We start from the raw sequence: 130,538 nt of genomic DNA on the forward strand, positions 1-130,538 counted from the left end.
GTATTGCCTAGCCGGCTGTACGGTCGCAGAGGCGTATTTAAAAGTAATTAAACAAACACGAAAACGGCCGGACTAGTTAGTGAAGCGCCGCCCACAGATAATCAATTCTCATAATTAATCGATACGCTTGCTCCCCCCAACTCGATGTGGACATGAAAACAAAATATCGATAACGTTCATCGCTTGTCAGACCATCGATTAGGGTCATTATCTTTTGTACACTTTTATAACTTTTTTGAAGACTTTAATCGATTTATATATGAAAATGTAAATAGCAAAGTGAAGAATAAAATAGAGAGACTATTTCTACGATTATTCGCTAACTAGTACGTATTCAAACATATAATCGAAATTACTCGTTACTAAAGTCACAATGTCTCGTATCGAATCGATAACTAATCGGCGATAGAAATCGTTAAAATTATTGGCAATAATAGCGTTGATTTACATGCTTAATTATTGCCTTAGCACTCTACACATTCTAATAAACATTCTTCACTTAATGTCTCTGTTCATAACAAGGCAGCTATAATTGAGAGAAAGTTATTGTCAGTCTAAATCAGTCGAGTTCAAATACATAGTTAGTGCTCTCTAGTTTGCCGAGAAAGGCTGTAAATGTAAAGAAAAAAGTGAGTCTTACGTAAAAAATGTAAGGTAAATTTTTTATAAACCTACAACACCAATGTTTATTTAGACATATAGGATGTGTCTAGTCCCTACTATGATACCTCATGCTCCCAGAAGTAGATATAATGTAAAGGCAACACCACATCAATGTAAGTTATCATTCAGATCGTATCAAAGGTGGATCCATGCATAATTGCCGCATTACGCGTTCAACTGCAGCTTAACCCTTAAACAGCCGATAATCTCCCGGCCTTACGAGAAGAGTTGCCATCAATCAAATCCCTTCCAATAAATATCAAGAAGCGCCATAATGATTTACGGTGCTCCCCGCACAACTTATTAGAGGTACTCTTCAACATCACGACTACAGACTTACCTTTCTTAATTTCAAACAGTTTTATATTTTCTTTTTTACAATCAATCATTGGTAAACAGGATGTTATTTAATAACAAGGTAATTGTTAAACATGTAATTGATAATTTTAAATTAATTTCGAACTGAATTACGTTATCGTTTCCTTTCCTATTATGTACATTTTTATCTATATTTATTACTGTTCATTATTGAAATAGGTATAAGTTTAGTTGTTGGAGTACCTACTATAAATTCTGGGTTCAATTCCGAAGACAATTGATTTTCGACGTTTCGAATTGTTATTACATTAATATCTGTTTCAGAGTTGATAATTAATATCTATATGATAATTTAATAAGTTCATTTACATATTGCTATCGTAGTAAGGGAACATATACATACTACGTAACCTATTTTTTTTTAGTTTTTTCGACCCCTACTTAACCTCGGTGACCACTCATAGTACATGCCAAGACACACCCCTACCCCTTTAGTTTTTACGTAGTAATTCATAATTTTGATTTTTAATAATTTCACAGGAAAATATTGAAAAAAAAAATTGGCCTATACTGTTCTTTATAGCATAAGACTGCATGCATACTTGAATTACTAGTGAATTATGTATTATGAAAAACAACAAGTAACGACTACGTGACTAAAATCTGTCCCCCCCCTCGCTCCTGTGACTGACCGTAGTATTTTAAAGACTCCGCTCCCCTAGCCCCCCCCCCCCTAAGCGTGTCACGTAGTATGGGTACGTTCCCTAATAATAAATTTGTGTTGACCATGTTATTACTTTGTAAATGATATACCTAAGACACAATTATTTGTGTCACTCGGTATTTTAATCTGCAATAACGTGGGAAGCTAAGCTTTACACCTTAGTGGGATATACATTAGCCCAGTAATATTAATATGACTTTCTGATTATTCTATAATAATATTTAATTTCTTTGCATGCCATTAACAACTTCATTATTTAAAAGTGAATTTTATAATTACAATTTAAAGATGTGTCGTTACACAAGTTTTATGTTCCCACGGATATTCCCATATTAGGAGAACATAATATTCCCCGTATTTCTAGGTTATACATGTCACTTTACAAATACAAAAAGTATTGTTTTTCTAATACTACGATTTAGAGACCTTTACCCGCCTTATCGTGCACTTAATCATTATGAGCATGGAAGTTGCGCACATTACGCCGATTACATGCTCATACTGTCTAAAAATGGCTAAAAGTATTTAGTGTGCGGGGGCTCTTACTCTGTTGCACTCCGAGAGAGACAAATATTTAATATCCCTGTTCTTTAAATATAATTAAAGAAATTAAATAATATTTTAGCAAAAAACGTATGGAATGACTCTGTGAAAGAGGACATGCGTAGGAAGGGGGTAGACTCGGATATGACGGCTGATAGAGATGTATGGAGGAGTAGTACATACTGTGCCGACCCTCGATAGGGATAAGGGCAGGTTGATGTGAAATAATATTTTAGCACACCTGTTTCAATGAAGGATAGATAAAAAATTGTTTTCTTTGTATTATTTTCAATAGCAATTGACATTTTATTAACAATTTAATAATCTTATCATCGCTATCTGAGTTTTTCATTTGATTGTTATCTGTGATTTGGTAAATTATTTTGAACCTGGTCAATATAAAATATATTTGAATTAATCGCCGACAACCCTAAGGGTATATATCTAAATTTCATCATAAATAAAAGTGTACTAAGCACCTTAAATTGGTATAATAAATTATATATCATTTCTCATATTAGATGAGCAGCGTGGAAGCAAGGAGGTTAGAAAAAAAAACGAAAACCATAGACAAACAGAAACAAATGAGGCGCACCGAAATTGAATGCTTCGTTTGTTCATTCTTATTTTAGATATGCAATATTTTTATTGTAATATCCAATTATGTTGCGCCCGGGACTGTTTCGAACTTTTTCTTTTATTTAAGTTAACTGTCTTGAACTAATTAATGATTTCCTCACAGTTGGGGATCGGGGTTATTCGTGAATGTTTTTTTGAACGGCCTTTAATTTTTTAATTGATGACCTTTTCGATTAACTAGTCAAGCTGTATAATTGAATGACTGTGTTCTCATAATACTGAAATGGAAATTTAAAACACAATAATACAAGCTTTTTACCTACGCTATAACATAATTGTCCTACTAGAAGCAAGTGTATCACCATCTCGAAGGCAACGCATCAGCGGTTCTCTAGTATTGCGGAAGTTCATGGTCGCCGATTAACACCTCGATGTCCCAACTGCTTACTTGCCCCCTTCTGTCATAAAAAAAATTCTGTTTAAGAAATAAAGATAGTCATATTTTTTATAAGTGCATAAACTCGTGTTAATTCTAAATGAACACAAACCCCACAAATATTAACTAAATCGAAATATTTATATCATTAAACAAGAATTTATCGTCAATCATTACGTCGATTACTTGAAAGTTACAATCGACAACTCTGTAGATTTACGAGCAAACAGCCGCTGGAGGAATTTGCATATGCCTTAATCACAACCATTAAACGTAATTCCAGTCATAAAATTATGAGATTTAACTTAGTTAATTGCTAATTTGTGTTTCAATTTAATAGAAGCACCGCCTAGGAACAATCTTCATTATATACAGTAACCATTGGGTGACTAATCTATCGTCATTTACAACATGGAACAAATCGTGAATACAGACATATTCTGTTATAAACAAACTAATAACGCGTTCTTTTAAGATTTCAAAAAATTATAATAAATTCTTTAATATATAACAACCCACTTACTAAGAATACGTCGCAGAGAAAAAAAGCAACGAAGATTTAAAGGTTTAATAAATGTATTATTCAAGTTCTAATTAATTTAATTCTTTGCTTGACAATAAACACGCTTAAACAAAAAAAATCTTCATCAGAATAAATTCGCGTAACTTTTACCAGCCAGTATTAAATGTGGACAGACTATACAACACATCTGACAATCTCTAACATTAGAGCGTAATAAACAAAAACGTGAGATTCCGCTGAACACGGCTGGTCAGTAATAAATTACGATATTATTATACATTAGTAGTAGGAAAGAAAGTTATTACGTGAGAGTGTTAGCAAAAAGGCTGTTAGCGACACGTGTTATTATTCCGATATTATTGCGGCCGGCTGATGGAGTCGTCACCGACTGACGATTGGCAATTATTCTGACAGTTCGTGCGGACTGTGCGCATGCGCAGTGCACACAGTAAACAAGAACTAATGTCATCCTAGCAATGCAAATGTTAAAAAAATATTTACGTATAGGATAAAAGAGATCGACACAAACTTATTTATCTTTTTGTGTAATTAATTCAGAATGAGCAAAACATACGTTATATAAAGGAAACTCTTGTAAATATAATATCTTTTGATCCTACTAGATATATAACTATAAACTGTGTAGAACTAAAGTAGCATAAATAAATCTGTCAAATAAAGCACTTTAAAATGAAAGCGTGCATTAGTTTGTAGCCAAAAGCATTCGTACCTTTGTTCCTTGTATATTCCTAATATTCTTCAAGAATTTTAGTAAACGAAACGTAACTACATTAATTTGATTTCGTTATTTATATCCATAGAATATCACTTGTAAATATAAGTAAATGATCCTTTATCGAATATCATCAATAAGATGTTTAACTCTTAGAAATTGTAAGAAAATGCCGCGGGAAATGCTAACGACGTCAAGCAATCAATATTTCATTATAATATACGACATAAATACAATCAACAACACGACGGACAGAGTTCCCACGTTTACATAAAAACATATCTTTCGTCACTTTGGTTATTGTAGGTCTATAACATTACACTAATACTCATCAAACGGTCACAAAAATTCAATTACCAATAACTTACTGATAGAACATACGTATAAAGGAACGCAATAATCAATGATTATGTTAGAAAAAAAATAAACAAGCCGCTCACGCAAGCAAACGGGCTTGATTAGGGCCGATGTCACGCCGATAAAAGCCATAAACTCGAAAATTGAAAAGGTAAGCTCATTAAAAATGCAATATTTTATGATTTTTAAGCAGGCAGGTGAACTCTATGATTAGTGTAGGGTGACCATGGTATGAGTAGACATCATTTTACACTTCAAATTTCATCTTTTATTCTATTAATAGTAATAAATACAAAAAAAAGGTTAATTTTGTTTTTATAATAACACAAAAATTTAACAAGACTAACATAGTGTAAAATAGAAAAAATATACAAATAATGACCACTTTTACCTTTGATGTTTTTCGAAGTCATTTTTTTTTGTAATTTCTTTTGCATTTTGTGTCCAAAATCTCAACTCCAGGTTCCTATTCCCTACTAAGGCAAGGCGTCACATTTTGTAGTAAACCTGCTTTATAATTCCTCTGTGAACGTAGTAGGACTTATCCTATCGTATTTAGAGTGATCGTATCCACACATGGCCGCGTAGGGCGCACCCCGCGGCGCCTATCTAATGAAATAAACTGAAAATCAACACGGCTCAGACCGCGGCCGCGCTTTGTGTCTCCGCCGCTGGACCATCACGATATAATTAACACCGGAATTTATAATAATACTGTCCCGCAATATCTCATAATGCGTGGACACGGCATTATTTGATCACAATTTTGATAGTTTTTGTACTAACCTATAGGGATTGAAAAGTTAAAATTGATCTAAGCTATAATAAGAATAGATTTCCATGACAATGTACAATGATATTATATTTATTAAAACTCTAAAGCAAAATATATATATATATATATATATATATATAGATTTTAGGTTAGAATTCACAACATCAAATTTTGGTTCCGTCTAATACCAACTAGTTTTTTTTTATCGATAGCATAATGATAAAATATCGTACTACAGTGTTTTGTTATTGACTTATTCAAATGAGATAACAGATTTAATTTTCAATTTGAAGTTGTTTGATATTAATAAGTACAATATTTCATCGTGCCCACAGTAGGCCAGCGCTCTCTGTCTACTATCTAACGAATTGAATTAAACTCATGTATCATTTGACTGAGCTCCGACCTTTGCTTGTAATCGCGTCCTTATTCTGAGGCGCTTTGTACAAGGCGACCTAAATGGAGCGACTGGATTGGTCGATTAAAGAACAAAATGTCGGCTACACGAACCTGTGCATGAAGATCTATGACAGTGTTTTACATGAGTCGCCGGATTCCAAAGATTTACGTTGCTTTGTATACAGAAAAAAAAGGGCTTTTGTCTGTATTTTTCTTAGTTTATAAATAAAAAATAGTTTATAGCTATTTCCATATAGTAAATAAAGTATATTATTTAAGTAATAAATAAAATAATTATGCACCACTTAATAAATACTTTAATTTATAAAAATAAATTATGAAAGCGAAAGAATAATCATTTTATGTAACTACTTATATGTTTTAAAGACGTTTTCGTAACGATATCGTTGGACGCAACCAGAATAAGGCTCCGTAGCGCTAATACAGCATAACGGTTGGGGTGCGCGCAGCATGGCGCCTGCTCCAAATATTAGGCAGCAAGGAAATACTATGGCGATAATCGATTACGAATCGCAGGTGCAAATAATTATATTTCTCCGCCAATAAAAAACTCCGCAGGTGCCTTTCTGATGTTGTTAAAATAAACAATTAATTATAATATGATAATGTAAATATATAATTAAAAACTTCTTAATATTACAAAGTAATTGAGCCTTAACAGGACTAGATATAAAATGAAATCTACATAAATAACACAAAGGATAATTTCAATATCTTAATTAAATATTAACCATGGGTTTCTGAAACGGAAATCTCCATTTAAAACATATTGTAATCTCTGTTTTTTCAACAATACTGATATGACTGTATGTTTTATATAATATAAATTTTGGTCTCGGAAACCCACGGTCAATCAAATTGCATATCGTCAGAAAACCTTATGTCATGGCCGTCGTGTTAGCTTCTTTCTGACAGATACATGAAAGTTATTTTAACTTTTATAACTATTTAGGAACTTTAATAAATACTTATCATAAAAAAACAATAAATATTGTTATTAATGTTTTTTCTTGCGTCTTCAGTTGAAGATGCTTTACGAAAATTAATATAAAATGATTTATTATTACAAATTGTCTGTAAGTTTCTTCTCTATTAGATTAACCCATTAGTGCATAAAGTTTATTATCGCCTTTTTCATTATGATCATTCATTTCGAGTGTATTTGTCCATTAAATTGTATAAAATATTTAATCAATATGAAAGTTTAGATTTTATAGCCCGTCCGATAAATCGCTTCCCGGAATGTCATACCAACAGTATTACCACTTCAAATATATATTACACTACTGTTTATAAAAAATAAACGGTTAGTAAAATATATATAACTCCTAAAATAACAATTTGATTGGCGTCCGATTTATCGAACGTTATGCACTAATGGGTTAATATATAAATAAGGAAAGAAAATATGTAATTAAATTTGTGTAGGATTAATCGTAAGATAGAATCTACATAGATTAATAAACACTAGTTTTAAATTATCGATGAGACATTTACCTTAAAATCATTCCCTGTCCAAAACATATAAGATATTTAACACAAAATTATTCTCTCTATTTAAAAATTGAATCATATGAAGACATCAAAAAATAGCTTGATTCGTGGATAGCCTCAAAAGACGAACACTTCTGGCGTCAAGGTATTCGAGCTCTACCAGAAAGATGGGAAAAAGTTGTGTCTAGCGATGGGCAATACTTTGAATGATTCATTTGTAACCATTTTTTAATAATAAAGTTATATTTTTATCGAAAAAAAGCGAGAACTTAGTTGCACACCTAATAGTAATGGAAAATAATAATCAAATAGTGAAATAACTAAGTAACCAACTTCAAACAGACGTCATAGGTACAGCAATCCGTCACAGATTTCTTCAGTGTGCCCTGAGCGTTACACATAATGAGTTTACCGGAAAATTATAGCAGACAATTAGCGCTGTCCGCTTTAAATGGACATTAATACTAAGGTGAGCGATGGCACGCCTCAGGCACCTGTCACTGCTACCACCAGCTTACCTGCAACTTTAAAATCACAGCTAATCCAAGACCTTGACGTGTCTTCTTAAACTGGTTACGGTTACTCTAAGCCCTATTCATTTGCGTTGTTAAAATGATTGACATATTCAATTAGCGAGGTGACCGACAGACCTCCCAACTCGGTTCATAGATGTACAATGACCAATTTAAATTGAACTTTCAATTTTCATACATGTTCTCTTTATGCGGAACAGTGAGGGGGAAGGGTGGGTCAATTATAACTGGTAGGTTGTAAGGCACAGGTCGTCCCGCGGTTTGAATGTTGTTTTCTGCAATTACTGGAGGTATGGCGTGTCTTTAGTTTAATAGGCCTTTCAGCGTTGCTTTCATTTTGATTAAGTGAAGAGTTCGTTTTCATATTGAGACTCGTAGAGTTTGTAAATGTAAATAAATAGCAAACATTTTAAAAACATATTTAGGCAAAGTCATAGCATAATAAATTTCTCCATAATACAAACTAAAATATAAAAAATCTAGTAAAATTAATTGGATAAACAAAATCTTATAGATAAAATTGTCGTGTCACAATGTACCATACTTCTCCAAAATGGATTGACCGATTTTTATTAAATTTTATATGCATATTCAGTAGGTCTGAGAATAGGGTACTACCTATTTTTGAATCCCGCGCAAAGTCACGGGCGACAGTTAGTTTTATTATAAACATGACTTTGAAATTTATTTTTTTAAATGAAAAAAGCTGTTCCGAGATCACAACATATTAAATTCGATTAAATTTTTCTACATTCGTTTAAATAATAATTACATATCGAATTATTTTTTTCTTTTCTTCTTTACAGTTACACATTACTGGCCACGAAAAGGTAATCGAATGAGCAATCCAGCTGCGTTTTAATCCCAATACTTAATCTGAGACATCTATATTAGACTAGCTGTATTTGCGACTTCGTCCGCGTGACTGTCTTTGAGCTGCGAGCGGTACTGGACAGTACTTGGACGTTGCAACAATACTTTATTTTTCCAAAATAAAAGTAGCCTAAGTTGCTCCTTTTTCATTAGTTACCTTCCAATAAAAGTCCCGTCAAATTGGTCTCGCTATTTAAGAAATTATCCGAAACAGACAGACAGACAAAAACTAAAAAAAATATAATTTGTTGTATGTAGTAAAAAAGGGTTATTTCAATATTACAAACAAACAGTCAAATTTTATTTATATATATAGATCCCATTGAATTATTTCATTTCAAACGTGTAGCTTTTTTTTATTAGATTTTAGTTAATAGAATCATCGTGACTACCACTTGTGCAGTAATGAAGTTGTATCAATTCGTTCTATGGATGTTTTTTTTTTTAATTAAAGTTGACAATAGACCATAGACAAGAGACATAATGTGTTCATTGATAATCAAAGTTTCAAGTAAGACGTTCCTAATACTGTATAGTAAATTTTTAATTACCGAATTCTTATATTAAAACTCTTCGAATTTGTGCTAGATATACCTATGTATCTCGGGTAAGCGCTATGTAGAAAGAGGTTTATTTTTTTTAATTTATTTGCACAATTTGCCTTTTGTAGGCGATGTAGCTTAGTATTTCTCTATAACAAAATACTTATACATACATATATTCTAAATATCCAGAAAAACCGTACATTTAATCACCCTAAGATGCTGTACCTTTTATCGCTGTCTGCCCTGATAGTAAAGTTCTAGTGAACATGTACTTCAATTATAAAAGCCGTCAGTAGTTTTAATGGAACGTATTTATAATTTGTGCATATTAATAACACTTAATAGTTGAGTTATAGATTGCTTTTAATAGTACACTGATCTAATTTCACACAAGGACAGTGTAGGTAGTACAGTAGGGTAGCGCAGTACTACTACTTCAACGCATGGTCCACACCGAGGTTCATCTTTTTATCAAAGTAATACATTGTCCTACTGCAATAACTTACTGTTCCGGGCTCGTATGAAATTTGCAGGAATGAGACGTAGCTCGTCACAGCGGGGGGAGATTGGGCGCGCGTGACGCAGCGGCTCAAATATAAAACCTGCTATGCTGAACATAGTGTAAAGCACTAATAGCGAAGAGGATAATAAAGAAATTATAATTAATTATTAATTATTTGATCGGGCTTAGATTTCTACTATGAATCAAGAAGAAAGAATCAAGTCTGTATTAGGTAAGGTGAGGATTTTCTATATTTGAATCAAGAAAGTAAAAGATGTGAAAAACATGATGACAATAGGGTCATAAATAATTACTATCATTAAGAATTAAGTAAAATGGGACAAAGCTATACTTATATTAAATATTCTGTCTGAAATTTAAACTGAAATATTAACTTAATCAAAAATTTCGTAAAACAAGAAAATAAATACTAATTTCTACCAAATAAAATAAGAATCATTTAAAACTAGCTTATGCCTGAGTCTTCATATGCGCGGAAATCAAAAAAATCATAATATGTGGCGTACGTGTTCTTTCAGACAGTGGTCTACGTCTACCAAATAAAATCCACATCCATGAAGCCGTTCTTGTAAACATTCGCATTTATAACATTAGTAAAATAAGCAAGATTTCATCTCTTTATTAGCATAGTATGTAAAGAAACGCACAACGCAAGTACTCGGATGATTGAATGCGAGAGAAAATTATAGCCTTCAACTGTATGGACACATTATTACGTATCTCGAACTGTTAAAGCAATTTAACTGACGTTTAAATAGTCCAGCCACATAGTATACGATCACCAATAAAGAATGTATGTACAAAGTATTCAATGATCGTTACTTTAAATGTAACTGGCTGTCGCCTGCGACGCCATCCGCGCGGATTTAAAAAAAAAACTTAATTTACTTTTGAGTTCTTCCAGACTATGTTCTGTTCTATATGTATGCCAAATTTCATCGAGATCCGTTAAACCGTTCTGGAGATACCTTCAAACAAACATCCATCCATACTTGATGATAATTAAGATGAAAATAAATATAGAGATGATGGAAATGTATGGAGGAGTAGTACATACTGTGCCGACCCTCCGTAATGACAAAGGCAAGTTGATAATGATGATGGACACAAAGCTTAATGCCTATATTCAATACACATTCTTGTATTGGACAATCTTCTTTACTTTCTAAAATCTTGTAGTAGTAGTAGTTGCAATATTTTTGTCAAGAAGTCAACAATGATAACAGCGCTTTTTCTGTTAAATTATATTATCCCATATTACGCATACTGTAGTTATTTCTTACCAAATTTTAAATTACAAAAACACCAGTCTTAAAACACAATTAAAATGTCACAATTGTAAACAAAATTCAACCAGCAATTACAACCGTCTCCCGGACATTAGCGTCGGAATGAACTTGGCCTTAATAACAGTGTCGGGGAACATGTTATGAAACGTAATTACTTACGGGGTAGCGCAACAAAATCCGGTAGTTAATTATCCTAAATTGTATAATAGTGGTGCGGCAGTTCGCGACGCGTTATTACGCGCCTCGAGCGACGCCGCCGCTACAGCATCGTATTAAATTAATTTAAATTAATCTATGCTCAAATTACAACCGCGAACGAATTTAAAAATAAAAAAGAATGTCAACCTGTTTACAATTTAAAAATATCTATGCTTTGTTACTTTTAGTGTTTATGGGATACACTGATATTTCTAAATAAATGTCATGGCAACTCATGAAATAAGCAGAAAAATATAAAAACAAAAAATTAAATTTTGTGCCAAGGATTCCAAACAATGTATAGGTTATGAAGAAAGATCTGATTGAACTTATCATTCTTTAAATGTTATATTACTAACATAGAGGTAATTTAATATTCAACTCTGTGTATTTCGCTTCATAAAAACAATCAAAGCAAAAGCTAAATGTGAAAATAAACTTTAATCTGTAATCCGGAAAATACTTGAAGAACAATTGCAGTACAACAACGTGTAATTGTAGATCAACTCGAAGGAATAAGGTGAAGGCAAACCTCTCATTACAACTCTGAGACGGTGTAAAACGCGCACAACGAATCGCTAAGAGAACATCGAACGTGCAAATTGATACCCGTAATGTGGTGTTCACGCACTAATGATACGGACACAGCTGTTAGCCGAATGGAATCTACGCTGATAGTGCATTGACTTCGTAATGTCAGACTAACGTTGATTTAAGGTTAATTAAAAGTTAAGGTTTATTTAAATAAATAAAAAAGAAACTGTACTATAATAAACTTAAATACTTAATTTAGTGTTTTAACTAGCACATTATAAACAGATTTATAATAAATTGTGTGAAAATAGATGAAGTTATCGTAAAAGTCAGCCATAAGAAAACATAACTTCACTTACTTTACTTATAGGTGTCAAGAGGCAAAAGCGTTTTCAATTTCAGCCACCATAACTTATTGCAAATGTTATTAAAATGGCCGAATCAAGAAAATATACTGATCTTTAATCTTTCATTTAATATGAATATCGAATTTAAAAAATACGTTGATTACATAAAAAAATTAACTATTTATGAAAAACAGTCGTCTTGTATATTTTATAGTCGTCGTGTAGGCGAAGTTTTAAAATAATAAAGTAAATTAACAAAAAAAGAAAAATTTCATAACGATCATAATCAAATAAAATCGCTTTAAAATATCTCTTAACCAACATAGTAAGCAAATTGCCCATCGCCCATAAAGACCTTTGATCGGTCCTCCATTATCCTTCATAACTTGCATATCCTTATAAAGAGTGGCGTGAGTTATCAGCTACCGCGTACTTTTATGACCACTTAACTTAAAGTCAGGTACATATGTGTAAGCACATAATTGGAAGCGTCAGAGCCTTCTGCCGCGTCTATGGTTAACTTAATTTTCTCATCGTGTCGGTTAAATAAAGCGCCTATCGATAAATCAAATTCAATTTTTTCACTTGTACCTTTATTCAAAAAGTGTCAATGTTTCGCCTTTAAAAGCTGTTCTACTGAGTGTATAAAACACGATTCGAGTTTCGCAACAATTTCTAGCTAATAATAAAAGATTCGATGCTTTGAATAACAATAAAATAAATCTCAATCAGTATCCAGTTCTTTTTGTGTAATTACACGTAATTTTTGCGGCTTACTAATTAGTATAAAACTATAAAATACCTTAGTTTATGCAACAAACTTACATGTATCGTAAGCGTTATTGTTGCATTTTGCATACAAATTACATGTAACATACAAAGCGAAATATCCGAGATGCCTTCAAGTATAATTTTAAAGCCATCTTAATTGCGTTTACTTCTGCATGTATTTCAATGCAAAATAAAAAGGACCATATATAATTAAAGTTGATTAAAATTAGCGCCTGTTGACCTCAAAGGGGACAAGATCATTTACGATAAGCACCTGACAAGTAAAGAGAGAAATTAAATGTAATTGATTTAATCGGTTGTTACTACGGCTCAAGATACAAACGCACTTACGACACATGTTCTTGCTAAACGTTTTTACATGAAACGAGAAAGTATGGCCGCCGAATACTGAGAAATAACCTGATTGCGATTACATTATTGCTAAAAAAGTACATTCTTACGCAATATTACCAAACATATGAAATTTAAAAAGGCTGAATAATCCAAATTCCGAATTAGCCAGTAATAATTTAAAAACTTTATCAGAGACTTGCTTTTGATTTTTTTATATTAAAAAGATAGTTTGACATTAATATACAAAAAGTACACTTACTAAGCAGCGTAAATTATTAACGCTACGTTAAAAGCATCGATTTAATATCAAAATCATTGTAAGAAACGATTGCTAAATATATTTCAATATTATTACAACAACGTACAAAATATAAATTAAAAAAATGACAGATGGATTGTTTTTTCTAACCTCAAATCAAACACCTCGCGGTACAACAGGGTACCAAGTACCACAGACAACAAATTATGAACGCAGATAGGTGACATTAATGATTACTTCGCTTGACGCACACCCACGGGCCCAGGGGACTCTCGGGTTATCATGCACGGACTAAGCTGAGGGATTTACGACTGACTGGCCTGCGCTCGGCCCGTTAGCATTGTTTTTACAAAGATATCTTATGACAGATGTTGGCAACTCCTTGATAATAATTTTTGACGCTGCATTGTGACAACTTATTTTTATATATTTTTAAATTTATTTAAAAACATAAATATTTAATTTGAATTTATTCCTTCTAATTAAGGTTGACGACAGGCAGGCGGCCGTAAAAATTAACCTAAAACTATGCGATTTATTAAACCTTGTGCGCCGATCCCACGTGAATGGGATAAGGCCAGGTTGATCATAATAATGCATTGTGATAACCTGAAACTCGAATTGAAATTAGCTAAATAAATTTCTACTTCAAAATTCCATACTTGAAAAAAAATATTGCTTGGGTTCTCTTATATGCTAATTGATAAAAAAATATTGTGATTACAAATCGCTAAACTAGTCACAGGACTCATGTCACTGTTAATAAGAATTAAAAAAAAAATACATGCTCGATTAAGTTAATTCGATCAAAAAGGCCCGTGAAGGTCACTTAAGGTTCGCGATAAACGCTCGCCCATCAGCCTCGCAGCATCCGACTCGTAATTTAATTAAAAAATTCACAGAAAACGAGCCTCGGACGCGGCGCAATCTTCCAAATTGCGCACCTCAACAACGGCAGCCCCTAATTCTCTTAAATATTATTTTTGCATCCTTTATCGTATACTTTGAAATTAACCGACCCTGGTAATGACTGTTATATAAACGCTTTTGATTAAATTCCATAAAAACCAATACTTAAAAGTTATCAACTCCGCGTTACTGAGAGGCAAAACCTTAGCACATGTTAAGCCTGGACTGAGGCATCGGGACCACCTCTTCTGTGTCAAAAGAAGCCACGTATAATTTTTTCTATTGTTATGCAAATTGTTTTTATCCTAATTCGCGATAAATATGGACATTTTAATGTGAAATAAATTCACAAAAAAATTATAACGAAATCTGTGACTAGCAATAAGATTTTATAAAATATATGTTATAAAATTTTACTGTACTCTCTACATCTCATCATCTTCGTATTAGTGCATGTAAAAGGTTAACTAATTACAAATACCCCTGTCTTAATATAATTTCTATATCTAGTACCTACTATGAAATCAACATAATAATCCCGTTCGCTTACACTAGATGCCCTATCCTTTGGTCTCACTTAAAATGTCATGAAACCAGCTGATAGCGTATAATTTTGATATTTGTAAACCAATCATCTCGTTAACGGTGTGTAATTGCAGCCCTGATCGCCGCGGGCACTTAGTATACGTTTACCCATTTCTATTCACACCTACGCCACTCATATATTTAGGTATATACTTTGAACTCAGGTTTCATACACAGTAAAACATAAAGCGATTTAAACACTTATTATTAGTAAATCGAAAAGTTAAAAGATCTTTCAGGCTCTTTATTTCGGAATTGACAAGTTATCTTAACTTTTTTTTTGTTTATTATCTCTTTTTACAAATAACTCATAATGACAAAATGAGATCGTACATCTGCACGTGACAGCAGACATGTTGCGGTTGATCCTTCAATTTAGTTCAAATTTAGCAATCACATAATTGAGAACCACGTGAAATATAAATTTTGAGAAAGGTTGACATCTTCTCTTTCATATAAGGACTTCATTAAGTGAAATTGGTCGTCAATATCACAAATTATTAAAAAAAACACTTGCACGCGATGCCTTGTATATGTCTGTATGCACAGATAAAAAAATGTACGCGCCTGTAACTTTTCTCATAGTTGCATTTGCTGTTAGGCAACGGTGTCACTGGTTTACTCGTTTCTTAACCGATTTCAAAATGAAGAAGGTTCTCAGTTTATCTCTCTGTTTTTTTTTTCATTAAAAAATTAAGAAAGACGATACATTTGGTACCCGTATCGAAAACTTGTCTGCATATATAGAGAAAAAAGAAAACGTGAAAAAGGTTCGCCAGAATTAACAAATCGGAAGCGGGAAATAATTTAAGTGGTAAATAATCTCACTCATCCACTCGATACAAGTCAAATAACTTTATATAACGGGACAGTTGGAGGAAATCAACATAGACATTAATTTATTCGCGATCACCGGACATTGGACAATATATAATATTGTATAAGGTAATTTAGTGCGGGGTAAGATTACCCCCAATTATCCGGGGGCGGCGTTGATGTAGCAGGATGAAGCAATTTGTAGCAATCAAGGGACAATCGCTCAAGTTATCGCTATTAGCCTTTGTCGGCGGTCGCTTCGAACATGCTTTACCAGTTCGGAACGAGTCGAAGGTCTATTACGGCCTCATCAAGGAGAATTAACCAAATTAAGCCATTAAACAATACTAGACAGATGGCGCAAAACAAATAATTCAGTTTATTTAATTGCAAAAAATATAAACGCAATTGGAAATAAAACAGATAAGATATATAACCTTTATTTTTAATAAGTGCAGCCTTACGTTAGCCATGAAAGAAGTAATTGGCTTTAATTTTACAATTGCGAGTATTCACGCCAATTAGATTTTTTTACCATTTGGGAGATCTTGGCATCCTTTAATTAACTTTTTTTAATAAAAAATCTGAATGAATATCGTCACGTCGAAAAAAGCATTACGGCTTGTAAATCATGAATATTTTCTGTGTGGTAACCCAAAGGTGTAAGGGCTCAAAACTGCATAGTGAAGTTTAGAAGTAGATAGAATATTTTAGCTAGTATAATTGTTTGTAATCATTTGTTACCCTTCAAACATGTTTTTATTCAGTTATTCTTATTGAGCGTCGGTGGCTCTGGGGTCAAGCACTTGACTTTCAATCTGTAGGTCCTGAGTTTGAATCCCTCTATGTACCAATGTGTTTTTCCATTTCTGATTTACATATGTACATTTATCCGACATACTTACTATGAAGAAAAACATCGTGATGCAACCTGCACACGTCTGAGAAGAAATTCAAAGATATGTGTGTAGTCAATCAACCCGCACTTGGCCAGCGTGGTTGAATACGGCCTAATCACCCTTAAGGTAAGCTACGAGCCCCTCGGTGGTGACATATAGTGAGCTGATGATGAGATGAGATTGCTATTTTGGGAGCGGTAACTAACTTTAGTAGCTTTCATTCTAAACAAGTAGCCAGACTTCGAACGAAATACAAATCGTATTTACCTAACGCATTTTGTTTAACTTACTACCGCTATTTTGAAATAATTCCGAGACAATCCATACCAGATTGTATTTTAATAAAAGTACATATATTTCAATTGTTAATCACGTTTTAATTTAAAAGCCATTAAATTTTTTTTAGAAACAAAATACATGCAATTAAAATAAAAATAAAACAAGACACTATATGCTCAATTATTTTAATTGCCAAATACAAAACTAATTGTTCTGTTTAGCTTCTTTCGCATTTTGTAGTGCTTGTGTCAGATACAGCTTGGCTAAGCTTTGGGAGCAGAACTGGCTTATATGTTGACTGTAAGTGTTGATCTGTCCTGCGACAATCATTGGGTTCAGCCTAGGCGGTACTGGGTGCGGCTTGAAGAGTTTATTAACATCTTCTTCAGGTAGAGGTGGCTCATCTTTAGCAGCACGAGCAGAGTTCTCTTGAGCCCTCTTGAGCAGCCACCTGTGCTTGTCTTGCTGTTGACGGACAACCAATTGCTGGTAACGATTGAATTTAATCGCCTCTTGATTTAATTCATCTACGCGTTCCATTAAGCTGCGAAGTTGACCTGGAATTTTAAGTGTGATTTACATTTTATTCATTCATCATCAGCTGACTATACATCCCCACCAAGGGGCTCAGTGCCTACCCTAAGTTAGGGGTGACTAGGTCATAGCCAACCACGCTAGCCCTGTGTGGGTTCGTTGACTTCACACATTCTTTATATTTCTTCTCAGATATGTGCAGATTGCATCACAATGTTTTCCTTCACCGTAATTGCATAAGTTCACTCCATTTTAAATTCCCGTTTTTATGCACTATTTTGGTAAAAACAATATACCCCTATACCACTGACTAAGGTAGATGTAATAACTCTATGCAAACCACATACCTTCCAGCACTGATGCAGTGCCTAGATCCAAGAACTTTGAGCCCTCCTCCTCTGGAATCATCTCTGACAGTTCTGACATCATAATATTTGTCAACGGTGAGTTACGAATGACAATAGGCACTTCAATGAACAGGCTTTCATAGCCTATCTTCAAGTTACGAAGAGCATCTGGGGTGTAGTCACCATCCTTGTACATAGCTATAGCCTGGAATTGAAAAACATATATTTATCAAATGCAACGAACAGAAGAAATTACTATTTACTATGGTCAAGACTTAACTAGACCTTAGACTTAGACTATGTACAGTCAGCGTCATATAGATCGTCACGTCATAAGTAACGAAGCAGTCAAGGTGCTCAAAAATATCGGTACATTTGACAAAATTGAACTCTATCTCTATATACTTGTGATACAATTTGGAATAAACTACTTCTGTTACATTCATTTGACACTTTGTATTAACATTATAGGTTGTCCGGAAAGTTCGTTCTGATTTTCGATATGAAGCTTACAATAGACTGTAGCTGAAGTGGATTCATTTTCGGATTTCCACCATTATCAAACGTCACAAAAATTTCTATATTGTGAATAATTTCATTTCATTGGTTGAGATAAAAACTAATTTTTAAAATTTTATCCAATAATAAAAAACGTTTTAGGTATAGAGTCGTACCAATATAATTTAAAAACATTTCCAAAAATTTAAGGGAACAGGGTTTCAATTTTCCTTATAAAGCGGCACGAACTTACTGGGCAACCCAATATTTTTCTTCTCCTGTCATAACGCTTAAATATAAAAGTTTGTCACGCCGAATATGACAGATACGTATTAACTAATATCAAATTTTGCCTTGTCACAATATATATAATACTAGTTTGGCGCAGTATTCTAGTATGTTTGCCGTAATATGTAAGTTTACCGGTTCGAATCTCAGGCTACTTTTTTTCATTTTATCAATCACGGGGTTATTTTTTCATAACCAGTAAAAAATTGGTAATATAAAATTTTGCTCGACAATTTTTTTTTTATAACTTTCGCTGTCGGGTAAAAAAAAATTTAAATAAAGTTAACAACAATTAGGTCAGACCATCGCGGATGAAGTGAGTAGACGGAGCGTGGATTGTCTTTGCGGGTTTTAAGAATGGTACGCGCGGAAACTATACGTACAAGTGTTACCTACATATGTGTGCGCGCCCACGCACACTGGAATGTTTATTGCAAACAATTCGACCAAAAATTTGATGTAGTTTGGATATTGACATTCAGTTTTTTTTCTTTATTTCTTAAATATAATCAGTTTCAGTAAAAGGTAAAAGTAAAAGTGTTATTTTTACCGGTACAAGTTTAACAAACATGAGTAATAAACAAATTACATGCCAATAGCATCGCTTTATCTCCTTCATTTTTGTTTGAAATAGAAAAGTACTTTAACGGTCAAACTCATTAGTCCAAGGCAATATCAAAAAGTACCTAATAACTACGGCGATAGAGTTTAATTACATGTGCTTCGATATTAAAATTAAAAAGTTTAAATATAAAAAAAAATAGTGGCTTGGGATTTGAACCGCCGACCTTACGTACCAACGGCGGCGAACGGTAAGGCCACGAGACCAAACTAGAATATATGATGACAAACTTAAATTTGATGTTGGTTTTATCTACCTAATATCTGTCATCCGCGTCGAACACTTTTAGTAAATTTTGAAAAATGGTTTGATGCAAAGTGTCAAATGAATGTAACAGAAGTAGTTTATTCCAAATTTTATCACAAGTATATAGGGATAGAGTTCAATTTTGTCAAATGTACCGATATTTTTGCGCACCTTGACTGCTTCGTTACTTATGACGCTGTGGCTGCTACGATATTTATGAGCATCTTGCATGTACTCATATATTTGACGCTGTGTATGTACCGATGTATTTGAGCAGGGTGAATGTATCTATTATTTTGATGACTTTTGTTGTACCGATATAATTGAATACTTTTGGTGTACCTATATATTTGCATATCTTGTCTGTGACGATCTATATGACGCTGACTGTACATGAATGTAAGCATGCTAATTGACAGTGTAGTTTAATATTATAATTTACTGATAAAGGTTTGTTTCTGTCATATTTGAATTTTGAACAATATTTGATAGTCCAACAACTACTTTTAATTGCATCCTTACAAAACTGCTATACTGCAGACTTGTAAATGACGAAAATCTGCAATTAAGCTGAAAGTTTTCTATTTTGATGATAATGCAACGTACCTGAGGAGTTAATCTATATGCCTTCAGTGTTAAGAATCCCCTGGCCGATTTCTTTGTGTCATAAATAACTACAACACTCTCTTCAATTGAAGTCTGATAATGATATTGTGACTCTAATAGAGACTGGCTCAGAAAATTACCAACATCGGCACTTTGGTACCTAGGAAATAAAAAAAAAACAATATACAACTTAACTACTAAATGTATTACGATATTAAAGAAAGAAATATAGATATGTTATTTTTTTAATCTTACTAATATTAAAATTGCATGCAAGGATTATTGTTGGACAGTATTTGCAGGAATGCTAAATGGATTTCAATAAAATTTGGCTATTATAAGCAAACCTCGAACTATATTATTTCTAATTACCATCCAACGTGAAAATGATCAACATTGACTCTGCGGAGTCTGCGCATCATGTCCAGCTGGTATTCCTCCTCATCCATTGTATCATCATGCTTCGGGAACGGGAAGCAGTTGGTGATCTCCAGTCTGTTCTCTACAACCAGCCCCAACAGAGCCCCTTGGGCCACCTCCATGTTGCTACATGACTCCTCATGGCAATGTTTCACTATTTTCATCACCGCCTGGAAAGTTTACACAACTATTTTTAGTAGCTAAAAAGTTTCTCATATTTAGTATGTTAATTAACTCTGGGTTTTTATAAATAAAACTAATCCATAAAAACATTCAAAAATAATAATAAGGTTTTGTAGTAGAGTGTAGGCAGCGGAGAATGTGTATAAAGAATTAATTTTTGGTGAGACTACTAAAAATACTGCTTATTGGTTCCATAGTATTTTTAAAAGTTACAAATTCTTTCTCATGGATAGTATATGTTGTCATAAAACAATAATTACTATGTTTGTATAAAACAAAACAATGTAACAAAGGCTTCAGTTACCTATAAACTGCATGTTATGTATTTTAACAAAAAACTGGTTTGATGTTAAAAGAGAAAACTTAACTGATGATCTCATGCAAAATATAAAGAGAGAGGTATTCCAAAACGGTACATGAGTCATCCAGTCAATTCATTACGAGACAGGTAAATAAAAGAGGTCGTCAACATAACCTAAACATATAATACAGCAGTACCGTTACCACAATTTCATTTTAATTTTACTATTGAAAATAAAAGATATGCACATACTCCTTTTATTAGTAAAAATGCATAGTCCATTCATATTTTTAAAGCAATATTGCTGTAGTAAAAGTTGAAAACAAGAAACTACCATAACGTGTCCGACTGTGAATTTAGATTAAAAAGTTGTATATTATAATATAAAGTATGTTACAGATATTTACCAATCCATCGCACTGCACATATGTAATAGCAGCGTCATTTTCGGGAACGCGTCTAGATGTACCGCCACGATTCGCCATTTTTTAATAGAGAAAGGGCAATGGCAACCGAGAAGTCGAGCGATCACACAGTTTGACAAATTGACAATGACGTTTCTTGGTTTGGATTTGGGTAGATTATAGATTTTTGTTAAAACTTAGTTGCTTCTTTAAAAAATATATTTTTGTTACAATTCAAAGAAAAGTGTTTTTTTTTTCTTTGAAATCCTAATCCCATATATAAAGTTACACAAGATCTGGACCTTTTTTCAAAATATATAATCTATAATCAAATTAATCACAATTCAAGACAGCTGACATTTTGTCATTATCAATTGTCAGTTCATTATCATTATCACAATGATATTTATTTTGAATTTGAAAGAAATAATAGGAAGCCATTTAGAATGAAGCTTTTGTGAAAGCTTTGTTGTGATTTAAAAAGTGTAAAATAATTGTTTCTGATGTGAAAATTAAAACTGCTCACCTTACAGATGTATTAAAGGCGGGGACATCTGACAATCTTATAATCAAATCAAAAAATAATCTTTGCACAATGAATAATTTGATTTCAAGAGAAAGTGGGTGTTCTTAAAATGAGTGAGCACAAATTTTGGTGTGGGTTGACACCATTGAAGATTTCATCGTCACAAAATGTACCTGATAAAGTTGTGAAACTGTGTTCTATAGGCACAGACTGCATCGTCTTAGGAAGCGATCATGGAGTGTATTATTGTACCATTGTAGAAGATTCATTAAATTTTAAAAAGGTTACAGGCATTTCAGCAATCGACATATCTTATCACAACGAAACACTTTATGTTATTGATGTCCATGGAAGACTTTATAAAACAAATATCAATTTTACAAACAAAGAAGAAATTGTTGTTAAAGAGGATTCCAGATGTTGTCCTCATGGTTTCAAAAGTAACAGTTATAAAGTGAAGTTTAGAAATGTAGTGACAAGTGATTTTGGGCAGCTTTTTATTAGCAGTGAAGGCCAATTATGGGGTTCAGGTGTTATGCCACAAATAGCTTTAGATAGTTCTAGTATTAAAAAAGTTCCGTTTTTCGAAGGAAGAACAGTGTACAGTGCGTCTGTGGGACAAAATTTTGGTGCTGTAATTGTTAGGAAGAATGTAAAGCACTCTAGTAATTGTGACACTGATAGTGACAATGACGATGAGGAAGTGTTTGCATCAAATTGTTCACAATGTCAGACAATAATTGGGCTTGCATCTCCTGCATCAGTCCCATCTTTATCAGAGACTTGTCCTCTCGGAGTACACATCAGTAAATCTAGTGAAGATTCCAGCAGTACTACAGCACCACAAACAGATGTCCATGTTGATGCTCAAAGTTTTACTGAAGACTCTAGTCCCTCCTCTGAAGAATCAAAGATTACAAAAGATAAGTTTCAAAGTAATAATTTAGAAAGTAATGAAAAACAAGATAATGAATTAGGTAATAATGATAAGGAAGAGGAAGAAAATGAAACAGCTCAAGGAAGTACTGACAAAATAAACAATATCTTTATTAATACTGATGCCGCAAGACAATTTTTAAGTAGACAGCTATCTTGGGTATCAGTGGGTGAAGATTATTTGGTTGAATACACTGAGAAACCGACTAGAATAATTAAAGAAAATGTATCAAATCTTACAAACCTAGTATATGAAGGGGTGAAGACTGTTGGTGATAAAGTTGCCACATTGTCCAGACATGTAAGTGGTAGCAGTGATAACAATGATATTGAACCTCAAAGTAATGTTCAAACTGAAGAAGTCAACTCTCTTATGTACAGTTGTGCATCAAATGGAAATTATGAAGATTTACAATTTTCAACAAGTACAATCAGTAGTGAGAAAGACTTTGAAGCAGCGAGGAAGACTGAAAGTCTTAAGAATATGTCTAAACTTGGTAAAAATATTTTGGCTACTGAATTATGGACTTGGGGTGATATAACATATGGACAACTAGGAATTGGAGATACAGTTAAAAGAATCAAGCCAATGGTAGTTATGAGTTTATCAGGTTTTGGATTGCAAAAGGTATCATGTGGTAAATGGCACTGTGCTGCTCTAACATTGGATGGAAGATTATTTATATGGGGTTATAATCATTTTCATCAAGTTAGTTTTGATTCCAGGGAAGATAAAAGTGGCCCAAAACAATTCACTGAAAATTCTGATAGTGACAGAATAAGAGATATGATTGCAACAGATCATCATACACTTGCTTACACGCAAAATGAGAATGTTTTTTACATGGGAAAGCATAATGAAGGTTTTACAGAAACCATAGTGAATTTAAATGATAAAAAAGATGAAGAAAGTGAAAATATTAAAAATCTTACTGTTAAAATAAATCAACCCCAAACACATAGAAAGCCCCAAAACATGTGCTATCACTGGAGAGTTTTATCATCCGGCAACCTAAGTTATTGTTCCCTAGAAGAATCTATTGTTAGTCCAGACTTTCAAAATTTATCTATATCTCAAAGATATTTAGAAGAAATGATATTAATTCACCAAACACTTGTTAAACCTTTTCTAAAGAAAAGTAAAGCAATAACATTACATTCCAATGTGTATGAAAACTTATGTGATATGTTTGGTGACATTTTAAATATAACAGCTCTAAATGTGCTATCCATTTGGCAATATGCTGAAAAGCACATAAATGAATGTGATATACCTTTAATAAAAAACATAGAAGAGTATATTTATTTGTATAGAAAGTATTACTTAGCTATAAGCAATTTGATTGTTATCGGTGGATTTGCTCATATAAATAATGTTGTTGATGTGCCATCAAGTGTTTATAATCTATTTAGTGATCAGCTTCCAACAAACAAACAGAAAAATAATAAGAAAACCTTAGAAGCAGTTGTCGCATTAGCTTTTGTTCAACCTTTAACAAGATTAAGTTCATACAAATGTATTGCCCAAACATTACTGAGACATAAAACTAAAAGAAAGAAAGGTGAAGTTAAATTAAATATTGAGGATAAATTGAATAAAGTCATATCATCTTTGGACAATTTAATTGATGATCAAGAGAAGAAAAGAAAGGAGGCAGATCTGACAAAATTATTTTGGGAAAGTATTGGTAAACCTTTGGAGCAATATAGAACGCCCGAAAGACGATTGGTGAGAGAGTCAAAATCTCGACAGCTAAACTTAGTAAACCCTGGACGTTTTAGTACTCATTGGTTTATTTTGTTTAATGACTTATTTGTCCACATGTGTGGTAGTGTCATTAATGTTCATCCCATTGAAACATTATGGGTTGAACCAGTGCCCAATACTGATTCTCTACAAAATGCTATACAACTTATAACTCCGGAGGAAACCATCTCAGTTTCAACAATTACTGAGCAAGAGAAAACAGAATGGATTCATTCATTCAATACTTCAATAAGAACAGCTTTAAATAAAGAAACTCTGTTTAAACCTCCGGCAGTCAGAACAGCTAGCTATACATTTTCAAGTAAAAGTACATTTTACAAAGAAGCTAAATATCAAGGAAGATGGTTGGATGGGAAGATGCATGGTCATGGTAAAGTGGAATGGCCTGATGGGAAACTTTATGTGGGTCAGCTACAGTTTAACGCACTTTGTGGGCATGGTAAAATGGAAATTCCTAACATAGGTAAGAAACTAACGTATTTTTAGAAAAGAAAATGCTGGAATATATTAAGGTGATATCAACTTGAAGCTATCAATCGTGTACCTAATTATCTTTCCTAATTAGATAAATACACAAAAAGACAAATCATCAGTCTAATTTATTTGAGTTAACCCAAATTAACACAAATAGACACTATTATCATAATAATTAAATAATTTTGAACCCCTTATTCTAGGCACATACGAAGGCCATTGGAAAGATAATCTCCAAAGCGGATATGGGGTAATGAAATATATTTCCGGTGATATATACGAAGGCCATTTCAAAGAGGGGAATCCCCACGGTCATGGTGTAAAGAAGCAGGGTGATTTCAAGTCTTCGAACGCAACAATTTACACCGGTGAATGGGTGAACGGAGTACGCCAGGGTTACGGTGTAATGGATGACATAAGTAAAGGTGAAAAATATTTAGGCAATTGGAGTGATAATAAAAAACACGGTTGTGGCCTCATCGTGACCTTGGACGGGATTTACTACGAAGGATTGTTCACGCAAGACGTTCTAACGGTTTGTTGAAGTTTACGTATTACGTCATATTTTTTATCTATATTAAATTAACACCTCACGTCTTATGCAGATTTTTATAGCTACATACTTGCGTCATTTGAGATAACAGTTTTTCTGTTATTATTTCAATTGATTTGTTTTTAATTATAATAAGATTAAAGTAACAAGTTAAAACCAATTTAATATTCACAATCGATGATACATATAGATTGGGATAAAATTAATTATTTTAAATTGAGATTAAAATTAAAAGAAAAAAATTTGAAAAAATCCACAAAAACAAAAAGTAATCATTTCAGGTTCCACCGAGATTTGAACTCGGATCGCTGGATTCAAAGTCCAGAGTGCTAACCATTACACCATGGAACCTTATGACTATGCTACGAAATATTAAAGTGTGTTTTACAAATAACATCACGAAATAAAGTAGTAGTAAAATTATGAATTTATCTTAATATATTTATCAATTTGATTCACATTTCCGTTCATTATTACTCATTGATTGATACAAGAATATATACACAAATAACTTTAACAAATTTAAAGCAAATAAATTTTATAACCGCGTTCTTATGTGTAATACACCTGAATAAACATGTTATTTTTATCTCTGTTTTTTCCAAAGACAATGAGAGAGACGACAATATGTTTAAGTACATGTATTTACAGTGGGAACCCACTATATTAAATAGTTCGTACAATAATCTCAACTCATAAATCATCCTTAGGAGTCATTATAATACATTGTATATATTTTACTATCAATATTGACTATCAATATTAATTATTATATGTTTACTATTGCTGCATAGTAAACGTTGCGATAAATTCTTAATTACGTCTCATTCTTGATTCTGTTTTAAATTTAACGACAGATTAGTAATCAAACAAAACAACTATAAAAAAAAAAAACAGAATTATATTTTTTTAATATTTTCTATGTTTTATAAATTGTAGAGTTTGAATTTTATTGTCTTTGAATATGGGTTTCACCAGCTTAGGTGGACTATAAGAAAACCAGAGAATGAAATTAACAATATAATAGCACGTATTTGACCACTATTTGCGGGCATCATTTATCAAGATATGATTTCATACATTCTTATTTTGAATCGAACACATATTCTAAAAAAATTGTAGCCTGTTAGTTAAATCTGGCTGGAACTCGTAATGTGTTTTCCAGGGTCATGGTGTGATGGTGTTTGAAGACGGAACTCATTACGAGGGCGAGTTCCGTGCAGCTGGTGTGTTTTCTGGCAAAGGCGTGTTGACCTTCTCCAGTGGTGACCGCATTGAGGGCTGCCTCAGCGGGGCCTGGACTGATGGCGTCAAACTCACCAATGCTGTCATGCAGCTCAATGTGTCAAACCCAGCGCCGCCTGCTAATTCTAAACCTAAGTATGATTAACACTTTCAGTGCGAACGTGCCGTCTGGCAAGTTCATTTTTATATTGAAAATCGTAGTGGCATTTAATGTTTTAACATAACATAAAACTTTATTAAATTGTCTATTTTGACATTCTTTGTGTGTTTAAATCGTGATAATTTATACATGTTACTACGGAATCGCTTTTTTTGTTCTTCAAGAACTAATTCCTAACTTTTTTAAATAACATTGTCTGAAAACAATTTGTGTAGCTTTAACACGTTCCATGCCACTACGATTTCTTGACACTGAACGTGTTAATTTTTATTTTTTATAGTTCATTCGGCAAATTGAGCGTCGCACCGAATCAGAAATGGAACGCTCTCTTCCGACAATGTTTCCAATGTCTCGGTGTGTCGGATTCATTGCTGACTCCGACGGGCAATCACTTCGCGACCGGTCCTACCGCGCCCGCAGTGGACAACGTTAAGATATGGCAGAATGTCGCAGTGGCTATCTCCTGCTCTCACAAGGCAAAGCATCGACCAGGGAAGGGATCGGATGTAGAGAAGTCAGTCGACTGTTTGGAAGTCATACCGCAGTTCGGACAGAAGACATTGAATTATGCTGATTATATGGAATTGAAGCAATATTTTTATAATGTTAGTAATATTTAAAATATTATTATACTACTAGCTGTTGCCTGCGAATCCTTCCGCGCGGCAATATAAAAAAAACTTAATTAGTAGCCTATGTGTTCTTCCAGACTATGATCTACCCTTATGCCAAATTTCATCGAGATTCGTTCTGCCGTTCCGGCGATACCATAAAACAAACATCCATCCATCCATCCATCCATACATATTAGTAAGACGCATTTATAATGTTAGTAGGATTATTATAAATGCGTAAGTTTAGATGGATGAATGTTCCTTAACAGGTATCGTTCCAGAACGGCTCAACTGATCTTGATGAATTTGACACATATGTAGAACATAATCTGGAACACATAGGATACTTGTTAAGTATTTTTTTAAGTCCACGCAGTCGGAGTCAGAGTAGTTCACAAAAAATAAGAATTTTGATACATCTTAACATCTAGTTCATACAAACATTACTTAATTTTTTGTTTGCTTATATGTATTTATGATAGTGTATTCACCTGACGAGTCTGTGCTTTATGACTTACTAATAAACATTATTTGTGGCTAAAATAAGACCGATGTGACATGGTGTGTCCATTTCCTCAGGCCTGTGAGTCCAGCCACCACCCCGTGGGTGAGCTGGTGGTGGGTGTGAGCGGGGCGTTCAACACGACGTACGGGGGAGTGCGCGTGCACCCGCTGCTGCTGAGCCACGCGGTGGCGGAGCTGCGCAGCCTCACCGCGCGCCTCTACCGCCTCGTGCGTCTGCTCTTCCCCGCGCTGCCGCCCGACGGAGCTGACCTGCTGCTGCCATATCCTGACTCTCAACACAACGATCCTATTGAAGGGTATGTTCTTATAATATTACTACTTTTTCTACAAACATTTAATAATAATTGGAGTGTCTTTCTGTTATTAACAAAAAACTGATTTATAAAACTTTTGTCTGTGTGTCTGGCTGGACTTACTTTGACGGGACTTGGACGAAACGGTAGCTAATGGATGCGAACATAAGCTACTTTTTGTTTTTTTTTAATACTGTGCTGAGGAAGTCGCGGGCGACTGCTAGTATAAATTGTTGCGTGACATGTGACGCGATAATGTGACTTTTAAAATGACGATTGATATAGCATTGACATAGAAAACATGTTAAGCCGATCACACTTACAACGAGCAGATTTTTGCAACTTGACATTTTGAAGGTCGCGGTTTGAAAACTCTGCACTCTGTCGGAATGTTTGCGATACAATAATCGCAAGTGTACTATGAGGTGATGAGGTGATAACTGTGACGTCAGCGAGGTGGTGAGCGGAGCGCGGCTGGTGCAGGGCGCGTTGTTACCGCGTGTGCACCCCGCGCTGTTCGTGTTGTACGCGCTGCACAACAAGCGCGAGGACGACCTGTACTGGCGCCGTCTGCTCAAGTGGAACCGTCAGCCTGACCTCGCCCTCATGGCCTTCCTCGGCATCGACCAGTGAGACACGACGATATCACATCTACCACACAAATCTCATTTCACGTTAATTCTTACAAAAATAGTCATCATCATCATACCAGCCTTTATCACTTCCAAGATATAAGCGCCACTTTTGACAAGACAACAAATGGCATGAAAAAAAGACATTTAGTTTCACTTTTTATCGTTTGAATTTCACAACTTTTTTTTCACTTGAACTGTAGAAAATTCTGGGTCGGCTACCCCAACGGTCCGGGACAAACGTCGCCGGCGCAGGCGCAGCTGGAGCTGTTCCAGGAGGCGGTGGAGACGCTGCAGCAGCTGAAGACCACCTTCTCTCCCATCGAGAAGCTGCTCGTCATCCGCACCACCTTCCAGAAGATGACCACAGCCGTGCAGCAGCAGCTAGGTGAATACTAATCAATTTCATAGAGTTCTTGACGAAAAGCGTTAACTATAATATTTTTACTTTATTGGAATATGTTATTCCAGTGTTAATCCAGAGCTGAGAGAAGATGTGTGTTGTGTGCAGGATGCAGCTACCTGTGGGGCATGGACGAGCTGTTCCCGGTGTTCCAGTGGGTGGTGGTGCGCGCGCGCGTGCTGCAGCTCGGCTCCGAGCTCCACTTCCTGGAGGACTTCCTGGAGCCCGGAGACCAGTGCGGGGAGCTCGGCCTCATGTTCACCACCCTTAAGGTACTGTTGCCCCACTACCCACTGCGCCTTCAGCAGCACTGTCCCACTGCAAATACCCACTGCCTTAATGCCTTGTTTAATTCACATTTTTTTCGCAGTGTAGAGGAAGTTTCAGAAGAAATATATATTTTTTTTTAATTAATAATATATTCAATTCTCCAAATTACGCAATTTCTAAAAAAATCGCCCTCATAAAATATTTTGATTTTCTAAATGTGTCGTAATTCAAGTAATGTAATGAACATATGTTTATTTCCAGGCTTGTTATTTTCAAATACTTCAAGAGAAGATGTCCATCAATTGATATCAAGTTATTTAAATAAATGATCTCACGATACGTAACTACTGAATATCATTTTATACCAACAAATTTACTTTCCGTATGTCAAAGAACATATATATATTTGAATTATTTTTATATGGCAACACATATAACTATCATTATTTTTTTAAAGATATTTTAATTTAATATATGATAAGGTACGTTTATTAAGTAATTTATTGATTAATAATAAATATTAAAAAGTATTTAAAAACATTCCCTTATAGATTTTAAGAGTAGAATGTATCTCGTTAGATAAAGATTAAATTATTGTGAGGATGTTATCATTTCTATTTTGTGTTCTGAATGTTGGTACTTATATAACTACTAGCTGTCGCCCGCGACTCCGTCCGCGCGGCGATAAAAAATAGATGTTGTCCGATTCTCAGACCTACTCAATATGCTCACAAAATTTCATGAGAATCGGTCAAGCCGTTTCGGAGGAGTATGAGAACGAAAATTGTGACACGAGAATTTTATATATAAGATGTATAAACATGTAGTTTTATGAGTACCAATAGAATTTAGTATAAAACATATTTAATAATGTTTTATGTTGAATGTGCCAAAATTTAAATTTGTTTTTGTTATTTTTTTTTACTAATTTTGTGTGCGTTTATTTGCTTTGTGACCCACCGTTATTGTCCAAATGTTAATACTCTATGTTAAATTGGAACGTTACGTTTTAAGTGCATTTTTTTTAATTGTTTTCAATCGAAATTGAAAAGAATTACTGCACTAGATATTCTGCATTTATGTGAATCATCAGTACATTTTTTTTATTCATCCATAATATGTTAGTCTAAGTAATTTTTTTTCAAGTTATATTAACTTTAACTTTGTTATAATATTATTATCGTTTATTCATAAAGCGATTTTATCAATTCAGCTATCATTGCAAGCTATTGTTATCTTGCCATTTTTTTTTAAATTAATGTTGACAAAAATTTTAAAGCTCTAAATATGTGACACTATTGCCAGCAGTGGTCTGTCATCTGTCAAATATTTAAACGTCATTATAGCGATTTAAAAAAAAAAAAAACAAAGTTTATTTCATTTTTTAATTTTTTGTTACAAGGTTCAATTCAATTACGCTTAATTAATTTCGTGTGATATATTAAGCGTTTTATATTAAGTCGTGTTTGTTCAAAATAAAAGCAATATGTAGGCCTATTGTATTATTAAGAAAATTTTACTCTTCAAGTGTTTATCGCGAATATAGTAATAATTACAAAACTCTACACACTCCAAATGATCTTGCGAAAACATGTTTTTGTCTATCTCATTGTATTTGCAAAAAGTTATAATAGATAACTGTATGTTTGTGTAGAGATGTTTCGGCAGTGTAAACCTACAGTAAAGAGTAGAAAAGCAAGTTTTTCTACCTCCCAGCAACTGTAATGTAAATCTAAAATTCCATAGTACAAAAGGATCAAGTAACTTTCAAATTTAATTCAATGTTAAATCATCTTAGGATTCCACTGCAGTAGTACTTGTGTAAATACAATTGTCATGTAATAGATTGGGATGGCAATTAAAAAATTATTACAAGTGTCAAACAGTGGAGATTTACTGCTCGATGTATAGATAAGTATAAAATACATGTCCATTTATGGCAACACCAAAGAACAAATGTTGTACATAGACAAATATATCCAACATAGATTAAGGTGTTAACGATAAAAACCATATCATTGTAGGTAGAATGTTGCTTAATTTGTAATGTCTGTTTTCTCGTCAGATGTATGTGTGTGTGAATTTATAATATAAAAAATTAATAAAGTTCTCAAAATAATAAAAAAAATCTTTTATTTACGAATAAAAAGCGTAACAAAAAAATAATACACGTTGAAATTTATTAAGGCTATTTATTTCATTCCTATAAAATAACATACCAAATGTCTCTTTTGTACAACATGATATCAAAAATGTACACCGTTATATAAATGTGTTCAGGTAATTTTTACCTTAGTTAATGCACGAGCCGACTCCATCGCTGTCATATGCTTTATAATATTATAGTCCTCTCACGTCTCTAATCTCTGAATGTACACACAATGTCAGATAGATGTCACATTGCTTCTGTCAAATAAAATTATCACTCAAAAAAAATACAGACATATATAAAGCTATTTTAAACTTTTAAAAACAAAAAAAGGAATATAGTCGATCCGGGATAAATTATTGTTTGATGTCTATGGACGACCAATATAAGGGTGAAAGTCGGGTTAGAAAGAAACCTCTATAAGTGAAAAATATCGCAGTCCCTTAAACTTTTGATCCGAATCGATCTATACTTAGTTCTTATCTATCTGACTTTATCTGTACAAAATGTTCATACTACTGTCTCATAGGTTTCCACTGGTGAAACAGTGATACAAAAACATATTGTCTCTTTTATTTTCTGTGTATATGTAAATATGTTTGATACATGTTTCGTCAGTGAAAACCCACAGTATTCCTGTACAAATATCTACAATATGCGAACATCAATTCATTGTTAAATAGAACACAATAATTACCAAACATTGCACTTTTACAAGATTTATTGAGAATTACACCAAAAATACGATTACCAACATAAACGGACATTTTATGTTATAATTTTTAATTTAGTTACGCAAATTGTAAACCATAAATAAGTTAAACCAGCAACGAAAACGACAGAATTTAATGTTGCCAGTATTCATAAAGTATAAAAAATGAGGAGTATTTTTTTTTAATTTGTCTAAAGGCAAGAACAAATGTTGCAAACAATTAAGATAGACGAACTTGCGCATACTTTATAATTAGAAATAATAATGCTGCTTTGACAATTTGTTCGTTTCTCAATTTGTGATTTTGTACTTTGTTCAAAAGCAAATTAACACATAACATGCCACGGTTTCATACGAAACTCGTATCGGTGGCATTCAATGTGTTAAGAAGTTGATAATACTGAACTCAAAGATAAAATAGCACGGGTTATTTAAATTTTAATATTAACATGGCAACTATGACTTTAAAATGGCAAATGCTTTAAATTATATCACCGATTATGAAAAAAAAAATCGATTTCCACAGTTTGAGAATTTTTGCTTTTGTAACGTCAGCACACAAATACCAAAAGCACCAAACTAATCGAGTTCTAATTTTTAAAAAAAATCCAGTGCAAATCTTACAAACAATATTATTGCGTTAATCGTTCCATAAAAAATACCTTAATTTATCGATTAAATTACGTTTATATTTAATACAAAAAGAAAACATGTGAAATCAACTATACAACAATTCTAGTTAAAATCGTTACGTTATAAAATACTTTTTATTTAATTTATTACACATAAAGATATTAGCAAAATATCAATCAAATTTTATTGCAATTCAAAAACAAATTAACAATATTTATTTTACTTAATATAATAATATAATTGGACGATACCGGAGTAAACATATTACAATTTAAAATGGGGTTAGATGTTACTAGAAAAGAATTCACAGGGAGGTAATTACTAATTAGTTTGAACGCTTACAACTAGAGAAATCAACATATAAATTACTATAACGTGCTATGTCTACATTCTGCTCGATTTATCGTGAAATTTTTTACAAAAAAAAAACTATAAAAAAATACTATTATGGCCTTTCTATGTTATCCGTATCTTTATTTTTGATAAAATATATGTAAGATATATTTCCAATACAATCCTATGAGCCCTAAAATATTAAAAAAATAAAAATAGGGTACAAATTACCATTTAAAAAGAACTTCTTATATATAAAATTCTCGTGTCACAATTTTCGTTCCCATACTTCTCCGAAACAGCTTGACCGATTCTCATAAAATTTTGTGAGCATATTGAGTAGGTCTGAGAATCGGCCAACATCTATTTTTAATCCCGCGCGGACGGACTCGCGGGCGACAGCTAGTTCATTTATAATTATTTAACGATGAATACAAAATGGAAATCGAACTTTTTAAAACTATTTTTTTTTACGTTGTAAAAGTTTTTGCATAAATTTCATGTTAAATCGAGCAGATTTGAGTTGTTAATGCTTACGAAATAAATGCCGTCTATGTGTTACATGCAGAAATCTACGTCACCGCAATACGCAAGCCTTTGAACAAAACACCACGCGATATGTATCGGACAAAACTTCAAACATTCAGTACAGTCAGCTTCGCATATGTATGGAACATAACAAAATTATTATATAAATTAATTTCATACATTTCTATATATATACTTCGTCTTTACTTTAAAAGGTTTTATAATGACTAAATGATATTTTATCTTTTTTTAATATATTCTTCTTAGTTTATTTATCTCTTGTGAATACATTACATACGTATATTTTTCGCTGACTGTACCGTCGAGTGCACATAATATATGTCTGTGAGAAACATAGACAATTTGTACCGTGTAGTGCAATGTGGGTAATTGACCTATTTAATATATTTAAAATTCCGTATATGTTATAGTACAAATGACATTTTAAAACTGTGCAGTGTTCGGATTACATATAGACACATATAGCCTTATATATCTTTATAACTAGCCGTATTGTATATCTAGTAACTATATGTAGAGGTTATATACACCGGCATAGTCACTAAATAACAAACTAACATGTACATTACGAAAATAATTTCGTATATAAAAAAATCGTGATTTTACAAAAAAAATTGAGTTATCCGATTTAAAGTTAATAAAAAAAATCTTATTTACACATCCGCTATAGAAACGACAATATATTGTTTTTTTATCATAAAAGAAAAATAATAAACAATAAAAACCTTTTTGCTAAGCAAACAATAAATACATGGCTTACGAATAGCCAAAAAGAATTTTAAAAAATGATATACTGCAGTATATTTGATTTTTTTTTTAAATGTAAGCCAATGCCCGTTGTTTTATCGCCAAACAGTAAGTCGAACACAGAGCCGAATGTGCGTTACGAATACTTAAAAAAAGTTACAGTCATTTTTTTGTCCAATCGCTTAGTCAACTAATACTGAAAGCACCATTTTATATTTACCTAATTAATCGTTATTCGATTTGTACATGAAATAGTACGAATATAATTTTGAATTTTGCGCTTTATCATTTGAAACCGTGGAAATGGTTGCATCGCAAATGTTTATAAGGGTTACATTTTGAAATATTCACAAGGTCCAAAAATACATTTTAATTATATAAGGAAGTAAAAAATTGTTTTTTTTTTAAAGTATTATAAAAAAAACGAGCAAACAGCATAGATGGTAAACGAGATGTGTCGAGTTACGTCAGATTATATTATATGAACGATTTTTTTTGTACCATATTTTAACATCAGGTGGGATTTTTTTCAGCTTATTGCTACTTTATCGGAGTTTCCATTGTCGAATGACAAGAGATAATGAATTTGTCAGTAAGCAACACCGATAAAAGACAGACTAATAACTGCAGTTAACACATGGCCGCGCTTTAAAACGCCTTGTGTGTACTCGCTCTTATTGTACATTAGAAAAAACTTCATATTTTTATTAAATAGGATGATAATAAAAAAATAAATTTGAAATGCTTCATTAAAGTTTTAAAGCAGTTTTTTTTTCAAATGGGGCAATTTTTTTTTCATAACTACTTATTAAGTCATTATGTCGTGTTTTTATTTCAGAATTATAATTAAATCATCTATAAAACTAGGTAATACTGTATCGATAATGCGTTTAAACGGTAGATAATTGAAAATAATTTTATAAAACATATAATTTAATAAAAAACTTCATGTCAAAATTATAAAAAAAAAAACAAATATATTATAGATATGTCTCGCTTGTCTGCAAATCCCAAAAAACATCCCAACTCTTATAGTAGGAACTACATTTCTATAGACCGTCTCAATTTTGTAGGAACAAGATATTTTTTTTGTACCTAATTATTTTTTCATTAAAAAAATGTTTCCTTGGATTTTGCAGTTTGATGTTCTAAGGATTGCTAATTTTATTGTCATCGATATAATTTTGTTAAAAAAAATACAATATAATTATTATAAATATAATATTGTTCGTTTATATATCGTCAGCGAATTAAATAAAATCAAATTAAAAAGATAGTTCAAGATTTTTATTTAATATTTCATTGGAAACATGTTCCCAATAAAATGCTTTGAACAAGTTTTACTAACGTATTACGATATATATATATATGTAAAATATATTTCTGAACATAAAAAATTAAAAATATCAAATATATATAAACATAAATATAAAGTTCGCTGCCACAATAATAGAATCAACATCCACTATTTAAAAAGAATAATAGCTGTTGTTTATAAACTTGTTTTTAATTAGAAACATGTTTCTAATAAAATATTGAATGTTGCCAGAATTTTCTACATAAAAAATATGGCCAACATAAAAAAATTGAAGGTGTAAATTTGATAATTTATTAATGAAAATATTAAAATGATTTAATTGTTAACGTCTATGGTGTAAAATGGCAACAAGCTCATCAGTTAATTTACAATATGTTTGTACAATGTATAATACATACAGTCATTAGAATCAGGCACTAATTATAAACTAAATTCATATGTATTCCTTATGTTGTCATATGACTTTTTACATGTGAAATAGTTTCATACATTTTCGTAACGATTTTCTTTCATAGATATATTTTTTTCATTTTCACTTATAATAAAAATATATTTACACCTCTGTACAGTCGTACTGAGTAAAATCCAGTCGAATTTTAAAATTCGTAATCACTTTCGAGTCGATTCATTGTAAAAACGCAAAAACTTAGCGGGAACTAGGGATGTACAGGGGGAACACATAAAGTATCGATATTACGTTATGTCTAACATTGCAATACTAATCTCGATTATATTGCGAGCCAATTTGCGCGGGATGCTAAATGCTTTTCGTATACCTGCCAATATTTTTATAAACATCGATTCTTGCGTACTATAACATCGATCATCCCTATCGGACACACGAAGCTATTTTAATAATTCCTCAACTGCAATCTCCCTAATTCATATTTGATCCCAAGCGCGATATAAAAAGACATCGATCGATTATTTATCGATTATTAAGAGACACCTAACGACTAAAACATCGATATTTTTACTCTTTAAAAATAGAAACACTGATATTACATTTAAAATATAGACGTACGCACATACCGCTTACTGCAAGCTTCACAGCGACAAGGGGATAAGTTAAATTATTTTAAAAAAATACAAATCCATCATACGGACCACTTACGCACTAAGAAATACCTAAAATGTATAATAGGTACAAATAACGTCCTTACTATCCAGAAGGCAAAATTGGCACTTAATACGAAGTTCGCTCCTCTCTTGACGATCGTCCCGAGGAAGGTGGTGAAGGGGCGGGCGGGGGTCGGGTCAGCACAAACGCGACTCTCGCGGAGGGGTATGGGGAGGCGCGACTCGTGGGACGGATGCGTGTACGCGTGCGGCCCCGCCCCCGTGCGCGCGGTGCTCCGCCCCCCGGCGCGGTGGGCGGGGCCCGGCTATGCGGGCGGCGGGCTGCCCTGCGCCGGGTTGTACGGGTGGTTGGAGTTACGTAGCACTGTGTACACACTATCAACTTTGCTCAGCTTCTCGAAGAACGGTATCAGGTCTAACAGTTCTGAATCTGTCATGTCGTCGAACCAGGACGCGACAGGTACCTGTAATGAAACGGACGGAACTCAATACCTGGCTGTGTTATTATGCGTCATTCGTTCAGCTCCAACAGTGTATAAAGTTATTTCTTACAGCATTATCCGGATGGAAGATGTATGAGGCGGGCGAGTTGTCAACAATGACGACGCGCCGCAGATCGCGGCCGAGACTGTTGAGGTCCTTCACGTAGTTACCGCGGTGGAACACGCAGCTGTCGCGGAACAAGCGCGCGCGGAACACGCCCCATCTGGAACACAAGATGTACCAAATTACTACAACTATTATTATTATTATATCCTTGACAACAAACTAGATAGTCACAGTATACACAATACATAACAATGGTATGAAAAATTTGCATGTCCTTTTTGTATAGAAATTCAATTGCCATTTAAAATACAGAAGAGAATAAAGAATGAAGTGACCTCGTCAAAAGATAAACAAGACAAAGACCCTGGCTCTATGGGATATGGTATTTCTTGTCGATGAGATGAGTCACCGTATCTTTAAACGAGTGGAATACGGGTATAAAACTTGAAACTTGGAGATCTTCTCATCTGAAATGTTTTAGAAGTAAATGGTACAGGGAAAATTTATTCTCTATGTTCGTCGTTTTACGATTAACAAATTATTGTTAATACATAATTAATAAGTATGATACGCCATAATAATTCCTAATAACACGTGTATTGAAGTAGTCGACCTTGAACAACTGGCAATTATATGACCCTTATCTCCTAGTGTGCAATTTCCTTAATATTAACAACGAGAATTGCAGACTTCTATGGACGCACCGTAAAAGTATAATATGATTTCGTTTATGTATACAAGTACGTAACAAACTTTACCAAGAAAATTTGCTATAAAATAACAATTTTAAACCGTTATAACAGTTTTTCTGTAGTTGAAAATCCTAATGTAACACGATCCTGCAGCGAGATTAATTTATCCATCACAGGAGACTGTTAAGTCTAATGCTGTCCTACGTTTTAAAGGCCACAACAAGCAATTGGACGGACGAGACAAAATATGTGTCATTTAATTAATCTATCCTAGAAACCATTCGTAGTCTGAGTAGAGACGAAGTCTTTTGCTTACATTAAGTTTTCTAGCTGATTAAGTGAAATTGTTTTCAACAAGTCCACCAACATAAGGGAGTGACTACACAAGGACAATAAACAATGGGTGGTCCTTTCTCACGTTACATTGCAGCGAGCGTCTTCGAGGTGACGTCATCAGGGGCACGTGATCGCATTAATAATTGCTTATTCTGCACTATGGCGGCCATAACTGGATTAAAACTTCGCCCAGTTAACATACAAAGTATTCTTTTCATTATGATCCTTCGGGCAGGATTTTTGAATATTAGAGACCAAATTAGTTGCCATCGAGTTGACCAATGTTATTGGAGGTGTGCCTTACCTATCTAGCAGGTCGGCGACAGGGTCCGCATACTTGGCGAGCGAGGCTGTAAACAGCACGCACTCGTACAGCTCGCCGCATCGACGCAGGAATTCGTCGACGTGCGGCCGCTTCAACACGTACACTTGATGCACCGCACCGTCGATCTCCACGGGCACCACGAAGTCTGCGTTGTTGATAGGCTGGATACAAATAAGACAATATTTAGGTACAAAGATACAATAAAATATAACTGATGAACAGTTGTATTACTCTTTTTATTCAAAGAGAGACCAATATCTCTTATACAAGTATTTAGGGTTTCCACTAACCCACAGTTAGTCATGTCAAGGATTCAAAAAGCGCTTAAGCACATAGAGATTTCATTATTCCATCGACCAGTGGTATAGAGGTTGTCATACATCATGTAGGCTCGAAATTTCATACGACTCGTAGCGCCTAACACATTTTAAGATGTAGTAGGAGAAAGAGATGTGGCAGGACGCACTACAATGCGCGCAAATATCCTTGGGCCGCCAAGATATTTGAAATACATTTATTTTAGCTTACAACTTGTGATTTCTAGAATTACATTTTTAACCAAACTTTATTTCATGGACAGTCATGGTTACCTAATAAACTTACCATCTGCGTTATTGTTTGCTACTAAACATAGATAAATAAATGAATCAATCTATGACAAACTTTTACGTATAAATAATGATGAGAAAGTATTATGTATGGGTACAGAATACATAAATAAATAAAGACATAAACGTTGAATCATCAGAATCGAGATATCATTGTTTTTTAATCTATAAATTTTATTGCTACGTTCGTCTTATCGTGTGTTTCTGACGTCAAAATCCCCGTTTAAAACATATTATTATCTCTGTTTAATCAAAGATAATGTCAACATGTTTTATATAGAGATTTCGGTCTCAGAAACCAACGGTAAATGAATTTGCCTCTAGTTCTAATTGCTACAATATTAAATCTTAGAAAAGCATACCACAATGTAAATTTGTCTCGTCATAATAATTCTTGGGAAAGCATGGAATACGTAAAGGGATTGGGGTCAACACTGGCTTCGTCCGTTATAATAAATTGTGCTGCAACAATAATTCATTGTAACTCAGTTTATACGCTTTGATAGTGAATTATAATAGTTTAGTGACTGGTCTAGTCTTTCTATTCATAAACATCATGAATTATTTAGTAAATACAATTATTATTTTGGGCATGCACCTACGCCAGTACCGCTAGTGTGTCGAGGGCTTTATCTAAATTTTCTGTTTAACAAACGAGTAAGCGAGCGAGTAATTATAAGTCGTCAAAAGGAATTCCGTTATTTCATCCGAATTATATTTTATAAAAATTTAAACTAAACAAAACGCGATATTATAATGCGGTTCCTTTCACGAAATTCCTATTAAAGTTTTCTAACTAGTTGCGTCTTTATTGAATTAAAAAAAAAACTTATGACACCACAAAATAGATACTTAATTACCAACAGTAATTATTGACCCCAATACTCGTTGATAACAACCACAATGTTAACCAAAACGTGGCAAACAGTTATAAAAATGTCTCAGAACTTGGAATCTATGAATAATTCATGGCCATTAGTTTGTGCTGGTTTTTTTTTTAATTATTTGATCTCTTATATGCGACGATATCAAACGACATAGCAAACTAATTGTTATAGTAATTATGATAACAACAAGACATACGCTTGAAATAAATAGAATAGACAAAAGAATATCAAATATTACTTTTGTATTGATTTCTTTATCCATCAACCAGCATTTAAATTACATACGGTAAGGTCTGACTATTACCGTATTTGGGCAGTTTGTACTGTTAGGAAGAAATTCCGACACTGTGCCGGTGTGGCGCAACACTAGCCTTGCTAAAATATCGACGTTTATGTCCCCTCACTAATCATTCTGACACTTGACTTTGTAATGAAAGCGCGCCATTTCGCTCCAAAGGATTATAATTAATAATATCTAAAAGTACTAACGATTTTTATAGTCTAAAACACACCAAAAATATTTCTGCATCGTTGTACTTATGAGCCAAAATGCCGGTAAGGATAGAACTATGATAAATCGTTTGGACATTAGAAAATAAACGTCAAGGAACAACGGACGTTGTTACGTTGACAACTGTAAAAATATAACCCTTCTGGGTCAGTTGGCCAAATAGAAACCAACATGTGGATATGAATAAATCAAAATCCGAAAGTTTAAAATGCAATACCAACACGTCAAGTACTAATCGAGTACCCCATATACATTCAAGGCTGAAGCCTTGACATGCGAACTACTAACCAAAAGCGTACACAATGAGCTCTAAAACATAGCACATGGCGATGTCACCGGCAAATCGTGTACTCCGTCCGTTTATAATTTGCCACGATATGTAATTCTGATTACATTACGACTTTTGACTATTCTGTACAGCCTATAAAGAATTGCATACTGGACTGGCAATGTTACTGTCACTTGAATACCTTTACAAATTGGCTAGTATCTGTTTTCAATTCGCTTACTAAGTCTTTACGATTTGCCGGGGCAAATTACAAACGAACGACGTTCACGATTTGCCGGCGACACATGGACGAGCGATCGATGTTTGATTTTACAACAATGTATGTATGGAAGCTAATTTAAAGCTTTGAATTCAGTTTACGATAACAATGGATTATCTTGGTCACTTCGGAGAAGGCTGGAATTTATTTAATATATCGGAAATATTAATGGTTTTTATACAATTTGTTAAAAACATAAATTTTTCCAATTAAGGTTCCTCGATAAGTAGTTAATATGGGACAAAAAAAACTACGAATGTTAACTTTCTTATACCAAACAATGGCTTCGGTTTGTATTTCTGTTAGATTGATTAGAAATCTTCTCGATTCTAAGATGCGTTACGAGAATAGAATAAATAAACGATTATTTGTAAGACAGCATTTATATTTACCTTGGCTTAAGTAAGAAAATAAATTTAATTTAAATACAGTTCCCACAAGCGTAATTGGTTGGATTTTGAAACGGAATTCGTTTCAATAATGTTTGCAACACATCCGCCACTTCGAGGAGAAGGAGGAAACAAGAAGAAAAAAACAATGCTCATTTATTAAATTTAATGCCTAATTCTTAATAAAAAAATAAACATAACTGAGACTAAAGGACACGATAAGGTAACCGTCGATTCCCACTGCGTATATGTATAAAATTTTATCGGTCAACCTCTTTAAAAGATCTAGGATAATATTATGTTTTTTTACAAGTTACTGTGTACATGTGTTCCGACAGTGAAACCCCACGGCAACATTTATCAGACACCAAAGTATATTATGCCACACTTCTGTATAAGTTCCTTCTATATTTTAAACATACAAAAACATATACAAGTTTTTTTTTAAATTGTAATTTCATCTAAAATACATTGCCACCCTTAATCTATGTTTAATTATACGCAAGCAAGTTCTATTATCTATAGACTTTAATTATAGCCAGTACAGTTGAGTGCCAAATTTCTATTTATTGAACGAAAGTCGTGGAACTATGGTTTCTAGTTTCCTATTTTGGCGCCAAAATAATAATATATGTAATACTACGTCTAAGAATAGAATGATCGAATCGTTATTATCGTGATTATAAATAAGCTGTCGCACGCAACGACGTACGAATTGAAAATAAAAACGCAATTAGTAGCCTATATTTTCTTCTAGATTATGTTCAACACCTATGCCCAATTTCACCGAGATCCATGTAGCCGTTCTAAACATACCGTCTAACAAACGTCCATCCATCCATCCATCCATCTAAATATTCGAATTTATAGTATTAGTAAGAAGTAAGATAATATGTAACCAATTTCATTTCAATGACTTATGTTACTAAATTTCTCTTACCTTTATCAGACATGTGCCATAAATTTGCTTCAATATCAAGCTGTCGGAAGAAGACAATTACATTGAGAAGAATAACGTGTCCTTGATATTTTAAGAGATATGACTGCGATGAGGGGAGATATCATTATAGGCACGAGTAGATAATCAAATGTATAAAGAAATCGATGCGTTGCGTACGGCACAGTTAATCTATTTACGTGGGTGTCAGAGTTCAGCGCACACCCTAGCTCGGACTATTAATAGAACGATTCATTTCACCTTTGCGAATGAGAACGGAAGCGATGTTAGTTATATTTCGTGAATATTAAAAAAAACAACAATCTACGTTATATTAAAATTGCTTATACCGCTATCTCTAATTACATCACTATCCATGATAACCTATCTGACCCCTAAATTTACTAATTATATAAATGTGAATGTTTAGATGGATGTATATATGTTTTTAGATGGTATCTCCAAAACGCAACGAATCTCGCTGATATTTGGCATAAATGTAGAACAAAGTCTGGAAGAACACTTATGCTAACTAATTAAGTTTATTTAAAATTCCGCGCAAACGGATTCGAGGTCGACAGTTTTAAATATATCTCGTATACTTCGTATATAATTTCTGTTATAAATAAATTAAAAATATCTGATGTGTTCGATCACATAACAATCAGTAAATATAGATCATTGTTTTAAGTTGAATATTCATATTACCATCCATATCATAGGTCGTATGACTGTAAATTGTTTTCCCGTACCGGGACTTATCCATACGTTAGTCATATTGTAGAATCAGTTGTCACGTACGTATGTCTACTTTATGGAATATTGAAATGACTCGTATAAACCGAACAAGTAAACCTCAGGCTACGATCGGGTAAACTTGACAAAAAAAAATCATGTTATTTGTTTAAAATTGAACTAAAATCTATTTAAGTAATATTCAGGACAAACAAATGAATAAAAAGACTTAACTGAATACTGTTAGACAATAATTTTAGTAAAAGGTCATATGACGGGAATCACCCAGAGCACGTAAGTCAAAACAAGTTTGTGGTCCAATTGTTAATTGACCTAGCTTACTCTTTATTATTATATTTAAATTCGACATCGAATCAGGAACTTTATCGTCACGATTCCAAGTCGCTTTGCATAATAATACTTGTGATTACATTACAAATTACCTAAATCGGTTGTATCATTGCTGCAAACAACTTGGGGAGGTTACAAAACATTCGATGAAGGCCATTTCCTAACACTTTGTCAACTTTAAGTCAACTTTAAGAAACAGTCTTATCTTACTAATATTATAAATGCAAAAGTTTAGGTATCTCTGGAACTACTCAACGGATCTTGATGAAATTTGTCACAGACGTAGAATATAGTCTGGAAGAACACATAGGCTAGTTATCAAGTTTTTTAACTCCCCGTGGAGTGCGTAGAGGGCGACAGGTATTTTCACATTTATACAGAATGAATCAGGTGAATAATGTTCATTGTGCGTATGTTGGTATGTATGTATATCAATTCCATTGTAACTGAGATTTAAAACTACTGAACTGATTTTGTTGCGTGAGCTGTCAATCGATTCGTATTCTTTCCCAGAGTGTTATTGGTTTACTGTCATTCAAGCTTCTTTGGTTTTTAAGTCATAAATGATCTTAAAAAATTAGTAATTCAATTACGAAATGAATAAATAAAAAAAAAATTAAGCGATGGGTGGGTGGTAAAAATATGACGATTAGACGACGATAATTTAAAAATATGTTCATAACACATTCTTAGTAAGGAATGGTGTCGATATCAGAATCAACCACAGTCAAATAAGACGAGTTCCAACGACGTTCACATAATAGCATGTGCAAATAATATCATGTTACATAATACTTATGATATAAATAAAGTTAATCTGGTTATGGATCTTTGTTAAAAATTGGCTTATGTTTCATAATTATAATCTCAATCTAGAAATTATAGTGCCAACAGGTTTCTAAAACTCTGAAATCTTTAACACAACTAACGTTGTTATTCTTCTAATAATGAGAGCTGAGTCAATGATCCTCAAGTCAGTGATTAACCGTGGTTTTCTGAGAACAAAATCCACGTTTAAAACATATTGTTGTTGACGACATGTTTTATACAAAGATTTCAGTCTCAGAAATCAACGGTTAACCATGCTTGTAGCTATAATTTCCATTAATTCTCATATTTTTAAGTCTTTGAATGTTTATTATATCCTTTTGAAACAAATTACCTACAAATTGCATATCTAATTTTTCAAAAACAATTACGAACCGTTTCTATGTCATGAATCGACTTTCAAGTCTTTCATAACGTTGAGAAACATACGCGTAAGATAATATTATGGTTTGGCAAAATTTACACAACACACGACAAAGTGCGACAACTTCGCAAATGAGCAAATTATTACCAAATAAAAAAAATCTTAAAATCAAGAGATACAATCGTTTAAATTGTCCTTAGATAAACTGAATTCAATATTGTTAATCCATATCACTCACTGTAAAACACCAAATGCTAATCTTATTATCTTACTAATATTATAAATGCGAATGTTTGTATGGATGGATGGGTATTTGTTACAATGTATCTTCAGAACGGCTGCACGGATCTCGCTGAAATTTGGTATGGATGTAGAACATCTTTAATAGTTTTTTTTTAATTCCGCGCGGATGGCGTCGCGGGCGACAGCTAGTTACCTCATAAGTCTGTTAGTTTCATAAATTATTGTTTAAAATTACCATGAAGTTTTATAGGTGTATTATTTCTTAACCCTAAAATAGTATGAACAACCCATAAAAGTATTACAAGCCAGCATTCCTAAGTTAATTAGACAAGGTTGTATTCTAATGAAAAAACAATGCAGAAACTGTAAATGCGTGTTTCACTTGCTCCTTACTTTAACGGTTGCGTGCCGAGTTTTTTTATACATTTTCATAGTTGGTTCATTAATTTTCACGGTCAACACAACAAAAGTTCTTGTAACTATTATATAATTAGAGAAATATTTTTACGATCGTATAAAATGTGTGTTAAAAAGTTTTTATTAAATTTCTTAATATATACTAACGTTTACTAACATTATACCTATTATAATATGATAAATAGGATAGATATGTTTGTTTGTATGCATTGAAAGGGCTCCTAAATTACTAAAAAATTCTTTCCCTAACGGAAGCTACACTATCCTAGTACTAGATTATTTTTTAATTCCCCGTGAACGAAGACTTGTAACTGCTAGTTTTTCATAATCGAATCCTTTAAGAACTTGATTTGTATTTTTGTGTATATATTTAGTACTAAATCTACTTTAAGAGTAGCCCTTGACTATCAAAATCAATTGTTTATTTTATATCAATAAAACTATAATAAACTGATAACATATTTTCTATAAGCAAGAATAATAAAGCGATTAGCTTGTTTACTTTTGCTAGTGAACACAACCGCGAAAACAACAGTGGTAGAGCCCGGTTTAACATCTTCGCACGGATTGGCCCGGCTCCCCGGTGTAAAACCACGACCACACAGAAGACAGGCGTCGAGTGGAAGCAATTCCGCGTTTCGTCTTATGAGTGTGCGTCCCGAAGGCCTAATTTAGTCCTCTTTCCCTTCCCACCCTTTTTCTTATCAGGAAATGATGTGAAGTGGAAATGGACTTTCCGGATGAAAGAATGCATGGAAAGGGAAGATATTTTCTTTCTGTACATCCTCTCCTCCGTCGATTTAAGGTAGGCAACGCATATGCAATTAGGTATGTCTATGGGCAACGGTCACTTCGGTATTTCAGCGATTTCAGGTGGCCGCACGCTCGTTTGCCATCTTTTGATTAAAAAAAAAAACAAGTTTCAATACTTATATCTTAGCAGTCACGAGGTTTATTGTTTATCTTTTTTATTCAAGTGCAGTTGACTCCGTCAGCATAGTAATGCATTGAAATAATACGAAGCGCACACGCTCGACTCCGACGTGGGAATCTAAATAATCACCAGATAACAGTAAATTAACATCGTGCATTGATAATAATCTGTACGACAAATATAAGAAGCATATATTGTGTTGTTAATACACGTCTCTACTGAGGTTTACATACCCTAAGTAAAAGATGACTAGATAACTACTAAAGCATAATTTCAGAATTGACTTCACGTAAATCTTAGAAAAACAATCTTAAATCTTAGTCTTGACTTCACGTAAATCTAATGGCCTAATCAGCCTTAATTTAGGGTAGGCTCCGAGCTCCTCGGTGGGGACGTATAGTGAGCTGTTAATGATAAAATCTTAGAACTTCTTCGCAGTGAGACACGAATAATTGTGACAAGCGCTATCGTATCTTTATAGACAAAATTCGTACGGCGCTCCCATCGGCCGTAAATTACACCAAGCAAACTAATATTATCTTATTATCAATCTTACTAATATTATAAATGTTTGGATGGATGTTTGTTAGTAGGTATCTCCAGAAAGGTTGAATGGATCACGATGTAATTTAGCATAGATGTAGACCATAGTCTGGAAGAGCACATAGATTACCAATTTTTTTTTAATTCCTCGCACGAAGTCTCGTCTATTGCACACAATAATCGCGTATACTTTATTTGTAAACTAAGATATCGAATTAAGAAATCAAAACAATACTGTTAAATGCCCTTGAAGTGTATGATAAGGTTCGATATCGTCTCTTATCAACACACCGGATAGAAATGATAAATATATGAAACAGAAACGGAACATACAGAGAAGTCTGTAATTAAAACAATTATGTCGGTGATTGTACCCACGCGTAAACGATAGCATAGTCAATAATTGCGAGTTATTTAACATTAATAACTTCTTTATTAAAAACTGTCGACCGCGACTCCGTTCGCGTGAAATTAAAAAAAAAATTCAATAGTTGTCTATGTGCTCTTCCAGACTATGTTCTACATCTATGCCAAATTGCATGATCCGTTGAGCCGTTTCACTGATAGCTTCTAACTAGCATATAAATGCCAATGTTTAGATGGATGGATGGATAATAGTAGTTAGAAGTAAGATAAATACAAATGAATATAAAATTTAATACGCAATGTACTTTTCAGTAAAAAGGGACCTTTGTTGGACAGATGCCTCCGCTTTAAGTAAAAACTTTCGAAGATTTTTATTTTAGACAACAAACCATAATTTTTGAATGATAGTGAATTGGTTAACCATTGGCATGCTGTTAACGGAGACTGAAATTTAAAAAGATATAATCTTTAAATAATTTTAATACCTCTTTGCTTTTATCACAAACCATTACACGCAAGACTAATCAGTAAAGGCGAGCAGAAAAAAAGAAATTAGTTTTTTTAAGGCCAGTACCGCAACTTCCCGGCAAAGAACAAGCTTCTTTTACAACGTAATTTTGCCTCTGGCTTGTTGTTTATTGGATCTTTTTCATTTATATTCCAGAGTACATTGACTTAATGTTCGTTTAATTAATTAAAGGAAATATTAACAGCTGTTTAATTGAATTTATACAATACTAAGTATTAAAATGTGGCAAAAAAAAATTAACGAGTAAATATTCACTACTTCCCTACCCGTGGACATTTATAACGCAAAAAAATGAACAATCACGAATAAATATAATGGTTCTTTTTGTTACACACTCTATACATTTTTATCTGAAAGCCGCGATGTCTATTTGCAGGAAAAATATTTAAAAACCGATATTTACAACGGACTGTATGCGGCCGAGACACGTGCATTTACTGATTAACAATTTTTTCTTTTTTTTGCCATCGTATCATGGGTAGTAAGCTGAGTATGGCCAAGTATACCTCAACCATCGTAACACTACAATTCAAATTGAAACTTATCTGATAGAATTAAAGAAAAAATAATTCGTCAGAAGAGCAAACTCTAACTGGCCAGTTTAAGTAGTTTAATAGTCCGTTTTTGCTTCTCTTGGCTCTATCACTGATAGTGTATGGACTTTTGTGTCCAAGCATGCGTTTAAGAAATCAAAATCCTCTTTTAAAATATATTTTTATCTCTGTTGGTCAAAGATAATGACAGGTATGACGCTATGTTTTATACAGAGATTACGGGTCTCAGAAACCAACGGTTACACTTATGACGTATGATAATAAAAACCCCAACTCGTTACAAGATACTTGATCGTTAATAGGCTTTAAATTCTTTATTGAATAAACCAGTGGTTTATACGGAATTAGCGGTCGCCAGCGACTCTGTTCGCGCGGATTTAAAAAAAAACATTATAAGTAGCCTATGTGTTCTTCCAGGCTGTTTTCTATATTTCCAAATTTCATCGAGATCCATTCATTTAAACATACGCATTTATAATATTAGTATGATTGAAAAGAGCTTTAGATGAGATTTACCTTGACATAACACTGGAAAACTGAACGTTTTTTATCAAACAAAATATACGGATCTATATAAGTGATCTATAAATTATTTATGACTATCATAATAATATTCACCAGACCTTTTTAGGATGTACGCAACAGGTTGCCATTTTAGTTAGCATAGCAATAATATCAGTCTACCAAAATAAGGCACATTAGTACGTGCCTTTTGTAAGTCTTACCCAAATTTGGGTACAGAAAATAATAGAATTTTAATATTAAATTTCATTTTCTTTTTTTATTTGCTTGGGAAGTTACGCTTTGTATTCAAGATGGTTTACCATGCAGAAATAAATCGTGGGAAAATGTGTCCTGTTTGAGATATAGATAATTATAAAAATTATTAAAGACATGCGAAGGTCGTCAGTACACGTGAGCGCGAACCGTATACAGTTTATACTCTTTGACAAGTACTCTGGAGACGTATACGCTTAACATAAACAAAATAATCATTCGTTACTATAACGTCACAAAAAACCTATTTTATACTATAAATTCTGATAAATACTTCTAATTTCGGCAATGGAAACTTACGTTACAAAAAACTTATTCGGAAGTAATATGTAATGTTTTATTAAGGGTCAATCAAGTTCAAATTTGGAGAGAAAAAATACACAACTAGCATAACTAATGATACGAAATTACAGTTTTAAAAATTATCGCGCAATATCTAGCCACTATTATAGAATGTAAAAAATAACACTTCAAATAATTAGCAGTGGAAGTATCTGAATTACGCAGTTTTTTATTGGCATAGACGAAATAAACATCGTTACAAAGACGACTTGTCTGATTGTTTCAACTATTCGTATGAGTCATATACTAGGATTATGACATGAGACATGGAGCTTTGTTCTTTTTAATTTAAAAAAAAAACGAGCAGTAACAAATGTATTTGACAATATTCCAGATTATTGTGATTCGCGATTTAGAAAGTTCCATTTTAGATAAACAATCTGATTCATTACAGATTTATGTATATGTATATTCATAAAAAAAACTTTATGAATAACATATGTTATTAACTTAAACTTTGTAAGGTTCAATTAAGCTAATAAGTAACCTGTATGTAAATGTTTAACATAATTGAGATTGGTAACCTTAGGTTTCTGAAACCTAAATCTCGGCTTAAAACATATAGTTATCTGTTTGTCTGTTTTGTCAAAGATAATGGCAATATGTTTTATACAGTGGTTTAGATCTCGGAAACCCATGGTTAAACATCTGTTTTTTAAAATATTGTACTAATTTGATATGGTTATCAAATTAACAGGAGTGTTGGTCGAACAGCAAGACGCATTTCAACAGTTGTTCATGAGAATATTTGAGATTTTTTATTTATTAAGAAAATGCTCCAACTGCAAGCCAATATCAGGGCATTGCCCTCAGGAGGGTTTTTTTTTTATATCAGGTCTAATTTCAGATTAGAAATATAGAAAACACTATCCTGTACTAAATTCTATAGTACATTTACATACTTTACAACTTTAAGAAATTTTCTATAACAAATGTCAATTACAATTTAGATTTCTTTCTAACAGGCTAGTATCTTAGTTTTATATTAGGATAAGAAAATCGATTTAAGTGATAGTCATTTGTTCACCAAACAAGTATTCTCCAATCAAAACCATGTATTCCATAACATCAAAAACAATTTCTCATATGTAATCATATAAAGAAAAAGAAATTATAATGGCTTCTTATTTACATATTGAAAAGTTAATACATAATTATATGTATTATTTATAAGAAATATAGCATACAAAATAAAACACATAACATTACTTACCTTAAATGAACTGTGGACCAGAGTTTCATCCAAATCAATGACCATACATTTTTTATGCATGTCCTGATGTCTTACAGGTGGTAACAATGGCCGAGGTGCATGGTCTGACATGACCAGCAGTGGGGGAGAGGCCCGGCCATCGATGCTGTTTGCACCATTGCTGCCGGGCGGCCCCTTGCCTCTGCCACCTCGCCAACAACACAGCAGGGATCGCAGAAATCCTCCGCCACCACTCGATTTCTTGCTGCCCAGAGCCGTGGACCCCGACACCGGGGTGCCATCTCCTTCATTATGCTGGCCACTGGGCGTCGTTCCTAAAACAATTATTTCTCATGAACCAGTCGATATAGTCCAATACGCAGACGGCATAATTATTTGACAATCTCGGATTGCGCCCTCAAGGTTGCTCCTCAAAATGTTGGCGCGGTTACACGTTCTATTTGTTTACCTCGTGTTATTACACCCTCACAATTTAACAATATGAAGATAATCTCTTCCACGAAACACTTTTTTAATTAATGCACTGGTAAAATATTTTTGCTTCACAGAGAGGTAACATTATACGCTCCAATTCGATGGCAATAGGTAACAGGTGTAACTCTGAAGATTTACCTCTGTCGGATCCATAGTTGTTTAATTGTTCGTCATCCCGTGACACTTGAGTTATAATGGACGATGCGTCCATTTAAACATTTGTTTTTGGCCCTAATACAAATGGCAACGGAGTTTTTATAAAATTTTAACACCATAAAACTATTTTTTATCTCCCTTCTATCTTACAAAATGGCAGGCAGACACTTAGCAAATACCAACATCAAGCATAGCCAACGTAAAAACAAAAATAGATATTCCGTCTCTTTTCTTCGTAGGTGTTTTTTAAACATAAAACAAAACCTGAATAACTGCCAATGCTGCTCTTTAAGGGTTGTTTTGACTGAACGAACAATGAGCGTTGAGCAAAACTAGAGAAACTTTTTTTTTCTCTTTTGATGTAAAAGATACTTTTTTCAAGAATTTATGTGAAACGAATTACCATTCTAGACGACGAAAACTAGAATTTATTTACTCTAAACATATGAGATTTTTAATTTAAGATTACAAGGCTCACAGATACTCTTCACCATTACCCATATCTTTACCCATTATTTATTTTTTTCATATTTTATTAGATATACTATTACAACTTTATTAATTCTCTCACGTCACTTCAACACAATAATAAGAACACTACAACAATAAAAAATTTAAGCACTGTCCTATATGTCTAGGTTTAATAAATGCTTTCAATAGGACAATTTTGAAAATTTGGATCAGAATGAGCATTCGCGCTTGAGTTATTCGTCTGGTGCAAACACTTCCTATGAATAAAATACCTTGATCTAATGTTGCATGTAATAAAATTGGTTGGCTATAAAACTAAAACCTTACGAAATGTAAATTTTTATCATTAGTTCATTACGTTATCAGATCAAGGTGGGAAAAGGACGATGATGATATAAATCCTAACATGATCATCTTCATGATGATTTACTATTTATTGATTAAATGTTGCAACCTCTCATCTCGATGTCAAATATTGACTTGTCAAGTGCGGACTGATGAACGTCATGTATACATTTTGACGAGAGTGATTTAAAACGTTTTACTTTTTAGAAAATAAAAGTAAACATATAAATGTGTGTTATAATACAAAAATTACCTTCTAACATTTAAATAGTGTTTTGTTAAAAATACACCTTACAAAACACTTATAAAACCCAAAATGTCACAAAGAGATTCTGGGCCAATTCCAAATCGATGGCTGAATTGCCCACGAAAAGCTGCTGGGCTTATTGCTGAAAAGTTCTTAGCATTTAAGACACCCTTGGGTCCACATTTCAATGACAAAGTTCCAGTCGAAAATCGATTTACGCCATCCATTTTATTTTTAAATCTGCGTGACCTAAAGGTTCGTATTCAATTTTCGGAATGTCATCTATCGTTAATAGAAAGTTAAATTGTTAGTGAAAAAGTCTGTATCTTTATGTTTCATTAAATTAGATCATACGCTATGTGCTTAGATATACGCTGGTAATATTTTTCAAACAACCTGTGGCATATGAACATGCCACTTGTAGTATTTTAGTCTTAACTTATAAATATGATACACAGTTCGCTTATTTTAACGCTTAAATGCGATCAATGTTATTTTTATATTTATTATGTTTGAAATAATTTGCACATTAGTATATTATATAAATAAAACATTTGTAAATACAGTATTTATTTAGTAGTCCCAATATTGATATTATTATTTTTAATTCAGATAAAATTAGGTCTATGGATTGACTTAACAAATACATCAAGATTCTATGATAAAAATGAGATTGAGAAGAATGGTTGCAAGTATATTAAAATGGCATGCCGAGGTCATGGAGAGACACCTACAAGAGAACAAACAAGGTAAAATTTGATTTGTGCAATATTTAGCTGTATCATTTCTTGAAATTGACATCCTAGGAAGGATAACTTTTAGTGTGTGACCGCACATTATGTTGTGCGTTCTGGTACTATGAAATAGTACATACATTGGCTATTTCATAGTTTAGTGATAAACATTTCATAATTATATATTTACTTCAACAAACAAGCTACAATTAAGGCTTACTAGGCTACTTATTGCTTATATTATAAATGGGAATGTTAGGATGGATGGATGGATGTTTGTTTGAAGGTATCTCCAGAACGGCTAAATGGATCTCAATGAAATTTGGCTTAGATATAGACATTATAAGGAATAACATATAGGCTACTACTAATTATGTTTTTTTTTCTTCTATTTTTATGGATGGATGAAGTTGCAGGCGGTTTAAGATAATTTTTATAATTTAAATTTATTCTGGAAACTCATACTTAAAAAAGCTTTAAATGATTTTTATGAATTTTCAGGCATTTTATTGATACAGTCAATAATTTCATGAATCAAAATCCAGATGATATGATTGGTGTACATTGCACTCATGGATTCAACAGAACAGGATTTTTGATTGTGTCTTTTATGGTTGAGGAAATGGATTTCAGCTTAGATGCAGCATTGCATCAATTTGCTGTGAAAAGGTAAATAAAAATGATTACTCAATATCTTGTTTATATAATAAACCAAATTTCAACTGTAAAACTTAAAACTTACTTCTTACTAATATTATAAATGTGTATGTGGATGGATGGATGTTTGTTTCAAGGTTTCTCTAAAACAGCTGAATAGATTCAGCTGAAATTTGGCATAGATGTAGAATATAGTCGAAAGAACACAGGCTACTATTTTTTTTCTTTTAATTCCGTGCGGTGGGAGTTGCGTGCGATCTTTAGCTAGAAACTAATATAGTATTGTATGTATAAATGTTTACATAGCATCTAGCCAGGTTTAGTAATAAACAATATGTTATTTTAATGAATGTAGTATTGGTATGAGCAATTTCTATATGTAACTTGCAGAGAGCCAGGTATCTACAAGCAAGATTACTTGGATGAGTTATACAAACGGTATGAAGACAGTGCCGACTTTCCCCCTACAGCACCTTCAAGGCCACAGTGGTGTAATGGTAAATTTTATATGCAAACTTCTTATAATTGACTAGGCAATATAAAAAATCATCTTACTAATATTATATTATAAATGCATAGGTTTGGATAGATGTATGAATGTTTGTTTAAAGGAACTCAATAAAAATTGGTATTGATGTGGAACATAGTCTGGAAGAACATATAGGCTATTAATTAAGTTTTTTTTTAAATTTCGCGTGGATCGAGTCGTCGGGGATAGCTAGTTAAGTGTGCAATAGCAAAATGCAGATGATATTGCAATGTTCCAAGTTAGATACGCTGTTATAAAATATTGAAGGTTATAATGTTTCATATTATTTGCAGAAGATGAAGAGGAATATGATGATGATGAGTTGCAGGCTAATTCATCACATGCATCACATTCATCACATTCTTCACATTCAGAAGCAAATTCATCATTTAAGTAAGTTATTCATAGAACACTAACAATATTTAGAGTTGTTTTATATTTACTTTAAGACTCCCTTAGTGTTTGTTCTTAATACTAAAATAATGTGTTAAACATGATAATATGTTTGAATGGAAATTTGAGTCTCAGAAACCTACAGTGTTATTTACTTTATGTAATTATAGACATAGCAGAGGAAGAGGAAAGAAAGGCCACATGAAACCCAAAGAGTTTATCCCACCTCTGCACGGAGTTAACTTTTATGACAATGAGGATGATGTGTTAAGTATACAACAGAAAGCTAAAAACTTTTGCAAGTGGACAGGCAAAGGTTTTCCTGGATGTCAGCCGGTGTCAATGACAGTGGAAAATATCAGTCTGTTGCAACTCAAACCGTACAGAGTGTCATGGAAAGCTGACGGAGTTAGGTGAGTTTTTAAATAACCTTAATATTAACAAGTTGGAAATTTAAGGAGGTTTATTTGTAATTAAACCTTTTTTCTCAGGTACATGATGCTAATTGACGGTAAAGATAGAGTTTTCATGTTAGACAGAGACTTTTCAATATTCAAAGTGGATGGGCTCATATTTCTACACAACAAGACAATGAAACATTTGACTGATACTCTACTTGACGGGGTAAAATATAATCTCTATCTAATACAAACAAAATTGTTTATTTCTTCTTAAAGGTTGTCTATTTTTGGTTATTTTTTTAAAAAACTTTCTTCTGGTGATCGATCGATTTAACAGTCCCTTATATCTCTATTTTATTTTACAGGAAATGGTTATAGATAAAGAGGATGGTGAAGAGAAAAATAGATATTTATGTTATGATATTATCAGATTTGAAAATCAAAATGTTGGCAGAGAGTCATTCTATCCAGTCCGATTAATGTGCATAGAAAAGGAAATTATGAATCCGAGGTAACTAAAATATTATTAAACTAGTCTTGGTTCGGGGAATAAAAGTATACTTAGTAGCCTATCTGTTCTTATAGACCTACATCTATGCCATTCAGCCTTTCTGGAGATATCTTCTAACAAACATCCATACCTCCATACATCCTTTTCACATTAATAATATTAATTTAACTGGAAAAAAATAACTGTCTTAATTGCATGAGAATAATAAACTATGAATAAGGAAAAAGGAAAGAATTAAGTATTCTTGAAAAGTAAAATTTTAAACTAAATATAATTTAATATGTGATAATTTCAGGAATAGAGCAATAGCCAGCGGTATGATAAGCAAAGGTCCTTTCAGTGTGCACCTAAAAGAGTTCTGGGATCTCAGCATGACACATTATTTACTTGATGAGAAATTTGCCAAGAAACTATGCCATGAACCTGATGGACTCATCTTTCAACCATCTAAAGAGGTTGGTTATATGTTCTGTTAAAGACTCAAAAAGTCCCATTGACTTGTGCATATAATTTTCATAGGTTTTTTATCTCATTTTAATCTAATTTATGTTTTTTTATGCCAGGGATATGTGGCAGGCGCATGCGATGAAGTGTTGAAATGGAAACCGAGCGATATGAACAGTGTGGACTTTAGATTGAAAATTACCACTGAAAGTGGACTCGGGTAAGTTATATAAAAAAACTATCATACTAATATTATAAATGTGAATGTTTGGATGGATGTTTGTTTGAAGGTATCTCCAGAACGGCTGCGTTCATGCAGCTGTAATTTGACATATGTGTAGAATATAGTGGAGAAGAACACATAGGCTATGAATTACCTTTTTTTTAATTCCGTGTCTGTTCCATGTATATAAAATTCATATGTAAAAAATTTTGATTCAAATAAAGCTGTATCTTTGAAGTTTTTGTACATATAAGTGACAAACATTAGTCTTAAACACCTCAAATTAGTAATTTTTGTAACATCGTTATTTTCAGTATGTTGCCGAAGAAAATCGGTCTACTTTACGTGTCCCGCGAGAAGAATCCAATCAGCAATATTAAATTGACGAAGCAGATGAAACATTTGAATAACAAGATTATAGAGTGCAAATTTGAGAATGGCCAGTGGGTGTTTATGAGAGAGAGAACTGATAAATCTTTTCCAAACAGTCTTAGCACGGCAATGGGTATGTAAACTTATTTTTTTAATTGATATATGGGTTTACAAACACAAAATAATAACAAATTATCAATGTGGAATACAATAAAAAGCAAGTGTAAGGTCCCAAGAGGGAGCGGTTCAGTTTTTTTTTACTTATTAAAACAAAACATCTATGTGAAAGTGAGTTTGGGCTACGGAATAAAATAAATTTTTGCCAGAGAGAGAAGAGACGAATATTTTGTGTTAACAGTTTACAGAGAGCAAAATGACAAGTTAATTTAAAATTTTAGTTAATAAAAACTAAATCCAGCGTAGATAATCCAAAAGTTAAGCCGTTGCTCCTCATAAAATGGTAGGCGCTTGGCTCAATTTCGAATTGACGCGAGCAATGTATTACCAACATTTAAACTTTTACTTTCAGCCGTTTGGGAGAGTATAAGTAACCCAGTTACAAAAGAGTACCTGCTAGATTTTATAAACAAGAGGAGTTTCCATGACGACTCGGAGATGCCGCCGCCACCGAAACGAAGCCGTGTCTAGACTTTTTATTCTTTACTATAAGTAGTAATTATATGATCAGAACTTAAATTATAAATCGTATATTATTTTATACCTACTCTGAAACATTAGCCAAAGGAAACTATGGTTAACATTTAAATAAATTTATTAACTATTATAATATATAAACAATGTAAAAAAAACAAGAAACATCATATTCAACATATTAATGTCTTCATGAAATCCAAATCCATATAAAATTTTAACAAACCCGAGTTATTACATTTGTTTATAAATTTGATGAAATTAAATATTGCCATTTTCTCTCACCGTCAACTTCAATTTCTTTCAATTTATTTTCCTTGGTAAGTTTCTTTAGATGATGGTTGACATTATAAGCTGCTGCGGGCCATAAATGTTCCGGAGTCTCTGTGTAGATAATCCTGACTAAATCCATTTCCGTAAGCTGCTTATTTGCGTTTTCTTTTAAAGTTTCCAATATTTGATTCTCTCTTAAGTTTCTGTGAGCTATGTAATATTCTATTTTTTCTATTGGATCCTGAAAACAAGATAAAAAAAATAGGTGTTAATACTTAGTTTGTAACCTTAATGTTATATGTTATTTCTACATAAGAATGTCTACAATGCTTATAACCATATTATCCAGACGGGCTAGACAATGTACATTCGATCTGAATCAATTCTGTAACAAACTTCAAAAATGTTTGAAACTGACAATAACTTTCGATTAGTCTCGCGATTGTCGCGAGTCAGTTCCATACATTTTTGAAGTTTACGGAAGCGCTGCAGTATATAAGAGATTAAAGATAGATAAACAAAAGAATGGTTTTTATATAAAGAAATTATTTACTTACCTCAACAATATTACCATGGCCAGGATATATGACGTTTGGATTCAAATCTAATATTTTATTAAGACTTTTCATGTAAGTATACAAATCTTCAAATACTGCGGTACCTTCACCCAAAATACAGTCTCCACTGAACATGATATTGTCTTCTAATAATGTAAGTACAACATGATCTGTTGTATGACCAGGTGTATGGTGGATTTTGACAGTAGCTCCTTCAACTTCAATTTGTTGACCATCGGACAACCAATGTATGGGTACTGATAATGTGTCTTCTTTATTATCATCTTCACTTCGTTTGTGCTTCCATATTTTGGGTTGTTCTGTAATATTTTTTGAAGTTATGTTATTTTTTTTTAATAACTTACAACAAATTGAAGATTTAAGAACAAAAAGGAAAAAGTAATTTCAAAAAGCAATGTTTCATGCTAGAGATTTGTACACTTACTAGCAATGGTTCCATATAAGTCCTCAACTCCTCCGATATGATCATGGTGCCAGTGTGTAACGACTATGTGCTCGATATTGACTTGTTCCGTCTGTACGACATCTTGCAAATTTTTCTGGTACTCGGAAATATTTTTATCACCTGTGTCTAATAATATGCGACTAAAAAAAAATGAAATAAGCTTTTGAATAATATAAGATTTCGATGAAATGCAAGCCTGCCTGAGCATAATTCCTTTAGGTTATACATACTTTTTGCCGGTCCCAATTAAATATGTATTTGTCCCTTGCAGGGTCATAGGCCCAGGGTTACATCCTAGTATCCTTATTATCCGACTTGAGAGACGGGTCACAGTTGGAATCACCGCTGACATTTTAATAAAAGTAAATAAAGGTCAAAGGTTTTGTAATATAACGATAAATTGGATAAATAAAATTAATCTGATAAGATTAAATACTTATTTGTTTTTTATCACTTGATTTTGACGTCTTGTAAATAAACATAAAACACATATAGAATGCAATTCCAGCGAACGCTAATTTAAGAAATTGAGAATTCATTGAAACATTAAAATACAAACGTATTTTCTGTGCTGAGTAGCATAATATAAAAATTAAATGTTTGAAACTAAAACTGTGTTAAATAAAATAAAGTGAACTTTTCATATTCGGCAGCTGAGCTGTGTATACTCTTTGATAAATGTCATAAAATAACATGTTATTGAAATGAAATGTGACATTCATTTGACGTTTGAAAAATGGCTGGTGCGTTGACGAGGGTAATTCAGGGATCCAAAACGCATTTGGGTAAGTAATATGTATTTATAAGCATTTAACACTTACAATTTCTGGCCATTTATCTCTCCATAATTTTGTGATGCATTGAAAACATTTCAAATTTAAATATTAAATAAAATACGTAGATAACTTGCTTACATAATTTTGACATATTACAGGCATCGTTGCCCCATTGGTGAACATCAACAATGGGTCAGTTCGATTCCAACAGACCAAGACGAAATTTGGACCTTTGGCGGACAGCGATCGCATCTTCACGAATCTCTACGGCCGTCATGACTGGCGACTGAAAGGAGCCCTTAAGCGAGGAGATTGGTTCAAGACTAAAGATATCCTATTGAAAGGGACTGACTGGATTGTCAGTAAGTATTTTTTAATCTTAAAAGGATTGCGCAATATATTAAAATGTATCACATTATTTTGTTTTCATTTTCAATTTCCCGTAAACTTAAAAAATAATTCATCACAAAGAATAAATTTGAGCAAGCCAATTAAAAAAATCGTTTGGTTTAACTATACAGCATAGATTAAGTCACCTAATAAACACATAGGTATTGTAATTACTTACTTTCAATTCCTTTTACATTCAAGGTCTTAGTACTATATAAAGTGTCAATACTTTTTATCACTGTTAATTGATCATTTAAGAATAAAGTTCTATTAGTTATGTATGGTATTTAAAACCATAAATATTTCCAGTAAATTCTTATATACAGATTTAAAAGTCATCCATGTCATTACATACCTCTGAAGTTTTACTATTATTTTAAGATGAACTCAAGACATCAGGTCTCCGAGGTCGTGGGGGTGCCGGTTTCCCTACCGGGATGAAATGGTCATTCATGAACAAGCCATCAGATGGACGTCCTAAGTACTTGGTAGTGAACGCCGATGAGGGTGAGCCTGGAACTTGCAAAGATCGTGAAATCATGCGACATGACCCGCATAAGTTGATTGAAGGGTGTCTGATAGCCGGCCGGGCTATGGGTGCTCAAGCTGCATACATTTATATCAGAGGAGAGTTTTATAACGAAGCTAGTAACTTGCAAGTGGCAATTGCAGAGGTGAGTTGTTGTATTCATAGTTAAAAGAAGTAAGTCTACTAAATCAATTTTTTGACCAATAACTAAACTATATTTAGTTCTAGTTTATCTATGGTTATAGAACTTACAAGCTTAATTATAGCTCTTATTATAGTTCAAATTGCTATACAATATTAAAGATTAAGTGGGAAGTGAATTTAATTCTTCGACTGTATATTTTTTAGGCATATCAAGCAGGTCTGATTGGCCGTAACGCTTGTGGGTCTGGCTATGACTTTGATGTGTTTGTCCACCGCGGTGCCGGAGCTTACATCTGCGGTGAAGAGACAGCACTCATTGAGTCCATTGAAGGCAAGCAGGGCAAGCCACGCCTAAAGCCACCTTTCCCCGCTGATGTTGGTCTCTTTGGTTGTCCTACAACGGTGAATAATGTGGAGACTATTGCTGTTTCACCTGTGAGTTTATACAAGACTTATATTAATTTCATGAGTTTGCTCTGCTGAAACAAGTAACAATAACGTAATAACAACGACATATTGTTTTTTTTTTTGGAAGAAAGCAATAGAAAGCACAATATATTCTCAGGTGTTTCAATAGTAATTTAATTAAGCGTTTATTTATGGTTTCTAGTACTCTATGTATCTTTCTATTAATAATTAATTTAGACCAACATATCTGTTCAGAATTTAAAATACATAATGAAGTGTCTACGTAATTCCATAGACAATCTGCCGTCGCGGTGGTTCGTGGTTCGCATCGTTCGGTCGTCCGCGTAACTCTGGCACGAAGTTATTTAATATCTCCGGCCATGTGAACACTCCTTGCACCGTTGAGGAGGAGATGAGCATACCGCTGCGTGAACTGATAGAGAGACACGCTGGTGGAGTCACTGGTGGCTGGGATAACTTGCTGGCCATCATTCCTGGAGGGTCATCAACACCGTTGATTCCTAGAGAGTGAGTAAAAGTTACAAACAACTCTTGCCTGTAATCCAAAGGACTGGGCAGAGACCATTCAACTCAACGGCATTTATAGTAGCACCTGTATGAAATGTTCTAGCTAATTGTAAAGTGATTCTTAAAATTGATTTAAATTGCTTGATTTGAAAGCAAAAAAGGTTCTTGACAGACAGACAGACAGACAGACGGACAGACAACAAAGTGATCCTGTAAGGTCCTTTTGTTTCCTTTCGAGGTGTGGAACCCTAAAACTTAAAGACTTCAGATTACAGACTTTTTAAATATTTTTTTCAATATTAAACAGAAAATTATTGAAGTAAACATCATAGACAAGGATGAACGTTTTCTAGGATAGGAAACGGTAGTTAGCCTTCACAGGTTTTCATAATATATTTAATAAAATACTGACCTTTATGTTTGCAGCGTGTGTTCTGACGTTATGATGGACTTCGACGCGCTGGTTGCTGCTCAGACATCACTTGGTACAGCGGCCATCATCGTGATGGACTGCTCCACTGACATAGTGAAGGCCATCGCACGTCTCATCATGTTCTACAAGCACGAGTCCTGCGGACAGTGCACGCCCTGCCGTGAGGGTGTCTCCTGGATGAACAAGATCATATACAGGTATACCGTCATCTTAAGGATTTGTAAAAAAAGTCACTATAGAGGGCCTTTACCTAGTAGGCCTTATAGAGTGTCTTGACTCTACGGAAGGCCTTTTAGTATTTTACCTTAAATGTACGTAAATTTTGATTTAAATTAATAAATTAAGCTAAAAAAAGCTAAAAGGTGGCAAACGAGCGAGCGGCCACCTGAAATCGCTGAAATAGCGAAGTGACCGTTGCCCATAGACATACGCAATTGCATATGCGTTGCCTACCTTTAATATACGGAGATAAGGATGCAAAGAAAGAAAATATCTTCCCTTTCCATACATCCTCTCATCCGGGAAGTCCACTTCTACTTCCCATCCTTTCCTTATAAAGAAAAGGGTGGGAAGGGAAACAGGACTAAATTAGGCCTCCGGGACGCACACTGATCAGACTGCACGCGGAATTGCTTCCACTTGACGCCTGTCTTCTGTGTCTGTTCTGTTGTAATGGTAACGTTTGAAAAATGTGTTTTCCATATTTACTTTGGAATTGATATAATTTATGTTTTGATTATATGTAAAAATTATAATTGTGTTTCTATCAGTTTTGTTAATTTTAATTAACAGATTTGTGGACGGTAACGCTTCGCCAAAAGAAATAGATATGTTGTGGGAAATATCCAAGCAGATTGAAGGTTAGTTAAATATTCCATTTATAAACATAATTTTTTATTAATCGTAATTGTTTATATTCAATTATATATATCAGTAAATTAGTCAACGGAGCGTCGGTGGCTCAGTGGTCAAACACTTGACTTGCAATCTGCAGGTCCTGAGTTCGAATCCCGCCATGTACCACTGTGTTTTTTCGATTTCCGATTTACATGTTACGGTGAAGGAAAACATCGTGATGCACATATCTGAGAAATTCAAAGATATGTGTGAAGTCAACCAACCCGCACTTGGCCAGTGTGGTTGACTATGGCCTAATCACCCTTAACTTAGGGTAGGCTCCGAGCCCCTCGGTGGGGATGATGATGATGATAAAATTAGTCATATAAAATGTCAATTTTAATATAACTATTAAAAATTTAAATAAAACATTAATTACACTAATCACTCTGATATTCAATGACAACGAGTTTTTTTTACATTCAACAAGATAATGTTTAATGATTTCATAATATTGTGTATTTTGCTAACATTCTATTTCACAATAATTAATTAGATTATGTTGTACAAGTTCCAACTTGTAGCTTTACTAATTATACGTCCATTTTCTAGCTATTTTTATATGCACTTTATCCTGTACATATAGAAATACTTAATGAACTTAGTGCTTTAGTTTCATAGTTAACTAGTATATTAACTGCTAGTTCGCTTTCCCGTCATTTAAATGCAAAAACAGACTAATTTGACATATAGGATTAGTTAAGCAATTACAGGGTGTCCCAAAAGGTTACGTACATAGGAAGGGGAATGATAAGGGTGGTCACATGGGTCACCAGAATAATAAAATAAAAATTCCCCTCTGGGTATTAAAAAAAATAAATGGCATTTTTTAAAAACTTAAAAATTTTACACCTTCTGGGGCAATGTGTAAAATTTATGACGTAAATTATGGATGGTCCCTTACAACTAACAGATTAAGTAAACATTATAATACTCTGAGTGTTACCGTGGTGTTTATTTAATTAATTTTAATATGTACAGGTCACACTATCTGCGCGCTGGGTGACGGCGCGGCGTGGCCGGTGCAGGGACTGATCCGACACTTCCGTCCTGAGCTGGAGCGCCGCATGGCCGCCTACGCCGCCTGCCACGGCCCCAGCAAGGCCGAGAGATTGTACTAGACAACTCCACAAGGCCTTTGAGGGCCCTTATCATCCGTTGAAGGCCATAAGACGTAGGGCCTTTTTGAGACATAAGGCCCTTTTTCAGGACCCTTAGATTGTATCAAAGATCAACTCAAGGTACTTCATGTAATTGATATTCTAGTTAAAAAAATAAATAATTCCTAAGTCTAGGTTCTTACAAGTCCGAAAGGCCCTTATGCCTTAAAAAGGCCTTATATCCATATTAGGGCTAGAATGTGATAGAATAATCATTAATGTTTTATGACTTCACTAAATAAAGGCGATTGTTTGATTTTTTTTCTATATCAATAAAACCTATAATCTCTGCCTACCCTTATTCGTTCAGAAATATGTTAAACAGCATATAGCAAATAATTGTTTTATAAGCAATAAAAATACTGACGTTATGGAGATTTTTTTTTGAATTTCCTATTTTTCTGGATTTATTTATATTAGTATAATCTGTTGGTCGTCAATTTTTGAATAAATTAAATTGATTAATAATTCTTATAAGTTTTATTTGATTTACACTTCATCTGTAATTTATATAATGATTTTCTTAGTGCTACAGAAAGTATTTAGTATTTATTTATAATTTAATGTATTTTATATAAATAAAGTATTTAAAACATAAATAAAGTATTTAATAGTGTCGAATATTTAGTTTTAATTATTATTTTTATTAAGACAAACAATTTGCAGTTAATTATTCATTTTTGAATCGTCATAATGATATAGCGAACTTTTTCAACAAAATATAATTTTGCGTAATATTAAATTAAATTATGCAATAAAATATCACAATTCTTATCGATGTTGTTGCGGTTGTAAAATTTTGGCTTTTGTTATAAAAATTATCACTTGTAATGATTTTTTACAAGTCATCTGCGCGTAATATAAAAAAAATTATAAAAATTGTACTCAATATGTTAAGGTTTAAAGATTTTTATTTTTTATAAGAAATAATTTTTTTTTAAACATTATAAGAATCTGTAGTCGTTCGTGATTCCGTACACGCGGAATAACGAACGACGACTTGGGGTTCTTCAAGAAGCGAGCGTATCACCATCGCAAAGGCCGGCAACGCATCTGCGGTTCCTCTGGTATTGCTGATGTCCATGGGTGTCGTTGAACACCTCGGTGTTCCCGTTGCTCGTTTGCCCCCTTCTGTTATAAAAATAAAATAAAATAAGAAAGGTTTAATTAGTAGCCTATGTGTTCTTCCAGATTATGTTCTACATATATGCCTTGGTGATACTTTTTAACAAACATACATCCAAACATTCGCATTTATATTAGTAAGATTTGGGCTTGTTATATAAATACGTAAATTAAACGTATTGTCGTCAATAAAGTAATTCGATGTAATATATACGTTTCAAAATATCATTTCCTTTAACTTTTTTCCTCACAATTTTATATTCCTAATTACTTATAACACAATTGACGTCATACATATAAAATGACTTCCTGGAACTTTGACCTTGAACAAGAGTTTCGACCAACATCTCAAGGAGCTCTCGCTAAACAGTTGGATTAAGCGCCCGATACAAAAGGCAGTCCTAGAAACCGCGCGCATCGTGAGAAGGTTCCTGTCTCTGCAGCCCTCACCACTGGTTGTTTGAGTCATGAGACTCCACAGCCGGTGGTGCTCTATTTTTAATATAATATATTTTGTATAATTTTTTATTTTATATAGGAAATGTACTATATTAAGAATATGATAAATAAATAAATACATGCACTTATAATTAGAAATGCATATATTTTCAAGTTTACAAGGTCTTTTAAATGTATGGAATAAACAACGGCTAAGTATTACGGTAATTTTTAGTTTTGTTTGTCTTAAATGAGCAGATGGTAAACTAAATATTGCGCAGCTGCTAACTGAATCGAAGACTTGTTGTTGTTTGCGATTGTAAGCACTATTTCCATTACATTGACTACATAACCAATAGTCGCCAATGATATCTATCAGATTAGACGTAAATCTGGAGATCACACTGAAGTTTCTTTTTATTTCAAACTTTTATTTAGTTTCACCTGTCCCGATGTCGTCAAATCTTGCAAGTTTTGAACCACTTTCCGGTTACTGTTTGAAATTTTGCATACATGTGTAAATCGCGTGGCAATGCAACATTGACATGGTGCTGTTGTGCAGCTGGAAGGTGGTCATGGCAACTTTGCAATGAAACGACATAACCTTATCAAGTTTGGGCTCCTTTGAATCGTCTTGACGATCTTTTATTTTTAATTTCAGTTCTTTTAGTTAAGAAGTATATAATAAAAGCTTGGTTTTCTTTATTCAACTTTTTTTTTTTGCTTTAGTGTAAATTTTTTAAAGTTAAATTCGAGTGAATATTTTTTTTTCTGAGTTGGTAGTTAAGGATTCGGGTAAGTGTAAGGATGTTATTGTAATAATAAAAGTATGATGTATTTTTTCTAAATTATTTATTCCCTCTATTACTCTTTCTTTTTTTCTGATAATCTTAAAATATCTTAGCTCTATGTACAGTTTGCATAAATTAAAGTACTTTATAATTTACAGTACACTAGTATTGTACAAATCACTTTCAGCCGCGTGAATGACTGACTACTTACAGCAACGCCACTCTATCGAATCACGATAGTGACGATACAAAATTCACAGATTTATAAATAAAAAATAAAAATTACAAAAAAAAATGATTTCTCGATTTAACTATACAACAAAACACGCGGGATATGTCTCTCATATTTTAACAATTGTTGATTTTCATAATTTTTATGATTTAAAAAATAAAAAAAAAATGATTTAAAAAATTAAAACTCAACACCAAGTACCAAATGAGACATTGATTTAGCGAAAAGGAGGTGCCCGCTCAGATACAATATAACAACAATAAATTAGTTTTAAATTAAATACATGGCACTGACCAAATTCTACACCGTATTCGGTACGTGGTGATGCGAATAAACGAACCAATTTTATTTGTGCTTTATAATATAATAACAAAAATTAATTTCGAATGTATATCATATGCCGAATGATCACAAACAATAAAACAAATAATATAATGAAAATATATTCTATAGTATGGAAGCAACTGATCCTGTCCTGTCGCAGCGCAGCGCGTCTCGTCAGCGCAACAACACAATGGCAATCGTAACGCTAAATAACATCGGTGGAGATCACAATTACACGATATAACTTTAACTTCTTTTAAATATAAATACAAAATATACATACCTAGGCAATTACCTAAAGTTTTTTGAAACAACTTCAATGCAATATATCCATCTATATTGGTGTGAAATTGATATGATTAAGTTAGGCTTAACAGGAATCATTTGCATAGTAAGCGCGGGTGCCGCTCACAACATGGATCTCGCACAACATCCAAGATCACAAGTACGCGATATCAGTCTCACTTTTCTGTCATTACCTTACCACAGATAGCAAAAGCTGGAACTGTCCGCCGCATTTGTTATATGCGGTCCTAACGTTCGAGCTCCTACTGCATAAATAAGTGTGTGCAGGCGCGGACCAGCCGCAGCCGCATCTCTACCTCTTATCACTAGAGTTACATCTCCGCGGAGACTGCGCCTGCCGCAGCCGCCGCATCGCCCAAACATAGGCCGGATCATACGTTATACATATATAAATATATCAACAGACGATCGTTTACATTATTTGCAACTCTTGTCGAACGTTCATTTGTATCATAAACTGACGAAATCGACAGCTACAATCGTCTGCGTTTGATGAATAGTTGACGGAATCCGCTGAATGCGAAGCGATGTGATGGGAAGGGGAAGTTGAAGGCGCCGTTAGACGCAGTCCGCGAGACTAAGGTCGAGGTCTGGCACGAGGCGGTCTAGGCAGGCGGCGGCGCGCGGCGGCAGCTCGTTGCGCGGGTCCCGTGCAAGCCAAGGATGGCGCAGCACGTCGCGCGCGCTCAGCCGCTCGCACGCCTCGCGCCGCAGCAGCGATCGGATCAGGCACTTGCCGCGTGACGACAAGCACTCCGGCACCACGAAGTACCCGCGGGAGATCTTCGCAAATAAAGACGCGTGCTCCGAATCGTTGAACGGATATCTGCAACAAAAGAAAATCATTATCAAAAACTGTCACCCAAGTGATATATCCTCGAGCGATAAGAAGATAAGTAAAAAGATTCTGAGCTATTTAAAAAAACACGCCGAAGAAAATATTTTTTCTTCGGCCCGCATAGTTTTATCTGGGCGATAAGATCATTAAGGCCGACATTATGGGGAACATAAACTGTTGCGTTTTTGTGAAGCTCCGCACTGAATTAACGAACGCCCGAATCCGATTGTCATTCGTGGAGTCGGCGGAGGACGCGGCAGCTGCGCGCGAACAGAACAACAAAAACTCAGGTATGATGAAACCCTTCCGGCGACAGGTGAGGCGAGCGATTGCGGCGAAATCCCGGGACTCGAATTTTAAATTACGGGTGCCGGGAAAAAAAACAAAACAAAGGTATCAGAGGGCAGGTGCGTGCGAGGGAGTGCATCGAGGGCGGATCAACGTCTTCGACACATGACCGCGGCAGGTGCGGGAAGATTTCACGTGGCTGTATATGTGGGTGATACAATCGGCGACCGTTGGCGCGTAACGGCCGACAGGTGACCGTCAACGGTCGCAGCGACGGCGACGTCCAGACGAACGGTAAGTCCCACGCTCGCCGCCAGGTGAAGACGCCCACCCTTCGCCTTAATTTATGTCTTTAATTGTACTCACTAACCCATTTGTTTAGGGCGATTAGGGTGAGTTACAATTTATGGTATGCAAAAGGCTTGTTCAGTAATTATTGCATACTAAATAGACGCTTTTACGTGAAACTATTGGTCAACTAAATTATTTGTGTTATTTGTATGGGAAATTATTATTCCTATCACGCCTTTGCGTATTACTATTGTTATTAAAATGCAATATGAGCACCCACCTTCCAACGAGCATGGTGTATAGTATGACGCCTAGGGACCACATGTCGGCAGCACGGCCGGAGTATGTTGTGTGAGCGCGTAGAATCTCAGGGGAGACATACGCAGGGCAGCCCCTCTTGTCCTGCAGAAGGTCCTCCTCAGGGTCATCCAGTACCACCGCGTCTTCTAAAGATTCCAGCTTTAACGTTGTTCTGTAACAAACAAAATTGATTATTAGTTTTCGATCTCATTACTATGCTATAGAGTTACCGAGGAAGCATTTCAAATAAACCAAAGTATGGTAAATCAATGAGGCATGTAAAGGAACAATGGTGTATTTAGTTTTGAAGGATATAAAGTAATAAAGATGACTCAAGACGTTAAATCGACCATAATTTGTTTGAAAATACCATAGATATCCGTTTGCCAATTACGCATTCGGTAGCAAGATCTTTAAAACATCGATATCAATATATCGATATGTAATAATGATCATTCGTGATAAATAAATGAATACATCGATAATAATAATTAACACGATATAACAAAGCGATTCCGCATTCGATCCCGGGGCCGATGACCTGATGGTAATCGCGAATCATTTGCCGCGACCTGTCCGCAAACGCGACCCTTTGTAACAAAGCGATGTGCCCGCCGATCCGCGACTATCAATAATTACTATACATATAAATGTATGTAAGTAAATAAAATATTATTTTCCTGAAAATTTATATTTCAATGTTTTCACAAATTTTCCTTATGTGATAAGTGTTTAAGATTAGCTTAACCGTAGGTTTATGAGACCAAAATTCGCGTTTAAAGATTTTGTTATCTGTTTTTTCAGAGAAAATGACAGGGATGATATATTTTATACAGAGATCGTGGTTTTAGAAATCCACGGTAAGTCATGTTTGTTTTCAGTCACACTTTCCGTATAATCGTACAAAAGAAAGGTTTTCTCGTTGATGTAGCATTTAGGAAATGATAACGAGTATAACGGTGCATCTCTTGTAATAAGGGCGGTGTTTCTGTGATACAGTTGTTAGTTGGAAGTTTTGTCATGTAAATAATTGCGTGTCGAACCATAAAGTTGTGATGCAATTGGTTTTGTTTCATCATACGGTGCGGGGGGTAGGGGGGAGGGAAGGTTTCAGGCGCGGCCTCGTGGCGGCTGTCGCATCATTTCGAAATGCATTAATGCAGTACAAAATAAACACGTTAACTTATTGAATGTTATCTAAATGAATGATGCATCTGTTGATATATTCGTTAATTATCCATTTTATCTAAATCTGGATGGATATCTGTTAGAAGGTATCTTCAAAACTGCTGTATGGATCTTGCTAAAACTTGGCATAGATGTACATAAGTCTGGAAGAACACATCGGCTATTAGTTAAGTATTTTTGTTCCGCACGGACGGAGTCGCGGGCTAGTATATTAGTGGACTGTGTCTTCCATACATTCATAATATTCAATTGATCTGTGATGCCAAAATGAATAAACTTTTTATTACAAAACTGTTTTGTAATAATAAATTTAATAGAATAACATAAAGGATAAATTACTAATACTAAGAAAAACTTTTTATATCATAATATTATTGTTAAGACATGAACATTTACCGGCCTGACTTGTAATGTAGGAATGCAGGTTAGTTATGTTTTCTGAGAATGACGCGGACATTGAACATTGTCCTGTAATTTCTGCACACTGTATTGTTTGGCGGAAGATGTAAGGAATATTCAAAGTCTATCCGCCTAACTTCTAACGATTTTTAGTAGGAAAATTTGATTGAACTATTTTATCGCCGATCATGAAAATAAAGCCTTTATCTTTGGAATTCATTAGCTAGAAGCCACAGTGAATATAAACAAAATGTAAATCGACTAAAGACAGGTGTGACAAGTTCCGAAGTATTATCGAAATTCTCCGTTTAAATTTAAATCGTTTTAAAATACCCCCAAAGGGGCGCCGGTTAATTTAATGTTACGACGAAGGGCTAATCTATTTTAGTCGACAAAAATCCATTACGTACCATTACAGCATCAAAACGTGTGAAGCTTTAGAAACTCAATTCGAAACTTGGATTGCAAGAAACTTGCGAGATTGTTGCGCGCCGGCAAAGCTCGCAATAAATATAAAGTTTGCTCAAAGCGTTGTTTCTACATAGTCTGCGGTTCTGTTTCTACTAATCTCTTCGTTTTGAGATCGGAGACCGGGAGACTATTACAAAAGTTACGAGACTATTGCGATTAATATAATCAGGGACATTACTAAAACGAGATAAGGTGATGGTGATTTATTATTGATATTATATTTATGAGCTGGATCGTGACAATATGGGCCGGCTGGCACTCGTTAAAGGTTACTCTCGTTAACTGCGCGTGTCGCAACCTGCTCGGTTATTCAAAACTTTACGCTTCAGGTGTAACTACATCGTCGAATGTAACTAATATTTCGGTAGTCATTTGATAAAAATCAAATTGCAAGACAGCATTAAATGTCGGCAGTGCATTCGGCGACGTAAGGGCGTCGTCCTCGTATCAGATTTAGCGGCGCCTGCGCAACAGTTCCTAATTAAAATCCGCTGCAGCGGCGGTACGGTGCGCGGCCGGGCTCGAGTGCGGGCGCGACGTCTGCAGCCGCGATCGATTCGTATTTCGCAAGCTCGTAAATGAGCCGCACGGTGTCGTAACGCGGTCGGAAGGTTGGCCGGATTTCCGAGCGGTGCGGCCTCGAAGGATTCTCGCGCTGCGCCGCGGACCGCTCGAGAAAGGACAACCGCTACGCCGCCCGCGTTGGCCACTTCGGCTCCCTCGCCGGCCGTAACCTAGCTACTGAAGTACTCTAAATAAAGCAGTTATTACTGACTCACGACCACACCTTCGCAACCACAGGTGTGAATTCACTACACTCGAGTTCTGCGAGAATGGTGCGTTTAACTTTCTTGTCAGTGTGCACGATGGGCGTAGCGTAAAGGAAGTGTGGGAGATCGCCCACAATTAACGGGATGTGCGCTTTCGCAACGACTCGCGCTCGACGCAACCCTGAAAGTTTCGTAATGAACAATGGCGGCGGCGCGGCGGTCGCACAGTCAGATGCAGTGCACATGCATGCACTTCCTGCTCGCGTTATATCGCTTGCGCAAGCGACCGCCGCCGCCGATACACAAAACGGAATGATGCGACGTGCAGCGGCCGCTGTTGCGAAATGACGCTGCCTAATCGTCCGCGGTGCACAGCCAGTTGTTCGCTCGCCACTTCCTAGCCCACATCTTAGTCATAGGTTTTCGTAATGCGCGCCGTAGGGACGCGTGCTGTCGCAAGCGCGTTGCCTCACCGAGACGCCGGGATACATTGGGAAACCATCCCGACCATGTCCAATTATACTGCGAGTTGCACAATGCCGCCCCGCGGACAACGGTCGTTTCGTGTCATTTGATGGATAGACGATACGAACAACGAGAATATTAGAATTATGTCATATACCTTACTTAATACGCAGATATTTGCGATAGGTACCGAACGTTGTTGCGAAACTTTGTGCAATTGCCGCGTGGTACTAAAACATCTGTCGTGCAGTTATCGGTATGCCTCCGCGCTCCAGAATTTAGGTATCTAAACTGCGCTAGGAGCTCGTTTTGTTTTATCGCGACGATAACGCAAGTCGAACATTTTGAAATGGTGCGCTGGGCCGCTTGCGAAAACGCTAATGTGAACATCGGTTGCAAAATTGTTTTAGTTTTAAAATCGAATGCGGCGGGCGGCTTGTGGCAGCGCGGGCGATGGGCCGCACGCGGTGACATTCGCCTGCGAGCAGATCGGGTAGCGCAACGCCGCGGGCCGTATTTGGCAGGCGCGCGGCGTGCGGGTGCGCGGCCATGTCACAATGGCGCGGATTATGAGCTCGTTGCGATATGGCATGTTGCAAGCGCGGGCGCGCGTCCAAGCGCCGCTCCCGTGTTGCAACCGCGCCGCACCCGCGTCGCTCCCGCCCGCTGCACGGCCGCGCGCACCGCGACACCGTACAATGACCCGACCATTACGCGAACGTTGTGCAACGAAGAAAGCGTCCGGAGCGTCGCCCGCGAAAAGCGTCCGAATTCTCATCGATCTCCGTCACGAATCGCAGCAATTACACCGTTACGTGGCGGCGAGCCTCGGATCCGGCGAGCGGTCGACTTTCTAACGCGGGGTCGGTGTACGCGGCGGCGTGTCGCAATAATTTCTCCGATGCCGCGAACGAAGAAAGCGCGACCTCGTCATTATTTTGCAATCGCACGCTCCGCGGGAAAGAGCAGTAGAAAGCGCGCGCGGACCGCGCGGCGGATGCACTCGCCGCATCGCGCCAGTCGCGCCTCCCACAAACGCAGCAGTTCGTGTCGAACGAGTACATGGAATTGGGCAAACGGGCGCGGGGTTGCGCAAGGCCCGATAAACGTGCGTCCCTTGTCACCGTTGCGCTGGTGAAACACTTCCGTTCATTGACTCCTTCCCGATATAATGTTACGTATGTTTCAAAATACTTTCGCCGTACGTAAAACACGTATCGAAGAGGCCTAGCAAAAAGCGTTCGCTCAGACTTGTATCCTTGATCTTTCCGGGTGAGTTGGAGGCGGTGCTGCGTGCCCCATATGTCGCAAGTTCGCAAGAGAGTCGACGCGTAACTCTAGGAATTTCTCTGTTGGGATGCGAGGCGAAGTACCGGCGGGTAAGCGTTGCGCGCGGCGGGTTGCGTGAGCACTTTCATAACGCGTTGTTACGTTTCTAGTCGACTTCTGTAACGGTTGGGAAATGCAGCGGTAAAAAGCTGCCGGTCCCATATCGCGGATGAGTAATCATCATTACACAGCGTGGCTGGAAAAACGCAACGCGCCGCTCGTGTGATCGCGCCTTACAAAAAAATTCACGTAACACTCCAATACTTTATATGTCGTCGTAACTCTATCAACATTTCAGGTGTTACAGAACAAAGGTGTACATGTAACAAAGACCTTGTTATACAATGATTTACAGTTAATTTTCTAAGCGATTTATTACGGCATTTACTGCGCTTTCGGATAATAAATGTTGTAGGACTTAGGACTAACATACCTCAACTAGTTTTGTTAATCAAACAGAGGCACATCGGACCCGCACGTATATAAGTAAACATAGTATAGGTGTGCGAGTCACCTGGAGGCAGGTGGACCACAGAGCAGCGTTGTGTGGCAGCTGGCTGACAGATGCGGTCCGCGGTCTGCGGTCTCAAAGCGACTCGACATCCGCGCGCTCGGGACACGATTGTTCCCGCGCAATGGCTTCCTCCTCATTATTGGAAGTCGGAAGTGCGAAACACTCGCCTCCGTACCTCCTCTGTATTACTGTATGTAAGTAAATCCGAAACGGAATTATTTTGTAGGCACGAATGCACGTAGCATTGAGTTGCGCACATCTGTATCCTGTTTGGCCGTGCGACTTTACGAAATCTATTTTATATTTAAACAAAACAAAAGAACACTGCTAACTTTTTCAATTTTGCTATTAAATATCAAAAAAAAAAATGTTTTCTTAAACATTTTCTATCGACGCCAGCTAAATATTACTAAAAATCAAAATATTTCGTGCTGTCGATTTGACGTTCTTCCACGACTATTGAGGTACTGCTTAACAACTCTGTTGGTAAGTAATGGCATAAAAATGTATTATTAATCATAAAGAATTGCAAGTGAGGACGCAAGAGCTTGCGATACGGCGCATGTTGCGAACTGTACAACGCGGCAACACGATGAGGATTGCCAACATTCGCAAACGGTATTGCATCTTTGCGACAAAATATATATTGAAATCAACATAGACGTTGACTGGTGATACATTCGATCCTTTAATTATTGGAAAATGAAAGAATTCTGTCCGATTTATATAATATATGCGTGAGGTTCGAGCCAAGGCGGTGACATCGGGCATTTGACGTTTTGTAAGCATTAGTAAGTATTAGCAAAACGCTCCGTAACAACATATCAAATAAGTTTTTGTTTATTTCATAATAAAGTTTGCGTAACACGAAACAATTGTAACTTGTGGGCGATGCGGGAGTACTAAAATATTATGCATACACTGATTGACAGATACATTTTCTAATAAATATCTGATATTAAATTTGTCTATGGTAAGTAAAGTTCTGAGTTATTCTTTGAAGCTACTATTTATTGCCTCCTTAGATAAAAAAAATGTTTTTGCATGTTATTTGTTCGCGTTATTAACTTATTTCTATGAATATTAACAATTTTATTATTCATTATTAGCAATATATGTGCACAGATGCAAAATAAACGTAAAGTAACGGAACGGATGACGCAGGTCTGTTTCGAAAACGCGAAATAAGCGATGTTGCGATTTCGTTGCGAAATGTGTTAGCTCGTGCCTACAGAACGCGTGGGACGACAAATAGGTTTAATCTGTGACTATTTGTAAATACATCGTAACTTAAATAACTTATTGTTACAACACGATAACGGTATTAAAGCTTTACATCAATTGTAGAGTTTAGTTGACTAAAATCTTTAATGACAGTTACTAACTGTCATTAATTACTTATGTTTAAAATTTAATATATTTTCCAATAAAATCAGAACTTCATAAATGTATTAAAATAATTTTAACTTCTGAATTTTATAAGTTCTGGTCGTTTATCTTCAAATAGAAAAATCAGAATTCCAACTAATAAAATTCGACCGTGACATAATTAAAAAAAAAGATTAAATTATAACATGTTAAAGAAAATGTCGGACATGACGCTTTCTTTTATGATGCTAGAGAATTTCGCATCCGGCTCTCATTAGGTCGTCTTTGTATAATGTTAAACGAAAATTGCCAACAAATCGTTTCCGAACGAGCTGTCAGTTTGACATGATAAATTTTATTCTTTGACGTTTAATTTGTTTAAAAAACATTTCACTTTCTTGTTATATTATCCTACTAATCTTACTTATATTATAAATGCGAATGTTTGAATTGATGTTTGTTTGATGATATCTCCAGAAAGGATGCATGGATCTCGTAGAAATTTAACATACTACTAATTGAGTTTATTAATTCAACGTGGACGAAGTACGTACGAAGGACGCGGGTAACAGTAAGTCTTCTTATAAAGCCAAACATATTGTTATTTTTATACCACATCATTTTAAATTTAACATATCTTGGTGAAGTATATTATTGTAATGATAATTATGTTCAAGGGATGGGTTAGTAATGCACATTCAGAATCTATTTATAAGTAAACGGGTACTGAGGACTGGTCTTGTTACGTGTTTGTAGAGCAATTGTATATAAGTGTTGCCACCTGCTGTACTGGATCTAGCCTATTAGTGTTTATTGTCGCACCATTTGTGATGACTCGTGGTGATAATTAGCGATTTTATTAATAAGACAAAGAAATTGTTATTTTGTTGAACAGATGTAAAATTTTTAATTAGTTTTTTGATATCTGACTTGTGCTATCAGAGTTTATTATCTGTTCCGTTATCGATTGTTATTACTAATCAGCTAGTATGATTCATAGATTATTTAAATAAATTTTGCGAACATATCAAGTACCGTTCATATTAGTTGTTATAATTGAATTCAATAAACCCTTTGTGCAGTTCTTAATTGATTAAGAGTAAAGTTGCGATGTGTATCTTTGAGTGGAGCGAATCGGGCCAATGGCTGTAATAGTGCCGACCCCAATGACGTTGCGCTATCGCCACCGCGATAACGCACGGAGACCCCTTTACTATTACTCAAATTGCATATAGACGACATTCATTGCACGCACTACATCAACGTCTAAGCACAGTTAGCGTATTTCTCTTACAAGTTAAAACAGCAATGTACACCTAATGACTCTATATTACGCAACATTAGTGTTTCGCATAGAAATTTACAACCGCAAAACAAATGAGTACTACGTAAGCGTAATCGCCGCGTGTACGATGAAAGTACAGCTTTCGTAAAGTTGTTTATGCCGATCGTATCGCAACAATTTCACGAAGTTTGTAAATAGACCTTATCGTCGCAAATAAAATAAAAAAATAACAAAATAAATATTATCGAGAATCGAGAACGAGTTTCTACCGTTACCTTCCTCATGAAAATACGCGTAAACATCCAAGTGAATGCGACCCGTTCCGAAACGAGTTCCCGTATTCACGAAACATCGCGATGACACCACAACAAATGTATAATCGATCATCGATTCGATGGAGCGTATCGATTCCACGAATTGTTTACACGTCCACGAGCGGCCCGCTAGTTGATGACGACTCGAATATTTTCTAGTTCAAAACACGAAAGTTCATAGGCCTTATATGTACGTTTTGAAATTTAAATGCTCCTTACGCATGTGTGAATCGAGAACGTGTATCGAATATGATTCGATCGCCTCGATAAACAAACAGCGGCTGGCCTGGGGACGATGCCCTTGCGATTCCACGTCTCCGAAGCCCGAAGGCGGGCTAGATAGCCGGCCCGCGGCCGCTCACGGCACTGCACGACGTATGTGGCACGACGAGACAGCGGTACTTTCTCATCGAGTACCGTTCGCCCGGCGAAATTATACTAGGCCGATGAAAGTTCCGATAGCCAGCCCGTCGATTCGATACCCGAGATATGACCGCGCTCGCAGGGGCCACAATTGCGCACTAAACATTTTTTACCGCGTACCGAGAGGTCGAGATGAGATCATAAAAGGATCAACGCTCTACGCGAATGCCGAGGCGATGATCGACTCGTTTAGGGTCCGCGAACTCGGTCGTTCACCTCCGCTACCGCTTTTTACTATCTCGACGCAATTATATAACTCAGAAAATGCGGAAATCGTAATTTCTAACGCGAGCGGTTATGTCATGGCCCCGCGCTGAGATGCACGCCGCCAGAGGTCGCCGAACTTGCGAAACTACACCTGCCACGGCCGAGGAGAGCGGCGCAGAGCCGACCGGTGCAACGAAGAAAGCGCGGAAGTAGAAGTGAGAAAATTACAGCGTTACGGGAGCCAGTTCCGAGACAAAACGAGTCATCTATTTTTCGATGTTTGAATGACGTTGCATTCCAAAATCCGCGTCGACAGTCGGCGATGGTCGCTTGCACAATCCGCGACGGAAGAGAGTACGGGTGAAACGGCATACCGCGGTGATGCAATAAAGAAAGTGCGGAACTGAAGTAGGTTTTCCAGCGCGGTGAACGTACTCGGCCATTAGCCGTGTATCATTTGCGTCGGCAAAGGCTCTAGAGGCGAGCGGCCGACGACCCCGCGGGGAAGCCGCGGCATTCGCATTCTACTCTATGATAAAATACGGTCCGCCAAGAAAATTACGATGCGGAATCACGACGCACGGTCGACGGAGCGCCGACACCGATCGCGAACCGAGATAATATGACATTCGGTACTTGAGGAAAGTGTTTGCGCGAGGACACATAGACGAAGATATCGTGACCTTTAAATAGACGAAAAAAGTTTAATTTAAAAGCGATATGTCAAGTTCAGCGTGTGCGAGGACGGTACGCGGGCGCGTTGCGGTGCGGCGCGGGGCGGGGCGGGGGCGCGTTGACAATGAATGGCAAAGCACCGTTGTACTTGACCCAGTATTCGGGCCGTCACGGGCCGCCGGCGCAGCGCTCTACGAACGAATGCAACCACTTACCGTACACGTCGACATTATCAGCACAATTAATAATCGCACGCACATGAAGACAAAAAAAAAATATTACAAAATTTCAGTAAAATAATAAAATTAAGAACTGTAAATTATGTGAGAATTATTCACATGAAAATCATAACGTATACAACAAAGACCGCTTGTGACATCTCTGACATTGGTAATACTAGATCACTAGGCCACGGCAAAAAAATATATAAATAATTTGGCAGCGGCGTCGGCAACGTTTACGTCAATCAAGAAGATATTCAAATCGTCTCGCGTCAAATGTGCACCTTGATGATATCATTGTTTTGATATGAGATAGTTTTAGAGTGAGTTCATTCAATATTTGTGTCGGGTAATTTTGTATCGTAACTGCAATATCGATATTTAAAAGTATCGACATGTTTACGTGCATATTTTATGACATAGATGTATTGGTAGACTTGTACCTGACATATGCAAGCATCTGCCATTGCGCAAGGTCGCATGTGCACCTGCTGTCTTGTGTCAGTTGTGTCCGTTAAATTATAAAACTAGGGCTTGTTATTTATAGTCTATAAGTCAATAAAAATAGTTTGCATCGAAAAAATGAATAAAGTAGAATTGCGGCTTTGAAATTCTAAGCCGACGAAATGAGAAATCAAGCGCTGCAGCGCTCGGGACGGCGGGCAGCGAGGCAGCACGGCAGCGGAGGCGAGCGCACTCGTAATAATCCAAGTGGGTTAAGGTTCCATCAAGGATTTGTTGCGGCAAAACACCGCTCCAAAACGCCGAGCGTTCGTTACTATGAGCTAACTGCACGCCGCCGGTTCCGCTGCATTTGTACATTACAACCTTTTGTAATTTTTATTATTATTTTTTATTTTATTTTACGACATACATCGTTAAAGGCGACTTATAGTCTGCAAGTTTTCAAATGAAGAATGAAGATTTTTTTTAATTTCGTTCAAACGAATTCATTTGTTTTACTTTATAATGGCAATGTTTCATTCACCTGTAGAATACGGTTACGAGAAGATCAAAAGAGATGTCCTTTGTTTAATTAGCGACAGACACAAACAAAAGTAAGTCGATCGTTAGGCGCGTCCCTTTGTCCCGACACCTAAGCCGAGGACAATGGAAACGTCCTTTGAGAGGCTTTTGAATTTCGCGAGCGCTCAGAGCCGAGCCGAGCCGAGCGCAAAACAAACAGGTTAATAAGTTTCAAAACGATCCAGATGTATTACAAAAGCGGTAGCACACAACTGTTTGGCAACTGCACGGCCGATTGTTTCGCAACTCGCATCGCAGCGTCCGGACCACTCGATTAATTGTTTCTATCGTTCAATATCGACTATTCGATTCTTTTGTTTAAAACACTAACGCTTTGTGCTGACGAGTGGTTATTAAAAAATTAAAGTATTTCTTAATTGTTCTTCACAGCTCTTGTCCTCTGTTGTTACCCTGAAGTACGCGCTGTTTGTAAATATTATTGCAGTGTTTTAAATAATTTAATATTTTGCAACATTTGACCTCAAAAGTATTATGTAATTATAATATTATTAATACTATTTTAATTGAGTTCTTTAATGACGCGGTTTCAATGCAATAGGTATGCTAAAGTGCAATTTGAAATGTCCCAATACGAGTGAACAAAACCTGATATTGTGAATACGAGACGTTATATCCAATTTCGGTTAGCGCATATAACCTTTGAGGGTTACTAATATTGGTATACTGATGCAATTGTCTTGTGCAATGGACTTTTAAATAAATATGTCTATTAACCTTCGATCGCGTACGACCTTTATTTCAACTGAATATATTTCAGTTTACAAAATATAATACATAGAATGAACGTTATACGTTATGCTATAAATATCTTTAATAATAGAGGTAGATGTGTGCTCAGGGCGGCGTCGGTGGCGATGGCGGAGGCGGCAGATGTTCGCGCATCTATTATACGTCAGACAAAGGCAGGTAAAGGACCAAGTCGAGCCATGTGCTGCATGTCACTTTTTCAAACGTTTAATGTGGATTGAAAAAACTAATCTGACCGGACAGATGCTAGAGCACATGCGCACACAAAAACACAGACACATCTAACAGATGGAAAATCATATATCCGTAACGATTACCCGCTCATTCGACGAATCGGTTTTGATACGCGTTGCGTAACTACATCAGAATAATTACAATGGTTTCCCTTTGTTACAAAAGAGAGAAACGAATCGAATCCCAGTTATCAAAATTAATAACGGCAAAAGCAATTTACTCTGATCGCGTAATATCCTGTCCGGAGCATTTATTGAGCTCGTCAGAGTTTTCAATTTTCCTCGCGATGAGGGGAAAATAAATGATCAATTGGACGTAGCTTTGCCATACACAATTAAAATTGTAACTTTCTCATTTTGCTACGAACCATTCATATAACATGGAATCATTTAAACGCATTCCAAACATGTTGTACAACATTAAAAGCTCGATTGAAGAATAAAAAAACAGCAAATATTGACCTCGCTGCATATGTCGAAAGCCAAACTCTGTGACTGGTTATAAGTGCATTTGAATAAACATTCGCTTCGACAATAACGAAACTTTGTTGACCTTACGATGTATCGGATATCGGTTCGTGCTTCTACATAGAGCCATCAGGTGTCCAAATACGGCGACTACCTTTTGTATCGACAGGCCAAAACACTTCGCTCTTATTGCTTCCGGACATCTTGAAATATATTATGATTATTTTATCAACGTTTAAAAATACCGGCGTTCATTCCCTTTCATAAATGTATAAATACAACGTAAAATATTATAAGATAGAGCGCTTAAAAATAGACTCGTCGTTGTAATGTCAAGAAGTTGTTGCCCATAAAGTCTCGAAGGACCAGATTTACGAACTCGTCTATTCATTCTACTCGAACAAAGAAAAAGATAACTTGATAACTTGGACATGTGGTTTAATTTAGACTGGCCGGGGTTGGCTCGGTTATTGTCTGCTAAGAATGCGAATGTCGAACACGTGCGTTTGGCAGGTAGGAGGATTGCATGTGCATAGCATTGTCCGTCTCAAGATAAAGGTGTTTTTCTTAGTCGGGTATAGGTGAATCTTTGCACAATGGCCGGTGTTCTATAGATTATCTGTGCGTTTCGATAGTACATCATGCGTAGGAGATTACAAAGCTTGTAGTTTTTTTTTATGGCAACATCTGTTCGTTTCGAAGGTACGCCGAAATTGAACAAAAGATATTCTACATTGTCGCGTCGCTCACATAATTGTTGAAAGATTAACCCGATATGAAAACGAACAATCAAATATTAGAACACCTTGGCTTTTTTTCTGCAAGAATAAAAGACACCCAAAAATCGAGTTTTACGTATACCTGAATTGCTTTACGAAGTTTTGAAACTTTTTTTTAATTAATACAAAATTTAAGCTGTCGACTGAAATATTGAGAGTAACATTTTAATAAATTTAAAACTTTTTTTTTTAAAGTAGAATTCGGAGGGAGGCTATTCCCTACCTCAACACGGTCATTGGTCTTGGGGCTTATCAGAAGGGAGACACCTAGCGCACAGAGGTCGCACAATCTCTGTTATCTTGTTGATAACGCCCTAAGGTCGAGTGCCGCAATACACACTGTCATGTCACAATATTCTGTACTTGGTGATGTACTTAACCAAGGGAACTGGTAGTAAGTAGTTAATTAAAATAAGACTAATAACTATAATGAAGTCTGCAGGCAACATTAGTAACTATAGCTTAGCCAAGTTAAATATGTAAGTATAAAAGTTTGTTATGTTTCTTTTCTAAGTAATAAAACATAAACTTAATATAATTTACTCATAATTAACTAGTAAATATAAATAATTATGAAAATATAAGGAATTAATTCGTAGCGATTCTAATCGGATAGTTTCACATGATACTTGAAACTTTTTTTTCAATCTCGAGGGGAACGGAACAAGATTGTGAAGTGCTCTCGACCACCGGATGTAACGGGACCGGAAATGTACCTTTAAATACAACCATGGCAGATGGCCGATATTGTAGCGGTTGAGACAAAGGAAAAAAATAAATCGAATAAAAAAAATTGCACACACGTCACATGGTCGAAGTTTAAATTGAATTTCAAATTGGATCATGGTTTTTAAATCGAATTAAGAAATTGCATTTAAATTTATCAGTCAATTTTTATTTACTTTACATTCACTTTATTAATAAAAATATTATTAAAAATGCATTAAAACATGATGTAGAGTTACACATGGCTACTAAATTTGGAAACTTCATATTGAATCGCATTAAAAAAATACGATAAAATATTAAGACGCATTAGATTCAATGTGTCATAGTTGCGTAAGAAAGGTGAGCTGTTTATTATTAAATCAGAACATAGTTATATAATAGAAGGAAACCATATTATAATGATGACATAAAGCATAAAAACAGCGAAGGTTTACAATTACTGTATTGATACAAATCTCTTTGGCAACACTAACAACTATAAATACACGTTTTATGAAATAGGGAACATACCCATACCACGTGACGTATTTTTTTAGTTTTTTTCGACCCCTCCCTCTCCTCGGTGACAGCTCGTAGTACATGCTAAGACCCCCCCCATTTTAGTTTTTACGTAGTAATGCATAATTATGATTTTTAATCATTTCACAGGTAAAAATTGAAAAAGAAATAATTTGGCTCATAGTCTTCTTTATAGCATAAGACTGCATCCATTCTTAAATTACTAGTGAATTATGTATTATGAAAAAAGTAACGACTACGTAACTAAAATCTGAGCCCCCCCAGCTCCTGTGACTGACCGTAGTATTTTAAAGACTCCCCCCCTAAACAGCTCGCGTAGTATGGGTATGTTCCCTTACATAACAAGATATGTTAGAAGTTAACACTTCAGACGATAAATATAAAACAAGGGTGATGTTAATTGCGCGCATCAGCATCTCGTGTTACAATTACAATTGATTTATTATGTTTGGGTTTGTCACAGACTAAAAAGATGCACACTTCACTTATATTTGTAACATAATCTATACCAATTATAAACTAGCTCCGCCATATTAAAGATGGCGGACTGTTCGAAATTTAAATCAAATCGCTTTACCGAGTTTCTGTCTTTATTATAGTGTGATTAGCAATTTAAAAAGTCAAGTCATCTCGCGTATTCCTTATTGTTATGGTTAACTCAGAGATCCACAATAATTTTCCGCCATTAAGCTTTACGAGCGACGGGTGGGAAATTATCTGAGCTACAGGAAGACACGAGGATAATACTAGATGTGAGAGTTATTGAAAATTATACTGTGAAGACTCATGTTTACCTTATTCATATACAGACTTAAGGACTTAAGTCTACAGTAGTGAACATTTTGTAAAGGTGCATTTCGTTCGCAAAAAAATTAAGATTGTGAAATTTTGACGGCACACTTTCTTTAAGTAGCACATTTTATACGTATGAAAAATGCGGCAACGGCAGATGTGCTAATTTCGCAAATCGTTCAACATAAGCAGAATGTCACGTCTAAACTAAATAAAATAATATCATCAATACATCAGAAGACATATCGTACATGAGTTGTAGCACGTATTTCGTTTGACATATTCCGATAGGTGACGTCATTGTCAATAGCAAAGTTGTTTGTTTGATACTCAATAATGCGTCTTTATAAAGGATTACTATATCGATGATACTGGGCGTTGAAATTTAAATTTGGAACAGAGCTCGCTCCTGGTTGGTCAGCGGCGATGGAAGGCGGAAGAGCGGCGCTTGCGCAACTGACATTGAACCGAGCCACGTCTGAGGCCGGCCGCCGGATTCTCATACAATAAAGATAATGGCGCATGTTAATACGACTTATCTAATAACAAAGCGGCAACATTTTCCTCGATTGACGAAGCATTTATTGAAATCGTATGTGTAAGAGGAAAAACCGTTATTTAGAACGAATATTTCCCTAGTACTATGATTTCTCGGTAACAGGATGTGATGTATAAACAATACCAATGCGGAAATGTAAGGTCGTTATCGTACGTAAAAACAAATACAATTGTGAAATACCATTTCCTCTCACTATTCAAACTTTAGTCATTTGCTTTCACTGAGTAGTTAAATTATATTGACAAAATGTATAATTTAAATTGACAATACTAGTTGAAAGTAGATAAAAAACTAAATTTAAATACTATCTAACATTTGGTTCGATTTTTGATAATTGTATTATTCCCATGAAAATTGAGTTATAACTTTTTCCTTATTATTAAGATATTCCTCTGATTATTTCATAGATACACATAATAAATAAATACACAGAACGGTATACAAAGTAATTTGAAATCTATTCTGTTGCAATAAAGTTCAATATTATATTATTAAGAAATCTGACGAAATCCAGAAACCTCCACAGTAAGTTTTCCGGCGAAGGTGTCACGCGTCATTCGCACACTCGCAAGCGCCACTGATAATTACATCACGAGTGTACAATGTCACCTTGTCTTGTCTGTCCGCGAGTTGATACGTTGACATTGGAATATTGTATGCAAAAATCAATTTGCTTAACATTGTAAACATAAATATTTAATTTTCTGAAGCAAGACTTCTACAAGGCAGGAATATTTTTACAAAGGTGATTTTTGGTTTGTCATCGTTTCTTATGAAGTTAGTCAGATTGTTATGTCTTTTACAAATTTTCCCACCCATGTTATTTAAAATTCACACATTTAATGGCCTGCGTGTGTGTACTGAAGCCAAGTAATGCATTAACAGGATCGCGGCTGCTTACCGGAGGTTTCTTTGTGTCGAAAGTAGGTTAAAGGGATTGTTTACCGTCCCGGTTAAGTGTATGGGCTCTGGGCAGGTAAGTGGCAGTTACGATCGTTAAGGTACGGGGTGAAGTTTCTTTGATGAGATGTAGCGAGTGCGGAGGCGGGAGCGGTAGCGGGTCAGTGGAGCGGTACGTGTGTTGGTGTCGCAAGCGTGCGCGGCGGCCGTGGCGATCGTCCTTGGCCACGGGCTATCGATACAGGCCGAGTCGGCGGCGCGTAACCGCTTCCGCGTGCCGTCGCTACGTCACCGGCTAGTACGTTGCGCACGATTACAATCAATATCGCGCTCACTGACACGTCATACGTCCTCGGGGTGACTGACGTCAGTGCCTTCCGCCAGCCACCCCTTCCCCCCGTACTCAAATACGTCAAGATACACACGACCTAACGAAGGGTGGCTATTCACGTTTTGCCGAAAACTTCCGGTCGTAATGAATGAACTTTGTACGACTTCTTTACGAGTGTTACGGCGATGGAATACGGATGGGTGAGCTGTGCTTACAAGTTATAAATGTCGATTACATCAGCCCGGTTCGACCGCTGCGTATTCTCGCAAAATCTGTATAAACATTTGATTCTGTTCGCATATCGGAGAAAAACAAACGGAATGTTTCATTATTTGTCGTATGTGACGCGCGTCTATTGTCCGAGCGGAGACGACATCAGCGCCTCCTATCAACTGGGATCATCAACATTGGCAATGACACGACCCGATCACGGCCGCGCATAGTAATTTGCGCTTAAAAATTCTCCTCATAAGACTCTGATTGACATTGGTGCTCCTTGTGAGACGATGACAAACAATACGATTCTGTATTTAAATAATCGTTTTTTTTTAAACTTATAATGCATCCTCAGATAATTTGAAAACATTTAAATATTTGCACGTGATTACGAATCTATAAATATTCTTTGAGAGCGCTTCTCACTCAACTGGTGATTGCTTTTAAACTGGTCCTCATATTTCAAACCGGCAGTGCAGATATGCATACTTGTTTAGTTAAAGATGTATCGCTAGAAGACGTTTATTTATAAATCTGCAATGTAATTTGCGGTTTTCTTTGGTTCTAAAAAATATTCCAAAAACGTACTGTATCAATTTATTCTATGGATGGTTTGCGAGAAAGGTGACATGATTAAGAAGGGGGTGACGGATGATTAGGGAAGACAGATCGATAAGGAGGATGGAAATCTGGTGCGCTAACTCTAAGTGGGACAAGGACAGGGAGATGATGATTTTATTGTATGTAAATGTACCTTGTCCTAAGAGAGCTGCGCGTATGTAAATTCAAGGAAAATACTTGAATGAGTAACCATCAGACCTTCCTCCCTTTTTAGGTAATACATATTCACTCGTATTCCTAGTAATAGATTACATTACCAGCACAATTTATTATTTAAATATTACTTTGTCATTTTAAAATTATATAAGGTAATTAAGGAAGCATTCTACAATAAAAAGCCAAGTTTAACTTCAAGGTTTGACTTAAGACCTTAAAGATTTATTAAAAAAAGTTGTATGTCTATACAGCTGTTAATTGCTGTCTTGAGGGTTTCCAAGACTAAGTAATTTATAGCTGTATTAGCATCTTAGTCGTGTGTTCTACGTGAGAGTTTGTCAACTGCATTGAACAGTGCTCAAAAGAGCCACGGGTATTGTTTGTCGTTGCGCTTACGCAACGTGACCGCGAAGTGAGGTCGCATACGCTCTCATATTTATTATATACGTATTCTTCAATCTCGAACACGCTACGAGGTCGCAACCACGAAAAGTGTATTTCGCAACTGTATAGTTTTCAATGTCATTGTGAACTTTAGCAATGAATGCAGTGCCGGTTTAACTTTATATATGTATATCTAACCTTGTCTTGTCTGGATGTTAAATCTTAGCGTGTAGATATGCTAGTGCCATACATCGGTCGATGGACGATATATTTTTAAATTGCAGCATGACTTTCAAAATATCACGTCATCTAGTCCAGTGTCAACCGAATTGATCCAGTTCGCAATCGGCGATATTTTAGATTTAGATATGCGAATAACTTCGCTATAGTTCTAATTAAAATGTGATGTAAAAACCAGTTTCGGTTGCATTATTAATGTTGTAAACGATTTTAAACGTAATCTCTGCAACATAAGATCGAATATTGAGTTTAGATCGATGTTGAATATTGATGACCCTTGCTCGAACAGCTAGACCGGGCTGCAAAACCGGTCGATAGGGCGTGCAGTACAAGTTTGATATCATTAACAGAGCCGTTTTTTGCAATTATCGGTAGTTATAGGATAAGATTATAATGCGAAAGTATCGATTAGAATATCGATAAAGATAAGATTATTTGTTCGATGAAAGGTTATCGAAAATCTACATCCCTCAACTACATATTTAAATTTGTAGCATCACAATTATGTATTATTTTGATCTAAAATCATAAAAATGATACAGTAAAGGTCCAAATTAATATGAAAATGCTTCAGCTAGTTTATGTTTTGGCAAGAGGTGAAGCAGTTGTTGGCTGTCGACGAGGGCTTGCGTCATTTCCTCTAGCTGACCGTGAACTGGCGCGTTACGTCACCGGCCAGAGATTAGGATGCGCCTACGCCGCGCATCTAGACGACACTCGCCTTGCTACAACCTTTGTTTTTAATGTTAGCATAATTATTGTCGTCTCGCTCTAATCTATTACTTTCCTAAATTATTTTAAAAAATATAGCCATTTTCAATAAATATCGTAGTCTGTTAGTAACTGAGATCCGGTTACGATACTTTTATGTACGTCACAAGCTAAATAAAAACCCCGGAAAACAAAAGTCAATTAATTTTAATAATCACTAATGTAAATCATCAAAGTAATGCATTACGGGGGTTTTAGACAATATTATATTAGTTCATTAGTATGTTTGTTTGGTTTTTAGCTTTATAGACTGCAGTTCGAATCCATAAGAGTCCAACTTATGAGATATAATTACATTTTTCGTTGCTATCACCCCATTGTAACAGTCATGAGATTGTACTTCTGTTTTGTCACGTATTTTAATGGCAACATTAACTTATCACTGGGTTATACCATTTAACACAAATTCATGTTAAAAATACATTTCTGTAATTCTGTCTGTACTTTTGATTGTATGGGAATTTTACTGAATTCCCAGTTTAAGGAAATTTTTCAATATTTACACCGAACGGAACTTGCTCCATTTTAATATTAGAACGCAACTAATTAATTCGTCATAATTTTTATTATAAAATGATTTCTTAATGGACTTATTAAAGTTGGCTTGATGCATCACTGTTTTTTTTTAGTGGATCGTGCAAAAGCAAGAAAACAGGAAGCTGTTGCGCCGGCGCCCGTGTCTCGACTCAATAATGAACAGAGGCATTGTATGAAGATAGTGTATCTTGTCTTATTCATATTACCAATCTATATCGTATTACATTGAACAGAAGATATTGTTACGGTGTAAATTGTTGAGTATTTAGGACACAGCTTTCTCCTACGTATTTCTCAGTTTTAGTAATACTTCGGTATTAAAGTCTAGAAACGTCCGTTTTGAGATATCAAACAATGGATTTAGTCATTTTCTTTATCCAGTTTTAAATACTTTCTGCATAATTAACCGCAATAGCTGTCTCATCGGGCCAGATATCCTTATTTGACTATACTTTGAGAAATTGTAACAAGACGTAAAAATATTGTGGTGTCTATGTACAGCGTTCATTTTATCAACAAATGATTCAAGTGTACGTGACATTTTACATGATTGTATAAATTATTTTTAGATTCATAAGGAAAAACCTTGTATAAATATTTAAAACATGTAAACGAATATTGCCGTTTATTAAATAAATTACTATTTATTTGCCAATTAGATAAAAACTTTATTGGATAATTTATTCTGGATTTCCTTCTTTAGAGCTTAATATTTTTCAAATATGTTATTAAATTATTATATTCCCAAGCGTTATATTTTTTTAATGTACAGATTAAAAAAAGCGTGGTGGGACGTCAGCTATTTTTAATGGCACACGCATGACAACTGCAGATTGAGGGTTAATCGTAATTCTGGCCGGTTGCAAACCGGTCGAGGTGTTTTTTTTTTATTTTTGGCAGACGCTCGCGACCGAAGATAAACACGCGCACAGGGAAATACGTAGCGTCTAATAAATCATTTAAGTATCAATCACGTTGTATTTGATAACGCCCATACATTTCACATTAACCTCGTTTTATTTTCCTCATTATTGTGTAGAAAATACTCTTGAATTCCAATGGAATTTAATTTTAGCTCGGCTTACGTCATATGGTAGAGATACGTCCTAACTGAAGTTCCCTTTTTATGGCACAAAGACATGAGTCGAGGGACGTTCACCTGAGAATGGATACGCGTGTGACTCACATCGATACTCTGGATTTTGAGGTTGTGTCATTGACTTTAGGTCTGATGTCAGATGTCTGAATTAAAACGACCTCATTAGGACTATATCAGCATTTCAGTTTGTTTATTTTAAACCTTCCCATACAAATGTTTTAAAGATAGAAACATGTCGAAGAACGAGTTTATTCGATGAAATCATAACAATCAATGACGTCAAAGCATCGTCGTGTTTTGTTTTCGCTCGTGTTCTAAACAATAAACGCCCGCGTAGGTTTGAATATTCGCTATAAGGTTAAGGGCATCTCTGTGACGTAAGACGTAGGCGAGTGTTCCCTTTGTATTCATAAAGTTTTCCCAAACTGGACTTTATCCACGGTTGCCGCCTTCGCAATACGAATTGCGCATCAAACTGTTGTGGGTGGGACACTGAAATTATTCACCTCGAGGAACGTAACGACGGTCGAAATTGCTTACGCCTCCGTCTGCGGTATATATGAAATCACCAACCTTACTACATCTTATAACATACGCAATACACGTCTTTCTTACAAGTCTTTGTCTACAGATTAAAAATGTAAAACGATTTGTCGAACGCGTAATGCACTTTTTGATTTATACGTACGGCTCGGAGGTAGTGAACTCCTTGTATTAAAAAAGAAAAAAAAAACGTTCGCAAGATGCGGCCAGCGTTGAGATTTATGGTTTTATATCAGCAGCGACTTACACGTCTCTGTTTTGATGCTTTTAAAAAAATAAAAAATAGCTTTTTGTTCTTGAGATAGAAATAGCATTTCGTTGGGTTATTTCATTGGGAATTTTGAGCATCGTTTTCCTTATACTTATTTAATTGACACATGTAAAATACGTAATTGTAATTTACGTATTTTTTTCTTTTAATTAAGTATTATCATTGTTTTGTTATTTCATAAGACATTAAAAAAGATAAGCGGTATGGAGATAAATAATTCTTTTTTTTTTGCTATAAATATACATAGCTAATAAACTGAAAATACATGGAAGTATTCAATAAGAAAACATAGATAAAAAACCTAGTTTACTTAAATTAGCTAGACATGTTTGCTTTAATCTCTTCGTGAAGAAAGTATGTCTAAACGTTCCCCTATGAAAAGGGGAGTATTTTGAAGCAACGAGTGTATTTTCGGCTGTAGTATATATAGAGTTGAGGGGAGTGACCTAATAGGTTCGATGATTCATCCCGCACCCTCCCTGTTACCCTCCGAGCTATTGTGTTTATCGGTGACGTCACCGAGTGCACTCAGCCGTCAACTTTCCCCGGGTGAATTTGTCAGTCATGGCTGATTCATTACATTGTTACCAAGCAAGTGCGATCAGAAATACAAAGGTTGTTAATTTCTAATATTCTTAAAATCTAGTCATAGATTCATATTTAGTCATCGTTTATGTATGACTCATATTGTGAATGTATAAATATTATGTTATTAAAATAAGCTTGTAAAATGAACTTATGTGAACGAAGTTCGAAGGTAAATAAAAAATAACGTAAGAAACTCGTGTACTAAGGGCATTCATATTTTTAATTTGAGAGTTTTTTGTTATTATAGAAATTATAAGGCAGCGGGCAGTGCTGTAAAATTCTAATATTGTAATTTATTTTGTATTATACCGAGTTAACGAAAGGTACCATATTTATTTGGTTAAACGCCCTAGCAACAGGCTAGGTACATACATACACGGCCATTGTTGTGCGATAATACCGGAACTGTGTATGGTCGTTTTAAATTCATTGAATCTGTAATTCGTATGAAGTTCACGCGGTAACGAGGAAACGGAACACGAGCCACACGAAATATACACAATTATGAATCGAAAATTATACAGTGACGGTAGAACGGACGGCTGATGGTATAGAAAATGTTAATTGGTTGGATTATCGGAAGCCCGTATTGGTTAAGGAGCGTTTTGTAATGTTAACAAAAGGTCTGTTATCGTCCGTGTCCGATGTGTTTCGGCGGGCAACGACCCCGCGCTGCACATCCGAGTCGCGACTAAACGTCGTGAGCGATGCCCCCGGCAGGTTTACAGCGATAAAACTGAGCGCAAGCGAAAAACAAAAGCCTCGGCCGGCTCGCGTTTCGCTCGTTGCCAAGCTAAAATCATAGCGAGCTAAATAATGAAATGCTGGCGTCGGTTCGGTCGCGTGTCTGCCACGATCCCTTTGGCTTTTTTATTTCGTTTTCGTTCCCTGTGACCGCTCATGCAAAACAATTAAGCACTGATTATTCTACATTATAACCGGGATTATTATTCACGTCAGAGCCTTTAAGGAGGTCTAACTTAAAACAAGTTTTTAATCTATTTTTTATAATCTGCCAGCCATATTGTTTCGTTCCCGTAGAGCGCTCTTGTGTAACTTCAACAGAGTAAAGCTGCGATTACAGGGGCGTGCTTAATTATTGGCGCGTGCATGTTTTCTTGTGTATATTCATCCCCCTGGCGAGTGCGGCTAGTTTTTGCGACGAATTGTACAGTGCACTCCCGGGGCACGGCCGGGGTTACGTCGGTTCAAACTGTGCGCCCGGCTCTCTGGCTCCAAGTCACGACGCGCTGACTCAACCAGCCAGTGATATCATGACGCGACACCGTTTCCATCAGCTTCAATTACACGTACACAGACGTTTTGACTGCGGTCAATCGCAATAATATGTGAAACTATAAATACAAAACCCAATACAATCCCAAAGCAACGAGATCTCTAGTTGCCCCAACACTTTAAGCGTGACATGGACGACAATCGAATAATTGTGGGCAATAGTTAATCAGCCTGCAATTCATTAATGTCGAAACAGCATTGTCACAAAATTTCCAGTCGGCGCGCGGGCACGATAATTTAATAAAGGTCCTAAGGCAACAGATCATTATTTGTACGACGGTGGTAATTCCAACGTTTATTCAAAAGCGAAAATGTCTAATCGTTCGCGCTTAAACTATTTTGTGAACATTAGAGTCTGGCTTTGATAGGAAATTTGTGGTGGTAAATTAGTATTTGTAAGGATTGGGAACAGATGTCGGCATGGAGCGTGTCACAACGCACGGTCGGCGTATCGGATAAGTGCGCGTTACGCAAATCCGCAGATATGTCGGCCGCGCGGGCGCAGGCGCTTGCACAAGGTTTCGCAGACCTTTGTTTTACGCAACCCGATCGATTTAATAGCAAGTCGTACATTTTCTCAGCCGCGCACTCGCCGCTGAAGAAAACTTATTGTCGATCGCAACCGGCTATTGTAAGGCGCCGGAAATGGAAGACAAAAAATGTGAAATAGATTAGCCGGATCTGCGCGGTTCCGATGTGGCAAAAAGTCGTCCCGCGGCTCACTTCGTTGTGAAATGTTTTTTTTTTGCAATGGCCAGATTTATTTTCATGTTTATATGGATGACGTCGATGTCCGGTGTTGGATTCTCGGAACGACCTTTTGACAAAGGTGATATTCGCAGAGCGATGCACCGTCGTCCGCGTCCGGTAGCCGCGTCCGGTGTTTTTATGACACCGAAAAAGGTGCGAAAGCACTTTATTTATAGCGGTGATCGGTTCGGGTCGTCCTCGTCCGACTTTATTTACAGATTGAGGGAGAGGCGTAGGTAGGCGCAGACGAAAGCGTTCCTGGTCGTTTGACGGCGAGCAAATGCGTCGGATGGTTCGATATTTGTGTATGTATATAGAAGCGTGCCGGGCGTCGGTTCCGCACGGACGGAGGCGGCTGGGGCGCGACATTGGCACGGTTACGCGACCTCCGCGGAGCGCGCGAGGCCGCGCCGGACGCGCCCGAAACGCCTCGCATCCGGCACGCCCGAGCATCGATATACCAATATGCGGACAACAACTCCCCAAGTACCAAGTATCTCTTCGGATGTTGTTAGATTTGCAATCGAACGCTTTCATTACACAATGACAGTAACTCTAACGGTTCCACAAAGTTATACAACTGTCGAAACAGAGAGACGCACGAATGGCTTGCTGGGCGGACGGTATTATGCAAATACGTCGCCGTAATGCGGCTTGCACCACGAGTCTTCGCCGAGGCGTTTCAAAACGTCGGACGGAGGCGCGAGCGCAGGTAGGCACGGGTGCGGGTAGCACACGAAGAGCTCAGCCCGAGGCTGTCGGGACGCGCTTGCGAATTTGCATGTGGAAAGAATGCGAGGCGGTCGCCAGCGGGGGCGCGAGGAAGCGGTGGCCGGGCCGGTATGCGGCGCGGCGAGGCGTCTGCCGCCTCATCGCGGACCGATTTGGCACATCCGCCGACGAGTGCCAGCGCACGCGGATCACAAATACCCCGTCCCGTTAGCGCCGCAGACGACAAAATACGTTCACATCGACACGACAGATTCGCATGTGAAATATACTCTTATTACATACACTAAAGCAAACTATGGATGCTTCGACGCCCTGCAACAGTGCGCCTTGCATTCGATTGCATAAACAAAGTTGGCAATAAAGTGTCCTCGTTCAATCAGATCTCGCTACCGTGTACGCAAAAAGCTCGAGTTTTGTTTTCTTACCTGGAAAAATTCGACGCGGCATAATTATTTTAGCGCGGAGGAGGCGGGATGAGAGCAGACAATACGCTAGGGACAATTTATACCTGAAATGTTTTACAAAGACCGTGTCTTCCGATATACATCGTTTTGGCACCGCTCTGTCTGGGACGAGATCGAATCTATCATCTCTCGATTCATTCATAAAACTTTAACTATATTACAATTTTAAATGGTTCCATACAAAAGCGACTTTCGTCACGTGCGTTTCCGTTCATCTATATCCTGTCGGATACAATAACTAGGTTTGTAAATGAGAACAAAGGTGAGTTTATAAGGAAACATCCGGCTTTCGTGAAAGTGTCGACACAAATCGTTGTACTTGGTGTCTGAATAGATCTTCCAGGAATTAACCGAATTCGTTGTACAACATGTAACGATTCTGTTTGACATGTGATTATCATGGCTCCCCGAGGTACCTGATATTTTGGCCATACACGGACTACTTTTTTTTGTGTCAGGACTTATTATTGTTCAACACGATACTTTGCTCATGCTCATTTGATGACCTCACCAACAATTTGAACATGAGTACTCTGTACTTTATACCTTTAAATTAATAAAGTAAAAGGTAAAATGTAAATCTGAATTGCGATTTTCATATCAAAGGCTTAACTTTAAATTTAATAAAAAAAAATCCTCTCTCGGAACGAAAAAACTACGTACAAGTGTTAAGAAAATCCGCTTCAAAGAGTCAAAGAGATCGCGAAATCAATATTAATGCTTGTTTACCTTTGAGACGACGGCGCGGCACAGCGTGGCGGACTACTCGAATTTATAATCGAAGGGGTCTTTGTGAAGACGTGAGAAATGAGATCCAAGGGCGGGGGACACTTGCTAGTACACCTTAAGCGTCTATTCTCACGATGTCCAGCAGCTGGTCGTCTTGATGCATAATTAGAATAAATTAGAGGTCAGCTGCATGTTTTAACTGACGGTCCGAATCGGTCCCGTCCGCCATTTTGGGATTATGGGAAAGTTGGCAGACTCGACTACCTGAACGCAGCCAAAAATGCGCTAATGACGTATAAAAAATGGTCGTCTCACGAACGAACGTCTAACATGTTATTTAAGTCGAAGCTTGTCGGTGAGAATCTGACGTTTTCGATTAATTTCAGCCGTTTTGTACTTGACATGGATTTCGCGGCAGCCGACGCGTGCGCCTAATTGCTATTATCGTGGGATAGAGCAGTACAATGGTTACTCGTGTAACGTATTAAACAATTACTCACGTCAATGCTTTTTTATTAAATGTCTAGTTCTTACAACTGTTATATTGTAATTGAATAAAAACGAGTGGTCTATATAACTATTTCTCATCAGATCTAAGTTAATTATCGTTATAATTGGGCGATAATTCTAATCATAAGACTAATATGATATTTTTTTAAAAGTTTGAACATGATATTACACATTACTAAAAAAAATGTTGATTACGACGATGTTGTGATACTCGAGCAAGTGTTTCTTTGAGTCTGTGGTCCGTGTAATAACCAAATGTAAAGCATTCCAGCTTTGAGCTGTAACTTCAAAAAGGCTTCCTCAAGTCTCGCCTTTGCGGCCGCGCTGTTACGTAAAGGGTGGAGCAGAAGTTTTTACGTTTCCCGTTCCGCCTCGCGAACCTAAGCTTTTGACAACGTTCGCTTTGATGATGCGCCGCTCGCGCTAGGGGGGGTATTAAAATTTACCTTTTCCCCCCTAAGTCCGTCCTCTCAAAAGCGGACCGAGTTAATACTGTTTCGCAAATATACTACAACGGTCTGTCTGAGTTTCGTTCGTTAATCTCTTCGACTTTCATATCTATATTCCAGTCAAAGGCTTTTTTGAAATTCGAACGACAAATGTCACGAGGGACGAGCATCCACAAAGGTCGTATAGATAATATTACGGTCAAAACCCTGTTCGCGGGGGCGTAACGAAAATTGTCTCGTCGGGTTATCCAAGGAGAGTGGAATACACGATGGGCCGTCGCCCGGAACGGAGGACGACGACCGAATTTATATACGATCCAATTTAGAACGATACGTGGCTTGTATTTAATTACTTTTGTATTCAGAAGCACAATACACATAATTATGTATGAAATTAATAAGAAAAAAATATAAAAAGAATAAACAATCGAAAGGGTTGGTATGCGGGACAGGTGAACGATGTAGTTATAAAAAAAAAACTAAAGGTATTTTATCGTTAAGGCACGAATAAAAGGGTGCGTGCGTCGTTAAATAACTTTCTCGAATCACCTGATCGTATAAGGGTGGCAGGTACCCGCATAATGTAAGAGGGGTGGGTAGTCAGCGCGGGCTCAGCGCGGGCGCGTCGCGGGCGCAACACACCCTTGACCCGATTGCGGCGCAGCAATGACACCGCTCGCCTTGAGCCGTAGCATTGCCGGAGATATTTGCAACAATGGAGGCCAGATAACGTTACAAAAGTTCGAAAATCCGCCGGCACCTACCGCACCGCGCTGCCCGCCTGTAATTAATAACCGTTGGGCAACACTGTGCTGTGCGCGATTGTCCTATTGCATTCAACGTTTACTTTGCATCGAGTACGTAATTCTACATTACATTATTATAAATGTGTTACTATTTACATTATTGTGTTTACAGAAATTACATTTACAAATAATACTTGCAATGACACTTGTGAGATTCTTTTAAATATCTAAATAATGTGGCATATTAAATTAATTTTTCATTTTACGACTTTGATACAATATTCTTTTTTCACATAAATTTTTGTCAGTAACAGAACTTAAAAGGTAGCAAATTGGTACGCGACAAGCAGCCCGGCGCCGATCCGCCTCCGCTAACAAGCGGTTATCGACACATGTTAATTGGAATAATATATTCCTTCGATAACTTTATCGCAGTCGTACGTGGCGCTATCGAAAAACAAAGGAAATGACGCGCTACTTAAGACACGAAACGTTTCCGCTGCGCCTTCCGACATTTTTATGGGCCCTATATAGATCTTTTTCTCACGATATATCCGCGTGGGCGCAGATAAAAACAAAGGAAGTATCCCGTTGAATGTATCGATTACGTAATAATACGTTAATTTTGTTACTATTGAAGTTTATGTTGGAACGTGCATTATGTGTACACGGAGCGAGCGTGCGTCCGCAATCGAAAATCGCGCAATTCAGTTTCCCTCGTAAGTTACTTAATCGAGGCATAGATCTGGGGCCGAGGCTAGGCGCGTTGCGAGCGGGAGATATCGCTGCAGGACCGTTGCGTCAGTTATTTCACTGGCAAAATTTAGTACACGGCAATTGGCAGATACCGATAACGTTAATGAAACATTATAAAATATTTTTAATTAGTTAAACTAGACTCACCTTTGGGGATCTGCGAACACGAACTTTCTGAGCTTGAGATCTCTTAGTACGATTCCTTGTTCATGGCAAGCAGCTACTGTTTCTGCCATTTGTCTGAAGAGTCTGCGTGCCTCGTGTTCTCGTAGCCTCTTCCGCGCGCGCACATACGAGTGGAGGTCTGAGTGAGATCTTGGGAAGATGAGGTACACCCTCTTGTCACCGACTAGGACCTCATGTATGGGGTTGACGTGCGGATGTCCGTCCAGCCGGTAGTGCGCTTGCAGCAAACTACTGCAATCGCGGGACACCACCTACAAAGCGGTACAATGTTAAATGCAATCCTACGGATAAAAACAGCTAATTCATAATGATTTAAAAAAGTACTCAGTATTTTATTTGTGAATACATACTGGTACATATTAAATGGGAAGTAGTTATATAAATATACTACAAACAAAACTAGTAATTCGCAAATGCCAGTCATTCAAATATTAAATCTATTTAGAAAAGATCGTTAGTCGAATTCGTTCCGTAGCATTTCAAAGAAACTTGAATGAATGTAACCCTCTTTTAAATACACTCCGTATTTCAAACCTGGCTAAATTTTGAAAGGGCTAGATCTAATGCGTATAACGAAACTTCAATAATCACTAAATAGAGCTCCGTTGACGTTCCAACTGTACAAATGGTATTTAACTAATGATTGTTTAGGAAATGTGTTAAAATATTGTATAGGTGTTAAACAAAGAAGTATGCTCATGGAAATTGGTGTAATAAAAATAATATCTTGTTATAAGTGAATATTGCATATAAAATACGTGATTGATAAAAAAAATACGGTGAGAATTAAATGTTCTTTGTTTGTACGAGGACTGCAGAGACAATGCAAAGGTATTAAGTATTACGAAGATATTTTTGTATCTGATAAATTGAAACAGTTTTAATATATATCTGTATTTTGCATCTGTTGCACTGTATTATGTTATATTTCGTTAGAGTTTCTACACAACTTATTTTCAAGTCGAATGAGAATGCTTGCATTATACTTTGTACGAATATTTCGGCAGTGTAAATCTACGGTTATATTTGTATTAAGTAACTCTTTGAAAATCTAAATAACAGTTGGCACTGGCCAATTTTGTTTTTAATTTTAATTTATGAAGCTATCTAAAATTGTGAGCAGTACATCGGGTATTTCCGAACGGGCACGAAATGTCAACGACATTTTGCCGCGAATTTGAAATTCGATTTTCCGAATGTCGAACGACGAATTGTATCGCGTGCATCATGAAATTTCATTTTTAAATCGTCTACGTATAAATAAGTGTGAGTTATTTTAGTGCAGACCTTCACAGAGCAATCTACAGAGAATTTATATGTATTTTAAAGTACTAGCTCACTAAAATAAATCGTGACCTATTTGTGAGTTTGCGTAAAAATTGAAAACGATAAGAATTCGCAACGTTTGCTGTCTACTTGATAATATTTGGCCACGAATACGATCTACGGCAGCTAACCTACATAATGACTGTTATCAATATTTATTTAAACGCCTTGTTGCGAAATGTCTACCTCGAAAAAGGATTCGCCCAATAACAAATACAATTTCTACATCAAAAATATAAGTTGTATTCGATTTTTGAAATTACATTTTTTTTAAAGTGTCATGTTTAGTATATTTTAATCAAAATGAAAAATAAATGAATAAATATTCTTTAAAGTCGTTTGGTATGACATATGCGTAGTCGTAGTTAGTCAACATATTGTTTTCAACATTCGAGTGTGCGAGGCACCGTTCACCAAGCAATGCCACAATCCCAGATTAACCGTGCAAGAGTTTCGATTGTTAGTACATTCATTACGATATTGACAATATTTTAACATTTAAATAGCTCTATCGCACAATTCAAGTTCCATTACTAATAGAACTCCGCTATTCAAAACAAGTTATAGAACCGAACGAGCAATGTAATCAAAACAATGTTATGTTCTTGTTCGCTCAGTTGTTTAGTAGAGGGGGCATGTTAGGAGGGGGCCCGCTAGCCTCGGTGTGACATTCGGCGATCGGTGCGTTATCATGTCTATTTCACAATGTCAATGAGAAGGTCATGCTTATTTTCGGCGGGCATGAATAGATCCACGTGTGACTATCAATTTAAAAATCAATCATGCGTTTAATGCAGTCTGATATTGTAGTGAGGGAATATTGTGATGACGAATGTATCGAAAGAGAGCAAATTGCGCAGGCTGTGTCTCGATGCTTTTACACATGTGGCATAAGGCAATACGAATGTAGCCGCTCGTGTCGGCAACACGGTGTTGTAAATACACTGAGCGTTTAGCAACGATATCGTTGCCACATTTAACCTTGCCAAGTTCTCACGAGGGAAGTGTCTACTTTGTGCCTTGACAATACCTGTATGGGCCTTTGTTAGCACTGGAACTAAATATCCTGTATTGCCTAAAATCATAACCTACCTAAACTATATGAGGATGTTTGAAATAAGGTTTCCCAATACACGGCTTTGTTAACTTGTGTGATTCAACTGAGGCGGACAGATTTATTTGGTCAAATGAGTAATTTTTGTTTCATCTTCCTTTACCAACCACTTTATTTACATTTTATGATTTACAGTAAATGTTAAATGAAATCCCTCCCTTTGCTTTTTATTTAAAACTATATAAAAATTATAGTCTCTCTACAAGTCAGAATCTAATTTTATATTACGTTATAATGATACTTCTACAACTGTAACCGATCTAAATATGTTCATTAGGTGTGATATTACAGTTAATTGTTAAACAATTGCGAAATCAATACATGACATTGTAAAAACGACGATGAATCGGTGGCCTACAAGTGCGATCAAGTAGCGCGGGGCCATGACATATAAACTATGACATCGATTTTAAAACATTGACGCTATTAACAATGCACGCGAAATAAAAAAAACAATGAAATGTCATGTTGACAATGCATCCGTCAATGTCACATGTAGAAACAGATTAAAATCAACAAATACAGAAAAAAGTATGTGTGAAATCTATACTTTCGATTATCTATGTTCATATTCCCACAGATAAATAATAAAAATGTAATTTTTGAAATTAATGATTATTTTGCAAGCAAAGGTCGACGGTATGTGGGCTCATTATACACAACTGGGCTTATCTCTCCATGGGGTCTCAATCCCGTGGGATAAAACGAACCCTTCCAGATTTGCCGGATGTTTAAGTTAGCGTGAAGTGAACTACGGCTACAATTTTAATCATTTGTAATTATTAAAAGTGGAATGGACTGGACATAGAACAGATGTTAATCTATTTATGTCGTTCCACATAAATATTTTTAAATAAATAAATTAAAGAAATGTGAAGGTCTTTTTATTTTATCGATGAGAAGATTTAATTGCGTCTTTGTAATGTAATGTGTTAATTATTATAGTGGCATATGATTATGGATTTGCTCAAAGATGTATGTCAAACAGACTAATAATTCTTTTAGGTTCTATGTGGGCATTTGTTTTACGATTTTAAGCCTTAATTTCTCATATAAATCCGACCTTTTAGCTACTAAACTACAACGATTCAACTTTTTTCACTGTTATATGAAAAATTACGAACAAAAAGTTAATTATGAATAAAATTAATTTAATTCTTGTTTATGAGCTTATTGTTTCGACCATGTTACAATAACACTCCTATTTTACGAAGTTTTCAAAATAAAAAACGACCAAACAAAACACACATTGTAACAATGACTATTTCAGCCTTTTGACATTGAAATATTTTACAAGTTAGATTCGATTTAGCAATAGCTGTAAATTATTTAGTGTCGCTAATTGGCTACTTAAAAAATTGTTCCGTAAGGTCGAAAGAAGACAAGAGATTACACACTGTATCAATCAAACAAAACTGCGCAAGTCTGTTGTAAGCTGGCACAATTTCGACACGAGCCGTTATGTATCCCAGTCATGTCGACAATGCGATGACAGATCGCTGTTTTGGACAATGACTAAAGACTTAAAAATGACAGGTGTGAATATTATCATGATTCAAGATTTGCACGTATATTTGGGTAAGTATCTACCGATGCCGTATTGGTTATGAAATGCTAGAGTTTGATATAATTTTGCGAGTTGTAATTTATGAGTGTTGTGTATAATTATTTGGCTGTGTTAACTTACTTTACAAACATATTCCTCTTGTGTGCGCACGTCCACACATCGACAAAGCGAGGAGCCCTCCACTTGTTCCAACAAGAGATATTTCTCGGCCACTAGGGCCGCTTGGAACTGATGTTGGAGCGGGGCAGGGCTGCTGGGAGCGGGACTCGAGGGCGAAGGCGCCGCCGATAACCGCTCCACCAAGCTCGGGGACTGCGCCCTCTCCTCAGTTTTGCTGTGCTCACCCGAAGTAACCGGCACGGTCACCGCAGGCTTGCTCAAGCGCAATGGCCACAGCAACGAAGGCGATCCCGGATCCATCACAACACACAACACTGTTCACTGTCACGATACACTAAACGAAACGTTCACAAAACACGCACAAACAAACACTTAAAACGAAGAGGAACTATGATGTGATGAACATGATCTGTAACAAAATGAATAACATTTTAAATGTGAACACAGTCAAAACAAAAAATCTACAATCGTAAAATTAGTCGACGTTTATTATGAATAAATTATTAAAATACCCACAAATATAGTACGAACCTTGAAATGAAACGTCCTGAGTGGATATCGTACCAAAATTTGACTGTCCGTGGCGGCGAATATCGCTTTAATTCTTGTTGAATTACAGGATTTATTTCCGTAGTAATTCGAGCAAGTTTAGACAGGCCAATATTTTGGGCCGGTGTCCGCTCGGGTTATTGTTAAAACTAAACGAACACACGACCGACTCTGACTAACGCCATTGCGAGACTGACTGAGAGTAGCGTGACGAGGTGACGCGGGCATTCGGAGGATTCGGCCTGAGCCTCGCGCCGGCGGCGACCGAGCCAACGTCCAATGTCGACACACCGTCGGCTTGCGTAGTACGCGACTGTACGCCATGCGGTTTGCAACTGAAACAACTACTCGCTGCCTGTCTCTTTCTATCATACGCTTTAAATTCTCTTTGGAAAGGGAAAGAAACAGACCATTCATTTACGTTTGGCAATGCAATGATGTCAAATGTGTTGTTTCAATATTTTTCACAACAATAAATTTAACAACAGAAATAGGTAATTGCATTTAACTAAATGTAATATAAGTTGTGAAAATCTTTTATGTCGAGAGTATATTACTGATTTTATTTTCAAACTTTTCGTATATTAAAGTAAATTAAACAAAAATTATAATTTCAAGTCTCTTAATATAGTCGCTGCAAGCAGTTGAGCAAGACAGAAAATGCTATCACAATCAGATTGTTACGGACCTTATCTGTTATCAGGATAAAATTCAGGACAGAGATCGGAAGGACCTTATATTATTAAGGCAAGCATAATTTCAAAATCAACGCAAAAACACATTTAAAAAAACATCTCTGAAATTTTTCCAGTTGACTGTATGTAGCTTTTAGCATACTGCAAAGAATATGGTATAAACAGCCGTTAAAAAGTTTTTTTTTTTTTAAATTTTAAATTTCTCCAAAATCAATTATTAACGAATTAGGATAAAACCAGTTTCTTAATATAATGAAAACAGATTTACTTATATTGCAAGTAAAAAATATTTTGCAATAAATTGCAATTCGTCTAATGTACAATACTTGGGCAATTTTGAGTATTATTAATTCGCTTCCATACGTCTGATATGGTATACTATTAAGGTTATTTTAAAATAATTACCTTGTGGAATATGACGATTTTACTTCAAAAAAAAAGTAACGTCACAAAAAAGACTAAAGATTAAATGTTATTGCGCAACATTTAATTAAAAAAAAAACATTTTTTTTTCTGCGATCCTTATGAAAAAACCTACCGAAATTCTAATACAGAGTGATTAACATTTTTATAAATTTTCCATTACAGGTACAAATCTGGTATGATTTATTGCACTCCCTATATTTCGATAAGGACTTCTATTTAGGTTTACTTTGTACTTCTACAAAAGTAAGTTCACAATCTCCAAGTAAAATGCTGGATAACTAACAAATAAATTAATTGCCACAAAATACTTCCTGCAAAATATTTTGCGATTTACTACTAATTTGTAAAAAAGCAACGATAATTTTGATAAATAAGTGCCAAGTATCTTATTGAGGACTTTCTTGGATATTGTGTAACAGGCCTTAAGTTTTGTTTAAATAAAGAAAGAATTAATTATAAATTATTTCAACGTATCACTTACCAAACTAAATATATCAGCAATTTTTCCAAAAAAATCTTGAAAAGGAGAACGAACCAACTCACAGGACGTTTTCCATCCAACTGAATGTATAAAAGATGTCACCATTCATTTAACGCTAAACAATATTGAATTCTATTGCGCAACAATTACAGTCGAAATTAATTTTAATAATAACCTGAAAATATGACTAACAAATATTCAAAACGATTTTAATAGAACGTTCTAGAATAACAATCGTAATTTTTAGGTTAATTTGATGAATGTATAATTTGTACTAAACTTAGAATTAATATTAATAGCTTTATACATAAAAAATATCAACAAAATTTATTTTTGTTGCTTGAAGTTGAACTTGAAGATTTAATTTTTTTTTACAATTTAAATTATTTTTAGTGTTATCTGTATCCATTAGTTTATCAGTTTACCTTTGGCCAGTTTTAAGTTTACAATTGTCAATTTCTTTTTAAATACGCAGTTATAATACTTTTCTCGTAGGTAAACGTAATCTATAAAAAGGTCTTAATGTTTTGCCCAGTCATTAAATAATTCCGTAATTTCTTCAGCGATGTGTCAGCCCTTTACACAGAAACATGACAAGTCAGATCAGATCAGGACTGAACATGTCAAAATTATTGTGCAACTGCAAATGCTTGATTGTGCTAGATGCAGTAGATAGTTGCACAATAATTAAGTAAAGAGATAAATATAGGAGTCCACGTTACATAAAAAGCAATTAAAAAAACAAATAAATATTGACATCCCTTTCATTATCGATGGAAAACATAGAGACAGAACATCCAGTTGTCTTTGCAACCACATTGTTTTTCATTCTGCATCACTTTCTGTTCGGTTGCTGAAAAATTCGTTCGTAATAATGTCGTACGTCACAATAATGAACTTAATTTCATACGCAATATAAAGGTAGCATACAGAAATAACTATTGGGTAAATCAAAATGCGTTATATGACTCCAGCAAGATCACTACGTCACATTTTAGCTTGATGTTATGAATCGTATCCGATTAAGTTGTGCAAGAAATGTTTCCTAAGCTTCTACGTCACGGGAGGTAAAGGAAAATTTTACGTCCTAGGATTGTGTATAATTACCAGCAAACCGTTGTGCAATGCCATGGATTTCTCTAACAGGGCGGTGACGGCTACGTCATCGTACGACGTCATGACGCATTGAAAATTCAAACAGAATTATTTTGTGCTATTGTTATGCGTTTACTATTAGATAATATTAAATAATTTAAATTAAAAACGGTAGGTACTTAGAGGCGAAATTGAACAAAACATTATATCAAATAGAACCTACATTTGTCATGTGTTATCTGTGGTCTCTTGGTCTTGTCTTTGTTGTAATTCTGCTCCACTCATCTTAGTCAGGAAGACATCTTTATTATAAAATAACGGAATAATCACTTAAAAGTTCACGCATAATTAAATATATTGTTAATTAAATAATTATCTAGAATGATAGTCATCAACTAAGGTTTTTGTTAATTACTTTTTTTTATTTATAACCCTTTATTATCTTGTTTTAATCTCTTCATATATTTCATACAATATTTCCTCCAGTCACGTTTTTAATTGTAAATCTCTTTTGAATTTACGTCCCACTAAAAGCCATAAAAGTTCAATTTTGAATGCGAGCTAAATTATTTTCCAATGTTCCACTAACTTTGAACAAAGCCGAATCGTCAATTCATTCTATACAAATTTTGAGTCACGTGTATTCGAGTCTTTAGTAAAACCGTAAAAACTAATTTCTCTAACGTTCTTCCAGTTTGTACTTATTCGACTTTTTGTTTGGACTTTTCAATGATCGCAAGACGTATTGTACTTTGAATAACAGAAGACTTCTTTTGTTTTATGTAGAAATTTTTGTTCATTGAATTTTTCTTGCTTCATGCGTCACGTTTTTCTTTACTTTTCTTTAACTGTAATTAAAGTCTTTAAACCATCTTTTATAAAGAGTTACAAATACTTTTAATCCAGAGTGGAAAAATTTGCTCATAATATTGAATTTTACAATTGTCCGGATACCCGGATTATTCGGATCAAACTTATAATTATGATTTCCGTTAATAACTCGTATTATCTTGCATATTACTTTGCGGAATTCCGCTTACGTCATACTGAGAGGTCAGTGTAAACTATATTAATATTATTAAGTTCTTCATTCTGACTAAATGACGGCATAAATATAATTATTTTGTTTTTATTTTTACTAAAACTAATTTAATATTTCTTTCAATAAAATCTGATAAAGTCGAATTTTACAATTTTGTTAACATGTATTTTCTAGTCAAACCCCATCATGTGATATTTGGGTTTTGACTAGAAAACTTCAGGTCCTGGGTTCGAAATGTCCTGTATACTTATGCGACGTATCGTATAGTGAGCCGATGATGATCCTTTTTTTAACCGACTTTCAAAAGGAGGAGGTTCTCAATTCGTCTGTACGTTTTTTTTTTCGATTTGAAAGATTTCGAAAGAATATCAAAAACAGAACATCATTGTGTTTTCAAAGAAGTATATTAAAATTGACAACTCAATAAAAGCAATAAAATTAGGTTCACTTCATCATAAATATTTAAAAGTTAGCTGGTAGAGGGCGCTCTTCCGCAGTCATAAATCCCGTTACGCGTGAATCATCTTTACCTGTGCAGTGGACCGATGAGTCAGGCTTTGTTCGCTCCCGAATGTTGATTCCTGCATTCCCGGGATATGATGCACGGAATACTTAAAAAAAACACGTTTATTAGAGGCCGTTGATGTCACCAAACCTCCTATAAACTCCTTTGTAGGGATTATGTAATTTATACAAACAATTGGATTATAATATCCCATTTACCTGAAAGTTGGTGAAAAAACCTTTGATATAAGTTACCTGGGTGTTCATTGAGTGTTTACCTTTAATTGTGACAGGATTATTGCAAAATAAATGACAATTTTGAAAACAAAACTCTAACAAATAAGAGCTTTTGTATTCAATAGTCATTCATTGTAAGGAAGGACGTAAAAGGGAAATTTTTTAATTAACACAGGTATTATTATGGAATTTCATTCAAGAGATATTGTTAGGTGCATATTGTTTTAAAATATTGTTTGTTAGTTTGTTTGTCTTGTTATTTTCTTATTGTGAATTAATCTTTACAAATACGTGTATATATTTTCAGGTAATCATTGTTAAAGACATGAATTGTTTTTTGTAATATGTAGCATCTAAAAGGTTGGCCATAGCCATACTGCATACAGTTTCTATAGTGTTTGGGATATCCTTGGATATTCGCTGTTTACTTCCGTGTTCCCGTCGCTCGTTTGCCTACAACTTACAAACGTTACTTTCTACTAATATTATAAATGCGAATGTTTAGATGGATGAATGCATGGATTTTTATTACAGGATCTTCAGAACGGTAGTACTGTTCTCGCTAAAAGGCATAGATGTAGAACATCTGGAAGAACACATAAGCTACTTACAAAGTTTTGTTTTTAATTCCGCGCGGAAGGAGTCGCAGGCAAAGCTAATCTCTTATAAAATAATACTCCACTCTTCACTCGTATTTGTTACGGAAATTGATACAAGTAACGTTTGAATTATTTAAAAAAATTTGCCATCTTAGTATGACTTCCTTGTTTAATAAATAACCTTTAAAGTAAATTACAAAAACATCGGAGTGGTACTCAATATAAAAATGTTTCATGTTTTCTTGTATTATACATTCTATAGAAATGATATACGATATAGCTACTATAAATTTACCACCACCCGTCTGTGGGATTTAAAAAAAAAATTAGTAGTCTCTGTGTTGTTCCAGACTATGTTCTATATGTATGTCAAATTTCATCTAGATCCGTATAGCCGTTCTGGAGATACCTTCAAACAAACATCCATCCATCTAAACATTCCTATTTATAGTATTAGTAAGAGTAAGATTGTCTTATCCGTAAAACGAAAAATTTCCACATAACAAATACCTAAATCGAACATTTTAAGTACTACTTCAAAAGGTATACCTATATAAACGTTATCCAAAAGGTAAAGTCCTTTATATAATGCGCAAAAACTTATCTATGTAATCATATAACTCTGTGTACATAACACAAACACTGCGTCGTGGCCGCGTGATTACATAACACATGTTTATTATTACATAAAAATACTTCTCTATATTACGCGCGTATTCATTTAATATACATTTCTTTAAAGTCTAATATTTTCTAGAATTATCACGAATCTACGATATTTTTTATATAGATTACTAGCTGTCGCCCGCGACTCCGTCCGCGTGGATATATAAAAAAACATAATTAGTGTAGCCCACCCATCCATCCATCCACATCACATCCATCTAAACATGCGCATTTATAATATGAGTAAGTTAAATAAAAAGCAGTTCTTCAAGGCATAAATTTGAAAACAAAAATGAATAAATAGTATCCTATGTCTGTCTCCTGGCTCTAAGCTACCCCCTCACCAATTTTCAGTCATATCGGTAAAGTCGTTCTTGAGTTATAAATAGTGTAATTAACACGACTTTCTTTTATATATAATTATATATAGATTTATTTAGATAATGGCCACATAATAAATATAACTAGAATAATCTGTCTTTGAATAATATCGGCGTAATATGACTTATTTTATTAGATATCTATCTGTTAGTGAAAGTTTGAAATCATGTCGTTGTCATAAAGGGCTCGGAACCTATCCAATGTTAGTGACTAGACGATCGCTGGCCCAGTGTGTGTTGATTGACTTCACGTGTATATTGGATTTCTTCGCAGATATGTGAAGATTGCATCACGATGTTTTCCTTCACAGTAATAATGTCATAAATGTACGTATGAAATTCAAAATAAAAAAAATATGTCCAGAAACCTGGATGTGTACATTTCGGTTCGATCTCTTCAAGCGTTTAACTCAATTCTTAAAATAATATGGTTTGATAAGTAAACAAGTAAATAATTCTATTTTCACATACTAAAATCGGAATGTCATGTTTTGTCATCGTCTACTTGGAATAGTTACCATATCGAAAATACATAGTAACCTTTTATTTGGAAAATACTTAGTTTGTAGTCATTAAAAATCGTTATAGACAATTAGCATAGATAAAGAGGAGTTAAAACTGTGTTTAAATACATGATTCATTTGTAATATAGGGCGCAGAATATGTTGGCAAGGTTGGCCCTTAAGAACGTCAAAAAAATGTTCTAGTAATTCTTTATAGTCTGTTAGTACACATTTGAGTAATACCGAAGCGCAATAATTGCACAATATTTTGTGCATTTGTGGCCCTTTTGAAATAGAAAGCGTGACTCAACAAACAAAAAGCGAAAAGAAAGATTTTATGTATTATAGGTTATATTCTAGTGCTGCGGATTTTTGGACTACGGAACCCTTTTGGAAAGCAAAGTATTTGAAGGAACCCTTCTGTAGTTAGTATTCTAGATCCTAGATTTTTTAATCTTTTTCTTGCGTCGACTTTTTGTAGTTATGGTATTAATCTTTTCAGGGATTTATGCTCTGGAAACTTAATAGTACCTATTTTATTGTGGACTTCCTGTAAGACTTGGTGGAACTCATGGGCTCCGTGGAGCACACTTTATTAAAAGCTATTGTAAAATATTGTTGATAAATTATTTTTTATAAGTATGTAGTTATATATTAATTACTTTTACTTCCGATCACATGTTGTTTTTTGTACGATTCATAGCATAGAACATTTTATATTTGTAATTCGGCAAATGATTATGTTATGAATAATTTCATCGTGTTTCCTTGTTCCTCTTTGCAACATCGGAATCTCCTGTGTTGAATTTCGTATTCTTTATCCTCGCTTTTCGATTGATACGATAAATATTCTTATATAATAAAAAGATAGAAGAAAGATAACAGACTTAGTCACTGTTAGATAAAAATACAATTTCCTGTACAAAAGTTAAACGTATAAGTGAAATCGAACTATACCTGAATTGCCTGTCGATCTTATTTAATTCCTAACAGTCGGGATTTGGTTAAATTTTTTAAATAACCAAATAATTCTGACTTATCTAATGACAACGCAATTTGAAAAGCGTTCTAGTCGATACCAGATTTGCCATCAGTTGCAGTTGCTGGCAGTTTCCATTGCCGAGACATGTGTACAATAATAAATTGTTATTTCTATTTCTTAAACAAATGAAACCCATGGAAACTTATATTCTGAGTTATTCGGATGAAAAATAGAAATATCGGCTCATAATTTATCATCTAGCGTCATATTCGTGGCATCATCAGTCTTAAGGTGACATAATATTCCATTTTCTAACTTTATAGGTATCATTTATTGATCATACTAAGCGCTCATTCGTGTATACTGCTAACCAAACTTTATGACAGCTCGCATATTACATGAAAGGCTGCGAAGAACACAATTTTATCTACATAGGGGCGTAAATGTTTGGGATATATACATTCGTGCACGATTACCTTTGTACAATACACAATTATATTATAATTACCAGAAAGTATAGCACCAAAGCATTTTTTAAGGACAGAAGAATCGAATGTGATAAGAAACTTTAAGTATGAATGGGAACAGGTATACCGATAGTTGTAGGCTTAGGAGCTGATGGATGGATTGCATGAAAGGTGACCTGATAAAGAAGGGAGTAACGACTGAGATGACGAATAATCTGAATTAAGAAAACGTGGTGCGCAGTCACTACGCGAGTATGATAAAGACAGAAGATAATAAATCCTCGAAGTTAAACGCGAGCTCGCATTAGGTTTGAATATTGTAATAAAGACAAGTAACTCAATGATGTCACTAAAATATCAGAATATGATGAATCAAAGCTCATGCCGATGCCGTCCTGATTCATTATGACACTCAATACACATGATGTGTTCGCATTGTCTTAATATTAATTATTTAATTACAGATTTAACTAACTCGTGTAGAATATTGTGAATAGGGAAGAACGTATTGTATAAAATTATCAGAATTACTAGTTGTATTTTCCCATCACAAATGATAAGTAGGTGTTTTTTCAACTGCTAATTATCGACGATTTTCTTGAAAAAACTATTACAAATTTAGAGTAGCCCACGCTCACACTAGTTCGTTGTGTTCCGTCCAATTTTACACAAATCTAATTAAGTTGTTGTCAAATTAAATACTGGAATAATTTAATTGCAGTGTCTTTTAGTTTTATGCTACAAAACTGCATAAAAGCTTAAGTTCCTGCGTCCGATTAAATTATATTCTTACGAATTGTTTCCAATTTCGTGTTTGTATTATAAATCGATAATAGTTTACTATCGAATCGAATATAGTATATCACCGTTAATAAATCTCTTCCATTAATCTATATCTATTTAGTTAATTTACACAGAAACTGCTCCAATCAATAGTTGTAATGGTTTTTAAATTAATGGACACGCAGCGACCGACAGATAACGAAGTTATTGGGCGACCGAAACTAGTTGCGTGAAATTGAAATAGAGAGCGTTTATTCGATTTTATTATATTTTTAAGTCTTAGGTATTTTATATACCAATTTGTGAAAGAACATCTCTAAAAGTAGAAATAAAAAAATTTGCTATATCACTATGATACTCTTGGAAAAAATACGATTCGAATAACACACGCTTGAAAATTAGTCAAGCCTAAAGGTTACAATGGCTGGAATATAGGTATATGTAGTCAGGCTAAATCTATACATAAAAAAATATACAGACGAATTGAGAACCTCCTCCTTTTTAAAGTCGGTTAAAAACTAGGTCAAACTTTCCATAGTACTTGTAGCATCCAAAATCAAGAAATGGTAATCAGAACTAAATATATTCTTATTTAAATTAAACGATGCCGATTCGTATCACGATTTGTTTCGGGCCTTGAGTGTTTAACTTTTTCCGTAAACCAACAGTGTGTTTTTTGTTTGTAAACAAAAAGTGTTTGCGGAAAATATTTACCAAGTAATCTTCTACAAACATTTGTAGTTTTAACAGTAAAGTTTAATTTTTTTTTAAATAAAATATAAGCTGATTTTTCTTTAATTTATTAATATTTCTTGTATCATTCCAACTAAGTTCTAGGTACAATCGACGAATGATGGGATTCGAACTCTCGACCACGTGATCGGAAATCCGTACCCTTAACCATTAGGCTATTGGCGTTTCATATTAAAACTACTTATGTAATATATAATAATTATTTATGTTACATAATTTTTGGTACCTACACATAGTTTTGATATAAAATGTACGTCAGGTTTTGATAAATGTCATAACACGCGCAAGAAGAAGGGAAAGACAACTCAGAGTAAGGAAAAGTGAAATATGTATTATATTTTGTTTTGTTTTTTTGAGATACACTTTTTTCCTCTACCCACTTCACTGTTATTACTTATGATAAATTCATGTACTCCTGTTTAAAAATAATTTGTCTTAATAACACAAAATGCACTATAAATATCAAAATTTCTAAACATCATATGCCTTCGTTCGTACCGAGTTAGGCAACCTCTCAGTTGCATAGTAATGGTTCGCAAAAATTTTGCACAGTGCATTGACTATTGCATCTAAAGTAAGGTCAACTCGCCGTCAATATAAGTGCAACCTAAATACTCAAGGAAAACTGGAAGTGCTTTCGATTTGAGATCCTTTGACTTTATCAAAACAAATATTAATATCAGAAATGGAAAGAAGTTTAAGATCTATACGTTAAAATAAAATAAATTAATCGTTTATTTAGCCAACAAAAGTATGGTTTAAATCAATAAATAAAGAAAAATACTAACATCGAAATCGTAAAATCTATGAGAAAATGCCATCTTTTAATTGCAAAGACAAGTAAGGAAAACAACTTCTCAGAAAAAATAAACGAATGTCTAATTCTTCGGTCAACTGAGCTTGTTACTGGTCTGTCATAATAAACAAAAAAAAATTCTTTCTGGAAAGAATGTTATCAGGCAGTCATTTACGTTTTTGATATGTCGTGGTTGCGTAATGTAACGACCATCAAGAAATATTTAACAGTAAACAAACGCAAAATGATTTTGATAATTAAACATCAATTAATAAAACTGGATAAAACTAAATTAATACAACTGAATGGCAGTCCTTAAATTAATAGTTAATATTAAATTAGGCCTTAAACAAGATTCTTTGATCAGAAATATAGTTCGATAAAAAATTAAGATTAGAAATTTCGTACTAAAATTGAATTATTACTAAATATTAGTTAGAAAAAAATATTTACTTAAGCAATTAATTATGAAAAACTAGTTTTACCTCGATTTCAAATTATAATTGAAATCTTATAATCGTATTTATAAGTTTGCCTAACTTTATAAAAAAAAAGACAAAGGATCGTTAAATTTTATGCCAAATTTATATAAGAATCGTTCCGTTCCACGTTCAAATTTTGACGGATGAGCAGAGGTTAAACATTTGTTTTTTTTTCTTAACTTTTTCTATTCGGCAGGCGTACGCAACATTTGGCGATCGATCCAAGTTTGATTACGAACTTTGGACCTTGACTGCGGTTGAAGCTGCATTGCCACTCGATTGCTTATTATAAATTTCACCGTTATGAAATGTTGCGTTACTTAAACGACGTATATTGCTAAATAAACTATGTCTAACATAAATTCTCAAATATAAACATCATTTTCGAAGTAAAACATTTATTTTTATCAAGTGAGATTTATATTTTTTTAATTCTCGGTTACAGACAGTAATTACATATTTTGAGCAAAGATTTACAATACCTATCTGTATTTCAAAACGACGGGCGGTATTATCATGTCATTTATATTTTAATGTATATTTGTGTCAAATATGTAGGCAAAAACGCTAATTACCAGATATTTAGTACTAGTATTATATTAGTTAGCATTACATTATCTGTGGTATTGTACTAACATAAAAATTTGTTCTATAAATTCAAAATCCAAAACGTGAAAATTCGTAAATTGTCTATAGTTGATTTATTCATTTTGATAAACTAAAATCATAGCAAAGATTAAGTTCGTATTTTTAACCTTGATCTTTCAAATCATATAAGCAATAGAGCAATAGATAATTAAAACAGAGTCGTCAGTAAACACATGCTATTGACATGTGTGAGTCATGGTACAAAAAGTGAAAATTAGGGGAAAATATGACTAATTACTCAAAGATGATTCATAGAATATTCAATTTATCGAGTAATGAGACAAATGTCATGATAATAGTTGATAAAACCGGGATTTACATAGAGTAATAATGTTTATATAGAAATACAATTACGACAAAAAGTTCCCACTAGCGCCATATATACGTCACGGAAAACAAAGAAACTATTTTATCTGTATTCCTTTGCTGATAATTACCACTGTCAATACTAATTCATTTAAAAAAACATATATAACGATATTTTTGTACATGTATTGGCAGTGAAAATTAGTGTTAGAATTAGTTAAATTAATATGTCGCTGTGTAGTACCAGGAATGTGAGAAAAAATGCGACGCAATTATAAATGTATAATATTGCGCAATTGTTTTTTTATATTTGCAGGTGTATCATTTACAATCATGTAAAGAACCATACAGCAACACCATTGTTGCATGAATAAGCCAGTTTAACCGGGGAGGTACCTATCATGATTTAAAACGATGATGTATAAATTGGCACAATTATACAAAGTTGTCAATTTATGACAAAAGAGTATACTAGTGGGCCTAGCACGAATATTATTAACAGTGGTAGAGCCCGCTTTAACATCTTTGCACGAATTGGCCCGGCTCGCCTGGTGAAATACCACGATCACACAGAAGACAGGCGTGAAGTGGAAGCAATTCCGTGTTTCTTCTGATGAGTGTGCGTCCCGGAGACCTAATTATGCTTCTCTTCCCTTTCCCAACCTCTTTCTTAAAAGGAAAGAATAGTAATGGTGACTGTCGATGACAATCGCCACCTATTGTCAAAAAATCTCATACAAATTTATACGAAATTGATGACGACGAAGCTGCTTGTCGGAAATATTTGTGCTAGGCCCACAGAAGAGATTATTACCTTTTGTTTTCACCGACAAAATACTTATATTATTTTTGAATAAACATGTGTTTGTACTTGCGTTTTACCACTATAAGTCTATGTTTACTCGTACAGTTTCTATTATAAAAAGCAGAACTTTCACTTCGTGTAATCAAAAACAACAAAATGTAAATAAATTTAATAACGTGACATACGTTTTTTCCACATCTAATACTTAAAGCTAAAATAAAGAAGGCATCATCTTATTAAATTTTATAATAACATAATGTAGGTACTTTCTTTTTATCACATCATTATTATATATGCAAGTCATTGAGATATGATCACGTTTGCACAATAATTTATGAATCATAAACAAACTGACTTACCGTGGGTTTCTTAAACCAATATCTACGTTTAAAACATATTGTTATCTCTGTTTTCAGCAGAGATAATGATAGTGATAGCTATATGTTTTATACACAGATTTTGGTTTCAGAAATCAACGGATAATAAAACATATGTTAGTTAAGCAATCAAATTACAATTTGTTAATTAAAAACCGAAAATCCCGACTTCAAACGATTCGTGTTTTTCCCCTATCACGGAAAAAAAAACATCAAAATCGTTTAGCCACAGACAAAACTACGATAAAGATCACAGTGAAATTTCCAAACATACAAATACGTAAACATAAGACATACTTACGTCAAAAACACGGGAATGGGAATTAGGTTTTTCCACATGTGCGAGTAAGATAAATAAAGTAATTTAATCTCAAATTCACAATTTTTTAATTCGCACAAAAATACTTTTCATCATATCAAAGAAGCAGCCATAAATTTTCATAATTAGTAGAATTATTCTTAACTACCTGTCGCCCTCGACTCCGTCTGCGAGGAATGAAAAGAGAAAATCATTAGTTCCCGACAATTATTCGAATTTTTCTCACCTTTTAACCTTCCCTAGACCACCACGAACATTTCAAGACCAAGATAAGATAAATCCGTTCAGCCGTTCTCGAGTTTTAGCGAGACTAACGAACAGCAATTGATTTTTTTGTATATAGATTACTGCATTTAAAATTAAGAGATTCAATTCAGACTTTTTTAATGTATTTTTTTGTTTATTTAAAGTTGCAATACGACTTCCGGGTTGATATCCGTTACCTGTACAGTACAACCGTCGCAATGAATCACCTCTTATCATCGCCTAATACCGATTCAATATGCAAATGGTTCAAATGCTACGTGACGCTTCCGCGAACACTGTATCTATGTATTTACTCACAAACCAATCACCGTAAGGTTACATACCAACTAGGTATGAACATAAATGAATTAAAATGTTCAAACAACGAACAATCAGGTTATAGTCACATATAGAAGATGTCGGAAGTTACGTCATGTTATTTTATTAAAGCCAGTTATTTCCAAAATCAACGTACAGAAAAAAATTGTTACGATATATCAACGATATTTTATATGTGTTATATTTTAAATAACATATTTGTCTTTGATTACATTATTAATTATTGTTGCACTCTAGTGTGCGGACATCTTTATAAACTGAATTCAAAATGACCTGCCATGACCTTTTTGTATTTCTCAAGTTACTCTGTTCACGTTTACTACGATTATGACATGTATTAACGCAATTAATTATTTTCTTTACAACTGAGACGTATTGCTTTATTCTATGCAAGGAAAACATTTCCATGAAAATATTAATGACGGACCTATCACATAGATTCTATAATTTTAATAGCCATATGTTGTATTGGCAAATGATTTAACGTTACGTATACTTATGATGTCATAGTTAGAATTACTATTAACTTTTAGATGAAAAAAATGCCGTGAGTTTGTTGCTTGAAGATTCGTGACAAGTTGAGTAATACATAATTTCAATATGAAATCATTTAGTTATTCAAAAAATCACCACAATTAAGGTACTGCGCTTCCACTTCACTTTTTTTTATTTAACAGTGGGTTTCCGAGACTAAAATCTTTATCTTAAAAATATCGTCATCCCTGTCATTATCTTTAACAAAAAAGAGATAGTAATATTTTATAGGTATTGATCGCATAAATTAATGTTAAGTTATTTTCTAATTAATATACAATTTTTACTTCATATTTTTTTCAAGTGTTAAACTTTGCCAATTCTTATAGAACCTTTAAAATAACTGACCAGCGCAACGGCTGTAGTCTGATTTGTCTTAACCTGTCTACGTTAAAAGCTGACCTGTTTACTCCAAGGGCAACCACTACACTGCACATAGACCTGGCGTAAAGCATACAAACATTGCATGACCATATAGACTGGACATTTTGAGACCTCACCTCCATATCAAGTTTCTTTTTAAAGAATAATTATTTGGAGATTGGTACAGTTTTGGAGTTAGGAACGAAAAAAAATATTGGAAGAAAAAGGAATATTACTATGTATTTTTAAATTATCCTATTAAATTATTAGATTTTTTCATAGTCAATGCCTCAATTAATGATTAATATTTGCAAGAAATTGTCTACCATTACTACGTTTAAACATAATTTAAGAGATGTTTTGGTCATAATTCATGATTGTTATTTTTGCCATGCCCATAGGGGAAAAAGAATAAAGATATTTCATTTATTATTTTTACGAATCTGATCTTAATTTCTAAATCGTGTATCAAACTAAATAATGACAGTTGCATTGCAATAAAATAACCTATTGCAGGCGCAGGCGCAGCAAGAGTTATTTCAACACGTCTTGGATGTATTGCTGTTCTTACAGCATGCCTTTCGTAGCAAGGTTTCCTTGACGGGTTTCTTATTAAGTGACGTCATTCCGTTACATTTCAATATACCAATATTTATTAAATAATGTTACTATATATTACTATACGCTTTTAACGGTAGAGGAAGAATGTAACTCATCAAATTGAAATCAATAAAATCTGGTAGTTTTGCTTGTAAATCCAAGTGCAACAGTAAAAGGGCTCCGAAGAAGCCCGCTTCGCATGTGGAGAGAGTTATAATAGACGTGAGACCCAATGGCTGTCATTTTCCCTTATGTAAATATTAAACCATTTTAAGTAACGCTTCTAAATTTCATTTAATTTGAACATTGTCTTCAACGCAATTTATTTACAACTATAAAGTACACGTGTAATGTAACTCATGTAAATGTCCTCGGTTCTATACCTCCAAACGTACTGTTAACATAATGTTATTTTACTCAACTGATAAGTGATATGAATATTAATTACCTACAAACATCCGTGCCGCCGATAACAAACTACTTACTTCGCTGTTACAAAAATAAATACATTATACACAGTCGATCTATCTTTAAAATTTCGGTCCATAGAGCTATCTAGTGTCAATTAGACTGCTTATTCTGACCTCAAGGTGTTAAACCACCTGTATTTTTTTTAACTGTAATCTGCATTGCATATTAATCTGTAAATAAGGTAGGATTCGAAATCATGTAATGTAAAATCTAATCAGGCGCTTCTATTTGCCTCATCAAATGAGTATTGACTAAAAAGTGAAATAAATAATCGCAGAATAGTGTCGTATTGTAACATAGAAATCTTAATAGTTAGTTTTAGAATTAAAAAAAGTAATGAGTAATCTAATACACGGTTGCGGTAAGGTAATCTGAGCGCCTGCGCAGGCGCAGTAATACCAAGCATTGACCCATTGGCCGAGATGCGAGATGCTGAGCGCACGAGCCCGTCAATGTCTCTGCCGCGCGTTCAAGTTGAGCCATAATTGTTCGATTGTTGGCTCATTGGTGAATGTTTGTTGCGATACACGCTCCTAATTACACCATCTGTTTCATTAATTACAGCATTCGAAGCTACCAAGGTGACAAGTCGAGCCTTCACACTATACACTTTACACAATACGAGGTTAGGTACGCTCAATTACATTAAACCCTACAGTTTTTAGAGGTCATGAAACATGGTTAAAAGTATAAAATTTTTATTTCAACTGATGTATCGTGTCAGCTTAGTTTTTTCGGCGCCTGAAACTAAGTAAAGTTTTCTATTACAGCTTGTGTTTGTTTTATCATTATGTTTAGGGCAAGTCCATATTGTATTTAACCCATCATCCTATTAGGAATTTACTGAGGTTCTTGAGGCGAGAAGAAACAAAAAAATTTTAGCTCAGTAGGAAATATTTGGTGTAAACTTAAGCTAAAAAGTAACGTAATTTTAGATATATGCACACACAATTAAAAAAGTCACTTTATTTAAAATCGAAATCGGTAAAGATAAAACTTGCTAAACCCATAAGGTATGAAACCTAGTTTATGGCTTGTGGTTATATTTTACTCTGTGGTAGGTCATAGTGCTCGGTGCTCATATTTTATATACTCTTTGGTGTTCGGCTCAACGTTTGTCTCTATTGTCTATGACATTCAGAATTGACAATCAATCATGGCGAGCACGTCGAGGTTTGTTTTTAATATTTATTTTTGTTCTTATATATTTCGGGATTCAGTAAGTGTCCTTTTAAGTAAGTAAACAAACTATATCTTAATATAGTAATAAACTGAGTAATCAGTTTGTAACTACAATGTTGGCTTTAAACTGTTAAAAATATAGTTCATAATTGAGTACTGCATATCTGATGTATTACTTTCTTTTGTATGTTTAGAATGGAGACTAACAAAGTGGTGTGCTATGCTCACCCAGATGCACCCCTTATTGAGGATTACAGGGCTGGTGACATGATATGTTCAGAATGTGGTCTTGTAGTGGGAGACAGGTAATTATGTTGTACTATTTGTATATTGATATTTCATAACAACTAGTTCTGCTTGTAAATGCATTTTTTAAGTGTATAAAAAAACTTTTTCATTTTTGACTGCAAATTGTTTCCAATTGTATTCCCTTGAACTAAAAACTTTAACACTATCTATGTCTCATATTTTAATAATGTAAAACTTATAAATAAAAGATTTGTTAAATATTTCCAGGGTTATAGATGTGGGATCAGAATGGCGAACCTTTAGCAACGAAAAGTCAGGTGTGGATCCATCCCGTGTTGGTGGACCAGAGAACCCCTTGCTTTCCGGTGGCGATCTCTCTACTATCATAGGACCAGGTCGCGGAGATGCTTCATTTGACAGTTTTGGAGTATCTAAATACCAAAACAGACGAAATATCAGTAGTAATGACAGAGCACTTATTAATGCATTCCGAGAAATAAACACAATGGCTGACCGAATAAATCTGCCCAAAACAATTGTGGATAGAGCTAATAATTTATTTAAACAGGTGATACAAATGTACTTAAATTAAAATTACATTTTTAATGTGTTTGTGTATAAAAAGAAAAAAAAAAATTATATGGAAGTTCAGATTGAGTTACTAATTTCACTGCACTTTTTAATAAATTCTTTTGGAACTCTTTCAATGTATAAATTAATATGTTTTGCATTCTTATTTTACAGGTCCATGATGGTAAAAACTTAAAAGGCAGAGCTAATGATGCTATTGCCTCTGCTTGTCTGTACATTGCGTGTAGACAGGAAGGTGTGCCTCGTACATTCAAAGAAATTTGTGCAGTCAGCAAAATAAGTAAAAGAGAAATTGGAAGGTGTTTTAAGCTTATTCTCAAAGCACTTGAAACTTCAGTGGAGCTTATCACAACTGCAGATTTCATGTCTCGGTTCTGTTCGAACCTTGGTCTACCAAATTCAGTGCAACGTGCCGCTACACACATTGCTCGGAAAGCTGGAGAATTGGATATTGTATCTGGTCGTAGTCCAATATCTGTTGCTGCGGCTGCTATTTATATGGCGTCTCAGGTGAGTTATGAAATAGTTCTACTTTCATATGTATTACTAAGTCGCTGAGTAATATGTTAACCTACTTTTAGTATGTTATTAGTTCTTGTTTTTTATAAGTTGCATATTCTATAAAATATTTAATATATCAACCTACTTTTGTCTGATGTGAACAATTCAATTTATTGTTAACCCTTATGTTCATTATGTATAGTATACCATACATACACCTTTGTAAAAAAATATAACCGCTATAAAATAATTTATCACTTTCTTTTTTGCTTTTCTTCAAAAAATAAATCTTGCCACAATAAGGGTTAAAATAATTTCGTAACAGAATTCTTTGAAATCATGAAAAAAATATGAACTTAGCTCTTGTAATATTTAAAATCTATAAAAATATTAATAGACTATGCACAGCTAATCAATCTTGCTTAGATTCTTGTTTTATAAAAGTTCATAATTTATTTAAGAGTTATGGTATTATTTCCAGGCGTCAGATGACAAGCGCAGTCAAAAAGAAATTGGTGACATAGCGGGTGTGGCCGATGTTACCATTCGACAATCTTACAAGTTAATGTATCCATTTGCTGCTAAGCTGTTCCCCGAAGACTTCAAGTTTGCCACACCTATTGAGTTCCTGCCACAAATGTGAATTCACTTAGTTTGAGTTAAGTTTAATTTGTAAGTTAACTGTTATAATCATATTTGTAAAGTCTGTCTAAATGTATTGTGCCAGTTGTTCCCAGTCTTTGTAAATTGTTTCTTATGGTTGTATCTTTCATTTCAATTAAAAGCTTAAATTGGGATATGTAAGAAAATGGTTGGCCATTTTTTCATTTTTACTGTTATTTTGTGATAATTATCACAAAATAACAGTAAAAATTTGTGAGTTTTTGTGTAATTATGGTGAAAATATTTAAACATGATTAAATATCCGTCCCATTGCTATGTCCTTAATAGATTGTGAAGACTGAGATGTCATTTTTTGTCCATATTTATTTTTAACTTAAGCTGGGTGCAGACGGGACACTAACCAAAGCTACCAGTGGCCAGCAACAAGCAGCTCATACGATTTCTCACACATTTTGTGAGAACACAGCCCATACTTGTGGCCAGTGGCCACTCGCTACGGGACACATATCTCGAGTTTTAAAAAGTGATGGGTCCTTAACACCGGTGGCTGTTGCTCACTTTTGACAATGATACACATTCATAAAGTTATAGTGGGAACGTGGCTCCGGTGTCTATGGTCAGTGTTCCTTTTGCGCCGAGCTCTATGGTTGTCATCATAAAGATTGGGTAACACTGGTGACATGTTCAATAGGTTATGGCTATGGGTAATATACAATTTACATATCTTATTTTAGTAAACATGGCTTCATTGTATTCAAATGTATGAATATAACATTTCTTGGAGTATTATTAAAACTATTAAAATATTGGAGTGAAATTTAAAAAACTTCAACTATGTAAAGGTTATGTCTAAAATGTTTATTGCATATTCAATAAAATGTAAAAAAAAATTGTGAATGTATATTAATATAGGCTGAACAATAAATCATTTGATGTTACAATATTAAATTACCAATAAGATGTAAATTGTTACCAATTTCTTTGCATTTTGTTTTAATTATTACTCTATGGTTATTTCTACTAACGTATAAAGACGATCTCTTGATTTTTAAATTAAAAAAAAATTGACAAAATTTGTCAAATATACACCGGTTATTTTGTTATTACCAGAAAAAATAGAATAACATGGAATACATAATATCTTAATAATGTCAATAATAAAATGTCATCTTTGAGTAAAAAAAAAACATTTTTTTGTATACAAAGATGGTTATTTTTTTTTTTTAATCTGTAAAATCTAACAGAATACTTTAGAAACAAAATACTACGAGTCGTTTAGTAATGAAAATGGATAGGCCATAGCGGGATGAAGTGAGTGGGAAGAGATAAGTAAATGTCAATCTGTTATTTGTGAATAAAATAGGAAATACTATTTTTAGGTTATTTTCTTTGTGTGTGCACACACACTAATATATTTACAACAATCGACCGATACTTTTTTTGAATAATTTTTCGATTTTCATCTTTTTTTCTTAAATATGATCAATATCGGTTATTAAATTACATCTAGTAATAACAAAATAATTGTGTATAACAAAATGGTTACTAATAAATGTTTGAATAACTCAGCAAGGCTCAAAACGACCAATCTAAAGTAAAAAGTAGAAATTGTTAATTTACTGTGATTATAAAGGTCCATATTCTGCTTTGACTTTTATTACTAATAAATTAAAATTTTCAAACTATATTTTTCAGATTTATTATCACTAACCCTTTGATTTATTTCTTAATTCTATTTTGATTCTAAACCAGTTTCTTGAGTTTTGTATATGAGCAATGGAAACCTACGATTACTTTTCAAATAAAATAGGACAATGAAAATAATGATTACTATCCTTTTTGCATCTGGGAGGTGCTGGGTGATGTCTTCTAGGTGCCCCCCTTACACCTCCCCTAAATTAAGGGGCACCTAGTAATGAAGTCCAATACGGTTATATAACTTGGCTGTTATTATTTTCCTAGTACTTGTAAGAGCTGTGGATTAGCTTAAAGTAAGCTAAGATTATAAGAACTGCAGGCAATTTACCTAACAGTATTAAACACGGCCAACATTTTAAGAAGCCTTAAAAGAAACACTTGAATAAGACTATACCAAGTGTACATTTTAATAGAAATGCATTGAAGTATAGTTCGACGAGGAAATTGTGGCAGTCGAAAATATGTGAGCTAATGTTTGACTTCCCGATATTCTACAATGCGACACTCAAACGCGAATGTTTAAACTTATATGAATTTCAAATATTTTACTCATTATTGTGAATGCTTAGTTGGATGGATGTTTCTTTGAAGGGATCTCCGGAACGCCACAGCGGATCTTGATGAAAATTTGCACAGATTTAAAACATAGTATGGAAGAACACATAGGCTACTTATTAAGTTTTCTTATTACCGCGCGGACGGTGTCGCGGGCGACAGCTAGATATAAATATTAGAACATTCCGGCACCATTTAAGTGAAAATTAAAGGCTTCTAAAAATGATCTTTAAAATGCTAGGAAATGGTCGGAAAATTATTTGTATACTAGCTGTCGTCCGCGACTCAGTCCGCGGCTAATTTAAATAATTAAAATGCCACAATCGCCGCAATTCTTTACAAATATGTATCAGACTTCTAAATTTTTAATCAAACATTCTACTGTGGGTTGATAACAATATAAAAGTAAGCTTCTAAGTTCTAAGTGGATGTATCGTGCAACTTACGTCAGGTCAAAGCGTCTCGGCTACCGTGTATGTCGTAACTCAAGTTACAAGTTGTATAAGTTGAGTCGGTGGATTACGTCACGGTAATGTTCCCTTTTATAGCGGTTCTCCGGCTTGTGCGAAGGTGATCGTAAATATTCAATGAAGCAGATGTAAGTTGACATATAAATACATAGTATATGTGTAACAATATTTGTAAGACATTAAAGATACCTTTGTATATTGAGGATTAAAGATGTAGAGTGAATCTTTATCATTGACGTCACGCTTTTTGATGGACTTCCGTGGAGTTTTGTATGACGTTACTGACTGTCAATTTTGGACCATTATCTTATATATAAAATTCTCGTGTCACAATTTTCGTTCCCATACTCCTCCGAAACGGCTTGACCGATTGTCATGAAATTATGTGAGCATATTGAGTAGGTCTGAGAATCGGCTACTATGTATCTTTTAATCCCGCGCAGACGGAGTCGCGGGCGACAGCTAGTAATTTCTAAAAATGTTATGAATTTAAATTTCATTTGAATTGTTTACCTTGCCAATTGCAAAAAGCAAAAATATTTTATCATCTAACTTTGTAAAGGTAACGACGGCCATGTTTAATTCCAGTCAACCGGCCATATTGTAAAAACCAACGTGAAGGTTTTCGCTCCCGGGGGATTTGTTTCAATTTAATTGCGTGGTATATTGTCCCCTCGGAGGACGTGGTCGTAAACAATACGATATGAACATGGTTTTATGTTCACAAGTATTTATTTTTAGTACTTACTTTTTTTACCAAAGAAACGTAAAAATTTAACTTATGTCGACTAAATTTAGGTAAATGTACTAGTTATTGACATGTTTTTTACTTCAGTATATTCATAGTCGATAACAAAAATGTTTTACGTTATTCTCTTTGTTTTTTTTAACAGTCCTAATAACATCTTTCATGTCAAAAGCGTTAGAGCTTACGTTTTAAATATGTAGTACTTGCAATGTTGTCAAAGTTTCCTTTTCAAACTTATCTAAAGATATAAAGTATAGGAACGACAAAGTTAGGTAAGATGTGTGCAGTTTGATTTTATATAACTTGTGTCATAAGTTCGGAATCTTGATAACAGTTTGCGGATTCTGTTAGAATCGATTTCATGCTATTGAATTTGTTTCTAACTTCCACGATAAAGTGTGAAGTAATTTTTCTTTCGCAGTTCTTGTTTACTTTTAACGGAGATAATTTATTTGAATAGATCGACTGTTATAATATTTAAAACTAGCTGTATCCCGCGACTCGGTCCGCGCGGAATTAAAAAACATAATTAGTAGCATACGTGCTATTCCAGACTATGATCTATATGTATGCCAAATTTCATCGAGATCCGTTCTGCCGTTCTGAAAACACCCTTAATTCACGTATCCATCCATCCATTTCTCCATCCATCTAAACATTCGCACTTATAATATTAGTAAGATATGTTCAACTAATAATACAAATTTTACCCAATATTAATTTAGGAGCAAGTAATTTCCTTTCTCTCGCCGTAAGAATGTTGAAAAATAATTTCCTTTAAGCTTATATTTAAGCTTCTATCAAGAGCTTGTAATAAATGAGTTTATGTTACATTAAATTGTAAATTTTAAACTACAATTTGTAGCAGAAATATAAACTAAAAACTGGTAACGTAGAAGTTATAAAAAAGAAAGACAATTCCTAAAGGGTTTTAAAGGATTACAGTAATCGTTAGATCACGTTTTGTGCCAGATTATACGAAATACAAACACATCGCTTTAGCAGTAAAAGTAAATGAGCTACATTTACATATGCAAACGACCATACGTAAATGTAAATCAATTCCATGATTCCATTTAAATTGTGTGTGGTCTTCGGCTGTAAAATTCCTTTTATCACAACATACTATGGTTTGTATTTTAAATAAAATATGTGTATAAAAATAAAACATGTTTAAATTAATGATTCATTTGTTATAAAATAATAAATCTATTATGAAACATTATTTAATACTAGTTCTCGCCCGCGACTCCGTCTGCGTGGAATGAAATAAAAATAATTAGTTCCCGGCAATTATTCGATTCAACCTATAATCCTTCCCTAGACCTCCACGAACATTTCAAGACAAAATTAAGGTGAATCCGTTCAGCCTTTCTCGAGTTTTAGCCAGACTAACGAACAGCAATTGATTTATCTTTATATATATAATTCTTCTGTGAGTGTGTATGTCACTTAACTTCTCTTAAACGACTGGACCGATTTTGATGAAATTTTTTGTGTATGTTCAAGGGGATCTGGGAATGGTTTAGATTCACAATTTTCATCAAATATTAACTTCATATTAATTTATTCAAATTAAAGACGTGTAGACAGGACAACGTCTGTCGGGTCCGCTAGTATATATATAGAAGATACAGTTAGAAATCATCAACCTCCCCTTATCCCTATCGAGGGTCGGCACAGTATGTACTACTCCTCCATACATCAGCAGTCATATCAGATTCTACCCCCTTCCTACGCATATCCTCTTTCACACAGTCATTCCATATTTTTTTTGGTCTTCCTTTACCTTTGTAGCCATCCACATTCAATCTCTTTACTTTTTTGCTAATATCATCATCATCCCTCCGCATAACATGTCCAAACCATGCTAATCTTTGATTCAATTTCTCGATCACTGGTGCTACTTTCAAACCTCCTCTAATATACACAGAAGATACAGTTAGAAAGATATTGCTTTATTTTCCTATAATATTTTATAAGCAATTATTCATTGTAAGTACCGAGACGTAGATATTTATTTCCCATTTCATTTAAATAATGAATAAAGTTTTCTGTAACCTTAATGACCTTGACTTTACGTTCAAGGTGAAAACCAAACGGTCGAATTATTTCGGTTTTTATATTCCGTTCTTTGACACAAAAGTAGTTAAATCTCTTTAATGGCTTCCGAAGCTTCCACGTAATAATTTATGAGGGCATTGTTTATATCTAGATTCGTGGATGAAATATATTGTTTTTGTTGTTACTCGACCGACAAGAAAATAGCATGGCGTGTTACGAATTCTTTAAACTACATTCTCTACGGCTTGATTCCCTATCCATTTTGGTGATTTTAATTTGACGATGACAATGCAATTAGGTTGAAAACTTGCCATAACAACGTACATACGAGTTTAATTATAGCTCTTAAAGTGACAGTATGCTATACGATATTTGATCGTAATTGGGTAAGAAAATTAAGGCCCATCGTACACAAGGCAACGTAAATCGTCGAAACTAATATTGTATGATTGTGTCTCGAGAATAGCGTTACGCACGCTTCGTTCGCAGAACATTGGATCGTCGTATTTTGAACTCTACTGATTTGCTCAATCATCTTAAACATTGTAGAGACTTTTTTTACAACCATTTTGACAAAACGGGTTTCGTGCGATTGTCTTTGATGATGACAGATAGAGCTGTCGACGACACGTGCTGTTTGGGACCGACGAACCTCTACGACATTGCATTTTGTAAGTCGCTTAGTGGTTAAAATCGCTGGGTTTCGAAGATTTTCATTGCCTAGTATACGAGAGGCCTAATCTTTGACTGTACATAGTCGGAATAATTATGAGTCGCTAACATTTTATGTCGTAACGCTGCATTTACAGTAATAACTGTTGATGACGTTCGTTAAAATGATTTAGTTTTATGTTTTTTCTTTTCATCGTATATGTCGTCATTTGAACCATGTTATTTGTGCTAATTAAAGAACGAGTTAAGTTTGTGATGATAAAGTCGTATGAAATAAATCGTTAAAGTTAATAGTAATTTAAGTCATTATGAGTATCAAAACATCAAATAAGTTAGCGGCTAAAGCAGATTTTTTTTAAATTAGACTGTATATTTGACAGGCCTATATCATTCGCCCATTTTTAAGATTACTACGCATTTAAAAAGATTTTTCATCTTTTATTTTCGACGTAATAATTTAATATTACAATACAATTAACAGTTACTGTTTAATTACACAGTGAATCATAACGATGAGAATAGTTTAGGAGGTCAACAGGACGTCACACATGTGGTGGCATTCCTTAATGTAATACAGGACAAAAGGAAGCGGAAATTACACTTCGGTGACCAAATCGAAATTCTAATCCAAAAATCCATGAATCTATTTTGTCTGTAAATGATAATATTTTTTTTTATATCACAAGTTGGCAAACGAGCACGCGGCCACCTGAAATCGCTGAAATCGAAGTGACCGTTGCCCATAGACATACGCAATTGCATATGTGTTGGCTACCTTTAATCGACGGTGGAGGGGATGCACAGAAAGAAAATATTTTCCATTTCCATGTCTCCTCTCATCCGGAAAGTCCATTTCCACTTCCCATCCTTTCCTTATAAGAAAAAGGGTGGGAAGGGAAAGAGGACTAATTTTGGCCTCCGGGACGCACACCCATCAGACGAAACGCGGAATTGCTTCCACTTCACGCCTGTCTTCTGTGTGGTCGTGGTATTCCACCGGGGGAGCCGGGCCGATTCGTGCGAAGATGTTAAAGCGGGCTCTACCACTGTTAAATAGACGAAATCTTCCATATTCATCAAAGTTTCTTTGGGTATATGTTAAAAAATATTACGTAATACTGTAATTTTTTTTTTTTTTTTTTTTTTTTTTTTTTTTGTGGCTGAGTAGTCACTGTTTGCCTTGAGGAGGCATTTACAGCTTCACCGGGCTTGTAGTAATATTTATATTAAATTTTTAACGTTTTATATTAACTATTAAAACGGTTCAATATATTAAGACTCAGCGCATAATCCCTGTACCTTAATAAATATATTTTACGGCCTTTAGGACTTACCATTTATGGTAAAGTCTATGGGGCGTAATAGGGAAATATTGCATTTTAATGCAATATTTCCCTATTACGCCCCATAGACTCATAATACATGAGAAATGAGGGTTTGTAGTATCAAGTATGAAGTTAAATTGAAACATTATGTGTAAATTATATGTTAACTTAATTATTCAAAGAAAAGGCAAATAACATCATTTAATAGATTTTATTAGCTTTAAAAAAAATCAACCTTTGTATCACAGATTTTTTTTATGACTGAGTAGTCACTGTTTGCCTTAAAGAGGCATTTACAGCTTCACCGGGCTTGAGGTGGCCGAGCGCAGATGGCGCTTAGCCTGAACCTCGTTTATGAGTAACAAGACTCGAGGGCTCCCTCAGGAGCCTCGGCTCGGGCTGTTACTTCATTATAGTTACCGGGTTGGGAGGTCACCGAGCTCTTAGATCGCTTAGGTGGACGCTCCATGGAGTGACTGGTCTCAAGGGCCCCCGAGAGGGGACCTCGGCTTGGGCTGTCACTCATTACGCGTTTAGCATTCCGATTCAGGGGTGCCCGAGAGGGCCGAACCTCGGCTTGATCGGTTGCTATTATCTGATTGCTATTAATACATCTAACATTACTACCACTTCGGAAAGCGTTATCGCTGCGAGAAGAAGTGGCGGAAGAAACTCCAGCAACGCTTCTATTATTAATAGGAGAAAATCTACCTGCTATGAGGCCGTATCGCGAGAATGATTGCCGCAGCCGACAGCGACTGCGGCGTGTGGTCTGTCTG

The 130,538-nt window shown here is 34.9% G+C and overlaps 8 protein-coding genes, 1 long non-coding RNA gene and 1 other non-coding gene across 11 annotated transcripts; 4 read left to right on the forward strand and 6 right to left on the reverse strand.

Moving 5' to 3' along the window:
- Positions 1-2,784: 2,784 nt before the first annotated feature.
- Positions 2,785-3,485, reverse strand: LOC106127571 (uncharacterized). The gene is made up of 3 exons (XR_001228411.1): positions 3,376-3,485; positions 3,190-3,285; positions 2,785-3,105 (listed from the first exon to the last, which is right to left on the reverse strand). It is a non-coding gene; the product is annotated as an uncharacterized LOC106127571 (long non-coding RNA).
- Positions 3,486-17,452: 13,967 nt separating this feature from the next.
- eIF3h (eukaryotic translation initiation factor 3 subunit H) lies at positions 17,453-21,784 on the reverse strand. The gene is given in 5 exon segments (NM_001312348.1): positions 17,453-17,836; positions 18,161-18,365; positions 20,421-20,580; positions 20,793-21,010; positions 21,732-21,784. Coding segments are annotated over 4 exon segments (930 nt in total). The 5' UTR covers positions 21,005-21,010; positions 21,732-21,784; the 3' UTR covers positions 17,453-17,483.
- A 331-nt stretch (positions 21,785-22,115) lies between these two features.
- On the forward strand, positions 22,116-30,578 carry Als2 (Amyotrophic lateral sclerosis 2). Its single transcript, XM_013325918.1, has 9 exons — positions 22,116-25,421; positions 25,636-25,967; positions 27,151-27,365; positions 27,671-27,995; positions 28,584-28,825; positions 29,275-29,451; positions 29,658-29,842; positions 29,966-30,129; positions 30,389-30,578. The coding sequence occupies exons 1-9, from the start codon at positions 22,364-22,366 to the stop codon at positions 30,431-30,433; spliced, it is 4,743 nt and encodes a 1,580-aa protein (XP_013181372.1). The 5' UTR covers positions 22,116-22,363; the 3' UTR covers positions 30,434-30,578.
- On the reverse strand, positions 26,265-26,336 carry TRNAQ-UUG (transfer RNA glutamine (anticodon UUG)). Its single transcript has one exon. It is a non-coding gene; the product is annotated as a tRNA-Gln (tRNA).
- Positions 30,579-37,339: 6,761 nt separating the features above from the next.
- hzg (CTD small phosphatase herzog) lies at positions 37,340-52,496 on the reverse strand. The gene is made up of 5 exons (XM_013325964.1): positions 52,239-52,496; positions 51,627-51,940; positions 39,530-39,711; positions 38,201-38,354; positions 37,340-38,112 (listed from the first exon to the last, which is right to left on the reverse strand). Exons 1-5 carry the CDS (start codon positions 52,309-52,311, stop codon positions 37,954-37,956), a joined length of 882 nt encoding a protein of 293 aa, XP_013181418.1. The 5' UTR covers positions 52,312-52,496; the 3' UTR covers positions 37,340-37,953.
- Positions 52,497-53,216: 720 nt separating this feature from the next.
- Positions 53,217-58,326, forward strand: mRNA-cap (RNA guanylyltransferase and 5'-phosphatase mRNA capping enzyme). Its single transcript, XM_013325828.1, has 12 exons — positions 53,217-53,574; positions 53,932-54,068; positions 54,555-54,722; positions 55,101-55,207; positions 55,533-55,632; positions 55,803-56,045; positions 56,124-56,256; positions 56,399-56,544; positions 56,840-56,999; positions 57,108-57,208; positions 57,526-57,716; positions 58,113-58,326. Exons 1-12 carry the CDS (start codon positions 53,389-53,391, stop codon positions 58,229-58,231), a joined length of 1,791 nt encoding a protein of 596 aa, XP_013181282.1. The 5' UTR covers positions 53,217-53,388; the 3' UTR covers positions 58,232-58,326.
- Positions 58,327-58,401: 75 nt separating this feature from the next.
- LOC106127660 (beta-lactamase-like protein 2 homolog) lies at positions 58,402-59,953 on the reverse strand. The gene is made up of 4 exons (XM_013325830.1): positions 59,761-59,953; positions 59,510-59,670; positions 59,065-59,384; positions 58,402-58,748 (listed from the first exon to the last, which is right to left on the reverse strand). The coding sequence occupies exons 1-4, from the start codon at positions 59,880-59,882 to the stop codon at positions 58,479-58,481; spliced, it is 873 nt and encodes a 290-aa protein (XP_013181284.1). The 5' UTR covers positions 59,883-59,953; the 3' UTR covers positions 58,402-58,478.
- Positions 59,954-60,209: 256 nt separating this feature from the next.
- Positions 60,210-65,073, forward strand: ND-51 (NADH dehydrogenase (ubiquinone) 51 kDa subunit). Its single transcript, XM_013325829.1, has 8 exons — positions 60,210-60,315; positions 60,465-60,668; positions 61,078-61,370; positions 61,574-61,804; positions 62,073-62,305; positions 62,732-62,935; positions 63,531-63,598; positions 64,617-65,073. The coding sequence occupies exons 1-8, from the start codon at positions 60,267-60,269 to the stop codon at positions 64,754-64,756; spliced, it is 1,422 nt and encodes a 473-aa protein (XP_013181283.1). The 5' UTR covers positions 60,210-60,266; the 3' UTR covers positions 64,757-65,073.
- A 2,120-nt stretch (positions 65,074-67,193) lies between these two features.
- LOC106127641 (tribbles homolog 2) lies at positions 67,194-103,433 on the reverse strand. Its single transcript, XM_013325793.1, has 5 exons — positions 103,164-103,433; positions 102,633-103,041; positions 98,467-98,756; positions 69,709-69,900; positions 67,194-68,837 (listed from the first exon to the last, which is right to left on the reverse strand). Exons 2-5 carry the CDS (start codon positions 102,930-102,932, stop codon positions 68,570-68,572), a joined length of 1,050 nt encoding a protein of 349 aa, XP_013181247.1. The 5' UTR covers positions 102,933-103,041; positions 103,164-103,433; the 3' UTR covers positions 67,194-68,569.
- Positions 103,434-120,164: 16,731 nt separating this feature from the next.
- Positions 120,165-122,451, forward strand: TfIIB (transcription factor IIB). Of its 2 annotated transcripts, none has more exons than XM_013325570.1 (5): positions 120,165-120,253; positions 120,457-120,567; positions 120,779-121,079; positions 121,256-121,612; positions 122,085-122,451. In XM_013325570.1, exons 1-5 carry the CDS (start codon positions 120,237-120,239, stop codon positions 122,244-122,246), a joined length of 948 nt encoding a protein of 315 aa, XP_013181024.1. In that variant the 5' UTR covers positions 120,165-120,236; the 3' UTR covers positions 122,247-122,451. The 2 variants fall into 2 exon arrangements, with proteins under 2 accessions (XP_013181024.1, XP_013181025.1); XM_013325571.1 differs by having other exon boundaries at positions 120,239-120,315.
- Positions 122,452-130,538: the final 8,087 nt, after the last annotated feature.

This window comes from Papilio xuthus, unplaced genomic scaffold (genome assembly GCF_000836235.2).
Source record: "Papilio xuthus unplaced genomic scaffold, Pxut_1.1 DF824655.1, whole genome shotgun sequence".
In the NCBI taxonomy this organism is placed as follows: Eukaryota; Metazoa; Arthropoda; class Insecta; order Lepidoptera; family Papilionidae; genus Papilio; species Papilio xuthus.

Excerpts from the sequence above, each read along its gene's own strand:
- Als2 (XM_013325918.1), top strand. The coding sequence starts at position 22,364 with ATGAGTGAGCACAAATTTTGGTGTGGGTTGACACCATTGAAGATTTCA. Across the intron at positions 25,968-27,150 it reads TCACGCAAGACGTTCTAACG|GGTCATGGTGTGATGGTGTT; the intron begins GTTTGTTGAAGT and ends TGTGTTTTCCAG. Across the intron at positions 29,452-29,657 it reads GCCTTCCTCGGCATCGACCA|AAAATTCTGGGTCGGCTACC; the intron begins GTGAGACACGAC and ends CTTGAACTGTAG.
- hzg (XM_013325964.1), bottom strand. The coding sequence starts at position 52,311 with ATGGACGCATCGTCCATTATAACTCAAGTGTCACGGGATGACGAACAA. Across the intron at positions 39,712-51,626 it reads TGGTCCACAGTTCATTTAAG|CCTATCAACAACGCAGACTT; the intron begins GTAAGTAATGTT and ends ATTTGTATCCAG. Across the intron at positions 38,355-39,529 it reads GTCGCCGACCTGCTAGATAG|ATGGGGCGTGTTCCGCGCGC; the intron begins GTAAGGCACACC and ends CTTGTGTTCCAG.
- mRNA-cap (XM_013325828.1), top strand. The coding sequence starts at position 53,389 with ATGTCACAAAGAGATTCTGGGCCAATTCCAAATCGATGGCTGAATTGC. Across the intron at positions 54,069-54,554 it reads CCTACAAGAGAACAAACAAG|GCATTTTATTGATACAGTCA; the intron begins GTAAAATTTGAT and ends ATGAATTTTCAG. Across the intron at positions 56,046-56,123 it reads TGGAAAGCTGACGGAGTTAG|GTACATGATGCTAATTGACG; the intron begins GTGAGTTTTTAA and ends CTTTTTTCTCAG.
- LOC106127660 (XM_013325830.1), bottom strand. The coding sequence starts at position 59,882 with ATGTCAGCGGTGATTCCAACTGTGACCCGTCTCTCAAGTCGGATAATA. Across the intron at positions 59,671-59,760 it reads TTAATTGGGACCGGCAAAAA|TCGCATATTATTAGACACAG; the intron begins GTATGTATAACC and ends ATTTTTTTTTAG. Across the intron at positions 58,749-59,064 it reads GCCATGGTAATATTGTTGAG|GATCCAATAGAAAAAATAGA; the intron begins GTAAGTAAATAA and ends TCTTGTTTTCAG.
- ND-51 (XM_013325829.1), top strand. The coding sequence starts at position 60,267 with ATGGCTGGTGCGTTGACGAGGGTAATTCAGGGATCCAAAACGCATTTG. Across the intron at positions 61,371-61,573 it reads TGCAAGTGGCAATTGCAGAG|GCATATCAAGCAGGTCTGAT; the intron begins GTGAGTTGTTGT and ends TATATTTTTTAG. Across the intron at positions 63,599-64,616 it reads AATATCCAAGCAGATTGAAG|GTCACACTATCTGCGCGCTG; the intron begins GTTAGTTAAATA and ends TAATATGTACAG.
- LOC106127641 (XM_013325793.1), bottom strand. The coding sequence starts at position 102,932 with ATGGATCCGGGATCGCCTTCGTTGCTGTGGCCATTGCGCTTGAGCAAG. Across the intron at positions 98,757-102,632 it reads AAGAGGAATATGTTTGTAAA|GTGGTGTCCCGCGATTGCAG; the intron begins GTAAGTTAACAC and ends ACCGCTTTGTAG. Across the intron at positions 69,901-98,466 it reads GTGTTCGCAGATCCCCAAAG|AACAACGTTAAAGCTGGAAT; the intron begins GTGAGTCTAGTT and ends TGTTTGTTACAG.
- TfIIB (XM_013325570.1), top strand. Across the intron at positions 121,080-121,255 it reads CTAATAATTTATTTAAACAG|GTCCATGATGGTAAAAACTT; the intron begins GTGATACAAATG and ends CTTATTTTACAG. Across the intron at positions 121,613-122,084 it reads CTATTTATATGGCGTCTCAG|GCGTCAGATGACAAGCGCAG; the intron begins GTGAGTTATGAA and ends TATTATTTCCAG.